Source organism: Rattus norvegicus, chromosome 5, assembly GCF_021556685.1.
Source record: "Rattus norvegicus strain SHRSP/BbbUtx chromosome 5, alternate assembly SHRSP_T2T, whole genome shotgun sequence".
Classification (NCBI taxonomy): Eukaryota; Metazoa; Chordata; class Mammalia; order Rodentia; family Muridae; genus Rattus; species Rattus norvegicus.
Genome location: NC_141538.1, coordinates 148,974,506 through 149,117,797, shown reverse-complemented (window position 1 = coordinate 149,117,797; position 143,292 = coordinate 148,974,506). Strand labels below are relative to the sequence as shown.

Genomic DNA, 143,292 nt, shown 5'->3' with positions numbered 1-143,292 from the left:
TCTGCTCTCCAAGATCAGGTACAAGACCAAAAGAACAAGAGGCAGTAAAGGAAGGAGGAAGGATGGAAGGGTGGTGAGTGGATAGATGATGGATGGATGGGTGATAGATGGATGGATGGATGGATGAATGGATGGATAATGGTTGGATGATAGATGATGGGTGGGCAGATGAATGGATGGATAGATGGATAGACGGATAAATGGAGGATGAGTAGGGAGATGGAAGGATAAGTGAATAGATGGATGTATGATGGATAGATGATGGTGGGTGGCAGGTGAATGGATAAGTAGATGGATGGATAGATGGATGAATGGATAATGGTTAGATGATAGATGATAGGTGGATGGATGAATGGATGGGTAGATGGATGGATGATGGATGGTTTGATGATGGATGGATGGATAGATGGTGAATGAGTAGGGAGATAGATGGATATATGATGGATAAATGAATAGATGGTGATGGCTGAATGGATAGGTAGATGAATGGATAGATGGACAGATGGACGCATGCATGGATAATGATTGGACGATGGGTTATGAGTAGGTAGGTAGATAGATAAATGATGGATGAGTAGGTGGATAGATGGATAAATGAATAGATGAATGGACGATGGGTGGGGTGGGTGATGGATGGATAGATGGATGGAATCTTAGACTGTCATAGCTGATGTTGTTCACATTTCTTCTGGTCCAACAATTTTCTTACAAGTACTGAGACCTGCTGGGAGTTTGACCATGCTCCAATGAGTGTGTGGGCAGCACAAATAGAACTTGGTGGATTTTTTTGTGGTGGGAGGGCACAATGGTGGGAGAGTAGACCTGGGAGAAGTGGGAAATGGGCATCATCAGGGTACATTGTATGAGATTCCCAAACTCACACAATAGTCCCAATCAATAAAAATATTATGTTGAAAAATAAGTGCTGAGGCTCAGAGAAGGAAGGGAACTGGCCTCAAGCAACACAGCAAGAGAGTGGTAGCCCTGTCAGACTCACCTTTAGGAACAGCTTGGAACTGCTGTCCTCCACGGCCGAATTCATGTGCTTCATGAATCTGTAGCATGTCCAAACACACTTGAACATGTAGACCTGGAAGAGAGCCCGTTTAGACTGCACTCTGCCCACCCTCCTGCCCTTGCCCGAGAGGCTCTGGCTAGATGCTCGATGCCTCCAGGGAGGCAGCACTCACTCCCTCATCCCAAAAGGCAGCACCCAGCCGCAGCTCAGACCCCACCCCAACCCCTTCTGGCTTGGCTTCCTCACATGACTGCTTGGAATGCTCCGCAGACTGCCTTTGCTGATGCCCACAGCCAGCGTGCAGCAAATGCCCTTGCAGCTTCTGATCTGGCCTCGAGCCTCTCTGGACACAGCGAGGCACATCCTACTCGGCTACCCTGAGTGACAGGGAGCTCACTATCCGAAGGACCCCACCCATCTTGAGACAGAGCTCATGGTGGCAAAGTTTTCTTTAAAACTGCCTCTGAGCTGAGCATTGAGGGCAGACCCCTGTGACCCCATGTGGTAGTTGGAATATGCCTGGCCCAGGGAGTGACAGTATTAGGAGGGGAGGCCTTGTTGGAATAGGTGTAGCTTTATTGGAGGAAGTGTGTCACTGTGGGGCAGGCATTGAGACCCTCCTCATAACTGTGTGGGAGCCAGTCTTCTCCTAGCAGCCTTCAGTGAAGATGTAGAACTCTCAGCTCCTCCTGCACCAGGCCTGCCTGGATGCTGCCATGTTCCTGTCTTGATGATAATGGACTGGACCTCTGAACCTGTAAGCCAGCCCCAGCTAAATGTTTTCCTTTATAAGAGTTGCCTTGGTCATGGTGTCTGTTCGCAGCAGTAAAACCCTAAGACACTCCAGCACTTGGGATGTAGAGGCAGGAGGATTAGGAGTTCAAAGTCAGCCTGGGCTGACAGTGAGTTTGAGGCCAGTCGAGACTACATGAGACCCTGTCTCAAAAACAAAACAGAAGCCACGCAGCCTCTAAGAAGAAGGTCCCGAGGATGCCAAGCCACTTCAGAAGAGCTGAGGCAGGAGAGCTAGGGAGGGTAGAAGCAGGAGGTACCATACGCACACCTCCTGCCTCCTCACAGTCCCGTGTGGAGAAGCCCTAGTCACTGCACAGCCTTAAGCACGGTCACAGAGCCATGGGGTGCAGGACCCACTCACCTTCAGGATGAGCACGGTGATAAAGGCCACTGAAAAGATGAGCATCATGTTGATGAACTGGCTGCGTGGCATGCCCTCCTGACTCGGCAGGTAATTCTGCAAGATATAGGGCCACATCAACGCCTCAGCCCTGGGGGTCCCAATATCCCCACCAGGCAGGGTCACAGCTCTCAGTCTCTCTCTGTCTCTCTCTGTCTCTCTGTCTCTCTTTCTCTCTCCTGTCTCTCACATGCTCGCACACATTATGCACATACAAACACACACATGAACACATATGCATACACACTCATGCACTCTCACACACAAACACACACCTCTCTCTCTCCCTCTCCTTCTTCTTCTCCCTCTCTCTCTCCTTCTGTCTCCCACATGCACACACACACACACACACACACACACACACACATGCATGCATACATGAACAAATTATATATATACACACACACCTCTCTCTCTCCCTCTCTCTCTCTCTTTCTCTCCTTCTGTCTCCCACATGCACACACAAACACACATGAACACATATGCATACATACTCATGCACACTCACACTCATGAACACACACACACACACACACACACACACACACACACACACATACATATACTCCACCTTGGCAACTCCCAACTCAGGAGCCTCAGGGGAAGAAGTATATAGCTGGTGCCTCCCAGTCTGAGAAGGCTTTGGTTGCTAGGAGCCACCTAGTCCTCTAACTCCTGGCAGGTTACACCCACCGCCACCAGGGTAGCTCCAGCCAGGACCAACTTTTGGGGTACCAGGTGTGAGAGGCATCACCTCTGGGCAAGGAGCAGATACATCCACACATGCTATCTGCCTGTCTGTTTTTCAAAACAGTCTTGCTACCCAAGACTGGTCCCAGATTCACAGCAATCCTCTTGCCTCAGCCTCGCAGGTGTTGGGGTTACAGGCAAGCAGCACCAAGCCTAGCTCCCCTTCTTCTGAAATAAATAGCACTGGCCTCTTCCCTGGAGGTTGGGCCAGAATCATTCAGGGACTGATGTGAGCTTTCAGGAGCAGCCAACCAGAGGCCAAAATGAAGATTTCATTCTTGGTGCCTCCTTTTCTCCTTCCCAATCCCTCCGCTGGGGAAAGCCAGCAGCCATGCCCTGAGGACACTCTGCCCTACCTAAAGTCCTCACCATGAGGAGCTGGGTAAAGAAGGTACAAACACTGTACACACAAGTACCCCTGGGGGAGCAGGTCACCCATCCCCTTCCTAGCTGCTATGCTGAACCAGCAACTGAACCACCTAGCAAGCCACCCAATGCTGCTGTCCCTCAAGCTGCGAGAGGACCTGGTCATTTTAAGCCACCATGCGTGGCCATAGTGGGTTAGACAGGAGCAGACACGGGATGCCATTCCTATAATGTAGTTCCCAGGGCAGGATGCTGTGAAGCTCAACATGGCCAGACCGCCTTTGACCCTAGAAGCTTCTCTCTGACAGTTACTCCCCGAATCCATCACACACAATATTAGAGGCTGAGGCCTTGTTAGAGTCTTCTGGGTCTTCCTCCCCAGAAACCCAACCTCCATCCATGACCTGCCCAGCCTGGGGGATGCCTCGCCCCAGGCCACACAGCCAAGGTGTGACCTGGTCCTCCTCCCTAGACTCACCATGTGGTTCATGGACTTGAAGTTAAGGTAGGTGGGCACTTCCATATAGGAGCTGCACAGGGTCAGGATGCTCAAACAGAAGTCCAGCAGCTGCAGTGTCATCAAGGGTACCTTAGAAGGACCCTAAGGTGGACCAAGAGGAAGCATGAAGACCCACAAGCAGGTTCCGAGTGGCCCTTCCTTGGAAGGGTCTCCACCCAAGCCCCCAGCCATTCCCCCATTGACTATGCTCAGTGAAAGGAACACGGGATGTTCATGTCTGCAGAGCTGGGACCACAACACGGGTCTTCTAACTCCCCAGTATCCCCACCTTCCAGCAGTCCCATCCTTCAAGGACCAGAGTCGGGACTATGAAAGGCAACCATGGTAGAGCTGTGTGTATTGTAACCAGCTAAGGCCACCACACTTTTCCTCAGTGGACGGTCTTCGTTTCTTGGTCTTGACTATCCATTCATCTTGCTCGATTCCAAAGAAGGAATCAAGTTAAGGATGAGGCCTGAGAAGGCACCCGGCCCTTCTCCCTGAGTAACCCACTCACGCCCAGTGTAAATAGACATCTTACCATGCCACTTTCACAGAGTCCTAAGGCTTACCCATGAGGTACACTGACAGGCACACCATGCAGAGGAGAGAGCCTGAGGGCATTTGGCAGGGATTAGGGGACCCCGCTGAAGGATATCAAGGACCCAGGTCAAGCCATGCACATGAGTACTCACGGGCCGGGGCCGGGCAAACTTCAGGTATGCTGGTAATTCGATGTAGGAGCCCAACAGTGTGAGCAGGCACAGCAGGAAGTCCATGATTTGAAGGGACAGGAAGGGTATCAGGTACTTCTCCCGGTTCTAGAAGGCAAGTCCACCCTGTCAGGGTGCCCCTGACTGCCAGCACTCCACAGTGCTATCCCTGTCCCCATGCATCCTGTTCCCACCCTGGCTGTTAATGATGCTACCAGATCAGTGACTAGGGCCTGCCCAGATCCATGCACCTTCCCATGAAGGGCACCCTGGGGAGAGGGGCATCCAGGTGTCTCAGGAGACACCAGAAAACAGGCTTCCTATACAGGGATTCTGTTTCTGTCTGTCTGACCTTCTGTCTTTTGATTTTTTTCAAGACAGGATCCCATGTATTCCAGGTTGGCCTCAAATTACCTGTGTAGCCAGGTATGACCTTGAACTGTAAAGTCCCCTGCCTCTACCTGTAGAGTGCCTAGGTTGCCGGTGTGCACCGCCCTGCCTTATCTGTGCAGTTCTGAGGACTGAACCTTGTGCGAGCTGGGCAAGCACTCGCTAATCGAGCTCAGCAAGAGGGAAAGGATGTGAACTAGGGGGCATGGTTATAGGTAACTCGGGGTGTCCTCAGCACTTATCCACCACCCCCTTTTCTCCTCTCTCCTTCCTGGCTACCATGAAGTGAGCAGCTTTGCCAAACACACGCCACTTTCTCCCCACTGTGGTGTCCCGCCTCATCTCACAGCCAAGGAAAGCCAGCCAGCAGCACACCGTGGGCTGGAAACAAGAGCCAAAGCGAATCCTCCTTCTAGATGATTCTCTTGAGTATTGTCATCCCAGCAGTGGAAGCTGAACGACAGACTCTGAGGGCGGAACCCACAAGGCAGAGTATGATGTCCACTCTACAGAGAAGGGAACCAGAGAGGACATCCTGGAAGGGACACCCAGCTAGATCCAGAATTTGACAGGTAAGGGGACTGGCCCGGAGAAGGAGGCACCAGCAAGTAAAGGCCCAGGGACAAGAGCCTGTCCTTCCTCCAGGTGGTCAAAGCCAGATGTGACAGGACATGGAAAGAGGACTCAGGAGGTCAGTCAGTGTCTCTCTCCCTGGTAGGAACCCCGCATCCATCCACATATGCCCCTACTGAGGCAAAGTCACAGAAAAGGTGGTATCCTGGAGGGGGGTGCCTCATGGTTATCTAAGCCATTCAGAGGTGACCAAGACACGCTGTCTGGGGCTCCCTGCTCTGCCTTTTTAGCTGGACACTGAATTTCTGCAGCAGCCCCACAGCCACACCACTGTGAGGACACACTCCAGGTGGTGAAGCTCCCAGATACAACAAGGGTGGCCAGGGAGTGAGACACTCCGGGCCAGCATTCAGCCTCCACCTCTCAACGCAACCAGCACTCCACCATCTGCAGGGCCGGGGTCTCTCCACATGGTCAAGGGGCAAGGTCAACTTCCTATCTCCTTGGGGACCATGGAGCAAATGGCTCCTCTGTAGGAAGTAGAGCCACAGGGTGACTCAATCCCCACATCCCCCCAAGTCACCCCAACTCTCTCTGGGTCCGTCTGCCTTTCTTAGTACAGTCTCACATTCCCAGGGTTTCATGAGTGAGTGTCACACTGCAGTGGGTGCAGGGCAAGGGGAGGCCTTTGTCCCTGAGGACAAGCCCAGTACTACAGTCCCTTTCCCTGGATGCCATACTTTTGCCCCTCCTTTCTCTTTTATCTCGATGCTCTCAGCCCCACTCATAGTCCACAGAATGCACCCCGCCACCCCAAAGCTCCCCCGATAGCCCGGCAGATTATGGAGTCCCATGGGAGACCAGCATCTCCTCCAAGTGAACACATGGAAAGCCATGGGGTGCTCAGGACAACAGGAAGGTGTGTGTTCCTGGCCTCTCCATCCCTGCGCAGGCCTTACCTTGACCACTCCGAACAGCAGGCTGAGGCTGATAATGAAGAGGACTCCGATGAGCAGGAAGCTGGAGAGCAGGTCAGCTGCAAGGCAGGGTGGAGACTGAGGCAAAGCCCAAGTGGTTCCGGGGACCAGGCTTTGGGAACTGCTAAGCGTGGGACTCTGAGTGTGAGTGTGAAGCCTGGGCCCACACTCACCCAGGTAGTAGGCAGGCCCTCCTCACCCAGGTGAGGGCCAAGATCAGCAGAGTGAGAGACTAACAAAGCCCGTGGCACAAACAGGAGAGCCTCATTCACATGTGAAATACCCAAGGCTCCTAAAGATTGATTCAGGGGTGCACAGCAGTCCGGTGAAAACAGCAGGACCACAGACCCCAGTCCATACACTCTAATCATATACTGTCCGCAGCTCCCAACCACCACTGTGCCCAGACATACCCAGCCTGAGGTATGGCATCTTGGAGAACCTGCAGGAGACTTTACCGCGGGCCACCTCCACCACATGCTCAATGAACAGCAAGACGCTCATGACCTAGGAGAGAAAGGGCACCAGTGAGCCAGGTGGTGGTTACATTCAAGCAAAGTGATGTCGAGGGGCTGGAGTGACGGCTTGCCTAGTCAGAGGGCATCCTGGGTACATTATATGGTGTTCAGTGCCTCATGCTGGCCTTCCCTCTTCCCTGCTGTGTGACTGCGGACAACTGACCTGACTTCTCCATGCCTTAGTTTCCTCATCTATAAATAGGGTTCATACAGAAACTACCTAAGGCACCCTCTGTACCTAAGAAGACACAGAGAAGACTCAGAGGGATGCCCTGCCTTTCACTGCTGAAGATCAGGTACCCTGACTGCACCCCTGCACCCCCAGTCCAGAGCAGGGTCTGGCTGAGACAGGACTTTGGTCATCATAGCCAAGCACCATGGAGCTCCAAGTTCAGGAACCATCAGCAGAGGTCTAGGATGCACTGTAGAGCCCAGGGCAAGTCAGTCCCAGCTCTAGACCCTTACTTTCCCAGCTATAAAAGAGCTAACAGCACTGGCCTCCGAGAGCTGTGGGGAGCCTGACTGGCCGAAACATATGACAAATATCAAAACTCAGTCTGCACGACGAGGGGCAGGTGTGACCTGGTCTGCTGGCTCCAGCAAGGAGGCCTGGGTGTTGCTTACTGATGTAGCTGCTACATTGAATGAATGAATGAATGAATGAATGAATGAATGAATGAATGAATGAACAAATGAGTGAATGAATGAGTGAATGAATGAATGAATGAGTGAATGAGTGAATGAATGAATGAGTGAATGAATGAATGAGTGAGTGAATGAGTGAATGAATGAGTGAATGAGTGAGTGAATGAGTGAATGAGTGAGTGAATGAGTGAGTGAATGAATGAAGTAAGTCTGTGTCTTGGGGACCCTTACCATGCAAGACAGAGAAGAGATGATTCTGACAAGCCTAAGTATTGGTTGTCTCTGCTGCCAAAGCTACAAAGGCTGTCAGGGATTGCATTTTGACCACACCGAAGCCATCTTGCAGAAGAGCCCCACACCACACAACCCCATGGCCCTCACACCCTTCCGTGTGTCTGTGTCTTTCCAGAAGTTCTGTGACTCTTCCCTACCACAACACACTCAGTTCTCCACGAGCAGTCTACCCACTCTGAGATCAGGATCCCCACCCCCTTGTGGGGGTGAAGTTCATGTTGGCTTACTAAGTGGCAGGTCATACTGAGTGGACGGGCAGACAGCCAGACCCCCTTTATCTGTTTCCCTTTCCAAACTCTGGGTGATTGGTTGGCTCGTTGGTTTTGGTCTTTTGGTAGTTGGCTCAGATATAGATCTCAATGTTATTTTGAACCCTAAGTTCAGGAGTCAGAAAGAGGGGCAGCACAGGAAATGGATGGAGAGACGGGCTCTGAGATTTGGATCCAGATTGCTGTGTGTCCTTGAGAAAGTCACTTTACCTCTCTGAATTTGCCCATGGGTTAAAAAGCAATTGCAGGACGCAGGAGGCAGAGACTGCATGCCTTAGGAAAGCTCTAGGTTGCGCCTGGCAGGAGCTGAGGCCAGAGCCTGCCTTGGGCTGGGTAAGTTCCCTGTCGGGCTCCTCCTGGAGCTACTCCTCCACCTGATATGAAGGGAGTTGAAGGTTCTACTTCATCAAAAGAAGAGGCAGCAGGATTGGTGGGCTGAGGTGGGAAGAGGCCGAGCCCATGCCTGCCTGCCGTTTGGCTCAAATCAGACCTCGATTTCCAGCTGCTAACTGAGCCCTGGGTGGACTTGGAGTGTAAGTTCTCTCTCTGTTCCTTTCAGAAGTTCAGAGATTAGGCTTGCCTGAGGCCACACAAGAGGAGCAAGAGCAAGGCAGCACCCAAGTCGTCAGTGCTGACACGACACTTGGCCACCTCCAAACACCCTGAGCCAGACCTGCTGGTCCAGACCCCGGAAGGAGAAGTCACCGTGGCCACACACCAACATTGGAAAAATCTCGAAATATGTCTACATCCTGATGTTCTGTGCAGTGTACTAAAGACATTTTAAACTCATGCCAAGAGCCTCCAGAGGTTAATCTAAGAGGCAGGACAAATTTTAGAAACCCTCCCACTGGGGCTGGGCACAGCTGACAGTGCCTGCCCAGCATGCAAAACATCCTGGCTTCACCTCCAGCACCCCACAAATTATGGGTGTTATGAGGTATCCCACTTCCTGAGAGGTAGAAGTTATAAGTGTGAGTCAATCCTGGGCTACCTGAAGCCCTAACTCAAAACGAATAAACAAATACCCCCATGGGGCATCCACATAACTGTTACTCCACTAACAGAGCCTCTAACCCCACTCTTCCCTGTACTCTGAGGGACACCACCATTCACATCCCAGTAACAACCCTAGCAAGTGGCCAGTGGCCTGGGAAGTGCCCCAAAAGAGCCAGGACAAGGTCAGTCTTTATTCACTGGCCCTTCCTGTAGACCAGGGGAGTGAGGCTCAGAGGTCCTGGAGCTTGCCCATCGCCTCCCAGCAGCCCCGTTCTCTAGAAACTTCTACCAAGCTATTTATTGCTCTTCCCCCGCTGGCTGTTCCCTGTATCTTTGGCCTCCTGTCCCTGCTGAGGCTGCTCCTGCACCCTCCCTTATAAAATTCTCAAGAGGGTCGGCCAAGGGCCCTCCCTGATCCTGGCAGCAGGGGTGAGCAGTATTTGTTAGGCTGGAAGTGTTTCCCCACTGCGAGGAAGGGGGTGGGAAGGGAGGGGAGGTTTCTTCTGAGCAGCTTACTGTCACCTTGGACCTCTACTCAAGATGTTGCTGAGGGTGGAGTCTGTCCTCATATGAGAGTCTGGAGCCCAGAGAGGGCAGATACCAGCCCGAAGTCACACAGTAAGGCAACCTAAGAGTTAGCTCAGCAGGAAGCAGGTATCCTCAGAGCCCACCACCTTGTGTCCCCAAAAGAAGGAACAGCAACTCCTGACATTACTAGCCCTACTGTGTGCTGAGACCTGAACACAAGTCTGGCCTTCAATTGTCCATACCCTAGAGCAAAAAGGACAAAACCCAGCAATGGGGACAGAGAGGAAGAAGCCCAACCTCAAGCTTCTGTCCCCAACCCCAGGGCTGGTGACCCTGATCACAGCCACCTTCCTCTTCCCTGGGAACTATCGGAACTGCCTGGCTCTCAGAACAGCAGATTCTGGAGACCCACAGACTTTCTTCCTGTCTGTGTCACCTGAGACAGGCTTCACCCTGGCCCCTCCCACGCCTCCATTTTCACCAACAGAAGGGCGCTGTTGAGTACGTGAGGGCCACGCAGCAGGATTTCTGCACAGAGTAGGACCTTCCACCCACAAAGCCTCCAGCTGCACAGGCTACGCCATGGCCTCACGCCTCAGTAAGCATCCTAGCTCCAGAGAAGCCATTGACCCTTTCGGGGCAGCCATGAAAGGACAGTGGGACAGAAAGGGGGATTTCCAAACCTAGTCTCCCCTCACTGACCCTGGGCTCTACCTGGCTGTAGGTGAGTGACTGGCAGTGTCCCCGGGGACTGTACTATCCTCTCTACAATGGAGACAGATGCCATTGAGCCTGCTGTCCCCACCCCAGCATCTCCTCTCCATACGGGGTGGGAGACATTTTGTGGCTGCGAGCTCTGTACCCTGAGTTAGCCGCTGACCTCTCTGGGCTTTGGAATGAAGATGAACGCCCCCTGCAAGGCTACAGCAGGGACACAGGGCACCCAGGACACAGAGCCAGCGCACAGTTTGAGCAGGACTGAGCACAAACATGAAAGAGTGTGTTAGAATGGCTTGGAATGGATGTGGTGATGTGAGGAGGAAGCATCAGGCTGCCAGTGACAACCATGGTGACAGAAAGAGGCTGCACCATTTTCATGAAGCCGGCCTGGCACAGGTGGCAGGGACAGTGGAGGAAACACCAGTGACATGGGAGGCAGGAAATAACAGCTGTGGTGCCTGCGATGAAAGTGACACTGATGACACACATGGGAGATGTCGGGGTGACGATGTCCCAATGCAATGGGGTTGCAGTGAGGGTGATCATAGAGGGCAGAGCCGCTGGCCCCATTTTGCATGCAAAGGCAAGACAGAAAGGGGGAGTATGGGGACCTGAGAAGAACAGGAGTTCCTTGCTTTAACATCTTCTTGAAGCTTCTCACCAGGTAAGCATCCAGAGTTCCCAAACAGCGGGGCTGGAGAGATGGCTCGGTGATTGAGAGGACAACTCCCATCATCCTCACGGATGCTCACAACTGTCTATAACTCCCGTTCCAGGGGACCCAGTACCTCTTCTGACCTCTGCGGGTGCACAGACACACACGCAGGCCAAGCACGTACACAGAAAGAAAATTAATAAAGAAGTCATTTCAAAACAATTGAGAACAACTCCTTAAGGCCATCCTCCCTTTCCGGTCGTAAACCCATTTTCTAGGGCTTTCCCAGGAGTCCCATGACAGGTAAAGCCTTGTTCTAAGCCCTGGTGCTTCCTTGCATTGCCTCGGCAATGCTAATCCCACCTGAGGTACTGCTGCAGGAGCCACCCTATAATCAACTCATCAAAAGGAGAAAAGGGAAATGGAAGACATTTCTTAACAACCCTTCAAGATGAGCTTCATAGCCATGCCCGGCCCTGTCCTCACCAACAGTGGATCCTCAGTGCCACCCACACCCTTCCACCCTTGACCCAAAGGGCAGATCAGCCCTGCCCTGGGCTCCACTGGGTGACCTGGGATCTGGAGAAACTGCAAAACTCTAGGCCTTTACGGTAGCTATTAATCCCTCCTGTGACCCTCTGTTAGCTGCCTACCCTGGGGATCCCAGGTCAAGCAAGTCATCCATCGGGGAGGTCACAGAGAGAGACAGAAATGTCATCAGTCAGAGGAAGCTCCCCTCCCCTGCTTCCTGTCACAGTTTATGGGGTGGCTGGGTGGAGTCACTCCCCCAGAGCACTATCTCCTCATTATACCCCCAGCCACTGCAATACCCTCATCCTGCCTGCCCGATCCAGTCCTCTGCACCCAGCTGGCCTCCCTCCCGGGACAGAGTCACCTGAGCTGGCTTTTCCTCAGCGGCTAGTCCCTCCCCACCCACCTCTACATAACTAACCATCCCTCCCCACTGCCTGGACTCTCTGTCCGGGCTCAGAGGCCCCCATGTGCACACCCGTCATCCCAGCACCTGGGAGGTGTAACCAGGAGAATCCTTGGGGATTATCCTTGGAATCAGGGTTATCCTTGGGAACATAGAGAATTCTAGGCCAGCCTGTGCTACACAAGACCCTGCCTCCAAGATAAAAGCAGAAGAAAGGGAAAAAAGAAGGGAGGGAGGGGGACTAGAGAGACGGAGGGAGGGAGGGACAAAGAGAAATGAGGAAAAACAGGAAAGGAAAAAGAGAAATTAAGAGATAACCCCGGTATACCCATAAGTGCCCTGTGTGGCTGGGACCAATCCACATAAACAGCTCTGTGCCTCAGTTTCCCCGATAGAGAAAAAAGGAGCAGACTCTTCCCACCTCAGAGAATCATTATGAGGAGAAAATGAGAAGAAATCTATCTACCACAAAGAATGGTGACCCAAACAGGTGGGCTGATTCCCATGGAGCATGGGAGTATGAACAAGAAACACAAGCTACGGGGCTGGGGATTTAGCTCAGTGGTAGAGCGCTTACCTAGGAAGCGCAAGGCCCTGGGTTCGGTCCCCAGCTCCGGAAAAAAAAGAACAAAAAAAAAAAAAAGAAAGAAACACAAGCTACCAGAAGCTGCAACTGGAAACCCAGACCTGAAGCCTCCCCGCCTCCCCTCAAGCACCGCCTTCCCTCTCAGGGAAACAGGACCCACTGCGAAAGCCTGTGCAGCAGGGCTGCGGGGGGGGGGGGGGGGGGGGGGGGGGGGGCAGGGGCTAGGGCTGAATCTCAGGAGGCTGAGGCTGCCCTGGGGAGCTCCAAGCTTCTGTCAGTCAGGGCAGTCACAGGGCAGGGCAGTGGCTGTAGGGACATTTCAGGGGACAGTTACTTGGTGACAACTGACCATAATCTGGGAATGGGCTGTCTGTATGTCTCTAGGAGGGAGTTATGAGCTAACAACGGTTTATAAAAGTTGCAGCCATTAGAGATCAGCTGCCACCTGTAGCACAGCAGGGCTCAGCACTTAGCAAAGATAACTCGGGCTGAGCCGGCTACTGTGCCAGCCTGTAAGGCAAGGCACAGAGACTCAACACGCAGGATCTAGGGACCCTGGGAAGCTCAGAGAAGAGGACTTAGAAGAAGGGAACTCAGTCATAGCAGATGCAATAGGGAAGAACAGAGTGTGAGCCCTCACCCAGGAAATGGGGACATCCCTCTTATAAACAGGATCAGAAGTCATCCAATCCCACAGTAAGTTCCTCCCCCCCCCCCAATCCCTCTGTTAGGGGCAGCAGTATGAGGCTGGGGAGGGTGTGGGACAGGCTGGGAACACCATGGTGGGCATGGCTGACAATGGCCCTCCAGGAGAAGTCAGAGCACACACAAAGCCCCCTCCCACACGCACGCCCCTCCTCCACCCCACCCCCCACTGCGGGTGATGACACTTGACACAGTTTGCCACCAGTGAGCAGCTCAGGACATGCTGTACCCAGAGCACTGGCAGCCAGTTCTACCCATCTGGAGATCACCCCCACCCCCAGCAAGGCTGCCCACCATAAGAGAAGACAGGAGGTAGAGAACACGGGAGGCAGGAATAGACTACCAGGTCACGGAACGGACAGAATGAGGTCACAGGACAGACAGAATGACAGGGGCGTCCTGGGGAGGCTCACCAAGTAATCTCCCTTCGTTCGCAATCATGAGAAACCGTTCTCTAGGCTTAACCTATGGCCTGGTTGCACATCAACTTCCTGTATATCCACCCTGAGCAATTCCTCACACCACCACTTCCTATTTATCTTGTTAACTGACGTTAACAGAGAGAGAAAAAAAAAAAGAAAACCCACACCTTAAAACACTAAACACAACACATCAAACTACAAGTGAGATCAATTGGATCCGAAGGCTGTGGAGAGTTGGAATGTTACAGATCCAAAGTCAGCTTACTGTAGGCTGTCTCCAGCCCCTAAATGGACATCTATTAAAGACATGGGGACATGTCTCTAACCTGACATCTTTGTGACTATTGGATAAATCCTTTCAGACTGTGCTAACAGACCCAAGCCTCCACCTACTAAAAGACTAAAATTGTCCCAGATAGGCATCTGAGGCCCACGGCAGAGACTTTTCTGCTTGGCTTGTAACCTAGTGTTTCCACTGGTGTGTTTGAACAGTCTGTTGACTTAGGACTTTCTTTGTTCCGTTTCTGTAAGATAAAAACACGTCACGAACCTGACACCATGCGAAGACCTTTTGAAGTGGGAGCTGTGTGCTCTTCATCAACCATTTTCAGGGCAAACACCCGCAATAATGACGCTGGGTGTTATGATGGCCGTAATTATTAGGCACCTACTGCATGCCAAGTCCTCCCCTGAACGCTGGCAGGCCCTCTCTCACGCCCCCCTCTCAGCCCTCCGAGGCAGGCTCTATCAGGATCCCCACTTTCCCTATGGCGAGGGAGATGCTGAAATTGAATCTTGACATGTGCGCCCTGTATCTAAGAATATGGCTGCTGGGTGTGGCAGCTCGTGGCTACCAGAAACACCACCGTGTCCCAGCCTCCATCTGGATCGGGAGCCCTGACCTTTTGTTCTTTATCTATCACAGGCCACGTGGCCTGTGCCCTCAGCAACCCTGCTTGGCTCCCCTGTCTATAGAATCAAGAGTGTGGAGGCAGCTGCTGTCAGGGGCTCACACGGGGCACACTGACTCCGCAGGCAGCGGGAGGAACCAGAGGCTCTGTTGTGAGGATTAGAGCCACGAATTGCTGGGTGATTTCCTGGAGTTCTGAACACCCCACCCCCACACCCCACCCCTGTCTAAGGCAGAGAGATCTCCTAGGAGACTCGAGTTCAGAACTAACCCCTTGTACTAGACCACTACGCTGGGCCAAGAACAAAAGCTTGCTTTTTGGGTCACTGTGCCCCTGTGCTGGCAGAGAAGACTTGGACCGGCATAAACCAGCCCTAACTCAGTGCAGCTTCTCCTCCCACATAGAAGTGTCCAGTGCCTCCCTGGTCATGCCTCTCTCCCAATGTGGGGGACCCTCAAGCAGGATGCCCTAAATGGTACTGAGGAAGGACCAGGGCCCTGGCCTAACCCTGCTGGCCTCCCCACAGCAGGAAGGACACACAGAGGTGGCCGGATCCTGCCTCTGTCCAGCCCAGGTCCTCAGGCCTTAGCTAAGACCTTCCCAAGGGACCAGTGGGGCTGATTTTTAGATCCCCGTTGAGCACTTGAGTTTTCAAAAGAGGGCTGACTTCTGTGGTTGGTCACATGGCCAGCTAATCCCCCTCCCCAATATCACCAAGGACTACCAAGCTCAGAACCTCAAAAGAATCACCCTTGGCACAGAGACCACTGGCCTCCATTAACGGCTGGAAAACTGGAGGCTCAGACAGCAACGATAGACACCTGTGCTCTCAACGTCACGTCCCCAATGAGTGACATGTATCCAATCACTGCCCACAACATGAAGCTAAAGAAGGAGGCCTGGAGTTCTGGGGCAAGCAAGTCAGGAGGACTTCCTGGAAGAAGCTTCCTTGAAGATCCCAAGAAAGAGAAATGAATCCCAGCGCACTAAGAAAGGAGAGGAGCCTCTCAGACAGGCAAGCGACCCCGGCCAGGGCCTAGGAGTCCCGTTGCCCCTTCCCTGCCTGTCTACACGCTTTGAACACTTCTGTACACAGAAACCACCATCTGGTGCTCCGTCAACATGGTAGATCTGTTATAGAGATGACGTCTATCTGCGAGTTGCTGTCCAATGCAGCAATAAGCCCCTTACACAGAACGTGGAAAAAGATGGCCGTACCCTGAGGAAGCTCCAGTGCTTTGTCTAGTCCACCCTCCGGGAGAAGAACCTGATTCCCAGTTCCACTACTCATATGACGTGAGCAAAGGGTCACCCCCTGCCCCAGAACACAAAGAAGAGAAGGAAAACTTAGCAGAGAAGATGCCTGGTAGGCAATGTCGTGCAGAGGAGCCCCGATTTGTCATGACAGGTCACCGGGCCACTAGGCCACCAGGCCACCACATAGAACTCCTCAGAGCCCCTGCAGTCCTCATCCAGGAGACCTGAGAGCCTGCTACTGCCCAGAGGAACCCGAGACGGATGGTACCCGGTGTGACGAGCCCCAGACTGAAACAGAAAAAGGATATGGACAGAAAGAGAAAGCAGTCTGTAGGTCCTGAGAGGCCATTGTCACAGGTGCATCCCACTGACCTGAGACAGGGAAGGGACACGCACTCGGGGAGCTCTCTGCACTGAATCTGCAGTTTCCTCTAAAGTCAGAAACTGTCCTGAAAACAAAATGTTTATTTTAAGAAGTGATCTGCGTGCTGAGCCTAGTAGGGCAGTCCTGCCCGTGATCCTGAGGTTCTGAAGGCTGGAGCAGGACGCACACAAGTTCCAGGCCAGCCTGAGCAGATCGGCTGACACTATGTCAAAATAAAAAGAAGGCTGGGGCTGAGGGTGTACTGGTGGGTTTCCCTGATGCTCCGAGGCCCTAGGTCCCACCCTCCCTAGTATCACAGTAAAGGAAAGAGGACGAAGAGAGAGGGGAGAAATGTCCCATGAATAGGGTGCTGGTGCGTACCTGTGGACCCAGCCCTGGGGAGGCTGAAGCAGGAGAGTGAGTTCTAAGCCGCTTGGGCTGTGTAGCAAGACCTGGTCTCAAAGAAATGAAAGAAAGGAGGCAAATACAGAAAAGCAAGGCATAAATAGACCTTTCACCGTCCCCAGCCAGTTACAGCCTGATCCTCACACCAGCCCCACTCTGTCTCTGGTGTTAGCTCTTCCCTTCCACAGCAAGAGTCTGCGTAGGTTTCTCTGGTCCCTGCAGGTACCAGCTCTACTCCCACCCCTATCCCAACCCCAATATCAGGAATAGACATGGGAACACAGCAGGAAGGAGCCCAGGGATTTCTCTACTGAAAGGTCTGCCAGTGTCCCCTCTCCCTTCCTTATTCCCTGCCACCAACTTAGAATCCAAGAATGCAAGGGGCCAGCTGGGGACCGTGCTCTCATTCCCCTGTGCCCAAGGCAAGCCGGAAGCCTGACGCATCAGAGCACAGACCTGTTGGCCAGGTAGAATCTTCCTGTAATTGTACCCTACAGTTCCACGAAGCGTGGCCCCATCTCGGGCGTCAATGGCCCAATTTAATCCTCCCCACAGGGGCCAAGTGCACAAATAGCTCTCAACGTACAGAGATGTCACCCATGGCTGGCTCCAGATGACGTTAACACAAGTGACTGGTACATCTGGTGGTGGCTTCTCTTTTTCTACCCAGATGTTTGAGGTCCTGTTGGCACACCTGTCACCCAGCTGCTGCGCCAAAGGAAAGCCCCCTAGCCCTTTTCTTGTGGGAAGAAAAAAGGGGATCTGGCCAAGGGGGGCAGGAAGACCATCTGTGTGTGTACCCTAACCCAGTCCCTGGGATGGGTATCTCCCTTCCAGGTTTCTCTGATCTTACACCCCCACCCCGTGGCTCGAGAACGTCCCACGGCTCTGAATGACTCCCATACCAAGCAGTGGGTTTTGCAGACTGCACAATCATGGCTCACGTCTAGGGACTTGAACGGTGGCTAGGAGGTGACCTGCTCATCCAATGCAAAGAATGGCCCAGCCCTAAATAACACTGGAGCACCAGGAAAGGCTCAAAGGCTCAACTTTACACAAAGCGCTCCTCACTTCCTCCTCCCCAACCCTCTCAGTCGGCTCCGGAACCAGGCACATCTCACCTCCTCACACCCACCAGCTCCTCATCCACACTCCCCCTCCCACACTGCAGCATCCCCACCCGTGATCACTTGACCCACAGTCTCCTGGGTCTCTATGGAAACAGGACACCACTGATGCGTCCACAGCTGAGGTGCTTGGACCACACCAATAAGACGAGAGGCCACAACAGTTGCATGATACGGCCTGCCTGGTTTATTTACTTTTTAATATATTTACGACATTCTGAGATGCCAGACAATTGGAGAGAAAGCGCTTCTCTGAAAGGCAGGGACGGGGCCACCAGAGCAGATGGACCAAGGGTCCCAGCAACTACAAGACCCTCCACCCCACTGAAGCCACTTAGTGACCACCCCTCCCAGCATACTGCAAATACCTGCGTTCAAAACTCCCATCCTCGGCCCCTAGTCCCCACTTTAGATAAGGAAGCAAGTCCCAAGTAGGGTTTTCCCAGGAGCTCAAACAGCTGGCTCGAACAGAGGTGGCATCAGGACCCTCATCACATGCTTCCCAGAATGCTGTGCCATCTCAGAGATGACAATCCGAAAGACTCGATGCCAAGACAGAGTGCTACCGCCCCTCAAAGCTCCTGTCCTGGCTGAGGCTGTGGGACAAACTCTGAGCTCCTCACCCCCAAGCCAGGTCCTAGATCACTGGTTCTCAGCCTGTGGGTCGCGACCCTTTTGGTGACTATCTCTAAAGATATATTTACGTTACGATTCCTAACAGTAGTAAAATTACCGTTATGAAGTAGCAATGAAAATGATGTTATGGTTGAAGGGGGTCACCACAGCATGAGGAACTGTACTAAAGGGTTGCAGCGTTAGGAAGGTTGAGAACCCCTGCTCAAGGTGGACCGGTGGGTCAGGACACACTCATGAAAAGTCAGGGTGGGGGCATGTTGCACACGTCCCTCGCAAGTTATAGTTATCAACTTCACCCACACAGACACCTAACATGCAGCTCTCTTATCGTCCCATCTTTGTTTTTGATCTAAAGAAACAGGCTCAGAGAGGTTAAACAAGTCATCTGATACTGCACAGCAAAGACTGGGAATGATGGGGGGGCGGGCAGAGAGGCACCCAGAAGGGCTTAAGGACAGAACTGGTTTGTACCACCGCCTGGTCACACTGCCTGTGGCCGGAAGCAGATGTCACCAGGCCCTGTGCAGCAGCCTACTGATTTGGGTTGATTTTGAGGAAGCTCTTCCAGGCCCAGGAGAGCTGTTAGCCACAGGTTCTGTCTGAGTCACTGAAGCCAGAAAATGTTTGGGCCTCAGGGAGCTAACTGTGGCCTGGGGCGGGGGCCAGGGGTAAATCCCAGCAGAAGAGAACAGAGACTCCAACCCTCGGCCACTCCAAAGGGAGAGCCTTATCCCTGGGGACTAACACTAGACCTGGGGTCACACTGTGACAGTGACAGCCACTGCGACATGCTGGCGGCCCCCAAGCAGTTCCCCAAACACAGAGCTTAAGTTATCCTTGAAGGGAGAAGGCGGTGGCTTGGCTGAGCTGTGAGCTGAGAGGAAAGTTTCCCTGGTCCCCACTAGAAGTCCAAAAGTGTAACCCTAGACAGAGCCCAGGCTAGGATAGGACCCAGAAAGCCCTACACCCAGGTGTGTGTGTGGCCTGGAGCCCTGGAACAATCCCAAGCTGCACTCCTCCCCGTTGCCAGCCTACTCTCCCCTTCGCACACTACAACCTTAAGGACACTCTTCCGCTCAACTCCATAGGGAAATACTGAGGCACCCAGTAGCACACAGCTTGTCCAGGGTCCCACAGACAAGTAATAGATAGCCATCCCCCAGTTGGAAGATCCCAGTACGTCCTCACGCACGCACACACACACACACACACACACACACACACACACACACCAGACACCCCAATACTCACTATATGGTAGATGGCCAGGGCTACGGTGGCAACTCGGACATTGAAACAACAGCATGTCTGCCTGACTGGCACTGCACGGGAGGCCATGGTGCACGGTCCCCTCTTCCGAGGCTCTGAGTAAGGAGTCTTGGGCCCACAGCAGGGCAAGAAAGAGGAAGCCGCGGGCTGTCCGCCTCACTTCCGCCTTGCCCTCAGATGGTAGGGGCCAGGTCTGTAAGTCTGGGATGTAGCAGCTGCAGTGGGGAGGGAAGAGGGTTTGTCACAGTTGACATCAGGGAGCCCGAGTGGGGCTCCAATGCTTCACCAGGGCCGGGCTATGCATTTATACGCACTCCGCTTCCTGGATGCTGAATACCACCCCTAGAAGCCCTTTTCTAGAAGAAGAATCAGATAAAACAGTAATTCTAATGGCAGGATTCAAACCCAGATCTGCCTGGTTGTAAAAACAGCAGCTGTCAGTAAACTGCTTCCTTGAGACCCTAGGGGCTTAGTCCCTCTGCTCCTCACCTGGGCTGTTCCAAGAAGGAACTGTTCTTCGGTTTTGGTTTGGTTTGGTTTCTCTGTGTAGCCCTGGCTGTCCTAGAACTCACTCTGTAGAGCAGGCTGGACTGGAACTTTTAGAGATCTGCCTGCCTCTCCCTAACAAAGGCATATGCTACCACTTTCCAGGAAGAGGTGCTACTCTTATCCCCATTTCTACAGATGGAAAAACTGAGGCACAGGATGATGTCATTCCTCGCCTGCAGTCTCAAAAGGAGTGGGGACTGGAACGGAGGCCAACTGACTCCAGAGCAGTAATTCTCAACCTGCGGGTCATAACCTGCCTTTCACGGAGGTCACACATCAGATATGATGGATATCAGACATGTACATTACACCTCATAACAGCAAAATCACAGTTATGAAGTAGCAACAAAAATAAATTTATAGTTTGGAGTCACCGCAACGCGAAGAACTGTATTAAAGGGTGGCAGCATCAGGAAGGTTGAGAAACGCTGCCCTAGGGGCTCTCCCTGAAGCCAAGCTTCTCACACAGCTCCACCTCCTCGTTCTGAGCTCTGAAGGAGAGAACTGTCGCTGTGAGAAGCCATAGGCATGAGTATGGACCAGGCCCTGTAATAGGCTCTTTCTCTTACAGTCTATAACCTCTGGAGGTGATCTGGGAGACCCTTGGCCAAACCCACTTTGTGGGGTCACCTGAAACAGAAAACTGGGATTGCGCATTCTTTCTCACTCCCTAGGAAATGTTGGCATTAGTAAGCTTGAAACTTTTCCCTGGTGTCTCGGGGGATAAATCACCCACACTGCAATAAAGAAGGGACAAGGTGCCCTTGCTTCAGACCTGGGGGAGCCCCAAGCAGACAGAAAGGCAGGAACCGCTAAGCCCCGCCTCCTGTGACACCGTGGAGTTCGGATTGGACACCACAGCTGCTCATCATTTTTTGCCAGGGGAGAGATTATAAACGGCCCTCAGCATCCTTGTCCTGAAAAGGGTTGTTCTGGCAGGACAACAAAATCAGGCATGTTGAGCTCTGGGGAGATAGCTTACTCGATAAAGTATTTGCCGAGCAAGCTTGAGGACCGGAGTTCCTGAGCTGGGGTCCCCAGCACATACATGCTGGCTTGGCTTGCTGGCTGCAATCTGGTAGGTGAACAACTCCAGGTTCAGTGAGAGAACCTCCAAAACTAATATGGAGAGCTATTGAGAAAGACACTCAGAGTCAACACCTGGCCTACACACACACACACACACACACACACACACTCCTGGCAGACCTGGCTATTCCTTCACCACTTCATTTGAGAGCCATTTTCTTCTTCAAAAGCTTTGCTGAGCCCTGACATAAAAGGACTCACGGCCTGGGTTTGAACCCTGACAACTTCCAGCTGGGAAGGAGAGCAGCAGAGAAGCCAGGGTGGAGGGCCTGGAATAGAACTGAGCAGTTCTGGGAGACCCCGAGGCCTCTGGCGATCTACATCTGATGGCAGGGAAAGGTTGTGGGTGAGCACGAATGTCGAGGGACAGCCTGTGGTATTATTACTGTGGCCTGGAGAGCCAGGTGCAGAGTTGGTTCCAAGGAGAGGGATAAGGCATACCTACCCTGTGTGACATCGTTTTATATAATCTATAGACGGACATTTTTGCTTTTATAGTGATAAATTTATTTTAATGTGCCTTATAAAAATACATGATAACCAGCCCATGAATTCTGTGATTCCCCCTTTACAGGAACTTATAAAGCTCCAGTTTAAAACAGACACATTAAATTAAAGGCAGCTGGTGGATTTACAGGACATAGTAAGGAGGCCTTGCCTGCGGGTAGACACCGTGTGGCTACAACCCAGCTTGAAATCTCGAGGCCCTGGGAAAGCTCAGCCCCTCTCAGGTGCTGTGTTATCTCAAGAACAGAACTTGGCCTCTCTGAGCTGCTGTTTCCACACTGCAGAGGCTGCAGGGCGGACGAAGTGGGGTCACAGGAAGCGTCTGTTGGCTTCCTCTCTGGCAGTCCCGCCCACACCTCCATCTAGACCCTGCTGGAGAGCTGTGAGGAGGCGGAGGTGAGATTTGAACCCTGGTCTGCTGGATTCCAAGTCCTACACTGCACTGTTCACTGCAAGTACACCACACACACACACACACACACACACACACACACACACACACACACACACACACGCCCTCCTTACATTGTCTACCTGCCAAGACCTGGAGTCCCTTGCTCCTGACTGGGTCGCCAGCCTCCAGAGGATAGTGTCTCCCAGGGAGAAGCCACAGTCCCCTTTGGAGTGAACCTGACCAGTTCTTTTCTCCCAGCAACTGTCCTGAGGCGTGGGTGACCGTTATCTTCAAAACCAGACGCTACAGGAAGGCCTCCATTGTTGCTAGGACGGAGCACTCCACAACACCCACCTGGTAACCCTGAAATCTGCATTAATTTACACAGTAAAGAGAAGAGGGCTGGGTTACAGGTTAGACGTTACCACATGCTCTGTAAGTGAAAGGAGGGAACCGGAATCGGAAGACAGGAAGGTACCACAGAGCCAGCTCTGGAGCCAAAGATTGCAGGCTGCTCTTAGGAGCAGGAAGAGGAAGAGGGGACCCACACCTGGGGGCTCCTGATCTCTCAGCTTAGCAGTCGGAACCCATCTGGCCTCCCAGCCCTCAGAGCTGTAAAACGACAAACTCCCGTTATTATTCGTGGTGACTTGCTCTTCAGATGCTAATATGGCTGCTCCAGAGCCCTCAGTCCCTCTGTGCTCCACAGAAGCCATAATCCCTATCAATACCCACGGCGCCCTCAACTTCCTGGTGGTGACCTCGGTTGGGCCGAGATGGTCTAAGGGCCTCTGTTTCTTCATGCATGGAGACCAGGACAACCCCCACTTCCTAGGTGAGAATTTAGAAGGTGCAGAGGCCGGCAACAGAGATTTCTCCTGAGCACCCACCCTGTCTTCTCCTGGTAGAAATGGCAGGTCTGAGTTTCTTCCCACCAAACTTGCACTCTCCCTGCTGGCCATTGGAGCCCTGGGTGGCTCAGACCCCCCCTCCCTCCAGTCACCCGGGGTTAGGGGTAAAGAAAGGCTCCAATATCTTCACAAAACTGTCCTTGTGCTGTGTCTGATCTGGGATCCCATCTGCTAAGGAGGCTGAGGCAGGAGGATCAAACCTTTGAGATCTGTCTTAGCTACAAAGTGAGTTCGGTGCTAGCCTGGGCAAGCTTAGAGAGACCCTGTCTCAAAAAGAGAGGTCTGGGAGCTCAGTGAAGTGGCAGAGCCTGTGGGTAGGTAACCTATGAGCCTCTGGGTCCCAGTCCCAGTGCTACAAAATGTAATAAATCAGCAATAAAAAAGCATCTTTGCAAAGGAGCTGTCTGGTGAGACTTCTAAGAGCCCAGCAACACATCGTCCATCCTAAGGAGATCGCACTCCTGGTGGGCCGCCTGGCTCTGCGGCCTGCCACAGCCTGCTCCCATCTAAACAGACCTTTGCCTCCTCCTCGGTCGGAGGAAGTGCTCCTCGGAGTGCTCACCACTTTCTGCGAGGCCAGAGCTGGCTTGGAACATCCCTCTCCGCCCACATGCTGGGAGGTAAAAATAACCCTCACCGTTCCACCAAGCTTCACAGCTAAACAATGAACGCTGGAGTCTGTGTCCTTTCTGCCAACCCAGACACTGCTCTAGAAGAGGTTGCTATTCTATCTCCACCAGGCAAGGAGTGGGGCTATTGAATCTCCATCGGGCAGGGAGTGGGAGCTGGGGGTTGGGGACCTCTGACCTCCATAGCTGCTGTTACCTGTTCTGTCCTTGTTTGAGCCCTACCCCCACGTGCTCCACAAACCCCTGCTCCAGCAGGAAAAGGAAAGCAAAAGGAGTGAGAAGGGGTGTTGATGTACTCCTAGCTGACCTGGACCTGAAACAGGATACACAAGAGCCCAGCAGTAGAACCTTCTAGAAGGTATGGGAGGCTGTGAATGAGGCAGATTTGGGAAACTTCAGAGCGGGGCCTCTTCCAACCATTCTGGGCCCTTAAGCCTGCTCAGTATTATCCTGATGGAGCCCTGTGACCCCACCCTCCTCTGTCTTTCGGGCTTGGAACTGAGACCTATAGGCCCAAGGACAGAGGCACAGGAAATGCGAGAAGCTGCACAGTACCCTGTCCCTTTCAACCTCACCCAGTGTGCTGGCCCTGGCTGAAAGGACACAACCCTGTAAGAGTCACCCTGGTAAACCACAGCCTGGGCCAGGAAGATTCTGAGCTGCTTTGAGCTCTAGGCTTTCAGGGGATTCTTCTCTGAGGTTACGTGTCGGTCCCTCTGTCCTCCAGGATCATCAGCAGGCAGTGTAGAGGGCATGGCTGCCCAGGAGGCAGAGTTAGAACACACACTCTCCTGTGGAGACCTCCATGGGCCCTACAGCCAGGAGGCCTCAGAATCGCCCCTCGTGGTTGGCAGACACTCTGTTGTAAAGTCTGAAGCTGGGCCCTTGGTTGATGATTAGCCCTGAGCAGCACCCACCTGGACCTGTTTACAGAGGAGGATAGGGGCAGGAGCATAGGTGTGACCAGGGCTGTGGAGGGAAGTGAGATTGTCACACTGTGTCCCAACACACACACACACACACACACACACACACACACACACACATACATGTGCAAGAGTGCACATACATGCACTCATGCATACACACACAAGCAAGCACGCACTCTTGCACGCACACACACACACTCATGTGAACACACACACACATGAACATACACACAAGTACGCACACATGCACTCGTGTATACACACTCATGCACACATGCACATAGACACACAAGCACACACACGCATGTGCCCACATGAGATTACAATCAGGCACCCGTGCACACATACAAACACACGGGAACACACGGACACACACACACATGCACGCTATTTACCTAGGGAGTGCCTAAAGCAGCACCTGTCCCTCACACTACAGGAAGAATTACTTCACAGGGCATTTCCCCCACAAAGGGGATTTTTCTTTAATCAAATAAAACAACAACGGCCACCAAACAAAAATAATAGGCCCTGCCCCTGAGAAAAGCTAAAAATAAAAAGCAAGGCAGAGGGCCATTTGTGCTGCTTATGCTTCGAACAATCTGTTGTCCGGGCACTTCTAGGAAACCGAAAAATCTTTTTCTGATTTCAAAAACACAGCTTTCCATGAGCACAGGTCCTCTAACCATTGGCAGATCCCTTCACCCCACAAAGGCAACGACAGTGTTTGGAGAAACAGCATCCCTTTTGGAATGATGAGGACAAAGACTATATATGTCAACTAGAGGAAAAAGATAGAAAGAGCCCAGGTCCCTGGTGACACCAGAAAGCCTGCCTCAGGTCTGGACTTCCTTCCCTGGATATTTTATACTGTGGCGAAAAAAAGAAAAAGGAAACACATCCAGGTATCCTAAATCCCTGTGTGAGTTTAACAAATGGCTTGTTTTAGAACCATGGGATGGTTCAGTGGGTAAATGCGATTACTGCTAAACCTGATGACCTGCGTTCAATCCCAGGGACCCATAAGATGGAGGAAGGGAACAGACTCCAGCAAGTTGTCCTCTGAGGGAAACATGCACACCAAGGCCTGCTTACACTGCTTGAATCGCAGCCATCCACCAGACACATAAGGTTTGTTTCCGTTAGCTTGACAGAACCTAGAACCACCTAGGAGATAAGCCTCTGGGTATTCATGTGGGGGGTTAGCCACACTAGGTTAATCGGGGTGGGGTATGGCCTAGAGTCCTGGACCAGACACAAAGGACAGTGCACAAGCTGAGCGTTGAGTATTCCACTCTCTCTGCCTCTGGACCACAGACTTGATGTGACCAGACGCCTCACAACCTGTCCCCACAACTTCCCTGTCATGACGGACAGTACTCTCAAGCCACGAACCCAGACGAACCCTTCTTCCCTTAAGTTGCTTCGCTGGGTGTTTGCTTTTGCCCAAGCCATGAGAAAAATAATTCACAAGGTCACAACTCTCAAAGAGAAGTCCAGAGAAGACGTCCATCAAAGAGGCCGTTAGTAGTCTGAGTTCACCGCCTTAAGCCAGGTTTCTGGTCTTGACCAGAGCCCTGAAGAGATGTATGACTGTGAGGTATTCACTTCCCCTCTCCAGCCTCTACTCCCACATCTGTAACATTTGGGAAGGCCCAAGCGTCCCCAACTCCACACTCACTGAGGTCCTCCTGCATGGTCAGACCCACCCCTCGACACATCTGTGCCCAGCAGCTGGCCACCCTCCAGCAGGACCAAGCTAATGCTGCTCTCTGATTCCTTGACTTTGGGTAAAGAGCCAGGAGGCCCCGCCGCCTGCCAGGCCTCTGGCCTGCAGCTCTCTGGAGTTGCCAATAAATCTCGGCAGGTGATGAAAAACCCTGGCTCCTGCCAGCAAGCTGTGGGCTAAAGGGCTCCATTGTGGCTAGGCCTCCTTCTGGCTGTGCCATGCTGAGCCTCTGGGCAGGTTGCAAGGCCACTCTGTGAGGGAGCCAGCTCTAGTCCGGGTATTCCGATAATAGCCAGCGCCTGCTAGATCATGGCTGGGTCTCTACCTCCCTACAGGAGGCTTTCTCATACACACATGTGTGCACACATATATACAGCCTGGCGACCATAACGCACTTGGTACATCTCAAACTGACCCCTCTAGGGGTGACTGCCTGTCGCTTCTACTGCTGGCCAGGCTGAAATGGCAGAGTCGGCCTCCTCCGTCTTTAACTCCAACTTCCTCTCTCAATTCACCCGAGCCCCGTGGCTTCGGTCTCTCTCACGTGCCACCACCAGGGTCCAGCCACACCAAATGTCCTTGTACCTCAATATGCAGTGAGCTCAGGGCTGATGGGGAGAAGACCCCACCCTGGGCACCTCCTGGCCACCACGTACAGCTTTCTAGACAAGGGAGGAGCTGGGTGCAGGGAGTCAAGGGGCTGGATCCATTATTAGACCCAGGGACCACTGTGTCTAAAGAGCGAGTAACTGGGCCACCGTGCCACGACCATATACACAATCAATTAGGAGCTTTTAACAAGCAGACCAAGAACCTTTGTCCTCCTGGAGGGCCACAACTCCCCCAGATCAGCCCTGCCCCATCCACAAGCATCTAACAGAATACTAGTCACATCACTAGTGAGGGAACTTGGTCCTTGATCTCGCCCTCGCCCAGGATAGCATCGTGAATGTGCTTTCTCAGTCTATGTTGCCATCACTGGATGACTGGGTGCTCTCTGGTTCTCTATTGAGCCCCTACTCTGTGCCCAAGGCTGGGCTCCAGAGACATAGCAGTGACTCACAACAAGCTTCGGCCTGAAGGCTCCCCGAGGATCCCATCCCCCTCACGGAGAAGGTTTCAGACCCTAGGACCCCAGCAGAACCTCTGCAGGGGCCAGTGGGGACCGCAGTCCCCCACATTAGTCACAGTTCCCAAGACAGGTACCAAGACCCCCACTTAGTAAAAGGTGCCATCGAAATGACGAAATGACGCCAGCCAGCTAAAAATACCTCCCTGGAGAAGAATCAGGTGCAGATCCTGGGGAGGGCACAGCCTGGCTTCCCATCCTCATTGCTGGGGCAAGCTGAGTGACAAAGGCTGATGTCACCACCTCCCTGGGGCCCGTTTTCTCAGTGGTAAAAAGGAGGTAACAATAGCCCTGTCCTGCTTACAGAATTACTGTGAGGATGAAGATAAGGTAACGCTGGGGAAATTGGACTGGGCAGGTGGCCTGTGAGGACCCACTCCTCCCCCAACCTGTTACCTTCCCCCTCGGCCAGTTGTGCTTCTGAAAGTTGGTTCTGAACAAGCCCTGCCTGGCTCAAGAGCTTTCAGTGGCTCCCAGTGGCCTTCGGGCTCCATTCAGCACAGACAGAAGAGCAAATGTTTCTGCTGACAGGCTTCCTGGTGACTCTTCCACAAGCACGGAGTCTCTCCCTGAACATAGTCTCCACCCCAAGGGCATCTTGTCCAAGAGGACCAGGGGTACAGGTCTAAAATGGCATTGGTATTGCTACCCCCCAAAGCCTCCTCATGCTGGAGGGAAATGTGGGGGTGGTTGTGGTTGGAGAGGCACGCCATCTCCCAGTCAGCCTATCTGAGGCTGTTGTTTTCCACACACTCTGGCTGCCTGAGGGCATATGTGGCCTGGCATTCTGCCCAGGAAAAGGGGGGCACAGGTCCTGCACAAAATAGTGTCTCTATACAGGGAGAGCCGTGCTGTCCGGGTATGGGGAGAGACTATACCATAGAGCCCCTACTGGCCCCTTGGTGGTGATGTTCTTCCGTGGGGCAGCACTCTTGAGTGGGCTCTTCTGCTTCTTTCTAGAGATTTCTATGGACAGACAAGCATGTTCATGTCAACACCAGGATCACACATGGTAGGGAACTTCATACATAGGGCTTTGCATGTTGCTTCATTTAACACACATGAAGAATGGGGCTGAGCCAGGCCTAGTGAACCTGGGGCAGGAGGCTAGCCTGGACTGTAGAGTGAGTTCAAGGTCAGCCTGGGGAACTTAGTGAGACCCTATCTCAAAATAAAGAATACAAAAAGGTCTGGGAGTGTGAGTCAAATGGTAAAGCACTCTGCTGGCCAGTTTTGTGATGCCTGTCCCTGACATGACCCAGAGACATTTTGGAAGAGGGGGTTCTCAGAAAATCCCCCCCCTCCAGACTGGCCTGTGGGATATGGGAGGGCCCCATCCCTGTGGGCAGTGTCACCCCTTCCAGAGTGCTAGAAGGAAGAAGGCTGCTCAAACCAGTAAGCAGCACCCCTCCATGTTTCTGTTTGAGTTTCCTCTGCCTTGGGGTTCCTCCCATTTGAGGCCCTACCCTGACTTCCCTCAGTGATGAACTATGATGTGGAAGTGCAAGCTGAGGTAAACCCTTTCCTTCCCAGGTTGCTTTTGGCCCTGGTGTTTTATCACGGCAATAGAAAATAGAGCAAGCCTTCTCTGGGGTCCGAGAGGCTCAGAGAGCATGGGGTGAGGGGCAGTGACTTTGGGACTGAGAGATAACTCGGCTTACAGGCCGTTTGGCACCAACCCTGACAGCCTGAGTTCAACTCCCAGGTCCCTCATGGTGACGGAAGGCAACTGACTCCCACAAACTGTCCTGTAAGGTCCATATATCATTGTGGTATGCATGTGGGTACCCATGTACACACACACACACACACACACACACACACACACACACAGACACACAGAGAGAGAGAGAGAGAGAGAGAGAGAGAGAGAGAGAGTAAATAAATCAGTGAGTTAATATTTTTTAAGTTAATATTTAAAAGGTAAGAAAATGTTAAGTATCTTTTATGGTTTGGACCTAAATGTCCCACAAAGGCCCTGAACTGAGGGGTCTGGGCTGTGGGAAGAGGGGATCTTTCTCATCAGTTGCACATCCAGGCTGGGCTCCTTCTGGGCTCCTAGGGAGTATGGGGACTCAGGAGGGGCCTCACTAAAGACAGCAGGCCTTCAAGCATTCCCTTGGACACTGTGGATCCTAACCCTTGTCCAGCCCCCTTTCTCTCTGCTGTTCTCTGCCTAAATGTCTGCCTGGAAGCTGACTCCCTCAAACAGTCTGTCACCAGTAATGGATACACACAGAGACAGCCACCCTTTGTTCTAGCTCCGAACTGCTCCCTCAAGCCTGTGTCACAGTTAAATACCCTTGAGCCAGTGAACTCATGGCTGCCTCTGCTGCTATAAGTAAAGGTGGGAAGGACGCATGAGGAGCAGAGGTTCCTCTTGCTCGGGGTTTGGTAGGGTGGTCCAAAAACACAGTCAGAAGCTAGACAGCCTCCACGCTGCATGGGAAGACATATATGATGCCCCATGAGGAAGCCAGACAGGCTGTTAGCTGGAGCCCTTATAAAGCCACAAGCTGTCCCATAGGGTTCCATCCCTCCGAGGGCCCCCACTTCTAAATACAACTAGAAAGAACCAGGGTGTTAATTCCCAACATTTGGAGGACACATTCAAGCTATACAGGAATTTCATTATTTCCTATCCTTTGCACTTAAAATACTAAAGCAAGAATCATCCTTGTGTATGTGTTTTATCCCACCAGTTTGAGTACCTGTCAAAATAGATTAGTTTATCAGCTTGACCGAGTTTATAATTAGCCGCGGGCAGGGCTTCAGTGCAGGCCTATGGGAACTGCACCGAATCTCATTGATTCAGGTAGGAAGACCCATCCACTGTGGGCGGCGTCATTCCCTGGCTGGGATCCAGGTCTGTGGAGAAAGGGAGCTGAGCAGCTGCATGCGTTCATCTCTCTCTGCTTCCTGACTGTAAATGTGGTGTGCCCAGCTCCTTCAGATGTCCTGCCCTGTTTGATTTCTCAGCCATGATGAGGTACACAGGTCCGCACCCTTGAACTGTGAGCCAAATTCTTCCCTTAAAGTGAAATAGGAAGCCTGAATTACAGGGCGGGGGAGAGGTCAGAGATGAGGCAGGGGCTGGTGGTAAGGGATGTACAGAAGGCAGACACAATCTCAGACAGAAGTCAGAAAAGTCAAACCCAACATCGAGTGTCATAACCCCAGCCAGGACTCCTGCCCACCAGGGTCAGTCATGGAGGCAGCGTGTGGCAAGAGGAGCCAGCAGGCCAGCAGGGCCTTTGGGGGCCGTGCTTCCCACACCCACCATACCTACGTGCTGTACTTTAACTGCGACCCAGTCTAACTCGAACGTCTCTGGCTCTCCCTGTTGTCTCACACTCATCCCGTCACCTGCATGTACGCAACCTCTGAAGACATTTGATTTTGTGACAGATGTGGTGGTGCACACCTGTAACCTCAGTACCCAGAGGTACAATCAGGAGCACTACAAGTTCAAGGCGAGCCTTGTTTGGATAGCAAGGGCTACATAGTGAGGGCCTGCCTCAAAGAGCTATAACAAAAGTCTCCATCCTGTGCACCTGACTTCTCAGACAGGTTCACAGAAAGTCAAAGTTGGCAGCTTGTAGGGGGTCTTTAATAAAAGGGCCCAGAGGGGATCCATAGCTTCTCAGAGTCCCATAGGAGAACCAGAGAGAGCTGCCCTGCCTGGAGCTGTCCCCAGAATCAGAGGGCAGGGAGAAGGTAGGAACAGAAATGTAAAAAAATAGTGGAGAAAATAAGTGTGTGTGTGTCTGTCTATGTGTGTCTGTCTGTCTCTCTGTGTGTGTATGTGTCTTTGTGTCTCTGTGTGTGTCTTTCTGTGTGTCTCTGAGTCTGTCAATGTGTGTCTATGTGTGTCTCTGTGTGTCTGTGTATGTCTCTGTGTATGTGTGTATGTGTCTGTGTGTCTCTGTGTATGTGTCTTTCTGTGTGTCTCTGAGTCTGTCAATGTGTGTCTGTCTATGTGTGTCTCTGTGTGTCTGTGTATGTCTCTCTGTGTGTATGTGTCTGTGTGTCTCTGTGTGTGTGTCTCTGTATCTGTCTGTCTATGTGTGTCTGTCTACATGTGTCTATGTGTCTACGTATGTCTCTGTGTGTCTCTATGTGTGTCTGTGTCTGTGTGTATGTCTCTGTGTGTCTCTGTGTGTGTCTGTCTATGTGTATCTGTGTGTGTCTGTCTATATATATCTCTATGTGTCTGTGTGTGTCTCTCTGTGTTTATCTCTGTGTCTGTCTGTCTGTCTACCTGTCTATGTGTGTCTAAGTGTGTCTCTATGTATCTGTGTATGTTACTTTGTGTGTGTCCGTGTCCGTGTATGTGTGTGTGTGTGTGTGTGTGTGTGTGTGTGTGTGTGTACGACCTCTGAGCTATGGCCAAGTCAGGTCCCCATCCAGTCTGCTCTGTGAACACCTGGGCTCTCTCCCACCAGAGCCCTGGGATGAGCCACAGCTCTGGAGTGGATTCCTGAGGCCCTACCATTGACTCTGCTGTTTGCTCCATGGGTTCCCAGCCTGTGTGTTCTGGGCTGTGTGACCAAAGTGGGCAACAGGATCAGTGGCAGAGGGTGCCTCCTAGATTGGAAAGGAGGCAGAAGCCACAGAGGGTGTCTGCACACTGCCCTGTGCCACCACTACTTTGAAAGCATCTGGTTTATTTTCAAACAGAAAAAACCATCCAACCACATTCGTAAAACTTCCGTTTTTGTCTTCTTTTTTCCGTCTTCCTTAACTGCTGCATTTCATAAGTCAGCTCTAGTAACTTGCACCCAGCGTGCGTGTGTGGCTTGTGTGTGAGGCCTCATTTGGAAATCAAATCAGCCCACTCTTTGGAGCAAGGGCTGGATCTGGGGCTGGCCAGGGAAGAGAGGAAGTCAGGCCAGCTTCCTGGACTAGAAAATGGGGAAGAGGATAGAGAACTCGAAGACAGCCGTGGGGCCAGAGGCTATGCAAGACTCCCTCCAGCTCCTCGGGGAAGGGTGATGAGAAAAAAGAATACCAGCCTTTCATGACTGTGCCCTGAACAAGCCGGAAGCCAGTCAGAGCTCCTGTGGAAGAACAAGCAAGCAGCCGAGGGTTTAGAAGGACAACTCGTCACTATCTCCAAGAGTCCTTCATCATTTCAGAAGGGAAAGGATCTGGGGACAGCCTCGACCCACAAAGAGCCCAGTTGACTGTCATCAGCATTAGGACAGATCTGAGCCTCCTAGGAGAGAGATCTGTGGGAGAGCCGTAGTGCTTGCTAAGCAGAGCCAGGGCAGGGAACACGAGTTAGGGACCCTAGGAGGGTCTACAGTGTAGCCCTCATACAGGAGGCTGAGGGGCAGCTCCAGACTGCAGGATGCTAAGGAGATGGACCAAGGTAGAGTCTGAGGACAGGCACCAAGCTGCTGGTTCCTGTCGCCCTGTTCTTGTGGGAAACAATGCCTTCATTGGCGTAAAGCAGACATTCCCAGTGTGTGCTTGGAGCCGTAGGCCCACAATTCATCTCCCAAGGATCAAGGGACATTTCCCACCGTGTTTACCTGCTCTCTTGGAAGTCTGAGGCTGTGAGAGAGGGAGTCAGGAAGAAGGCTCTTTGCATCCTTCAGTCTTTTTCCACCCAAAGCATTCCAGTTGGCAAGATGTGGAGCTGATGATGACCAGAGACGGTGAAGCCCTGCCTGCAGCCACACAGCACTTGAAGCCCAGAGGCATCAGCAGCTCCTTCTCACATCCCTCTCACAGAAGCCCTCCTCGGAAGCTCTGCACAGCCATGCTCCGTGGAACCCACAGCTGTGGCAGCCTTTGCTCTGCCCAGACTCACTGCATCCACACCGTCAGGCATCGTCCTCTCTGGGTCTCTGCCCACACCTGAGCACAGTAGACAATAAGTTTAGTCCAAAGGTCTTTTTATTTTTATTTATTTTCATTCGTTCATTCATTTTTGTTTGTCGTATGTTTGTCTGTGGCGGGGTCTCTCTACGTAGCCCTGGCTGTCCTACAACTCACTGTGCAGACCAGGCTGGCTTTGAGCACACAGAGAACCTCTTGCCTCTGCCTTCTGAGTGCTGGGATTAAAGATGTGCGCCACCCTGCCCAGCCCAAAGGTCTAGATGATTGTTTTCTCCGGTGCTTTGGTGTGGGGAGTTGGGGGTGGGCTTGCCCTGCCTGGGACAGCCTTTATAGCTCCAGCTGGCCTCAACCGCACTGCCTATCAGAGAACGGCCCTTAGTCCTGATGCCCCTGCCTCAGTATGGAGAACGCAGGCAGGCTACACTGTTACTTCTGTTCTTTATTAGGACAATGTGGTAAGATGCTTCCCAATGCTGCCTCCTCCTGGATTTCTGGTTTCTCCTCTCTCCCCACCTGGCTGTTGGCCCCAGTCCACGCATCATCAAAGCAGACAGCTAGACAAGAATGACAGAGAACACTAAGGAGACAGAGCCCTTCCTTAGCCAAACCTAGAGAGCCACGGGCCTGTGATCCCCACTGCTCCAGAGACTGAGGCACGAGCATTACAAATTCAGGAAAAGATTGGGCAACTTACTGAGGCCCTGTCTCGAAATTAACAGGGGCTGGAGGCAGGGTACGGCCAGGAGAGTAAACACGTTTTGTGCTGACCTGGTGATCTGAGTTTGAAGCCCAGATCCCATAGTAAAACTAGATAACTAACTCCCAAAATTTCACACACACACACACACACACACACACACACACACACACACACACACAACGAATAAATAAAATAAAACAGTATTTTTAGGAAGCAAGGCTAGGATAGAGCTCAGTGGTAAAGCATTTGCTTAGCATGCATGAGACCCTGAGCTCAAACTGAAGTGTCAAACCCAGAAAGGAAACAGAAAATAAAAGGCCTCCCCTGCCACAGCAGGTTTGCAAATGGAGTTGACACTGGTTGTACCACAAAAGGAGTAAAGCCAAAAGCAGCAACCCATACGGTGGTACCCATAACCTATGTGAGCAAAGTTTGTATCTTCTTCTTCCTGCCCGATTCTTGCTGTGTGTGTTGGGGGAGAGAGGAGCTTTTAGCCTTGTGTGCCATCAGAACCTCTCTGTATATCACACACACACACACACATACACACACACACACACACACACACACACACACACACACACACCTATACCCAGACAATGCCTTATCAGGAGAGGGAGCTTCTCTCTTAGATCAAGTCTGCTGTGGAGACAGGAATGCCAAGCCACAGGTAGCGTGACTCACAGGGAACCAGCAAATGGACTCTTGTAGGGGTAGGGGGGACACAGAGCAGTGGGGTAGGGTGCAGGGAGAGTGCTCAGGGACCTGGACTCTGCTCTGCTGCCAACCCTACAACCCAGCCCTACATGGGCTGAAGTACAGCTCAGTGGAAAATTCAGAGTTCTTCTGCCAGGTCACATGGGCTATGTGTGAGTGAGCAGGTGACAGGAAAGTGGTTTTCTTCCTGGTCTCGGGCTGTGTCACAGGTCCTGTTGAGCACTGCTCTGGAGGCCTTAAGTGTCACACGGCTGTTTATGTTGACTACAAGTGCCCCAAGCTCAACCCAGAGACCACAGTGCCGTGAGCCAGCTGAGACACTTATGCCCCACCCATAGGACCCAGGGAATACAGGTTTCATGCTAGGCCTGGACCCTGCCAGCCACAGAGGCTGTAAGAAGGAGGGGGGCTCTTAAATGACTTATTGGGGTTGATTTATTTAGAGGAGGGCATGGTGCCCTAGCCAGGGTGTCCTAAAATAACTCAGAGACCAGAGCTGACAGCAACCCTCCATGGAAAATTTAAATTAATTCTTCCCAAGTGTGAGATTTAGTCCCAAGGCCATCTCTGATGTGAAGGAAGCCAGGCCTGTGTTTCTGGGATTCCTCATGCACCCAGTAGTTGTAACAAACAACAAGAAGAAGAAGGCCACTGTGGCTTTGGCCTCAGGCTTTGGTTCCGTAAGGGCAGGCACAGTCCCTGAAGGGTGACACTGTTTCTCCACCTTCCTGAGCTTCTCAGCTCCTCACAGCATCCTCCTCCTGTCTGAGGAGACTCAGTGGTCATTTCTTGTGCAAGGACTCACACCTGTGGTAACTATTATGACAGAACACCAGGCTGTCCACCCCAGCAGCCTGGCCTCAGATCAGTCAAGGTTGCAAATCAGTGATAAAAAGAACATGAGGGGCAGTGCCCAGGGGATGAGGAAGAGACAGTGTTCCAAGAGCTAAGAGAGAGAAGTGCTCCAGGAGGTGGGGAAGGAAAGTACCCTAGGGGGTGAGGAAGGGACAGTGCACAAGGAGATAGGAGGAGGTGAATGTTCCAGGGAATGAGGGAGGGACAGTACTTCAGGGGATGAGGAAGAGTATTCTGGAAGATAATGTGAGAGTGTTCTAGGAGAGGAGGATGAGTGCTCCAGGAGAGGAGGGTGAGTGCTCCAGGAGAGGAGGGTGGGTGTGCCAGGAGAGGAGGGTGAGTGCTCCAGGAGAGGAGGGTGAGTGCTCCAGGAGAGGAGGGTGGGTGTGCCAGGAGAGGAGGGTGGGTGTGCCAGGAGAGGAGGGTGGGTGTGCCAGGAGAGGAGGGTGGGTGTGCCAGGAGAGGAGGGTGGGTGCTCCAGGAGAGGAGGGTGAGTGCTCCAGGAGAGGAGGGTGAGTGCTCCAGGAGAGGAGGGTGAGTGCTCCAGGAGAGGAGGGTGGGTGTGCCAGGAGATGAGGGTGGGTGCTCCAGGAGAGGAGGGTGAGTGCTCCAGGAGAGGAGGGTGGGTGTGCCAGGAGAGGAGGGTGGGTGTGCCAGGAGAGGAGGGTGGGTGTGCCAGGAGAGGAGGGTGGGTGTGCCAGGAGAGGAGGGTGAGTGCTCCAGGAGAGGAGGGTGAGTGCTCCAGGAGAGGAGGGTGAGTGCTCCAGGAGAGGAGGGTGGGTGCTCCAGGAGAGGAGGGTGGGTGTGCCAGGAGAGGAGGGTGGGTGTGCCAGGAGAGGAGGGTGGGTGTGCCAGGAGAGGAGGGTGGGTGTGCCAGGAGAGGAGGGTGGGTGCTCCAGGAGAGGAGGGTGAGTGCTCCAGGAGAGGAGGGTGAGTGCTCCAGGAGAGGAGGGTGAGTGCTCCAGGAGAGGAGGGTGGGTGTGCCAGGAGAGGAGGGTGAGTGCTCCAGGAGATGAGGGTGGGTGCTCCAGGAGAGGAGGGTGAGTGCTCCAGGAGAGGAGGGTGGGTGTGCCAGGAGAGGAGGGTGGGTGTGCCAGGAGAGGAGGGTGGGTGTGCCAGGAGAGGAGGGTGGGTGCTCCAGGAGAGGAGGGTGAGTGCTCCAGGAGAGGAGGGTGAGTGCTCCAGGAGAGGAGGGTGAGTGCTCCAGGAGAGGAGGGTGGGTGTGCCAGGAGAGGAGGGTGAGTGCTCCAGGAGATGAGGGTGGGTGCTCCAGGAGAGGAGGGTGAGTGCTCCAGGAGAGGAGGGTGGGTGCTCCAGGAGAGGAGGGTGAGTGCTCCAGGAGAGGAGGGTGAGTGCTCCAGGAGAGGAGGGTGAGTGTGCCAGGAGAGGAGGGTGGGTGTGCCAGGAGAGGAGGGTGAGTGTGCCAGGAGAGGAGGGTGGGTGTGCCAGGAGAGGAGGGTGAGTGCTCCAGGAGAGGAGGGTGAGTGCTCCAGGAGAGGAGGGTGAGTGTGCCAGGAGAGGAGGGTGAGTGCTCCAGGAGAGGAGGGTGAGTGCTCCAGGAGAGGAGGGTGAGTGTTCCAGGAGAGGAAGGTGAATGTTCCAGATAAGAGAGAATACTCCAAGAAACTGGAAGGAGAGCACTCCAGGAGAAGTGGATGAGTGCTCCAGGAAACAGGAAGAGAGTGCTCCAGATCCATGAAGGAGAGAGAAAGAGGAAAGTAAGCCACTTCCAGAATGAATGAGTAGAGGCAGCTGAGAATGTCCAAGGAGTGACCCAGGCAATTAAAAAACGGAATGTGGCATGGGCCCCAGGGCTTTGAGCATGCAGAAGAGACAAATAGAAAAAAGAAGCAGAGCCCACCCAAAGAAATTGAGGAAATAGGAACCAGGCTGCCATCGCCACTGTGCAGATAGAGTCACACACACACACACACACACACACACACACACACTCTCTCTCTCTCTCTCTCTCTCTCTCTCTCTCTCTCTCTCTCTCTCTCCATGCACATGTACACATAACACGTAAACTCTACACAGCACATATGCGTGCCATCCATATACATATACTACACACACTCATATCTCCCTCACAGCATGAAGGTCACCCTGGGCCCCATGACCAGAGAGACGGGGGGGGGGGGGGGGAGCCTGCAAAGAGACTGAGGTCTCACTGCAAAGGGAGGGTCCTGGAGAATCTCATCAGGTTGGAAGGAGTCAGAGAAGAAGTTTTAGTTCAAACAGGAGTCCAGACTCTAGATTCACCTCTCGGCTGCTACTGGGTTACAGCCGCTTCCAAAGTGCTCTTTCCCCACACAGGGCACATCCTTCAGTGTCCTGAATCCTGTGACAGGAAGCAGTCAGTGTCCCCAGTTCATGGAAGGAGACGGAGCACAGAGGTTAAGACACTTTGTCCTCCAGCAGCTAAGTGACCAGTGCAGGTGCTCGGCCCCAGCTACCTGTCATGGAAGCTGCCCCCACGCGCTTCCCTTTCTTTTCTATGCCTCTGAGGTGGCCAGGGAGGGGAGTCTGTGAACTCATGAGGGTCCATAACCTGACTAGGACATGTCCTCTAGTTGGTCACCTTACCCTTTGCTACCAGACAACAGAGCAGCCCCCTCACTCTTCCTCAGTATCTGGGTACTAGGGAAGAGCCCCCTGTCATGGCCTCACACCGCAAAGGTTCATGGGAAGCAGAACCCATGCCCTAGGGCCGGTAAAGGCCAGCAGAGCCACCTCAGAAACACAGGGCCACTTATCTTCTCTTCAAAGCCAGCTCCATCCTCCCTAAGCCCAGCTAAGCCCAGGTGCCGCTGGGACTTGGGGTTTCATGCATCTGATTAACATAAATTAGTAGCTACAGCAGGAGGCAGGAATTCACGCTCTTGTTTTTGGAAGCCTTGTACAAACTGCTAAGGGAAAGCCTTGTTCCCAGCCTCCAGTGTGCCTGGTGTTTGTGTACCCAGACCTGCCCATCTCAGACCCTGAGAGATGAACCCAGGAGCCCAGCTCCAAAGATAACATCAGCCAACAGCATGGTGTGGATAGCGGGGCTCCATCCCCACACCCCTAACAGGGGCCCTCTTCATTCCCAACCCCCCATAGGGGCCCCATTCATTCCCATATCCCCTCACAGGACCCTCCTGCATCCCCACACCCCTCAAAGGGCCTCTCCTCCATCCCCATGTCCCTCACAGGGACTCCCTCACACTGAGGGCTTTTATCAGGGGGCTGAGTAGGGGTACACCCACAGCCTCTCCCAGCTCTCACCTGGCAAGCACCACAGGCTCCTTGGGGACAAAACTGCCTGTCCCGGTTTTCCAGCGCTAGGCCTACTATGTGCAAGCCCCAGGCTGGTACTTTGTAATCACTGACTGTGTGGCCATGGGACCAGCTTTTCATTTGTCTGCCATAGCTGGTCCCCTCCTGCTTCTGCTAACTGTCACCTCCCTTCAGGCGAATTGAAAGCCTGGAGTAGTGAGCCACAGTGGTGCACACCTATAACTCCAGCGTTCGGATGTGGAAGCGGGAGGGTCAGGCGTTCAGAATCATCTTCAGCTATAGACGAGTTTGAGGCCAGCCAAGGCTACACAAAACCACAAAACCCTGGAGACACACACACACACACACACACACACACACACACACACACACACACACGCAGTTCCAACCCCAACCCCACCACTCACCAGCTGTACCGTGTGCTTCAGACCCCACCCCTGTGGTACAAGACCATGGTTGAAACAGTATGCTGGCCTTCCAAAACCAGCTCAAGTCCTCCCCCTGCTGGCCATATAGGGAACCTCACCCAGGTACCTGATACATCCTAGGGAAAGGCAAGGTTGTGGTGGTGGTCGTGGTGGTGGTGGTGGTGGTCGTGGTGGTGGTGGTGGTGGTAGTGATGGTGGTGGTGGTGATGCTTGCAGGGAAGAATAGATGTTAATTTTTAGAACAGTGACAAAAATCACTATGCTCTTGAGAAAACATGCACCCTCATTAATCACTGGGAAATGTGCACAAAACCAGAATACGACTCTACGTCCCATCCATTAGGATGACTACTGCGTTGTGATTTTTTTTTAAGAAGCAGAGAACGAAGAAGAAAACGGAGACAGGAGCATGCGGTGACGTGCATGTGGCTGGCAGGAGCGTGTGCTGGCACAGCTGCTGGTGAGCCTCAGAAACATAAACACAGACATTACCAGAAGGTCCTTTCCCAGGACACACCCAAGGGAAGCAGAACCGGGAGCTTGACTGCTTTTGTTCAAGCCCTGGGCTTAGGCGAGCGTTATTCACAATAGCTCCAGGTGTGGGAACCGCACAGTCTCGGTTGAACGACAGACGAACTAACAGGATGGGTACAGACACGGGCATAGGGGTGGTTATTAGGTCATAAAAATCAAGAAAGCAAAAAAAAAAAAAATCAAGAAAGCAGGAACGGGGAGGTGGCTCGGTCGGTAAGGTGCTTGGATCCCTGGAACCCACGTAAAAAAGGCCAAACTAGAGGCTCCTATAATCCTGGCTCTAAAGAGTGGGACCAAGAAGATCCCAGGGGCTCCTGGGCCAGCTCTTCTAGCCAATCAGTGAACTCCGTGGGCAGTGAGCATCTCTATCTCAAAATCAAATATGGAGGCTCCGAGCCATCTCCCGGTAAAGAAGCTCTTGGGAGCAAATGGAGACGAGAACAGAAAACCAAGTGGCCAAACAACAGAGAACAACACAATGTCTGCACCTCAGAAGATGGCAGAAAGACTGGAAGAGCCGGACAGCGAGGAAATATGCCGTGAGATTGCGTCTCCTAGAAATGGCAGGGCAGTTACACCCAGGGTACCTCACCAACATGGCTACCGAAGCAAGACCCAAACAGTGACAATGCCGGTAGACACATTGACATGGAAGGGAAATCTCACAGGGCCCCATCCCCAGACGAAGAATTCTGAGCAAAACTGCTGCGATAGGAAAATGACTCCTCCCCAACGATGAGCCCTCTAATTGGTTATACTATCCCAGTTGCCCAGCCTGAAATCGTATACACACGAGCAACGTTAAGCAGACCCATCAGACTGTGGTTACATAATAATACATACATGTAACAGTAATAATCAAAGGGGAAAACCATGAATCTGAGGAGCTGGAGGGAGGAAAGAGAGGAGAGAAATGATGGAATAATATTTTAGCTAAAATTTTAAAATTATTAAGAAGATAAAATGCATGAACATTGCAGGATCATAAAAGATAAAGAGATGGAGGGCTGTAGACATCTCCCTCTGGCTTCTACATGCACCCATGTGCTCATACACACACACACACACACACACACACACACACACACACACAGAGGAGGTTCTGGCATCTACTTACAACACAGATAGGCCTCGAGGTTTAAGCAAATGAAATGCACTATTGCAGCTCCAGTCATGAAGTTCCCAGAGTGGACACTCACAAAGACACAGAAGAGAAGATGGCTGTTGGGAGGTGAGGAGGGTGTGAAGTACTCTGAGGATGCAGACCGGTGACATTCTCCCAATGATGAGAGCATGCTTGATGCTGCTCAACTATGCGTGAAAGACAGATAAATGGTCAATCTCAGGTTTTACATCTATTATCACCATTTTTTTAAACTAAAAATAAGTAAAACATCCCCAGGGATCTGGGGGTCTGGAGACCTGGGGGCCTGGGAACCTAGGAGCCTAGGGACCTGGGGTGCTGGGGGCCTGGGAACCTGGGGCAAGTCTGGGAGACATTTTCCTGATTGCTGATAGATGTAGGACACTGAGTCCACTGTGGGTGGCACCATCCCTAGGCAGTGCGTAAGGAAAGTTAACAAAGCGATCCATGGAGAGCAAGCCAGTGAGCCACACTCCTCCATGGTCTGTGCTTCAGTTCCTGCCTCCAAGTTCCTCCCTTGAGCTTCCTGCCTTGGATTCCTTCGCTGGTGGACTGTGATTTGTAAACCAAATTAACCCTTTCCTACCCATGCTGCTTTTGGTACAGGCTTCACCACAGCAATAGAGAAGTCATTAGGACTCGCATCACACCAAGCTCTGTGTCCAATCCCCAGAACCACATAAACTGGGAAACTGGGAATGGTGTCTACAGCACTCAGGAGAGAGCAAGAGATTAATCTCTGCTACATATTGAGTTTAAGGGCAACCTGGACTACAAGAGACCCCAATTTGAAGGGGCTGGGGGAAGTTTTGAACTCAGACTAGTAGCATTCTTCTAAAACAAAACAAAACAAAACAAAACAAAAAAACCCAAAGGGTTTTCCTAGCAGAACTGTGATTTACCTTCCCGTGGAGCCAGAGACCCTGGGAAGGTTTTGTTATTGTTGTTGTTGGTGGTGGTTTTGGTTTTGTTTTTGGTAGGGAGAGGAGTCTAGACAGGGTTTCCCAGTTATGAGTAGCTCTGACTGTCTTGGAGTCCTGGACTCGCTTTTATAGACCAGGTTAGCCTCAAACTTACAGAGATCCACCTGTCTCTGCCTCCTGAATGCTGCGATTAAAGGTGTGAGCCACCACACCTGACTTGGAGAGTCTCTAGAGGACAGTGTCTTCAAGTCTTTCCCTGTTGCTATGATAAAATACTCAGACAAACGCACACTGAGGGAGAAAGGTAGTATTTAGCTCATATTTCCAGCTTACAGACCCTCAAGGCAGAAAAGTCACATCACGTCCTCAGTCAAGAGGCAGAGAGCCAGGAATGAACACATATATGCCAGTGTTTAACTTGCTTTCTCTGTTTTATACAGTTCAGGGTTCCCGCCCTTCCAGTAGCTCCGCCCATAATTAAAAATGAGTTTTCCCTCATTAACATAATCAAGATAATTCCCCACACTCAGAGACCCAGAAGTCCATCGCCCAGACAATTCCAGATTCTGTCAAGTTGACGACATATACCAGAACAGAAGGAGGCTGGGCAGGTCCCACCCATCAGTGTGGGCTCTCAAGGCTTAGCCTTCTCACTCGCGGTATAGGAATGAACATGCCCAGTTCCCAGAGACAAAGGTTCCCACCAAACAAGAAAGGAAGCTTCAACTAGGGCCTTGGCTTGGGAGGAGCAGGGGTAACAGCAGGCTTGCAGGAGCTGTAACGACCTCACTTCAGCCTATTTTCCCCGAAGCAAGGAAAGAAAACAGGGTTTCTCCGACCTGGAGAATTTGGCCACGGGGCCAGGACAGGGCAGTACCAAAGAACAACCACCAGAGGGCAGCAGGTTTCTGCTTCTAAACAGTGGTTAGAGAAGCATCCTCCCCGGTAATGTGGGCTGTCAAACTAGGCAGGTGCTTAGAACTGGAGCCCTTGTTCTAGAAGCGGGGGCCCGGGAGCTGATGGCACCCAGACACAGCTGAAACGAGACACAGCATGCACGCCTACATCTGTTCTTTCCTCTAGCCCCCAGGGAGCTCAGCCAAGATGGAAGCCAATGTGAAGGAAGGCAGAGAGACCAAGAAGGGGACAGACAGCAGCACCCGTGCCTACCGAAAGCCGCCGGGGTATGGGGAAACTGAGGCATACGTTGGAGATAGAGCAGCCAAGGTTGTCTGAATCCCTCGTGAGCATGTCAGGCTCCAAGGTGGTTGCCCAGAAGCCCCTTCCCCCATGGGGAAAGCATATTGAGAAACCATGACATAGTTGTGGTCATGGCTCACAGCCCTACTGGAGGTCATTGATTAGGGAACAGGGTCCTTATCAGGCAGGGTCAGCCCACGGTGGGTCCGTGGAGAATGGACTGTCTAGTGGGTGCCTGTGGCCATTTCTGGAAGCAGCTGAGATCTGCCTTTTGGCCCTTTTTGGACTAGGAGTGGTGTGATTTGGGTGAGAGTTTGTTAGTGTGCAATGATAAGCCACGGGGTTCATCCATTTCTACATCTAAGACATGGTTACCGCACACCCACATTGAAGGAGGCTGGCAAAGTACAGAAGACCCCAGGTCTCCCATCCAGGACTAAGAACACACACATGGCTTACTCAACTGGTCTTAGGAGAGGAGAAAAGGAGACACCATGATCTGGTACCCTCTTCCTGCCCAAAAAAGGAAAACTGGATGGAGGCTCTGAACAGAGGAGAAGCTAAGAATAATCACTGACTCGAAGACTTTTACCGGAGAGCCAAGCCCAAGGGACTCCAGCAACTGGCCCACTGGGCACACGGGAGCTGACCCCCCACACCCCAACATTTCATGTTCCCTCTCCTCCCACCTGCATAGATGGACATCCCAACATTGGGGATCCTTCCCTTATATGGAGAGGGTTGAAAAAACCCTCCAGGTACTGGGCCATCTCTCTGAGAAGCTCCTAAATCCATCGTAAATGTCTAGGTGTCTAAGAGGGTGTCATCACCTGAGCTGCGGTCATCTCTGGATTCTGGGAGTGGGGAGGGGAAGAATGTTGTTGAACACATGCTCATGTGTGTGTGTGTGTGCATGCGTGCGCACACACACACACACACACACACACACACACACACACACACACAAGACTAGCAGAAGGGCTCAGGAAGAGAAGCCTCCTCAGAAAAGGGGCCCAGGACTTCCTGGGGGCGAGGTGGGGACAAGCTGACATGGCTCCTGGAGGACCCAGCCAGAGTTGGAGGAAAAAGCCTTCGGTAATCATAGCAACATCCACAAAGCAGTAGTGTCCCAGGAGCCCAGACTCCAGCTCTGTCTCTCAGATGGTCCATGAGTCCCTGGACAGATAACCCCAGTGGTCGTTTCCTGTCTTCCAAGAGGCCCTTTGTCTGGTGAGTGCCAGAGATCACTTCCTGTCCCACTTGGGCCAGATCAAGAAATTGTAGAGGCTGTCCCAAACAAAGAACCTCACAGGCCAGAGAAGCCTGGTTTTGCTTGGGATATGCCCACTGACCCAGCTTCCTGCTGGGTAGCCCTGAGGGCCCACGCAGCCTGGCAGAGATCAGAAGCAGCAGGGACAGAGGCCGTGACTCTACTGGAGGCCAGAGGGGCCAAGATAAGGTACAACAGGAAGGGGTGTGGGAGGGGTGCACACAGATCAAAGGCCCCCAAAGGCCTCTCTGCAGAAGCCTGAAGGCATTTGAAAATAAAGAGTATTCACAGTCCCCAGTAGCTTCCGGTCAGCTGTTGACAGGCTCAGATCCAGTGTGCCCTATGCACACTCATGAACACACACGCACATGCACACTCACGCACGCACACATGCACACACAACCCCATCCCATCCCACTCCCCACCCACGGCACTTCCCTATCTGGTAACAAGGGCAGGGTAACCACTTCCCTTGGTCCCTGAAACTTGGCTCTAGAGACCTCCCTTAATTCTGACCCTTGACCTCTGGTGCCTGGAGTGCTTCTGTCTCCTTTTGGAGGTTCAGGCCCTGTCTCTGATGCTCTTGTCAAAGTCATCATGCCCTGCTGCTCCTGGGTGCATAGCTAAGCCCTGAGCTGGTATGGGCAGCTGGCTGACTGCAGGTGGCACTGGGGACAACTGTCCTGATGACCCTGCAGTTCCCTAGAGCTTGCTCAGCTTCCTGGCCCTCTTTAGCAATCTGCTGTGCCTCCTCCTCCCTGGCCTTTGACTCTCCTCCAGGGAAGGTCTTTGACTTTACCTGCCTTCTTGCCACCCCACATGGCAAAGCCCTCACCTATGGCTTCCCTTGGCAGACCTCTCTGCTTTTCCTGCTGCTTCACTCTAGATTTCTAATGACACGTCTCTCTTGTCCCGTCCAGGCTCTCTCCTTAACCCCTGTGCCCTGGACCCATCTCCTTCAGTGTAAAAGCCAGGGAGCAGCCATGAGGCTGTATAGAAGCCCCTCTCCCTCCTCTAACTCCGTCCTCCCCCCCCCACCCCATCCCCCGGCACTGGCGTCTCTGTCCAACTCCCCAGAGCATTCTGAACTCACCCCCACCACAGGGCCTTTGCATCTGCGGCCCTGCCTTTTTCAATGGTGTGTACTGTTTCCTCTCTCTCAGAGAGAGAGAGAGAGAGAGAGAGAGAGAGAGAGAGAGAGAGAGAGAGAGTGCCTTCCAAACATAACATGTCCGCCCTCCTTCCTGCTTGATTTCCCCACAGCCTTTAGCACTGGCTGGCCCTGATATTGGTACCTCCCTATCTCTCCTGCTCCAATCAGGAACAGCTCATGGAATAGGTCCCATCAAACAGCAGAGCCAAAAACAAACAAACATCAAAATCCGGTGTGGGTCTGAGCGGGGTGCTGTCTCAGCCGTGAAGCCTGGCAGATGGGAGAGGAGGGGATCCCGGGAGAGGGATCAGAACTTACCTGCCTCTGAGGCCCAGGAGAACACTACCTGAGTTTAGGAGTCCCAGGGTCATCAGTGAAGCACACCCATTCCTTCCTCTGTCTCTGTTGTTGTTTTATATGACAGGGTCTCAGGTATCCTTAGGAACCTGCTGTGTTGCCAAGAATAACCTTGAATCCCCCTGCCTCCACCTCCCAAGTGCTGGGATTCTAGACATACACAGCCACAATGGCCCTCGCAGTGCCAGGGACCCCGGGGTTTTGTGCGTGCTGCCTTTGTGAGCACCCCACCAACCCAGCTACACTCCAGCTCCTCACTCAGACTTAATCCTGGAGGACTGGGGAGCCATTGAGAGAGAGCAGAATGGGGGTGTGTTCCTCCTGAGTGTGGTATCGCTCTGCCCTGGGTGGCCGTGGATACAAGGTGTGCCCTGGGACTTCTAGAAAGGCTGCTGAGCCACTGCCTGTCTCTGTGTGACTCTCCCCAAGCTTGAATTCTACAGTTCTCCCAAGAAGGAAGAGCCCAGAGGGGACACTGAGGCCTCCACAGAGAAACGACCTACCTAGTCTAGACCCCATGACACGTCATTTGGAATTTCTGCTGATAACTGGCGATTCACATGGACTAACTTGGGAGTCTGGTGGGTTTTGTTTTGTTTTGTTTTTTAAGATTTATTTATTTATTCTGTATAAGTACACTGTCGTTGACTTCAGACACACCAGAAGAGGACACCAGATCCCATTACAGATGGTTGTGAGCCACCATGTGGTTGCTGGGAATTGAACTCAGGACCTCTGGAAGAGCAGTCAGTGCTCTTAACCACTGAGCCATCTCTCCAGCCCTTGTTTTGTTTTCTACTTTCTTTTTGCTTTTTTAAGGGAAGGGTTTGGATTTGAATCACCGGGATGCTGAAGGGTCAGCCTCAAGTACCTCTGGATCCATCTGCAAACACTGCCTCAGCTGGAGGCAGTTGGCCCTCTGGGGAAGTCTCAAAGACTAACCCTGTATCTGCTGGGATGGGGCTGGAGAAAGGGACAGATGTGACCCCAAAGGAAAGTCAGAGGACTCACCCCAAAATAAAGACAACAGTAGCCCAGGCCAGCATGCAGCCCACAAATCCTTGCGGAAGATTGTCTAGATAAGCATACCCTAGAGGGTATCAGGGGCAGATGGGGCAGGCAGAGCAAGGAGGTGACCAGGCAACCATAATGGGCCCCTTGACAGGAACTAATCAATCTCCTGGCTCCCTACCTCACACTCCCCCATCACCGATTCGCTGAGGGAAACATCTGTCACTTTCCTAAGATGAATAACACACCAACACCATTATTAATGTGTTTTTAAGTGGTGTTTAGAATCCACTTCATTTTAAATAAAAGCGACGCGGCTCTCTCATGACTGCTTAGTGCCCAAGAGGCCTGGTACGACATGGCTGCTGTGTCAGCAGTGTGACTCCCGGGTACTGTCCCCAAGTGTACGCACAGAGCCAAGGTCACAGGTGCCTGGCAAATGGTGGAAGAACGTGACAGAGCAAACCCAGCACCAGCAAGGGAGGAGGGTGTCACCGCTGTGAACAGACACTATGGCCAAGGCAGCGTTTAAAAGGACGACATGGAATTGTGGCTGGCTTACGGGTTCAGAGGTTCAGTCCATTAACAGCAAGTCAGGTGGCAGGGTCCAGACCGGCATGGTGCTGGAGGAGCTGAGAGCTCTACATCCTGTTCCGAAGGCAAGCAGGAGAAGACTGACGTTCGGGAAGCTAGGATGAGGGTCTTAAAAGTCCCATGCTCGGGGCTGGGGATTTAGCTCAGTGGTAGAGCGCTTACCTAGGAAGCGCAAGGCCCTGGGTTCGATCCCCAGCTCCGAAAAAAAGAACCAAAAAAAAAAAAAAAAGTCCCATGCTCACAGTGACAAATCCACTCCAACAAGGCCCTCACTCCTAATAGTGCCACTCCCTGGCTCATGCGTATACAAACCATCACAGAGAGGAGGTGGGAGTTACACATATCAATGATGAGAGCTCCCGGATGAGCATTCTAGAAAGTCACATTGCATGGGTTGAGTACCTGAGGTCTGCAGCCTTTGTCCCCTCCCCCTCCTGTAAGAAGACACATGACTGGATACATAACTGGATTTATACCCCAAAAGCCATGAGTGCCAAAGGTGCTCACTGATGAGTTTTGTGTCGTAGAACACGGGATAACCTAAATATAGAGCCAGAGGGGAACGAGAGCAGAGATGAGGGCAGACGTGGTCTGTGGGGTACCCTGTATCCATCTGGATAGAATTTTACAGGATTATTGTTCGACCACCATTGCAGTGGTGCAGAGGATTCCCAGTATTCAACAGCCAGGGGTCTTTTTTGTTGTTTTGTTTAGTTTGTTTGTTTGTTTGTTTGTTTCGGTTTTTTCTTTTTTTCTTTTTTTTTTCTTTTTTCTTTTTTTTTTTTTTTGAGACAGGGTTTCTCCGTGCAGCCTTGGCTGACCAGGACTCGATCTGTAGACCAGACTGGCCTTGAACTCACAGGAATCCACCTGCCTCTGCCCCTGAATGCTGGGATTAAAGGCAAGTGCCCCCATCACACAGCAACAGCCAGGGGCCTTCGGAGGCAGATCGATTGGTAGAGCCACTGCCTCAAGAGCAGCCGCCCCAGCAACCGTGAGAGATTGTTTCGTGAAGAAAGCTATCCCACCCTTAGGTTGCACTGGCTAACAGGAAGCCCTCTCTGTAACATTAACAAAACCTGTTTCTCTGAAGTCCTCTCTGACTGCCCCTTGTTCTGCTCCCTCGTAACGAGCACACAGGTAGTGAAGCCCAGTGGTCAGCCTCTCCTTCCTCTGACTTTCCCTCATCCACCTTAGGCCACGAGAAGCCACACGCTCTAGTCAAGCATGATGACCCACAGCTGTGAGCACAATGCTCGGGTGGCCGAGGCATGAAGATATTGGATTTGGAGCCGACCTGGGCTGTATAATGAGAGCCTGTCTGAAAAGCAATTTTGTAAAAAAAAAAAAAAAAAAAAAAAAAAAAAAAAAAAAAAAACTGGGAAAAGGAACCCGCTACATCCTGTGGAGCAGAAGTAACTGGGCAGAATTATCTGGTAAACAGTGGGACACCTGACCACCCAAAGCATCACAGGGGGATGATGTTCCCAGCAGCATTAATGTTTGTATGGGGGGCTGTGATGTGGGGTCAAGCACACATTCACATGCAGGTGTATGTACCTGTGGAGCCTGGAAGTCCTTCCTCTGAAGCCAGTCCCCTTGAGTTTTGAGACTGAGTCTCTTCCCAGGTTCATTGACTCAGTCAGGCTGTCCATCCAGTAAGCCCCAGAGAGCCCCATCTTGTTCCCAGGACTGGGATTAGCGCTCCACACCACCACACCCAGCCCTTTTACGTGAGGCTCAAACACAGGTCCCCATGTCTGCGTGGCAAGCATTTAACGGAACCGTCTCAAGAGCTACCCCTCCGCCTACCAGCAGCTTACAGCCAGAACTGGGAACAACTCACACACTCATCCCTAAATGAGTGGAAGAGTTAAGGGTCACACTGATCTGTGCAGTAGACAGTCAGGATAGGAGGAATACACACAGTGGGGGTCACCTCAACGGTGCAGGAAGGAGTGTGGTGTGGCTTCGTTCATTACATACTTAGGAAAAGAGAATGACCTGACCTAGCATGGCAGAACACAGATCAGGGTTTGCTGGGGGAACAAGACCAAAAAAAAAAAAAAAAAAAAGTCCTGAGTCTGAGGGGATCCAGAAACCTTCTAGGAGAGATAGGCACGCTGGTTTAACTTCACAATGGGCACTTCTGATGTGCCGATATGTGGAAACCTCCTGCCTTGCAAACTGAGCTTCTGGAGCCTGTGGTGTGAACTCTTACTCAGGAAAATGGAGGCAAATGCTTGCCCCTCCCCAACAGCGTCAATGCCAGACGTACGTACGAGTCCGCCAAAGTCCAACTTGGCGAATCAATGATTTTACTGAGCTCACTTACAGGAGCCTTAGGAGCCCCAAAGTAGCCATATCACTGGAAAGTCTCCGCCTCGCAAGACGACACCTCCCTCACGGCCACAGAAATGAATTCTTTGCTTCAGTCGGCCTTCTGAAGTCTGTACACGCCAGTGCTTCCTGAGCCTCTACAGTTAAATCTGAATTTATACGGCTGGCAGGGCGGGGCCAGGGGGCGGGGCCAGAGTAGTCAGGTGCGGGTCTGAGGCCCCTCCCACCCCTTCCTTCTATGAGGGAATGCCTATAGGGGTCTCCCGATGAGGAGCGCAGAATCCCTTCACTGAATGACATAGCAAACAGTAGCCACGGAGAAGGCCTCCAAGTCCAGCCGTCTGTAATTAGCACAGAACCTGACGGGTGCTAATGGACAGCAGCTGCTCAGCGGGTTTGGCTCTAATCACTAGAGACTCTGGGAAGAGTTGGCAGAGGCTCATGATGGAACCGGGATTCAAGCCCTGATCTCCTGACTCACCGGCCAGTTCGCCTTCTCCACCGTGTGGGAAGATCTAAAACCCAAGGCTTCCAGAGTATTCTGTGGTTCCCCAAGATGCCTGACATCGGTAATCTCATTTCCTGGACTAATCCCATTTAACACAGTCAACTGTGTATCGGATATGCAAGGCTGGGAGAGCACGCCGCTGGTTATTTCCAGCAGGCATCTGTATGTGGGGCCCAGGCCACGCCGACCCCTAAGCAGGTAGACAACTCACCTGGTTGAGCATTCTAAACTGTGGAGTCAGTCACAGGTTGGGAGCGACACCAAGCACTAATGGAAGCCCCTGAGCAGGATGTTGAGTCCCTCTGAGCCTTAGCCTTCTCCTCTATAAAATGGGGGTGCCCCGTGCCCCACCCCCATAGTCTTCTGGAGATATTGAGTGGGTAACAGCATTTGGTCAATGTCATCGCTTCTGACCTGGTCTCAGTTATTGACGCTTTCATTCTCTGAGTTCCCACAATCCGGTTAATAAGGTCCGTATCGTTCTTACTTCATAGGTACAGAACCTGAGGCCACAAGAGGCAGAATGGCTTGCCTGAGACCGTACAGCAAATGCATGGCAGAGATGGACTTGGCCTGACACATCCTGTGTGCCTGAGAACCTGTCTCTGTGGCACCGTAGTACCTCTTAACTGGGCCATGGTGACAGGTGTACAAGGGTCGATAACATAGAAATGAGAGCCCAGTGTCCCCTCTTTAGACTCGGGGCCCACTATTTTGAAACAGTGGATGGCACGGACAATAAATAGTACCACAGCCACCTCCCTGAGAGTGACCGGGCTTCAGACTGTAGGGTGAGGAGCAGGTCAGTGGACGTGCACTAATTGAGAGGCTGTCATGCAGCCCTCAGCTAAGGGGTGGGCCAGATGGGCTCCAGGGGCACATTCAGGAGAGGTCACTTTAGATCCTCCATTTGGAGAGTGTCTGAGGTACCAGCGACACTCACCTGCGTGTGGAATGGATTCCCTAAAGGAGCAGAGGATGATTCAAGGACAGCCTTCAGGCGTGGGGTCCCAGCCCAGCAAGAGGTCTCCATGGATGCAAAGGGACAGTGGAGAGATGGGAAGAAGATAGAAGAACTGGGTTCGGGGTTGGGGATTTAGCTCAGTGGTAGAGCGCTTGCCTAGCAAGCGCAAGGCCCTGGGTTCGGTCCTCAGCTGCGAAAAAAGAAAAAAAAAAAAAAAAACTGGGTTCAAATCCTGACCACTCCATGAGCCTGGGGACCTTGACTTCTCTGAGCCGAGCTCGGTCTGTTTGTCCACAAGATGGGAATCAGTGTGCCAGCTGTACACAGACGGGTGGCACTTCAGTAAAATCATTTCTCTGGACAGCGTAAGCAATGGCCGCTTTAATGACTGATTTTTACCACCTTCCCATCAGAAGGAGCATCTTCACAGCTTCCCTGAGGGCGTGGGTCCTAGACTCTCCTAACATCCGCCTGGAAGTCCTTCCAAATATCTCCCTGCTGCGGCTGCTGCTTGAACACACAGATGTAATAAACGCCTGGTGCAGGATCAAGGTCAAAATCAAGGAAAAGCGAAGCCCCACCGGGATAGAGGATAAAACAGAAGCCGGCCCAGGAGATATCAGTGGCAGAGACAGGGGGAGCCCCTGAACCCCGGTAACAGTCAGGTTATTACAAATCTAAAACCCTATCACATTGTGCGTCTGCCATTTCTGTGAGTAAATCAACCCTCAATTCTTTTTAAACCCTTAAGCCTTTTCAATATCCAAGCACCAAACACACGCATCCCCATGTGGTCTCTGGCCTACCTACCCCATCGATGGTGCACACAGCAGACACCTGAGCCAGCAAGAGGATATGGCCATTGCAGCTTCCTGGGCCCAGATGCAGTGGCCTGGGCAGACACATGGTCCAAGGCACCTGAGCTAGAGAGGTGTGCCCTCAGGGACACGCATTTTGGAGAAATTCTCCACGTCACTGGAAGTAACAAGTTCACAGTGGCTTTGCCGACCTAGGGTCTATCCGAACCCCCAAGACCTTAAGCGTGCTCCAGAGCAAAACAATCACTCAGCAGAACCTCAGAGGGGAGGGGCATCTGCTTACAGCCATGATTGGCTGTTGGAGGAGGAGGCTACTTCCTCAAGCCTCTGTTCGTCCGACCCCAAGTTCCTACACAGCCTGCAGCACTGAGGGATGCTGGGAGGAGCAGCGGTGGTGGTCAACCTGACTCCTTATCCTTCCAGATCAAGGCTGTGCCCAGGACTGGAGAGGTAGCTCTGAGGTTAAGAGTGTAGTACTGGGTTGGGGATTTAGCTCAGCGGTAGAGCGCTTGCCTAGGAAGCGCAAGGCCCTGGTTTCGGTCCCCAGCTCCGAAAAAAAAAAAAAAAAGAGTGTAGTACTGCCCTTTCAGAAGGCTGGAAGGGACATCTGAGTGCATATTCCCAAGACATACGCATACCTCTACATGATTAAAAAGAAATCTTTAGTCGTTTTTTAAAGATGGTGTCCAATCAGGCATGAGTCAGCCAAGGAGTGCGTGAAACCCCAGAAAGCCAGGATCAGGGTCCTGAAGGATAGAAAATTGAGCAAAGCCTGTCTTGTGGCAGGTTGGTGAAATGTTTATACAAATGACCTTCAAAGCAGGGAGTCTCCCTTTTCCCCTAGTCTGCCATTTATGTGCTGTGTGGCCCTGGACAAGTTAAGTCACCTCTCTGAATCTCTGCTTGCTCAGCTGCTCAAAAGAGATGGGATATTATACCGTAGGAGAACTTGGGGGAGAGGAGGGGACGGAGGTTAAGTGACTTCACACACAGCAATCACTCAGCTGTGAGAGTCATTTCTAAGAAGCATCTTGGACAGGAAGGGGTCTGTAGCGACTGGGCATGCCATGGATTGCAAAGCCACTGCCCACAAGCCCAGACGCAGGCCACAAATGGCCTCTGTTTGCCCACACAGACCTCTTTGTTTCTTTTTTTTCTTTTTAAATTGTTGCCAACACTTTTTTAAAAAAATCAGATTTCACATCAAAAATCCAAATTATCTGCTTCTCTTTGAAAAGTTCAAACATTTGGCAGGGCCAGGCTACCTTCTGGCCTGGTAACTTCTAGCCAGAGCCAAGTGGCCTAGGCCATGCAGACTCCGTGTCCACAGTCCTTGGTTCCTCCCAGACTTATCTGTCCTTGTACAAGCCCTCCCTGCACCCAGACTTCCTATTGTTTGTTTGGTTGGTTGATTGACTGGTTGGTTGGTTGTTTGGTTGGCTGGTTGGTTGGTCAGTCGGTTGGTTGTTTGGTTGGCTGGTTGGTTGGTTGGTTGATTGGTTATTTGGTTGGTTGGCTGGCTGATTGGTTATTTGGTTGGCTGGCTGGTTGGCTGGCTGGCTGGTTGGTTGTTTGGTTGGCTGGTTGGTTGGTTAATTGGTTATTTGGTTGGTTGGTTGGCTGATTGGTTATTTGGTTGGCTGGCTGGTTGGCTGGCTGGCTGGCTGGTTGGTTGTTTGGTTGGCTGGTTGGTTGGTTAATTGGTTATTTGGTTGGTTGGTTGGCTGATTGGTTATTTGGTTGGCTGGCTGGCTGGCTGGCTGGCTGGCTGGTCAGTCGGTTGGTCGGTTGGTTGACTGGCTGGTTGGTTGGTTGGTTGGTTGGCTGGTTGGCTGGTTGGCTGGCTGGTTGGTTGGTTGATTGGTTGGTTGGTTGGTTGGTTGGTTGGTTGGCTGGTTGGTTGGTCAGTCGGTTGGTTGGTTGGTTGGCTGGTTGGTTGGTTGGCTGGTTGGCTGGTTGGCTGGTTGGCTGGCTGGTTGGTTGGTTGATTGGTTATTTGGTTGTTTGGTTGTTTGGCTGGTTGGTTGGTTGACTGGTTGGTTGGTCAGTCGGTTGGTTGGTTGGTTGGCTGGTTGGTTGGTTGGTTGGTTGGTTGGTTTTGAGACACAGTCTCTTGCCGCCTAGGCTGGCCTTGAACTATTGACCAAGGACAACCTGGAACTTCAGACTCTCCTGCCTTGGCCCACATAGTTCTGGGATTGCAGGCTTGTGCCACCATGCCTAGTCCATGTGGTGCTGTGCTATCTTCCCAGGCTCTGGACCTGTGGACCTCCCTGAAACATGAAGAGAAATGGGCTTCTCGGGAGACATGGATCTCCAGGGCCACAATGAGCCAGGGCAGAGCTGGGACCTAGGGCTCTCAGTTCATCATCCTGAGTTGTAGTCAGTGCCTAGGAGGCTGGCCAGGACCCAAGTCACTTAACCCACAGCCCTGGCTGGGAAGATGAGGAAAACACTGGACATTTGTCTCATTTCTCAGTGTCTCCATCTGTCAAGTGGGACAATAATCCTACTCATACTCACACCCCCACCCCCATCCCTACTCCACCTCTACCGTACCCCAACCTACCCCCATCTTCACCCCACCCCCACCCCCACCCCAACCTCTGCCTTGGTGGTAGTGATGGTAAAATGGGCCTAAAGAAGCGAGGATCTAAGCACATGGCCTGCCCTGCTGCTACCACTCGGAGATGCCAGATGCCGCCTCCCACATGCCGACGCATGTGCAGGACCTCACCCAGCCCTCCCAACTGCTGGCTCTCAGTCTACTTACCCCCTCTCACCCCCTGCCAGGGCAGACACAGCAAACAGAGACATAGCCAGAACCTGGGATTCCAACCCAAGTTCAAGTCAGAATGGTCTGACCCCAATGTGGCCCATAGCAGAAGCCTTTGCCAAGCCCATCATAGATATTGACAGCCTACTGTGTGCCCAGAGGCACAGTAGGGAATACAGGAGATGAGGTCTCCACTCCAGAGCTTAGTCTGAGAGAGAGGCAGGGTTCTAAAAGGAGCAGACCCAAGAAGAGAGCTGCATAGTGTGGGAGCCAGGGCCTGGAAGCATTGGTGAAAATAGTCAGGGGATGAACTCCTGGAAGATGATATCGCACAGGAGGATGTCCCCTGTCAGCACCTGGGTGAGATATTCCAAGCAGAGGAGGCACCACAGGGAGGAGCCTCCACCACAGGGAGGAACCAGGTGACTTTGGGCCATGGAAGTCCACCTAAGGCCAGCATGGCCAGAGCAAGGAGAGGCTACAAGAAGAACAATGTCCATATGTCAACTTCCAGTGTGGATAAGCCTTTCTGGGAGAGTCAAGCCAACAGGGTTCCTGTCTCTAGCAATCCTGGCCTCCAGCTCCCAGGCATGAGCATGAAGGTGGGCACCTGTGCACACAAGGACGTGTGCACATGCCTGCACACTGCAGCTCAGCCAGGAGGAAAGACAGAGTGGAAGAGGAGGCCAGACAGACACAGAGCCCCGCACATGCCACAAGTACCCAGCATCACACAGCTGTGGCCTCCCAGGCTCCTCGTGGCACTGAGGTGCACCGCCCCCCTTAGCTAAAGGCTCAGGCACCCCTCTCACCAAACAGCTTTTCTACCTCCCAGCTCCAGACTTAGGGGAACTCTGTCTGGGTCCACCCACAGTCCCCTCCACCCACTGACCTGTTTTGTGCCCCACCACTACCACCACCTGATGCTAGAGAACCCAGAACAAGTTTGCAGTGGCAATCCTAGGAATTTGGGGGTGGGGGCAGGGACACCCACTTTAAAGGAACAGCAAAGTGTTAGCAGGGTGATGTCACCAGTCCAGGGCAGCTGCTGATGGATGTCAAGACACACACACACACACACACACACACACACACACACGCACACATGTAGTACCCAGTCCCACACACCCACACACACATGCACACATGCAGTACATACACACGCACATGCACACATGCAATGTCTACACACACATGCACACGTATACACATGCAGTACACACACACACACACACACACACACACACACACACACACACACTGGTGAATGTGTTTCGAGCTCTTTTTCATGGCTATCAGGTTACCCCCTGGGGCTGATCTGGGACAAAACAGGAAATCCCAGAACCAAGCCCGCCAGATGAGGTAAGGGGCTGGGAATTTGAAACCCCCTCCGCTCTCTACAGCCTCCTACCGGACCCTGCCTCCTATACGCTGGGGCTAGCTGCCAGGATTCTCCCAGAGAAGTTCCCTCACCCCAGGCACTGCTAGAGCTCAATCATGGAGTCACAGCTTCAAATTCCTGCCCTGTACAAGACCCCAGGCCCACACAGAGCTCCTTATAGCCATTGGAAGTCCACTCTTTGAGCTATGTCATTTCCCAGTCAAAGGCAAACCGCAGTTGGCCTTATGTCCAGCAGGGGGCGTGTATGCTTCATTTGCCAGAGAGCCAGCAGTGGCATCCGAAGGCGGCTGGAAACAACCCTCCCTCCAGCAGCTTCCCATTCCACGCACAGCTCCCCCACTATGCACAGACCAGGCTTCTGCACCTTTGCATACACTGTGCCCCTGTCAGGCTGCTGACGGAGCAAACCGGCTCACTTCCGGTCCAGCTTCTCCTGCATATTCTTCACTAGATGTTTCACCCAGACCCCCATGACTTTTCATTGCCAGCCTGCTCCTCCACGGGGAGAAATGCCTGGGCGGATGAGTGACTGATGGGTAGAGAAACCCAGCTACCAGCCACCCACACCGTTCAGAAACAAATAATTCAATGCAGACATCCCGGGAGAAGACAATTTTTTTTTTTAATGGTCGGGCAAGCATTCTAACATTGAGTTATAGCCTCAGGCCTCTTTTTTACATTGTTTTATTTTGAGCCGGGGTCTTACTCAAAGCTCAGGCAAGCTTTGAACTTAGGATCATCCCAACTTGGCCACCCTAGTAGTTGGAAAAATAGGTGTAGCCATCCACTCAGTCAATTTAAGAAATATAAAGCACTCATTGAGTCTAAGGGTCGCCTCATGATCTGACTTGATTTTTTCCATCTGTTGGGCTTGGTGATATTACTCAAATTTATGGAAGGGGAAACTAAGATTTAAACGGGGCTCAAGGTTGCAGCTCATGGGTAGATGCATCAGGGTTCCAAATACAGACACCTTCCCCCTTATTCAGCTATGCCCCAGGCCCCAGCTGTGAGTCCAGCCTTCTGCTACTCGAAAGCCAAATCCTCTAGGTGACCTCAAGAGGCCAAGAAATGTAGCAAAGTCCTAGTGCTTGGCTAGAAGGGCCACTCCTAGCTTCTCATAAGTTGTAGCCTAATTCTCAACCTAACTCACAAGTTCCAGCTTCTCTGTGATTCAACAGAAGTGAATGCTGGTTAGACACTGTGTGTGTGTGTGTGTGTGTGTGTGTGTGTGTGTGTGTGTGTGTGTATGCGTGTGTGCGTGTGTGTTTGCATGTGAGCATGAGTGTGTATGTGTACAAGCATGATTGTGTGTGAGTGGGTGGGAACACTTGTGTGCAAGGGTGAATGTGCATGTGCCTGTATGCATGAGTATGCGTGTACATGTGTGTGCATGTGTTCGTGTGAATGCGTGCATGTAAGCATGCCTGTGTGTGTGCATGTGTATATGCATGGGCAAGGTGTGCGTGTGTGTGTGACCTTCACACAGACATGTTAGGAAGCCCCTGTTCCCACTTGCAGGTGAGGGGAAGAAGGTCCTAAGAAATTAAACTGTTGCACAAGGCCACTCAGCCAGCAGGAAGCAAAAGCAGAATTCAAACCCAGAAGCACAGAGGGCTGAGTTCCCAGATGTACCCACACACCCTTCCTCTGGTACAGCAGTTCTCAAATCTGTGACCCTTTGCAGAGTCTAATGACCTTTTCACGGGGGTCGAATATTAGATATCCTGCAAATCAGATGTTTACAGTACTATTCATAACAGTTGCAAAATTACAGTTATACAGGAAAAATTATTTTAAAGGGTCGCAGGATTAGGAAGGTTGAGAACCACCACTCTAATATGTTCTGAAGGGGCTCTTTGGGCTGAACCTCAGCTAGGTTCACCCCAAAAGGCCGATAACCTGAAAGGTTCCCAACAGAGTCAAGGCCACAGCCCCAGGCACTGGAAGGCAGGTTTGCTGAATAAAATGGGTTCCTCCTCTCCCTTGAAACAACTTATCCTCAGCCACCACCTCTTTCTCAGCTAAGTAGAGTCATTTTTGTAATCAAACCTCAGTTTTACCATCTGTAAAGTGGGATAATGGTGCTGGGGATCACAGATCCACTAAAGGTTTCTCTCCCACTAAGCTTCTAAGGCTATGATTTATCCAAGGGTAATCTCTCACCTACTAATACATCCTCCTGCTCATCCCTTCATTTAGGAGACTTCCAGACATTGCTAGCCTGAGCTGGACCAAGCCTGTCTGCACTCCTGTAGATCACATAAATGGAATCAGGGGTTGAATGGAAAATGGAGATCAGGCAGGTAAAGCCTGTAGCAAGAACCAGCTCGGAACGGAGCCTGTTGAAGGCAGCTGTTGGGTGTCATTAAAGGTTCCCAAGGACGATGGAGAGAAGAGACAGATATTTAGGTAACTGTCACCCAAGGAGACTACCGCTGATTCTGGGAAGGACCAACAGCCCCCTGTGGGCATCAGGGGGAATGCCCAGAAAGGTGCCAAGGAGAGGCTAATTAGGAGGGCCATGAGATCAGAGGTGGGGTCACTCCTGGCAAGTGTCAAAGGAGCTCAGAACCTCAGAGGTCACTGGGCCGTGTCTGTGTGAAGCCACGGGTAGAAGAGGGACAGGATCCAATCTGCCTGTGAGAAAGTGCTGTGTGGGCAAGCTTTAGAAAGCAGGCCGGGACAGAGTCTAGAAAAGGTGTGCAGTGGACCAGAGGTGGGGAGACTGAGGAGGCTGTGCCTGAGGGGGGGGCCGGGATGGAGGAGGGGACAAAGAAGGATTAATTGCAAACACTTCTGCGAGCCACAGCCCCCCCCCCAAGAGGGGCTGAGGCAGGGCAGGGCAGGGGTGGAGGTGACCATGACCACAGTCCTCTGGGACTAGAGTGAGGCTAGGGTGGGGAGGGGAATGCCCACACACTGAGTCACTTGACTTATTGGGTTTCTGAGAAGTCGTGCTCCTCCCCTGTCCTCCCCGTCCCAGCCTGTAGCCAAGGCCACTCTTCAGAGAAGAGCCGTGTGGGAGCCCAGGTATTATACAAGATCTGAAAGAACCTGGCAGGAACAGTCTGGTGGCTCTGAGAATTCTCAGAGCTCTGGGAGGGCTGGGGCTCAGGGCTGACAACCAGGGGAAGTTTGAGGACTGGCGGGGGAGGGAGTTGATAGAACTGGCCACAGAGCTGTGTGATCTGGAGTCACCACCTCAGCTTCTCTGAACCTTATTCTTTTTTTTTTTTTTTTCGGAGCTGGGGACCGAACCCAGGGCCTTTCGCATGTTAGGCAAGCGCTCTACCGCTGAGCTAAATCCCCAACCCCTTCTCTGATCCTTAGATGGAGCCCTAACTCCTCCTGAGACAGAGTTATTTTGTGGGCTACTAAATAAAGTGCATCTCGTGCTCAGCCCCACGCAGGTTCTCTGGGAGATGGGCTTGACTGCTAGTGTTGGGAGTGGAGCTAACTACTGATCCAGAGCCCGACCTCACCCCTCCGCCTTAAACACACACCAACCAAAAGAGCTAGCAAGGTGGCTCACTAGGTAAAGGCACTTGCTGCGGCCAAGCCTGACTACCTGAGTTTGATTCCTGAGCCCTGAGCCTACAAGATAGAAGGAGAGAACCAAGTCCTGTGAGCTGTCTGCTGACCCCCACATGTATGCCTGATATTTGTGCTCTCTCTCTCTCTCTCTCTCTCTCTCTCTCTCTCTCTCTCTCTGTGTGTGTGTGTCTGTCTCTGTCTCTCTCTCTGTCTCTCTTCCTCCCTCATTCCCTTCCTCCCTCTCCTTTTCTTTCTCCCTCCCCATCAAAATGGTGTCAAGTGGAACCAATGTCTGACTATAGATTGTCACAGCTTGAGATGGGCATTTGCACCTATTTACAGACAAAGACCCTGCAGCTCCCTCAGATCACACAGGTAGAGTTCAAGCCACCACTCAGAGCAAACCCAGGACCTTCCCACAAGGCTCTCCCAAGTGCCAAGGACCCCAGGCTATCATTCTATTGAACACATGCTATCCCTGTTCTGAGCCACTTCCTGGGACCAACTTGGTTAGCACTGACCCCAATGGGGTGGATCCCAGTTCCCAGAGGGGACAACTGAGGTACAGAGACTGTAAGAACCCTCCCTAGGGTCCAAGCTGAATGCAGATCCAGTGTCTTAGGCGAGGTCAGGAATGAGATCCAGTTACAGGTGAATATCAAGTGGATGGTGAGGTCGGGGCGGTGACTTACCTGCTGGCTTCTGCCCTGGATCTGCCACCACAGAGGTGGGCCACCCCCAAGAATGCTGTCCCTGCTCCACACTCATCCTCTCTCCAGTGAACCCTCCCTGAGCCACAGACTCCTTTCCTCTTCCCTTGAAGAGCAGCTCCCTGGAGCTGGGCACAGAGCCAGGCCATGTCTGGCCTGAAGACACAGCCCAACCCCGGGGAGGAGGCTCTGGCGAGCAGCCCGTTACCACGCGCCCTTCGGTAATGAGATTAATGAAAATAATAGTTCTGAGCATCGAGTGGAGCCGGCCGCCAGCAGTCACCTGCGGGAATGAGAACGCTTCGCAGATTTCAGTCATGCCCTCCCCCAGCCTTTGGAGGAAGCATTACCGTACCTCCACTTCACAGGCAGGGAAACTGAGGCAGTGGACAGTTGCAGAGTCTTCCGTGAGAAAGAAAAGCAGATACCCTCCACAGAACACATATCCCGTTTTAAACCTCAGGGCACTCACTTGGGAATAACACAACTCACATCCCTCTGGTCTGCCTACCTCACAGTGTATGTAGAGGTGGGAGGTTACCCCCCTTCCTGGGCTTTAAATCTAGAGCTGGGATGGTTACTAATGCCCTATTCTCGACTCAATTCGTGACTCCCTAGAAGTCTGTGCCCATCCCCGAGTATAGGGGCACCAGGAGAGGCTCCTTGAAAGAGGTGGTATTGGGTTATATTTAAACTGGGTCTTGAAGGATAAATAGGAGTTCGAAGAGATGAGGGAAAAGGTCAACAGCATGTACAAAAATCAGGAATTGCAGGTGACTCCTTCCAAATTTATCTGTGTGCCTTAGTTTCTTCATCTATAAAATGGGATCAATGGTCCTGAGCTTGTGAGGACCAAGTGACATTCAAACTGCATGGTAAACTGTCTCTGGGGGAGGCAGAGAGCTCAACACCTGCTGAGCTCAGTGCCCAGCATCAAATAAACAGCATTGTTTATACACATCCATAGCCTAGCCCTTAAGCGTGGAGGCAGGAGGATGGGAGTCCAAGGTCATCCTCTGCTACATACTGAAATGAGCAATCCAGGGTAAGTACACTTTAGCCCCAGCACTGGTGAGGCAGAAGCAGGGTCAGGAGTTCAAAGTCATCCTCGGCTACATAGTGAGTTGGAAGCCAGCTTGGGCTACATGGAACCACCTTATTTATAAACAAACAAACAAAAACAGGGGCTGGAGGATGTCTCAGTGGTTGAGAGCCTGGTGCTCTTCCAGAGAACTCAAGTTCAACTCCCAGCACCACATGGAGGTGCGCATTGTGTCCATCAGTAACTCCAGTTGCAAAGGATCTGTCGCCCCCTTTCGGCCTTCCCAGGCACTGCATGCTCGTGGTACATTCATTCAGGCAAAACACACACATGTAATTTTAATAATTTTAAGGAATTTTCTAAAAAAGAAATAGCAAGAAAAAAGAGGATGGAGGTGGAGGAAGGGAAGGAGTGATAGGGAGGGTGAGAGGGAGTGAAGGCAGGGAGAGAGAGAGAGAGAGAGAGAGAGAGAGAGAGAGAGAGCAAGCGAGCTCCTTCAACTTGGTCAGCTGACCACCTGACAGGACGATTCTGTCAGCCGCTAAAGGCTGAAGTAGCCCTTCCCCTTTTTCTTTTTAATTTCCATTATATTCTGGTTCATTCTGCGTGCGTGTGCACATGTGGAAGGGAGGTGGTGTTTCACATGTATCATGGCTCAAACGCAGCGGTTGGATGCCTATGACTCTGGCTTTATTAGAACAATCCCCGTCTCCTCTGACCAGCCCCAGTGACATCCTTGTTCCACAAAGGGCTAGGCCAGGGCCCTGCAAGGCACCAGCTCTGGAATGGAACAGAGGCTTTGGAATGTCCGTTGTCATGGTCCCACCTCTGTGCAGTGGAGGAAGATGTCTGGAACCTTCTCTCCCCATGAAACAAGCAGAGTGAGGAGGGGACAGACTGCTGGGCATCTATCTATGTTTTCTCTCTATCTTCAACCTGTGTCCTACCATACTCACCACACAGCGTTTTTCCCTCTGAAGACCCAGGGCTTTCCAGGAGACAAATAAAAAAAGAAAGAAAGAGAGAAAGAAAGAAAGAGAGAGAGAGAGAGAGAGAGAGAGAGAGAGAGAGAGAGAGAGAGAAAGAAAGAAAAAGCCCTCTTTCTGGTTCTGAAGGCCAACATGCCATCATCCTCCTGGCCACCTTCCCTGTGGCCCGATGGAACGCCAGAAGCAACATGGAGGCTCCCTTGGCAGTTCCTACCTACCTGACTAGCTAGCATGTTCTCCAGTGAGCCTGAATGAAGGCACCAGCCTCCCGGTCTCCAGGAGAGGCCTTATGCCGGATTCAAATGTGTCCTGGGTTTTGAGAGTGAGCTGGCAGTTAGGAGAAGCAGCCTGGACCTGAATGCAGTTAAAGCTGCAAGACACAAAAAAGAAGCGATTGGAAGCTAATGAGTATTGATTACAAGGGGAAAGCGGGTTAATTGAGTGAGCCGGTAACTTGGTTGCCAAGGTAACATCTCACTTGAAATCTAATCATCACCCCAGCGGGCACACCCGGGATCAGCGCAGGGACTGAGGATGTGACGGAATGACTCCTGTCTGAGGACCAAGAATCTGAAACATCAAACTATGGCCAAGGGCTGCCAAAGGGAGACCAGTGCTGACAGGAAGCCCCGCCACTGAGCCTGAGGCTGGGCACCCTCTCTGTGCATTTATCTCCTCCGAAAGCCACAGAGAAACCTGCTGTGGCTCCTGGGCAGGCCACCAGCTCTTTGCTGGCTGGAAAGCATGGATGTGGGTGGAAGAACCCTTCTCCCATGACGTAGAAGAAGAGCCACCTTATTTGCATAGACACAGATGACTTTTGAGCTCTGGAAAGAAGTGATAGTCTAGGCTTTATGTTTCTCTCCCTTTCCTCCAGATCGGGCTGAATGCAGAAAGCAGATAGCCAGAGAGATAGGCTCGGCATCCGGTAGAGCACCAGCCTGGTGAACGTGAGACCCTGAGTTCAATCCTCAGCACAACCGAGAGTGGCCCAGGAGGAAGATGAAGGCAAACCCAGTCTGTTTGCCAGAGAGTCTCTCAGTGCCTTGAGGTGCTTCTAACTTTGCCACTTATCTCTTTTTTCAGTTTCTTTTATGTGTATCGGTGTTTGGTTTCTGCGCGCGCACCATGTATGCGCATCATGTACGTGTGCAGTACCCTCTGGGGCCAGAAGGGGGCTCCCTACAGACTGGCATCAGCAGACAGTGGTGAGCCGCCATGTAGGGGCTGGAAATCAAATCTGGGTCCTCTGGGAGCTCAGCCATTTCCCTTAACCACTGAACCATTTCTCCAGCCCCTGTTAATCTTATTTTTATTTCCTCGGGGAAGGGAAGGAAGGAAAAGGAGAAAGCCCTGAGGTATGTGTGAGCCTTCTCCATGCACCTGAGTTGGCCTTCCTGACATGCCAGTGTCAGGGTTCACTTCCTAGCACCAAACAGACCACCTTAAAAGACATCCATTTGCAACTATCAGGGGGGCAGACTGCCTCGGTGCCCATTAAGATTCAAGAGATTGTTTTTCTGAATGTGTAGCAGCTGGCTTCAGCCCCTGTGGGACAGTTAACAGAGAAGAGGTGGCATAGATCTGTGTGAATTGTCATGGATGGGGTGGGATTCAGTGGTGACCATTGAAATCACACTTGGACGATAGCCACCATCCGTGTGCCCCAGAGGACTCGCCAAGGCAGGAGGGCAGCCCACAGCAGCCCAGTGTGGAGCATTTACCACAGGGCAGTGATGTAACTCACTTCCAGTGTTCTCCCTGCCGCACTATGAAGTTATTACCTGCTTGATAAAAATTCCTGACAGTTGATCTGGCAAGAGGGCTCAGCCAGCAAAGCACTTGCCGCAGGGCCTGACAACCTGGGTCGGATCCTCAGAACCTCCATAAAGATGGATGAAGAGCGCCAACTTCACGAAGCTGGCCTTTGACTTCCACATGAGTGCCACGGCAGAAGCGTGCTTCTCTCTCTCTCTCTCTCTCTCTCTCTCTCTCTCTCTCTCTCTCTCTCTCTCTCTCTCCTTCCCTCCCTCCCTCTCCCTTCTCTCCCTCCCTCCCTCCTTCTCTCCTCTCTCTCTCCCCCCCCACACACACCGTACACATAATAAAAATGAACAAAAATGTTGTAAATTTGTAAATTCCAGGTCATTCTACAGGCAAACATGGTTTTTTGTTTTAGTGAGATTGGATGATAGTGCACCCTTCTGCATCTGGCCTTCTGCGTTGTTTTAAAGGCCACTTGGAGATTCAGCGCGTGGATCAAATGTAAGAAAAAGCCCCATTCTGCAAATGGCTCCATTTTTATTTGTCCGTTTCCCATTTTTGTTCATTCAGAGAGTGGGTTTTCTTTTCTCTTTCTGTTTCTTGGGAAGTTTTTTGCCATTACCAACTGACACTTCGAAAACATCCTTGCAATTAAATCATCAGCTTGTCCATGATTATCTCCTTTGAATAAATTCTATGAAGTTAAATTTCCAGGTCAATTTGCATGCAAATCGCTAAGCTTTCCTCAGATATTTCCAAATTGCAGAAAGTTAAAAGACCCAACTTACATCTAGAAACCACTTTTTATATTTTTATTGCAAATGTATGTATTGTGTGTATATATGCATGTGTGTACATGAGTGCATGTGTATGTATTAAAGCGTATATGTGCATGAGCACATATGTAGTATGCATGTGTGTGCATGAGTGCATTGGTATGTATACATGTATGTTATGCATGGTATGTATGCATGTATGTTATGCATAAGTGTGTGTTGCATGTGTGTATGAGTGCATGTGTGTGCATAAGTGCATGTGTGTGTGTGCTGGAGTGTATGTTGTATGTGTGTTGTGTGCATGAGTGCCTCTGTGTGTGTGTGTGCTTGAGTGTATGTTGCATGTGTGTGTGCATGAATGGATGTATGTGTATGCTTGAGTATATGAGTGCATGTGTACATATGCATGTGTGTACATGAATGCATGGGTATATATGCAGGTGTGTATGCATGTGTGTGTATGCTTGAGTGTGTGTTGCATGTACGTGTGCATGAATGCATATGTGTGTGCTTGAGTGTATGCTGCATGTGTGTACATGAGTGCATGGGTGTGTATGCATGTGTGTATACTTGAATATATGTATGCATGTGCATGTATGCTTGAGTGTATGTTGCATGTGTGTGTACATGAGTGCCTGGGTGTATGTGCAGGTGTGTATGCATGGGTGTGCATGCTTGAGTGTATGCTGCATGTGTGTGTGCATGAGTACATGTGTATGTATGCATGTGTGTACATGAATGCATGGGCATGTATGCATGTGTGATTGGACAGTGGAAGGGAAAGGTGGGGCTGGAGGTTTTAGAGAGTTGGGGAAGAGAGGGAGAGGGAGGAGGAAGGACAGAGAAAGAAGAGGTGGAAGGAAGTTGGGGGAGAACCACATGGCCTGGAGGAGCTGTACGTAGCAAGGGATCCCAAACTGGGGAATATAGTAGCGCAGTGGTGAATCTGCCCAATCTAGGTGTGCAGCTTACAAACGTTATAGCTGAGTCCTGTGTGTTTGCACGGGCTTAAGGGGGTTGGAGCCTTACTGCAACATGGAGGTTAGGGGAGATAACCTCCGGAAGCCCATCTCTCCTTCCACCAAACGGACCCTAGGGATTTAGCTCAGGGCATGGCAGGCAACTTCACCTGCTCTGCCATTCACCAGCCTTCTTTATTAAAGAAATCACTATTTAAGTATACATAAGGAAAACCCAGAAACTAATATGAAGAGAAGTGTAAAATCAAAGCCACACACAGCTAAGATACAAATCAATATCCCTCCCTCCCTCCCTCTCTCTCCTCCGTCCATTCCTTCCTGTCTTTCTCTTTCTTCCCTTGACTTCCACAACCTCCACCCTTGCTTAACACACACACACACACACACAGAGAGAGAGACAGAGAGACAGAGAGACAGAGAGACAGAGACAGAGACAGAGAGAGAGACAGAGAGAGACAGAGAGACAGAGAGACAGAGACAGAGAGAGACAGAGAGACAGAGACAGAGACAGAGACAGAGACAGAGAGACAGAGAGAAAGAGAGTCTTTCTCCTATTTCTCTCTGGCCTTGTCACACTACCTTTTAGTCTCAATGTCTTTATTGCATTCCTACATACACATATGGACCTTTTTTTCAAAAAGATTTATTTATTCATTATATATAAGTACACAACACTGTAGCTGTCTTCAGATACACCAGAAGAGGGCATCGGATCTCTTTACAGATGGTTGTGAGCCACCATGTGGTCGCTGGGAATTGAACTCATGACCTCTGGAAGAGCAGTCAGTGCTCTTAACCGCTGAGCCAACTCTCCAGCCCCTGGACCTTTTTTTTTTTTTTTTTTTTTTTTACATGTTTGGGTGTTTTGTCTGCATGCACATCTAGGTAACACATGTGTGCCTGTTGTCCACAGAGACCAGAAGAGGGCCTCAGATCCAACTAGAGTTACAGACGGTGTGAGCGCTCTTGGGCATGCTGGAAGCAGTCAATGCTTCAACCACTGAGCCATCTCTTCAGGCCTCATACCTGTAATCTCACGCTCATTCCCTCGCCCTCTCCCCAGATCGCATCGTCACTCTCTGTCCCTCCCTTGGGATGACCCCTCCTTCAGGGTTTCACAGTCGGGCAGCTGTGAGCCTCAGTCACGTTCTGACAGAGCAGTGAAGCCAGCAGAGCTCTGTAACAGACCATCGGTCACTCCTCCGGGTGACACCCTAGTCTAGCGGCTGCCGGCCACCCCTTGTCCAAAGCTCACGACTCATAGCTGTCTCCAAGTTCGGAAATTTTAAGGCTCCAAGCTGCCCCAGCTAGATTCTGCAGCCTGACATGTGCCCTCTGATGCACACATAAGCATCAGCGCGTGCTGTCTGCCTTAGGGGTATGTGTGCTAATAGGTCAGGAAGACACCAAAACATGGAAATCCAGGAAGCTGGTGGCCTCCTCGGGATGAGGATGGGGAAGGAGCTGCTGGGAGCTCCTCTGCTGGAGTGATGCAGGTCTCCATGGGCCAGTCAGTCACTCTTGCTGCCTCTACCTAGCTACCTTCCCATCCCCTCCCTCACCAAACACCTGCCTGTCACAACGTCTGCTCTCCCCTTCCTCCTCCACATCCTTCAGACCTTCAGGGTCCTTCTCTCCCAACTCCCTCCTTCCTAGCATCTTGCTGCAACCAGCTCTCCTCGAAGGCGAGCACGACACAGAATGTTCAGAACCACAGTGGACAATCCCAGGCTGAGCCTCTAGGCTCAGAGCACGTCTGGGACTCACCACACCTATGGAATCCTCCGTCTGCTCCTTGGTGCTGCACACACGGTGCACACCAGGACGGGTCTTACAGATAAATGCCCATCGTGTGATGACTAAATGTCTCCCCTCTCTCCCTCCCTTCCCTCCGCTCAGTCCCTTCCCTCCCTTCCTTCTCCCCTCTTCCTGCCTTCCCTTCCCTCTCTACCTCTCTCTGTCTCCTCTCCTCTCATTTCTGTCTCTCTCCTCCCTGTCCCCTCTCTGCCCATCAGTCTCTCTTCCTTGTCTTTTCTCTCAAGCCCATGACTTAAAATAGTGACCTACAGCATCCAAGTTTCCCTCCGCAGCCCAAACCTCACCCCAGAATCTCAGCCCTCAACATCTCACATGCCCTTCTCCAAACCCAGTACATACTCTGAACTTCCTCCCTCAGAAGCCAGCCGCCTCACGAACTGTCTGTCATCCTTCCGCAGGCCCTGGAGGTACAGGGGAGGGAGGTAATCCCCGATTCTTTAATGCTCCTCCTGATCCATTCAATGTCCATCAGCAAGTCCTGTCTGCTCCAAACACAAAGTGCATCCCCCTCAGCAACCCCATCTCCTCTGTAGCCCAAGCCACCAACTCAGACCACTGAGACAGCCTCCCGGCCTCCTGGCCTCCACTCTCCTATTTGTTTCCATATAGAACCTTCTAACGGCTTCTACCGTTCTCAGAACCAACCACACCACACAGCTGCATCTCTAGCGCCTGTGAGATTGAGCCTCCCACTTTCCCCAACTCTCTCCCCCATCACTCAGACCTCAGAGCTCCTTGGTCCCTTCCTACCTGAGAACACACCAGGCCCCACCCCTGTCAAGGCTCACCCATGCTGGTCCTGCCTAGATCTCTACCTCTGTGACTGGCCCCTCTTATTCTTCAGATCACATCCTTGCGTGCCAGCAACGCTGAGATGCCATCATCCTCCTAATGACACCCATGTTGCCAGGAGAGATCTGGAGTTCCCCCCCACACCGAAACAAAATGATAACTATTTGAGGTGAGGGATATACGAATTACCCCAAACTTTCACCATGCGATATGTACACAGGTCAACACCTCACACTGTAACCCACAAACCTCCACGGTTAGCGTGCATCAACCGGAAACGAAATAAAGGTAAAACAAGCATTTCGCCTCCACCCACTGCCCTGTACCCATGCCCTGCAACAGCTCCATCTCCCAAGGGGCAGCACCAGCAGGGCAGAAGCTAGGAGGCCACGGTATAGTTGGTACTCAATAAAAGCTGACAGACCACGAAATAAAGTGTTTAAGAGTGACACTCAGCCATCAGGCAGGCAATGTTCTTCTTTTGCTTCCCTGGTGGCTTTGTGACAGGACCTCCCCCTTCCTCACCCCAGTGCAAAGATTGTCTCGGGCTCCAGATGGCGAATCAGCAGGTAAAGGCCTCTGCAGCAGGGCCCGACAACCTGAGTTTGATCCCATGGTCCCACTTATGGAAGGAGAGCCGTCTCCTGCAGACTGTGCTCTGACCTCTATTTGTGGGTTGTGGCATGTGCATAAACATGTGTAGCTGGTGGCAGGACGCATGCCCGCATGCATGAGAATTCTGTCTCATAGCAGGCGAGCATGAGACCGTGTGAGAGCAGCTTTTAGCACAAAGACTGTGCCAGATGCAAGGACGTCAAAAAGTGCTCCCTAAATGCAGCAGTGGCCTAGCTCATATACACTGGATAAGCAGCAGCCCTACAAGAGCTGCTTCAGATAGACAGGACCGAGCATGGTGCACACACCTGTAATGCCAACACTCAGAAGGCTGAGGCAGGAGGATCTCGAGTTTGAAGCCAGCCTGGGCTACATGGAAAGATCTTGTCTTAGAGGAGAGGGAAAGGGAGGAGAGAGAGTAAGTGAGGCTGTGGCTCAGGAAGAGTGGGTGGCATGCTCAGTACATCACCACTAAAGCAGCCTCTTAGCTGCCCCGAAAACAAAATGAGCACAGGGTGTGGGGTAGATGACGAGCTGGCTGGAGCAGAACTCAAGAGAAACAGACTCAGATGTAGGCACAGCCTGGCAGACCACCAACCAGTAGCCACAGACAGACATTCCCCTAGTTTGTCTCCACGTGAGAATCTGGGCTTCTGTGCCTGGGTTTGATGTGGAATCCTAAGGCCACCCACTGGTACCCTTCTCCCGGGATTGCCACCCTTGGAACTCTCTGCTCCTGCCAAGGTAAGCGTGTGGATGCAAGCAAACCCCCGGAATGACCACCCACACATCGCCCCAGATGCCAAGGCCATAGAGGCAAAGCACCAGCAGGTGGGCTTGGGTCCAGGCCCATCCTGGAAAAGGCCAGCTGAGGGTTTCCATGGAGCCTGTCGCTATGGTAACCAAACCTCAGCGGCAGGACTCCAGCAGAGCCAGGAAAGACAAGTTCCTTTCTTGTCCATATCTCAGGAGCCTGGGGGGCAGGGAGGCTGGAGAGGAAGGGGGGCAGGGGAATGGTGAGGACAGTAAGGATTTTTGAACCAGGCTGGGTGGGGGCAGGGAGAAATGGAGGTCATCTTCCCACTCAGTGGGTCAGTCATAAAGCACCAGAATGTGGCACCCCATTTCACGCCTGTATGCCTTTCTCTTCTCTTCTCTGACCTGTCCCGCCCCTTCCCCTGAGCACCCGCAGCTGTCATTCATGCCTTGTATACTGACCCTACAGTCAGCATCAGCCCTGTTCTCCCCCGACCACCCACGTCTGTTTTGTCACACACCCTCGGTGTGCCTATTCACCAGAGAACTTGGGAAGAAGGGCACACAAAGAGCACAGACCTCAGGAGCAGAGACATGAGTTCGAATCCCAGCTCCACCTTGCATACTGGTGACACTTGCTTTTTCTCTTGGCGCCTCCACTCTCTGACCTGCTCTTTGCCAGCCATGTGATCTTGAGCATTCGTGCAGGCCTCTCCAAAACTGAGCTGCTTCTTCTGAAAAGTGGGATGACGTCGGTGAGATGTCTGGAACACAGGGTGAAATAGATGGCGGTGGATGTGGCTCAGTAGGTAGGGTGCCTGCCTAGCATGCATAAAGTCCCAAGTTCAATCCCTGGTGCTTCATAAACTGTGTGTACTGGCACGCACCTGTAATCTCAGAACCAGGAAGGATCAGAAACCCAAGGTCATCAGTGAGTTCGAGGTCAGCTTGGGCTACATGGGATTGTGTCTCAAAAAAAAAAAAAAAAAAAAAAAAGTCAGGCACGGTTCTGGTTTGTGGTATACACTGCTTTTCTCTCCTGGGGCCTGGCTTTTCACTTCCTGGCCTCTAGCCTTAATTCTGCCAGGATTCTCAGCCTGGCATAGCCCATGCTTTTCAAAGTACAGCCTTTGAGAGGAGAGAAGGCTCCTGTTCTAAGCAGGGACTGGCGTTCGTACAGCGCTGACATTTCCAGCTGGCCATGGAAATGCAAGCCTGTTTGCAGGAGGATGGACCCCCCATGGGGCTTTTTGGCAGCGAGGCCAATCCACCCCCACCTGTCTGTCTTTCTGGCTGTCTGGCTGTCTCTCTTTCTGTGTGTGGGTATGTGTTGCTATGTGGGTGTGTGACATTCTAACATACTTATACACATGTTTTCACAAATTCTGTCACAAATACCAAACAGACATGACAGAGGACGATAAAAGCACATCTGTCCCTGGTCACTGAGCTTCCTGGCCCAGGGAACACCTCGAGCATCGTTCTGTCCCCTGGAGTTTCTCCTTACCTGGAGCTCTCTTAGGTCCACAGAAGATAGAGCCTGAAGCCTGAAGCCTGAAGCGGACACCATCTCCTTGCTCACCCCAAGCTCAGAGGAACCTGCCCTCAGGCAGCTCTGGGCAGTTCATGAGATTCCAGTCAACAGCTAGAAAACAGAAGCAATGTAAGTGGTGTCACGCTGCTTGGGGGTTTGAACACAAGAAGCCACCCAGAGCAAGTAGGTGGAGCGGACTCCGTGCTTGGCAGGCAAGAAGTATTCCCAGTCACACTGGGACCAAGAACCATGCTGTACTCTGTAGAACTACCTCACACCAGCTAGGTGCCTCTGAATCTGTTTGGGGATGGCTAAAGCAGACTTTAGGGCCAGCAACAAGGTGGGGCCTGGATATGCACAGGTTGATTAGGAACCTGACTTGGAAGGCACCGCCCTCAGCCTCAGCCTTGCCTGGGGTTGACCTTGACTCTAAGATCTAGGTTGTACTCCAAGAGAGTCAGTTGGGGGAGGAAAGGGTTTATTTGGCTTACACATCCACTTCTAGGTCACAGTCCATCACTGAGGGGTGTCAGGACAGGAACTCAAGCAGGAACCATTGAGGATGCTGCTAACTGATCCACTGTCTGGCTCCTACACTCAGATCCACCTGACTAGGGATGGTGCCACCCACAGTGGGCTGGACCTCCCACATCAATCATCAAGATCATTTCTGATAGACATGGCCACAGGCCAATCTAGTCTGGATAACCCTTCAATTGAGACTTCCCTCAGAGGACTCCAGGCCATGTCAAGTTGACAGCTGAAGCTAACTAAAACAGGATACGTCTATGTATATGGATCAGTACTTGCCTAATATGCATGAAGCTGCAGGTTCAATCCCTAGCACCACATAAACCACGAGTGCTGGCTTACATCTGAAATCCTAGCTCTTGGAGGGTAGGCAAAGGAGGAGCAGAAGTCCAGGGTCATCCTTAGCTTCGCTGCACAGCCAGTTCAAGGCTAGCCTATGCTCCACATGCCCCATCACACACATGCACATGTGTGCACACATGCACAAGTGCACACAGGCCATAGAGCATATGTAGAGGTCAAACGGCAACTTGTGGGAATCTATTCTCTCTCTCTACGGTGTGAGTTCTGGGGTTTGGCCTCTGGTCATCAGGCTTGGCAGCAGGTGCCTCACCCTGCTGTGACGTGTGCAGGCTCGTACACCCACTGTACGCAGAATAAACATAATGAAGAGTATAAAAATAGAATAGCAATTTCTTAGTAGGCATCGGGGCAGAAAACAGAAGAGCCCTTGAAGCCCTCTCTCTCCGCCTCTGAGAGACTCTGCTGACAGAGCAGAGGTAGTATTCCTGAGGAAGAGTAACTCGCTCAAAGATACCCGGCAAGCCAGTGTCAGAGTTCATCTGATACCCAACCCCAAGCTGGGTCTTCTTGGGACACCCTCCCGGGACACAGTCGCCCTTCTGCATCCCTGTCCTCCCGGAGTCTCAGTTCTTCATCCACAACTTCATTCAGGTAACCCCAGCCCATAACTCTCCACACGGCAGCCCCAGCTGGGCATCCACCACCCCTACCCTTTGCTTTCAGACTCCGGGGCTCACACTCCGCCCTGCCCACCTCTCCTCTGGAATCTGCCCCATCTGCCCCACTATACACACTCAGATGCTCAATGCAGCGTGGTAGGTGTTGCCCTGAGGACCTCTCCCACGGTTAATGTTTGCCCACGGTGGTTGCTCTCCCACTCTTGTCCCTACTGTTGCAAGTGAGCCAGCAGAGCCCTCTCTCCTCCACCACAGGAGCACACCCACCTCATCATGTCCCCTGCCATCAGAACCACCCTCTAGTGCTTGCTTTCCTTCAACAAGTATCTATCTCTTCCCTACAGTCATTCAGGGCCTCAAACTGGGCATAGGGGCTGAGCAAAACAGTCTCCATGACTGCATGAAGCCAGTGCTGGACCATGACTTTTCCCTGCTCAGACATCCTCTAGTGGCTCCCCCATGACCGTTGGGGTCAAGTGCAAATTCCTCATGTGAGTACATTTCTGGACTGCCCACCTCGGCCACACTGATCTTTCCTGCTGAGTCCCCTGCCATTCTGCCCCTGACGTCTCTCCCAGCTTCCCAGATAAGCCTATGACTCCTAGACACTCCCCATGAATATAGCCAAATACAAATGTGGCACAGAGGGGCATGTTGTGTTCATGGACAGACCGTGCTGTACATGATTATAGCCAAAGTCCTGCTACCTTCACATAGACGTGTCTAACCACCCTTTCTATAATTGCTGTAATTGCTGAAGTTCAAGCCCATCTCCGTGCCTGCCCCTTCTCCAAAGCACAGACTTTCCCTGGACACCTGGTGAGCTAGCACAGTCCAAGGCTCAACTCGGTCTCCCGGTCTGAGTCTGCAGGACTCGAGCTTCTATGGAAGAAGGTCCTGCCCCTGAGACTGGCCAGACCAGGCTGCAGTCTGAGGTGGTGAGTCACCTCCTGGCTGCAAATCAAGGAACCCTCAGTGCGCCCTTGTTTGGAGAAGACCAGGAGCTGCAGCGCAGAGACAGAACAGTCATCAGGAGTCACCAAGGCCCTGAAACACATCGGGAGGGTCACAGAAGGATCCAGATAATTGGAGACCGAGAGAAAGAAGATGCGGTCAGATCCAAAACAGTGCAGCAGGAGAAGGGAGAGCCCGTGCGCGCGCAAGGCCACAAGCAAGAGCGCGCATGGAGCCTGGCTTTGAGCACGCGCTCCTCTTGCTCACTAACCTGTTCCACCCGCGCCCGGGATCCCAGCGTGGGCCAAAGCGGAACCAATGGGCTGCCAAGCCTGGGCATTACCTCACCGGAACGCGCTGCCATTGGCTGGCCCCTGCGCCGGTGCGCGCTGTTGCTATGACAGTTTGGACCGGCGTTGCGCAGAGATGCCAGAAGGAGGCTCCCCTTTTCTCCCCGGGGATTCCCATTCAACTCCAAGGACCTCTGCTGGGACCTCAAGAGAAAAACTGAGCTCCAGCAGCTCCAGCAGAAATCAGAACTCCTCTAACGACACCAACTACTACTCTGCCACAACCGCTCCCTTCCATTCCGTGCCTGGCCCCACCCTGTCACTACACAAGCACCTGCAGACAGCCAGGCACCCATAACCACGCAGGGCAGCGCTGACCTCTGCGCTGACAGATGAGCCCCTGCAAGTCTGTGCCCCGATGTCCTGCCCTGACTGAATGAACGAGCAGCCGGGAAATGCAAGCCTATGTTAAGGGCCCCTGGGTACTCTGAGATGTCCCAACTCAACCACTGGCTCGTGGAGGTTTCTGGGAGAGAGGAAAGCAGGGCTGAAGTTTTCTGGACAATAGAAGGTAGGAAAAGGATTCCATCCCGTGCTAAGACCCAGAGGCAGGAGGCGCTTGGGGCGCTGTGGCAGGAAATTAGGTGCTGTGATGGGGAGACTGAAAAGGAGGAGTTGGCCTAAATTGGAAAGAAACGCAAGAGCGAGGTCCCAAAAAGGTTTGAAAGCAATGTCAAGGAGCTCTGAACCACACCCAAGGGAGAGAGGAGGGGTCGTGATGTGTGGGAACCTGTGACAAGAGAGTCAAGTACTTTGGTTGCCATGAGGGATGATGAGAGGGAGTATGGAGACCAGTTTCTGCAGGCTCTGAGCAGGATAAAGAAATGCTGAGCCCCTAGCCAGAGTGGAGATGCAGGCATGAAGGATGGGGACAGCCCAGGTCAGGTGATTGAATCGATGCTCCCTTACCTAGGAAGTTGGCAAGGGGGGAGTGAGAGGGGGAGAGGCTTCCTGATAACCACCCAGGGCCATCATGATGGCCCACAGCATCCACATCTGTGTATGTAATGCTAGCTCCATCAGTTGTACTAAACTGATAAGCTCCTCCTTCCCTCCTACTCTCTTCTTCCCCTCCTTCCTTCTTCTCCCCCACCCCAGGTCTAGCACCTGGCACAGAACTTCCTCCTAAATCCCATTCCACCAACAGCGAGCTCCCACCAAACCAGGATCATCTCTTTGACCCAGCCTCCCTCTGCTCCCACCTCCGTTTCACCCAGCCTCCTCTCTCACAGCTCTGGTAATATTGTAACCACCATCTAGGTCAAAGGATGGTCTGTCTTCCTCCCTTCCCTCACCCTCAACCCCTCTGCCTCCCTCTTCCCTTCCCTTCCCCTCCCTCCCTCCCCTCTCAGTCTCTTCCTCCTCTCCTCTCTGTCTCTCTGTCTCTCTGTCTCTGTCTCTCTCTGCTACACACACACACACACACACACACACACACACACACACACACACACACCAATGCCTCAGCCCTTCCCAATGAAGAGGAAAGCCTTTAATCCATTGTAGTAGATTTCTAAAGCCTAATAGGGCCCCTCTTCTGTGTGCTACTTGGCGCACACCCACTAGTCAACCATCATGATGACAGATCCTCAATAAACATGCAAGCGGGTGAGGAGACCTACTTAGGGCCTCACTGTGCACAGCCCTGTAAGGGGGCACCTCATAACCTCATCACAGAATGCTGCTTTCACTATGCTTGCCATGCGGTGGTGTCACAGGGCGGTGTCACAGGGTAGTGTCACAGGGTGGTGTCACAGGTTCTCAGGGGAAGGCGTATCCTGGAGTATTAACATAGTGGTGAGACCGAATCCTGAATTTGTGTCATAATGCCACATTAATGTCATCAAGATCTCAACCAAATCCTTGACTCGATGGCTGTGCATAACATCTAGAATAATCTAGCTGCTTCTTTGATGTCAAGAATGCCAGGTTGGAGCTCCTGGTGATCAGAGCTACAAACATTTTTGAAACCTGAAGACCCAGCCTCAGGCCTTCCTCATTGTCCCATTCCCCAGGCAGAGGTGCCAGGAGGTCCACACTCAAGGCTATGCAAAGCCTCCCTCACTGTCCCAGCACTGTTTCTAAAAAAGGCCTGTGTCTCCCTGGAAGGAGCAGGGCTAGAAGACTAGAAAACTACATTTCCCAGATACCTTTACAATTCTGGGTTCTGGGTGGGTTCTGCCAACAGGGAGGATCCATGAAAGATTAGGCAGTGAAAAGGAGTAAAAAGCCACTCTACGGGGTTGGGGATTTAGCTCAGTGGTAGAGCACTTGCCTAGCAAGCGCAAGGCCCTGGGTTCGGTCCCCAGCTCTGAAAAAAAAGAATTAAAAAAAAAAAAAAAAAAGACAGTGTCTAACAGCTCTGATGGTAAGAAGAGACTCATGAGCTCCCAGCGACATTACAGCTCTGTCTCTTTCCACTGGCAATTTAAAGCAATTCCCTGAGTTGAACCATTTTCTGTGAAGTACCTGAGGAAGTCTTGGGTTTCCTCACTAGATAACAAAAGAGACACGTCAAGAACTTATGTGTGCCTACTCCGAGCTGGTGTCTCTCTGAACATTATTCTAAGAAATAGGAGCACGGGCCCCACAGGAATAGGCAGTGCATGAGGTCCAGAGAGACAGAGGCCAGTTCTATCTGGCTTCCTAACCATAGACTCAGGTTTAGGTCTTGTTTTTTTGAGACATAGTCTCAATATGTTCAGATACAAGCAAAACTTAAATGCGTGCGCGCACACACACACACACACACACACACACACACACACACTCATTTTGCATTCTGGCACTGTGGGTGGTGAGTGTGTGGGTGTTTATCTTTGCTAAATTGTGCAATTATGTTTGTGCATCTTTTTCCAGTTTTTATTAGCATATAGTAATTGTGTATAGAAATGTATTTCATTGTGAAATAATGCATTGTGTGCTGTGTATAATGTATTGTTACAATGTATTTTGAACATATTCATCTCTACCTGTTACTTTCTCTTGTCTGCCTTCTCCCCCTCATGCCTCTCCTTTTGCCAACTAACCCCTTCCCCCCCACACACACACACTTTCATATCTTATTTCTAGGGATCCAATAAATTTAATTAGGGTGACTCAGAGGAGCATTGGGGAGGAGTTATTTACAGAAGCTGGGCTACTTGTATTCTCATAAACTTTCTGCATAAATTTTCTGTTTTATAATCATATGTTCCAAGGTTCCATTGTTCCAGTAAATGGGGGAGGAGCAGCTGGAGAAAGAGCAGTGCCCACTTTTGATTTCAAAGCAGATACGCAGAGGAGGAGATGGCGAGGGAGACTGAGGGCAAGGCTGAGGCAGCAGTTCATGGACCCAGCTCGCCATGCCCGATGGCCAGTTGACGTTATCAGGAGTAAGTAGTAGAGTAGAGGACCTCAGAGAGAGACCAGTCTTCACAGCAGCTGAAGAAGAGGTGTTTAAAAATGTCAGCAGCAGACATGTGTGGCTAAGAGCTCGAATCCAGAACATCCAACATCTCCTGACTTAGAGGAAAAACAGACCAACTTGTAAAGACAGCGGGTGTGTTGTAGAGAGAACGGGCCGGAGCCTGTTTTAGTAGTGTTAGTTTAAACAATTGCACAGTTAAATTGCTTTTGTAAGAAGGGAGTGAAGGCAGTGCGGTGGATCCCCAGGAATTTCACACACCGGCTGGTAGCTCCCAAGAAATAACCTAGAGAGGCCCATGGTGTTGGGTGAGTCCCAGCCTCAAAACAAGAGGATCAGTGGTGTGGCTGATGGAAACTCACCACTCTGGAGCAAAATGGCAGATAACTGCAGGCTGTCCTGCACTGGCCTCTGTTGGCAACTTGTGTTTCATGCCACTATCTTCTGTGACATGGGCCTGAGGTCTTGTGGATTCTTTGTTGTAATGTGCTTTTGTTGTTCTTGTGTCCCTGCCTCGCCCCCCCATAAGAGCTAGAGCAGCCACGGCTGGCCCCAAACTCCCTCTGTGGCTAAGGATGACCTTCAAATTCTCTTGAAATTTTAATTTGCTTGCTCCTAGAGGCATTGCAGGTGTGGCTGCTGTGTCCCATGTGTGTCAGTAGGTGGCAGAGGAGAGGCTCTGACTATGATCAGTAGTAGCCTAAAAGTCCCTGAAAAGAGTGAGCCTAAGACAACCTGGTCAGGGAACTAGCCTGAGATGATCACCAGTCCAGCACAGGCCCAGTCAGGCTGCTAGAGACTTAAAGAATCCCTGCCTGGTACTGGGGACTCTGTGTGGGAGTGAGTCCCAGATAGACAACGCTCATAAGGAGCTACTCAGGCAAGGTAGTAGGGACCGAGCCCAAGATGGCCATCAGATCAGCACCATAGAACCTGGACAGGTAGCTAGCCTAATATGAACACCAGTTAGGAGTCATGCAGGCCTAGGAGGGTCAGATCATGCCTGCAATGACCCCTGTTCAGTGCCACAATGCATGGGTGGGGCTTAACACTCCTGAGATCATTCCTGAGAGGATCCTAAACACTAGGAGATCCTGGGCATCACTAAGAGGAGCAAGTAAGTGGTGGAGAAATGGAAGAGAAAGAGAAACAGAAGGATGTGGGCACAATGAAGAGAGGCAGAACTGGAGACTCAGGGTAGTAGGGAGCAGCCTGATGTGAGCAGCTGATGATGCCATCTGGGGGGCTCCTGGCCTGTGCTGCCACAGGGGGGAGGGACACATCTGGATCCCTGGCCCTGCAGTAGCAGAGATCTGAAGTCCCTGGTCTGGGCTGCCACCTGGGGACATGTTGATGTCTGAGAGCTATGAAGAACCTGCCCCACCCCTCTCATGGGCATTGTTTGGGAGGCTGGCCCTGGAGGTATAAGGGCAGGAGAGCTGACCCACCCCTAGCCAGCTGCAGTACTTGGGGAGAGCAGGTCCTGACATTGCAGGAGTTGCGGGTGAGCCATGAGAGTGGGAGAGCTGACCTTACCACTTGGTCTCCATTTGGTGGAGGGAAAGAGACCTCCACTGCTTCTCCCTCCCCATTCCCTCCCCTACCTTCACCACCTGGGGTCCTTAGAGCAGGAGAACTGGTCCTGCTTCTCATTAGTAGCAACACTTGGGAGAGTAGGCCCTTGACCTCACCTGGGTAGTAGGGTAAAGCAGGCCCTGGTTGAAGATGCGGTGGGGATAGGAGTGGGGGCGTTGCTGGTGAGCCGGCTGCAAGGGCATGAGAGTGGGAGAGCTGGTGGCTGATCAGCTCAGATACGCCTCTCATGTTCAGATTCAGGGCTTTGAACTGTCCCACTGGAACATCTACCCCATCCACGAACTGCTGGAGTGTGTGAGGCAGGGCAGACTCACAGATGCAAAGCTGCAGGACCTCCATGGCACAGCAACGGCAGGATGTCCTAGAGGAGTCCCAGTGAGGTTCCATTATTGATAAAGTGACAGAGGACAGAGGCCTTGAACCAGACCAAAGGGTCATCGCAGTGAACATTTGCAAGCAAAAACGTGTGGATAAAAGGGTATACTGTGGGACACACTGTGACACACTACAGCTTCCACAATGAGTTTTTTTTTCCTGTTGTAGGGGAGTGGTTGCAAGAGTTGAGGGCAGGCACAGGGGGAGGGGGAGATAAATGGGATTAGGGTACATGAAGTAAAATTTATGAAGAATCAATATGAGCTTTTAAAAAAAATCTGTGTGGGTTGGGGATTTAGCTCAGTGGTAGAGCGCTTGCCTAGGAAGCGCAAGGCCCTGGGTTCGGTCCCCAGCTCCGGAAAAAAAAAATCTGTGTGTATGAGAGGTGGGGAGGGAAGGAAGGAGGAGGGAGGGAGCTTATTCTGTATGTATGTGATGTTTGAAAAGCCCACCTGGGTCACCTGGGATTGGAGTTATAGGATATTGTGAGCTACTCCTTGTGGGAGATGGGATTTGAACTCTGGTCCTTTGAAATAGCAGTAAGCCTTCTTAACCACCGAGCCATCTAGCTCAGACTTTGAAGTTCTGACTTTCCTGCAGACACCTCTCAAGTGCTGAGCCAACAGGCATGTCCTACCAGTCACCTGGTTTCTGTGGTGCTGGGGATGGAATCTAGGGCTTTGTGCATGCTGGGCAAGCCCTTTCCCAACTGAGCCACATCCCCAGATCTCTACTAAGTATATTTAATTTAAGACATTGTTCTTCTCCATTAGAATGAGAAAGATAGAGGTCCAGGGGCTATGGTGTGACCAGTGGTAGACCTCTTGCCTAGCATGCTCAGGGGCCTGGGCTTCATCCCCAGGTCTGAGGAAGTAAGTACAGAGGTCCAAGGATAGACCTCACTTCTAACACAAGAAGAAATGAACCCATAGAATTGATACTTTTTGTAATTTGTATTTCAGTTGTAATAAGACACATTAAGGAGGTCTGGGGGCCGAGTGGGGGTAAGAGTTTTTTTTTTTCTACATGCTTCTTAGGGTTTCTTAAGAGACAGATTTCTACCAGGAAACCCATACTGGTCTTAAACGTTGGATTCTCCTGCCTCAGCCTCTCTTGTGCTGGCATGACAGGCATGTGATGTCATGTCTTGCCTTTATAATATTTAAAACGAAATCTAAGCAACTAGTTTCGCATCTGATTAGATTTACAGAAGTTGCTTGAGTGCTTAGGAAGAATTTGTTCATCATATTTGTAAGGCTCCCTTGTCAGGTATTTGAAGTATTTGAATTGGATAAATTAAATTTGTAATTGTACTTTGAAATATCTAAAGGAATTTGCTTAATTAAATGTTTGAGTGGTTTAAAAGTTTACGAGGATTTAATCTGTCAAGTTTATGACTTAATTGAATACCAATCAATGAGAAAGTAAATGTGATCTTACTTTATATAAAAATTACTAGGTTCATAAATAAAATATCATGATCCGTAAGGTAGAAGGGAAAAGCCAAGGCAGGAGCAAGGGTCTGAGATCCATAACACTAAGAAATTAAATATGGATTGATAAGTAGCTCATTGTATTTGTCCCTTGCTAGCTGAATGCTCACACCTGAATGGCTTACACACACACACACACACACACACACACACACACACACACACACACACCAAAGAAAAAGTTATCCTAAATACATTTAAAAAAAAAAAAAAGCACCATGCATTGGGAGGGTCCTGCGCACTGCTGGGGTAGCCTGCACTGCACAAGTCTGGGTGACAGGGTAGACCCTGTGCTATGGTCAAGCCTCAGCTGGTCTTCCCTGAGGTTTGGGGACTTATTGCTGAATTATCTCCCATACTTATTTCACGCTGGTCTTGGGGCACTCGAGCATGGTAGAACCCTGGTGGAATCCTTGGCATCTTTAAGCTATCGATACGTCTGGTGGTTATTTACACTGTGGCAGGTGTTTCTTACATCCCAAAAAGAAAGCTCCACCCTCAGCCTCCCTGAAAGCATGCATGCATACAACTGGACACTCACTGTGACTTTTATGTTATAGCGCTGGGGATTGAACCAATGGCTTTTAACCTGCTGGCCAAGCACTTTCCCACTGAGCTATGATCCCCAGCTCTCTGACTTTTCAGTTTAAAATATCTCATTACATTGCCAGGGTAAGCTCAAACTCACTCAGTAGCCCAGTCAAGCCTTGATCTTACTATTATCCTACCTCAGCCTCTCTGGTATCTGGGCTTACAGGCCTACACCAGAGACCTAGCTAAATGTTGTTTTTTTTTAATTTAGCATCATGTAGTCCTGATTGGCTTTAAAGTCAATCTCTAGCCAAAAAGACCTTGCTTTTCTATTTCTACCTCCAAGTGCTAGGACCACAAACATATACCACCAAAGCTGGTTTACACAGTGCTGGGGATCAAACCCAGAGCTTCATGCATGCTAGGCAAGCATTCTACCTAACACGCTCCAGCTGCAGCTAGATGCTTTTTACAAACAACCAATAAAAGGCAATTGTCTTTGTTTCATCATAAAAAGTTTTATTTGGGTCAAAAGTCCTTTGATGGGTGAACATTTTTCTTTGAGTTCCAGGCCAGCTTGGTCTACATACGGAGTCCCAGATCTTGCCTCAGAAAACCAAAAACAAAAGAAAGATAGCTAACATTTATAGCTAACATTATAACATTGTATATAAATGTATCACTATGCTTTTGAGACACTTGAGTGCTGATTGAATGGAGTTAGATGAGTCAGGAGGCCCACAGGCTCTCTAGTGTGTTATTTTCCAATGAGTCTTAAGAGCAGACTTAACTCCTATGTGGCAATATCTGCTCATCCCTTCTGGGTGCAGGGGACAGGGTTGGGGGGGGGGTTGCCACCTGCTCTCTCAGCAAGACACTTTTATTTTGTTTTGTTTGCTTGATTTCAAAGGCAGGGTGCCAAACTAAATTTTATTGCTGATATTTTTAAAACACAAAAGCATGAAGAATTAGAGGAGATACAGTTTCATCAAAATGTCAGCTCAGATTATCACTGTATCAATTATATGGATTTTCCTTTTAGTGGCCCAATGGTCTTCACAAATAAAAATCACAGCTCAAGCCTTAAAACACATTCTGTGAAATGTGAATTAGACTTGAAAAACATTCTGATTTCCGCTGGGTTTTTTAGATCTCTCTATAGTGTTACCTTGAAAAATCTCTAAGACGTGGAATCCTTATTGACTGGAATCCCGGTCAAGTCATCATGTTTATAGCATCAAAACACCTATTCCAAAAGTTGCAAGATACCCAGGATATGGTGGCACACACTCTGAACTCCAGATGTGGAAACAGGACTATGAGTTTGAGACCTTCCTGGTTTACTTCATGAAGCCTCTGTCAAAAAGACAAATGGCCACGAGAAGAGAGCGACCCCATCCCAGTGAGCAGGAGGACTGTGCTGGTGTCAAGATAGTCTAGGATACTCTCCCTGGCTGGCTCTGGGGCAGCTTTCCGTTCTGAGGCAATACACATCACAGCAGAACAGTGGCTGTCATCATCTGTCTTTTACTTTTTTGGTTTTGTTTTCGTTTTGAGGTCCAGACTGGCCTCAGACTCACTATGTAACTCAGGATGACCTTGAACGTCTGAGCCTCCTGCTTCCACCTTCTGTGTGCTAAGCTTACAGGAAAAAGTCAATATACCACCACCACCACCACCACCACCATCATCACCATCACCACCACCACCATCACCAGCATCACCACCACCATCACCACCACCACCACCACCAGCATCACCACCACCACCACCACCATCACCACCACCATCACCACCACCACCACCACCAGCATCACCACCACCACCACCACCATCACCACCACCACTACCACCATCACCACCACCATCACCACCATCACCACCATCACCACCACCACCACCACCACCAGCATCACCACCACCACCACCACCACCACCACTACCACCATCACCACCACCATCACCACTACCACCATCACCACCACCACACCACCACCACTACCATCACCACCACCACCACCACCACTACCATCACCACCACCACCACCACCACTACCATCACCACCACCACCACCACCACTACCATCACCACCACCACCACCACCACTACCATCACCACCACCACCACCACCACCACCACCCACCATCTCTTGTACCTCCCAGTTATTGGGGTCTTTCCTCCCCGGAACCATGCTGGGAAGTTGGCCCAGGGATCAACTATGCTTCAAATGAGGCTCACATCCGTGTTTGTGCCAGAGTCAAGGTTCACAGAGCCGATAATGTGGACTCTGCATGCAGTTGTGTGCGTGGAGATAGATGAGCAGAGGTTACACTAGCAGAGAGTAGCTGATGAAGATCCTAGAACCCTTCACACATAACAGTCTAAGGCAGGTCACAAGCTCAGCCCTTTCCCTCCATAAGAGTAAAATAGATTAATGAGCACAAAGCCTGGGCTGTGGGCTCCTCTGTGGATCCATTCATATGGCTAACATGTGGACAGGTTTGCTACCCACCTCTGGGAGCTACAATTGAGGTTATGGGGGTGGGGCTGCTAAGTCTCTGTGTGAACAGGACCTGGGAATGCCAGGTAGGCGTCACCTCTGGAGGAAAAGCCATCTGTACCCTGGAGGACAGGTGGGGAGTTTTTATTGTTGCCTCTGGCCATGAATTGGGGGAGAGGAGATCTGTTTCTGTATCAAGAAAATTTTTGGCTTGGGCTGGTGGCTGCAGGCCTGTAATCCCAGCTACAGTGGAGACTGAGACAAGAGGATCGGAAGTTCAAGGCTAGTTTGGACTACAGAGTGAGTTTGAGGCCAGTCTGGACAATTTAATGTGACTCTGTCTCAAGGTGAAAAGGAGAACGTGGGCTAATGACGTGGCTCAGTGGCGGTGTGCTCGCCTGGTATGGGCGAGGCTAGGGACATGCTCGACTGGCAGGGATGGCAAGGGATGTGGCTCAGTGGTGACAAGCTTGCCATGTATGGATGAGGGTCTCATTAATCCCAGGCCGAAAAAGGAAGAGGAAGAACAGGCGGAGGGAGAGTCAGAGAGAGAGGAGGGAAGGAGAGACACAGGGAGAGAGGAAAGGAGGAAGGAAGCAGGGAGGGAGAGGGGGAGGAAGAAGGAGAGGAGGGAGGAAGGGAAGGAGGGAGGGAAGAATGGAGGGAGGGAGGTAGGGAGGGAGGGAGGAGGGAGGGAGGGAGGAGGGAGGGACAGAGAGAAAAGCTACCCCTTAGTTGCAATTCAGGAAAAATTCTAAGTCTAGGAAAGCATTACATAGTTCTGGAAAGACTCTGTCCCAAAATGTAAGAAATATGCCTTCCTGAACTATGAAACATATTCTGCCTAGGATTCTAAAAACCACAACATCCAAAACTCCAGAACACCTTTCCTGGCGAGGCTGCTATGTTGGCACTTGCCCCTGGAGGTGTCTGTGGTATGCAGAGAGATGGGGAAGGATGGGCTTTCAGTGAACATGGCGCTGACTGGTGGGGGTGCTGGCTGGTGGGGGCAGTGACTGTGGGGGTGATGACTGGTGGGGTTGATATCTTGTGAGGGTACTGACTGGGGGAGCTGACTCCACTGAGTGAGGAGGACTCTAATCCTTGACTATAGGGATTCTCAAGACACTGGGCCTAGATGTCTTTGTCATCTGAGCTGGAAAAATCACAGGCCAGGGCTTGAAGGGACTCCTAGGCTCCGCATGCCTAAGGCTGGGAGCCATGTTTAGGTCTGGTCATTGGTCAACTGACCTATGACATCCCTTCCCTTACAGCAGGAATCCCACTCCCAGTGCTCTGAGAGAGTCTCTGTGCCCTGACCACACCCCTCAGGTCCCCAGAACACAGCCTGGACTATGAGCTCCAGGGAGGCAAGGCTCTCTAGCTGGCATATGAAGGAAGAACCCAGTACCCTCTGAGCAAAGAACAGGAAAACAGACATGGGTTGATGGAAGGTTTTGGTGAAATATGAAAATGAATGTGGAGGTCCAGAGAGACTTACAGAGATCAGATAGGCTACTGGTCCTGACCAAGATTAGGACGCATGTGTCAGGGGTTGGGGATTTAGCTCAGTGGTAGAGCGCTTGCCTAGCAAGTGCAAGGCCCTGGGTTCGGTCCCCAGCTCCGGGGAAAAAAAAGAAAGAAAGAAAAGAAAAGAAAAGAATGACGCATGTGTCAAGACCAACCTAACAGCTATCAACATCACAGACCTTGGGGAAGTGGCTGTGAACACAGCTTGGGCTGGCAAAGTAAATAAATTTCTGGGCACCTGGGATCAGTGAAAATGGGACGCTGTACTGTAAAGTCACAATTCCATCAGAGCTGACCCAGCAGCCACCTGTGCCTGGACAGGGTTTCCCCACCCCCACCCTGGACACCACCCCCTCACACGCTCTAGAGATTCATCTGCCATTCAGAAAAGGTTCTGCAAAACATTCCCTCATCCCTGGAGGAGTCTCCTGACAACCTAGCCCGGGAGACATTGCAACTCTGGTGAAGGCCCCAGGGACACTCCTCTTCTGACTCTAGAAGCTGTCGGGTCCTGACTTTGGAAATCTCTTGCTGACAAGTGTAGGAGAGAGCACTCTGTAAAGCTCAAAGCCTGTGCCTGCCGTACAGCAGATGCTTGACAAACGTGTGTAGAATGAAGGAGTGGCCCTGAGAGATCTCTGCGCGCGCGCGCCACCGATATTATTCTTACTGTGACTAAATAAAGCCATTATCAGGGGTATTATGGGAAATTCCATATTTCTCCCTAACGAGATCTTTCTCTTCTGAGTTCTCAGCAGATAGAGCGCGAGCGGAGGGCCTGGCTCACAGTGGGCATCAATAAACGTTTGATGGATGGGCCAGGGCATGCATGGATAAATGAGGGGTCTATGGATGAATGAATCGCCACGTGGAATGCGGGAACGGAAAGAGGGATAGAGTGGTCCTGCGTTCGCCTACTCAACAGCCGCCTCCCTCTTCCCTTGCCTTTTTCCATGTTAAACGAATCCCGGCTTTATTCAGTCTCTAGCACTCAGGGAGGAGACCAGCCCTTCTCCAGGCAACGCGTCTTGTTTTTCTCCAGTCCGCCATGATACCTTTTCCCCAGCCAGAGACTTGCTTAGGAACAACCGTGTGATGCAATTCTGGCTCGAGAGACAGGGGAGCCACCCCCACTGGGGCCCCGCAAGAGCAACTCCTCGTTAAAGAAACTCAAATAGGGAACATTGTCTCTTCTGGCCTCCAACATGGGTGTGTGAGATGACACATACAGAGACGTGCAGCCATCTTGTAGCCATGAGAGATATGACAAAGGAGAAAAGCCAGACATCCTTAGCACCACAGAGCAAATATCCAGGAAGAACCTGGGTCCCCAGCACTGTCTTTGAATCACTAGATTAACCAGTGTCACTGGGTGGGTACATGGATGGATGGATGGACAGATGGGTGGGTGGAGGAATGGATGAATGGAAATGTGTTTGGATGAATAACTTAGAAATCTATAAGTGGATGAAAAGATTTTCATGGGAGTGAGGGTAGATGGAGACATTGGTATATGGATAGATTGGGTGACTGGATGAATGGATAAACAGATGGATGGACGGACAGACAGATGGATGGATGGACAGACAGATGGATGGATGAACAGGTGGACAGATGGATGGACAGGTGGATGGATGGACAGATGAACAGGTAGATGAATGGATGGGCAGACAGATGGATGGGTGGGTGGGTGGATAGATGGATGAATAAGAAAATGGATGAGTAGAGAGATAGATGGATGAATGGTGTGGGGATGGAGGAAGAGAGAAAGAGGAGGAGGGTGGGGAAGATGTTGGGAGGGAGGGAAAGAAGCAGGAGAGATAAAAGAATGCTGGAAGTGAAGGGATGGATGTGATAAATGGATGGATGGAGGAAGGGAAACGGGAGGGATAGAGGAATGGGGACAGATGCTGGAATGGGGATGTGTGATGGAGTACGTAGATGGATACGTGGATGGATGGAGGAAGGGCTGGAGCAATGGAGGGAGGGCAGGAAGGGAGAGAGGGAAAGAAGGATGAAGCAGTCGAGGAGTGGAAACATTTTCATGGGAGTTGAGATGAGATGTAGTGATGTATGAATGTGCAGAGAGCCTAGGGCTGGTTGGCTGGGGAAGAATGTGTTGTGCATGAGAAGACCAATGGGATCTCTCCTCCTTCCAAAGGATGCTCCCCAGGGCAGACCAGGCAGCAGGCTGAGCCTTCCCAAGGCTTTCTTCCCAGCCTTCATGTGGCTTCCTGCCTCATGAGACCTAGGCTTGGCCACCAGGATAGTATTTGCTTTAACCTCTGTCATCTGCTGTCAGATCTGGTGCACACTCCTCCTTTAGGGCAGGTTTCGCCCTGCCAGGGAGGCTCAGGCATGCAAACACACAGGGACTCAGAGCTGTTTCTCCACCACCTGCCCCCAGACTCTTGAGGAGCCTTCTCACCTACAGGATGGGACCCACAATGCCATGAGCAGGGAGATGCTGATGTGTGAAAGACAGCCTCCTGCAAGGGGGTTTCTCTACCCAGCCCTCACTCAGTCTGTGTGTCTGTGTGTGCTGTGTGCATGCCTGTGTATACATCATATGCCTGTGCCTGTGTGTGCATCCATGTGCTTGACATAGAAGATGGAGCCCAGGGTCTCAGGCATGCTAGATAACTGGTCTACCTCAGCTTTCTCTGCCGTGATGTTACTTTTCCTTTTGGGACAGGAGTTCACAGAGTTGCCAGGCTGGCCTCGAACTCCGATCCACCAGCTCTGCCTCCCCAGAAGCTGCAACTACAGATGTGTAGCACCACACCTAGAGTTCCTGGGTGCTTTAAACTAGTTCAGGTTGAGGTACTGTGGGCCCAGCTCTCTATTCTGTCAGGCAGGGGTACCTCCAGGCCGGGTTCCTGGCATGGCCTCGAGGTTAGGGAAGGAGTGTAAAACGGAGGGCTTCCCTCTCTTTCCTGCCCAGACCTGGAGGGCATGTTGCAGCCCTGAGCCTCTAAAGTGAGCATTAGTTGTTGAGCCAAGCTAGCCAGGAGCCACAGCTTCCCATCTCATTCATGCCAGAGACCTCCTAGCTGGGGATCACACATTCTAGCCCTAGTTCTGCCCTGAGGAGCACCCTAGCTCCCATCTCACCACCCCTGTGGCCTCCTCCATCTCTTACCCAGGATCCAGTCCCCACCCTCACCTTAGCCTTCTGTGATACTCAATATTCTTTGAGCCAAGCTCCCTCACTGCAGGGCCATGGCACAGGCTGCTCCTCCCATAGTCACCACTCCTCTTGGCTCTCCCACACACACACAAGCACCAAAGACACCAGGAAATTTCTAGATTTCTATCTGACCCAGACCCCAGAAATACCCCTCTAATTCCACAATCCCAGTACACCCCCTACCACCCTTCCAGATTCTACCCCAGCAGACAAGGCAGCCCTTGAAACTGGGCATCTCTATCAGTACTACATAAAACTGAACCTGACACATGAACAACTGTCTGTCACTCTCCGAGGATTGCCCTGCTGCTCGAGTGACCCTCATGGTACTGTGGATACATGGCCACTAGGAGGTGGCAATGATGCCATCCATTTATCCTTGGCTCTGGAGCTTTCTAAGTTCTAGATCTCCCTTCCCTCATGGTTTAAAGTTCTCTGGAGATACGGTCAGAACTGGTCTGAGAATTGCTAGCCACGTGGCCTTGGGCAGATCACGAACTTTATCTCCTCATCTTATTGACTCTGCTGGAGGTTCCATCCCAGAGTATAGGAACACTAGCATCAGTCAAGAATGATGTCCACCTGCTGATGGCTTGAAGGGCACAGTAGGAGCTGCTGGGAAAGTTCTTCCCTTCTAATCCCTCCCATCCTGTCAAGGCATGGGCTGTTCAGGGCACTGCTCTCCTTCTGCCCTGAGGCCCCATCTCTCCATCACCCTGAGCCCCTTCAGGTCCCAACTGAATGTCTGCCAACCCCTGACCAGGACACTCTTCTTTCCTGGGGCAAGCCAGGAGCTCTCAACAGAGGGCACATGGAGAAAGTTGCCCAAGCCGGTCTCTTGGCATGTAAATTAGACCAATAAAAAGCTATGTCTTAAAAAAAATGATGTCCACCTTTGCAAATCACCTGGGATAGGCACATGTGGAAAGAGAGACACTATCCCTAAAGGTGGGTCTTTCCCAAAAATGATACCTGTCAACCCCTGTTGGGAGGATGGCTTAAAGCCTCACTAGTGACCATATAGGGGACTCCACCACATAAGTGAAAGTCCTTGAAGCCGCAGGCAGGCACCATGTGCCAGAAAACCTTTCCCTCTCCTGGGAAATTATCTCCTTTCAGTGGAAGTGACCAGCAAGTCAGCCAGAGCAGGAGAGGGCCTCATCCTGCTGTCTGAGGGCAGAAGAACTCAGCATTCCTGTGTGGTTCCTCTTTATACCTGCAAGACTGAGACCCAATCAGAGGTGGGACCAGTCCAACTCCAGGCAGCTCTGCCGAGATGCCTCATAACAAAGGTCATTGTGGGACAACTACCCTCTTTCCTCTCCCAGTGTCCCAGAGTGAGCCGCAGGCACAACTCTTCCTTGCCTTTGAGGCTTTTCTTCTCACCTCCCCATGCACCGCAGGAACAGCAATAGCTACAAAGCCCGGAGCGCAGGAGAGCCAGCACACAGGTCTCTCCGCCCTCTTTATAATCACTGCAGATACTGTCACATGGTGGGAGGGTTTCCAAGTAGATCATAGCTTTCTGACCACTGTCACCAGTCACCCTGCCATGGTGCTTCTGGAATGCCTGTACAAGAGAGAAACAAGTGGCTTTCGGAATTCTCAGGATCCGGGTTCAAATCTCAGCTCAGTTAAGAATGTGTTGTGTGACCTGGGAAAAATCACTTACCTTCTCTGAACATCAGATGCCCCACCTACCTGGGCTTACCCTTTAGGATGTCAAATACAATGTTACAAGTGGCGGGCTCCCTAAAGAGCTGAGCCTTATATTGGCTACCCATGGGCACCCTGCCCAGGTGTCCAGCTCGGCAACAGGGCAAACCTGGCCCAAGAGGAGACAAGACAAAGGCAAGAGGCCAGCTGCTGGAGAAGGGAGCTCAGACCTGCGCACGTGATCTCTTTTTTCAAAATGTATGTGTATATGAGTGTTCTGTGTGCATGTCAAAACAGGGAACAAACCCAGTTATAGATGGTTGGTTGTGAGCCACCATGGCGTGCTGGGACTTGAACTCAGGACCTCTGGAAGAGAAGCCAGTGCTCTTAAGCACTGAGCCATCTCTCTACCCCTGCCTACACCCCTGCATGCTCTTCATGCATGCCGCTTTCTTGGTGCCCCTACCCATTGACAGTGCAGGTGTGGAGAAAGGGGGCTTGCATTTGACACATAGATGTGGCTCTGTCCCTTCGCAATGTCTCAATGATTGACTCAGTGGCTGAGGGAAGAAAAAATATCTAATATTTCAGGACCCCTCACCTTTATACTTTGTCCCCAAATGGCAGGGGTGTGGCTCAGTGCTTGAGGGTTTGTTTAGCATTTGTGAGGACCTGGATTCCAACAAACACTGCAAAGGGAAACTGAAGAGAAACCATTTTAAAAGCTTGGTGGTAGAGGGCCTATCAGGCAGGCCTGTGGTTCCAACCCTAGCCCCACACAAGAAAAAAAAAAAATAGTCCTTTTCTCACCATGGCTTCCCGGATGGAGACAGGAGCTGATGTGGCTTCCTGAAGGAACCAGCAGGGTGGGCATGCAGATTGGGCCACACCCCCTACCCAGTGCCCCAGGTAACACTTGCTCTACCTGTGGCTCCTCTCCCTGCCTCTTGCAACTGGCACCACAGTTGGCACCGGCTCCTTGAACCCCACAAATCCTGCACTGGTTCCAGGAGAACTTCACAGATGAGAAAGTGTCCTAACGGGTATGGGCTGAGGCAGCTGAGCACCTCCAGGGGCCATCAAAGCCTGCCTCCCCTTCCACATCATGAGAAGCAGAGACTGACCCAGACCCTCCCCACCCAGGACCACAGGATCCCTGAGTGTCTTCCCTGTCCCTCTCACTCCCAGTATGGTGGCCTCTGTGTCCTCTCCCTGCTCTCCTCATCCTGTCCACAATCCTGTAATCTGGCTCTTGATGTGCAAAGAACATGTCTAGACTTGGGAGCCCCTCCCCTGCCGGTTCTCCGGGCCATTATCAGTGGGCTAGCAACAGCAGCAGCACGTTCACTCAGAAGCTAACATCAAGCCTTCCCTTTTGTCCTCAGATCCCCAGTTCTGGTCCTCCCTGAGACCCTGGCGTCTGTGACTGAAAGAAGAGGCACATAAAAGAGCTTAGAAACGCAGAAAAATAATTCTTCCCACTGCCACACTGCGTTCTTCATAGGAGAGCATGGCACCTCCCCCTCACCAGGCCCAGAGAGGGCAGGAGCTGGTTCAGACCACACAACAGGTAGGGCAAGGTCATATGCTCAATAGAAGACTCTGCTGAGGATGCTTCTTCCCCAACTTGCAAGCGGGCACTGACCTTTCCATAGAGCACCTTAGGATTTCAGTGGAGCACCTTGGAATTTCAGTGGAGCACCTTGGGATGTCTGCCAGTGGAGCACCCTGACTTTCCATGTAGCACCTTGGGCCTCAGCACTTGCCTGTCAGACACTTGTACAGATAGCACTTGGGTCCTGTCTTCCTGTCACTATCCCATGCCATGTCAAGGACTCAGAACAGTGGCAAGACCCTCATCCACCCCATCCATACTCCTGGAAGCCCCAGGGTGGCTCCATCGCTGTCCATGAATCCCTCTCCAGTTGCACCCAGGGCACGCTCTGCCTACACTGGGGTCAGCTGCTGCTGGCTACTAGAGACAATGGAATCACCCTTCCCTGCTGCGGCTTTCCCCACACAAGTTCTTACCCACTCCGGTGATCTAGTCTTCATATAGTCGTCATATCTACCTCTGAACCGCCGTATCCTCTGTTTAAATGCCAGCTTACCTCGCGTAGTCATTCACGAGCACTTAAGGGACTGAGACAGGAGTCATCTAGAGTTAAAGGCCAGCCTGAGTTACATAGTAACCTCAGGGTCAACCTGGGCCATATGAGAGGAGGAGGGAAGGAGGAGCAAGAGGAAAAGGAGAAGGAAGTCACAGCAACTTAAAAACAAAAACAAAAAAACAGGCTAGAAGAGGTGCATCCGAGGGCACTGTGTTCCTTCCCTCTCATACCTTAGGCATCCTCCACATGCACCTCCCTCTTCAGAGCCTCGCTATCCCAGAATGGGTGCCAAGGTTCCAGCCCTTTGTCTGCATTTGAACAGGAAGAAATGGATAAGCAAAGAGCTTCCCCGGGAGACTCTCCTGGAAGCATAATGAGGGTCTTGTGGCATCCTGATGTACTCAGGAGAACAGGTGCCTCCACTGCACACAGCCAGGGCAAAGCAGCCTGCCTTTGTGGGTCACACTGTCCAGGAGACATTGTAGTAGGTAACATTGTGGAGGCAACATTGTAGTAGACAGCCTGCTGTCAGTTACAGGGGTAGGGGTTGGGGCTGGATGAGTCCAAGCCTGATGCTGACATTCTGGGTGACTGAGACATGGCCTGTGTCAGGCTGTTAGGATAGGTAGAGTGTTCTGTGGGTGGAATCTGGCAGTTGGAGGTCCTCAGGGAAGGGGGCTGGCCTTGAGTGGCTTGCCATGAGAGTGGTGGCGCCCTGCTCTCCTGTGACATCGGTCCTGCTAAGCATGAGAACTCCTAACTACCAAGTTCTAACCACACCGGCCCTGTGTGCTGTGTGTGCTGTGTGTGCTGTGTGTGCTGTGTGGCCTGAAGCAGGTGCCTTAGGCTCTCTGAGCCTCAGTAAACCTTACCCAGTAGGATGAGGGGGCGTCTTGGCAGTACCTTGCCCCACCTCCCCAGCTCTGAGAGCCATAGTCAGAAGCTGGGCAGGGCTGTTGACAGTATAGTGAATTCCTTCCCCAGTTGGGAGGAGACAGGAGAGGAAAGGGTCATCTGGCTTCCTGGAGCCAGAGCAGCGCCTGTGCAGAATGGACTTCCTGTTTCCCAAGGGAATGCGAGGCTAGGATGCAGTCCCTTGCTTTCCTCCCCTCCCCTTAGCCACGGCGGAATCTGTCCCCAGATCACCTCCCCTGCGTCATCCCACAGTCTGTGTGGGTGTTGAAACTTTAGAAACAAGGGGTCCTTTGTCCCTAAAATGCCCCAAGATGTTCCCTCCCTACATCCTAGGCCCTGTGAGCCCATACCCATTCTTCAGATGGGGAAACTAAGGTGGAGGAAGTGAGTTTCTCAGGTTTCCAGGCTGGTGAGGGTTGAGACTGAAACTTCTGGAAACCTTGTCCAGAGCACTAGGTACTAAGTGTACTGTGTCTTACAGTGTCGTGGGGACACTGTAAGAAGCTGAGCTTGACCCTCATATCTGGTCACCTTGGTATGAATGCTGTGCTCCTTTCTCCTGCTTGTGTTCTGAGAAGCATGGCATGGGGTCTCCTGCTGGCCCCATGTGTCTGTCTCAAATCTGCACTTTGGCAGTTGTCCTTGGGGAGATAGACCCATGGTGTGGACCCTACATACAAACGATCCCGAAACAAGGTGGCCAGTCGCATCAGTCCCCAGCCAGGGGAATGAGCTTGGTTGCCAAACAGCCCTGGAGTCTGTCTGACATCAGTGCCAGCTTGCTGTGTGTCTTGGGCTAAGGACTTAACCTCTCTGGGCTTCAGTTTCTTCATCTCTGGCATCCCTATGCATTTCCCAGGACTGCTGGGATCAGGACCACCAGCATGGAAACTTCAAACAACAGCCTCTGTTCTCTCCCAGTCCTGGAGACTAACCCCAAAGGCCAAGGGTAGAGCAGGCCTGGATCCTCCTTGGGGTTCCCAGGGAGATTGAGACTCACGTATGTCTCCCAGCTCTCACCAGCCTGTGGCAGCAAATTCTACCCTCTGCCTCTGCCAGTCACTTCCCTGTGTGTCTAAATGTCCCCCTTAAAGAGCAGCAGGCACTGACCTACCGTAGCCTGCAGTGACGTCCTCTAAACTGGATCTCACCAGCAGAAACTGTCTGGTAAGGAAAGCTACTTTCAGATTGCAAAGGTCAAGATTGGGGGTGGAAGAACACAGCTAATCCACACCAGGGATCCCCAAAATGACACTTATGCATAGCTTTTGTAGGAAATTCATGGGACAGGCTCATCCCTGAGTTTGTACCATCAGAAGCCCCATGGACCACTGTTGGCAGATCTGTCATCCATCCCACATCCCCTGTGAGTGGCTTCCTGACACTTGTGGGTCCTTATCCCCACCATGTAGACAGAAACCCGGGGTGAGGACTCACCAGCATACACCACTCAAGGAGGCTCCCAGCCAAGCTCAGGAGGGCCCCAGGGAGGACTGGAGCTGGGGAACTCAGAGGAATGAGGATTGGAGCCAAGTGACTGAGGCTAGACCCCAAAAGTCAGTCAGAAGATGAGTGTCACCCAGGGGAGGTCCCCAACCTGTCACCCCAAAAGATTCTCTCTGTCCTCTTTCCCTGTGCTGCCCAACTCCAGCCCTCACTGAAGGAATGAAGTGAGGACTCAGAGCTGAAGCCCAGTGTGGTGGAGTGTAGGGTTGGGCGGGGTCCCACATCCCATCTGCCATGGGCACCGCTGCTCAGGGAGGCAGGACACAGGAAGTTGACTGCACTTACCCCACGCTGTTGCTGCCCAGGCGGGTGTCAGGCTATAGGACAGCCTCGGGACAGCGCTCTGGGGGTGGGGAAGCACAGTCTGAGGTGCAGAACAGCCTGGGCTGGCTTGGGGGTCCCCAGGCCAGCAAGAAGACCAGGGTCATCAGGTTCTCAGACTCTTGGGCATCCAAGCCATGAAAGAGCTGAGAATGGAGTGAGGGCCCGTGGGCTAGATGTAGCCTGGGGCCGGGGGAAAGGGGAGGGGCTCCGGCTGGTCCCCAGTGGGGGAGTCTTTGGCTTTACAGTGGCAGGCTTGGTTTTGCTTGATGGTGGCCATCGTGACTGGGAGCGCAGAGAGGCCTATATGGGGGATTAGATGGTGGCTCTGTAGGTGAAGACCTTCTCCATGGCTTCCCACAGCAGATCCTGATGAAAGAGGCAGTCCATGGCTTTAAGACATTTATTGTCATGGCGGAAGGTGAATGAGTGAAACCGTACCCCCCTTTCTCAGGGTGGGCCTTAGATTAAATACCTTTTGCAGGGAGGAGTGTCTCGGAAGGAGAGTTCATTGGCTAAGCCTCCAGGCATTTAGGTACCTCATTAAAGGAGAGATCTGTCTTGAGCCTATGTGACCACAGTTCACGTTCTCTACCTGTGGAGGGGCTTGAAGCATTGCCTTTACATGGCTGATGACCACAAATCTAAGGAGGGCTGTGGCTAGTGACAGGGACCTGGTTCCCCCCGAAAGTCAGACAAAATACCTAGCATCCCTTCAGGGTCACAGGGGTTTCTAGACTTAGCTCAACCAGGAACCAGGGTGCTTTTCACAGTCCTTCAGTGGAGTACATGTGACCCCCAACATTTGGAAAGTTGAGGCAGGAGGATTACCTTAAGTTTCAGGTCAACCAATCTAGTGAATTCCAGGCTAACCAATAAGAGTTTCAAAGCAGGCTCTCTCTCTCTCTCTCTCTCTCTCTCTCTCTCTCTCTCTCTCTCTCTCTCTCTCTCTTCCTCTCTCAGAGTAGAACCCAGGCTGGAGCTGGAGAGGGATTTCTCTTAAACAGCTACCTATGGTTCCCTTACCTCACCCCCATTGTCTTTTCAGCAACCCACCGAGGGACGAGGAAACTGAGCATGGCAATGACCATAGAGGACCTGCAGGGTCCCAAGAGGGACACTTGTGTCACTCAGCTGCCATTCCACCTGGAACAAACTGCCCTCCGGGACCCTCAGGTCCATGTCTACAGGGGCACTAGTAGCAACTGCTCCATGAACCCAATCCTCAACAGTATGCTGAACATCTATCTCCCCTGTGCTCAGAACCAGAATGCCCAAGGTGGTGAAGACCTTTGGGACAACACAAAAGTAATGGATCCCTCCACTTCCCCCTCCCCCAGGGCTTGCACCCCAACACCTGTGACCATGGTAAAAAGGACATGTGGGGAAGACTGACCCAGAAGCAGAGCACTGCCCTCCAGTCCAGTGACAGCTCCCTCCTCTCAGGGGCGTAGGACCCACCTCTGTTTTCCAAAGCTGGAAGCTGGACCAGCTGCATCCTGATGCCAGAGGCGCGGTCCCAGCCACAGGAATGGAGGTCACAGGCTGACTCCCAGGCACTGCTGGGCACAGGAAAATGTCCCAGACAGAGAGGGAAACCCTGTAAAATTGCAGCCATGTTGCTTTCTAGGCTTCTGCAGTAGGCCTGTGGGTGCGGCTGCGTATCTGTGTAGCTGTGGGGGTGGGGGCTGCCTGGAGTCTCTGAGTGTGCATATGTCTTTGAATATATATTTGTGGGCGTGTCTGTGAATATATCCGTGAGTGTGCATCTGGCAGGATTATGAGGCAGAGGAATGGCCAGTTCCAGCCAACCTGGGCTACACAGTGCCTGCAATGCTGCCTCAAGAAACAAGAACACCACTGTCCCCTCCCCACCTGGCTCTCCCACCTCCCTCCCTCTGAATTCTCCCGTCTTCTGTTGCCCACCTGACATCCTGCATGGGTCCACTCCCCTGCCTACAGTTGTAGGCAATGTCTGTTTTCCATCTAGGAGCTCCATCTTAGGTACCAGAAGACATGGATCCTTCTCTGTGTTTTCCTCCCCCTTTATCCAAGTGACATGATCTCACCACCTGAAGCCATCAGGACACTCAGGCCGGTCCATCAGGACATTCCCCTTTCCGAGGGGAGAGACTGGCCCCGGCCCACCTGGCCCATAGACATTACCCAGGACTTGATACAATGTTTCTAGGAGAGAAAGAGAGAAGACAGGGGTTTCTGTCCTTGCCAGCTGAAAGGAAGTGATGCCAACCGCCCTCTCCCCATGGCCATGTCTCTTGCTTGCTATCTAGCACTGTAGGTGAAGTCACCCAATACAATGAGGCAGAGTAGAGAATGACAGTTCCCACCTCTGAGTCACACACACCAAAGCAAGTACCAGCCATTCTTCACAGGAGCATCCGGGTGCCTGACTGGACTCCCGTTGCTTGTAACTATAAGAGGCTTCACAGCACAATTCCCTTGGCACTGCTCATCCCATCCCCCCCCCGCACCCCCAGGCCAGCTTCCCATCATCCCTCACTTCTCCCTAAATCCACCCTCAGAAGACCCTGCAGTCCTGGGCTGTGAGAACAGAGGAGGATTCATTTCCCAGAACCACCTGGGTATAAGGAGAAGGCTGCTGCTGATAGCCAGAGAGGCCTGACTGACAAGCTCAAATGTGAGTCTCCTTCTGAGAACAGGCTGCACTCCGACAAGTGCAAACTCCCTCTGGTCCTCCCACTGGCAGGAGAAATGACACATCTGGGCAGATCCACCAGATGTGGCTCTAACAGCACCCCCCTCCCTCCCCTCAATACCAGCATCTCTCTGTGTCCCAGCAGATTATAGCCTCTGGTCTGCCTCTTAGACAGGATGTAAGCTTAGCTTCTAAGTCAGAAACCAAAAATAACTGGCTTAAATAGGAGAAAAATTCTTTATTTTTCAGCTTGGTTCACATAAACCACAGAGGGCCAGGCTTCTCAACAGGGAGAAGTTGACTGGCTTGTCACATGCCACAGTGACTGCCAGTGAGAAGGAAGTTTTCATGGGATAGGGATGTCCCCTTCTGGTGTCCCCAGAGCCTGGGAAGGTCACTGGGTTAACTGGGAAGTCAGTTGAAAGCTGGACTCCCTGCATGCATCACTCCCAAAGGGGACATAGGTTTGTGTGGTGAATGGCTAAGCAGTAGCCTCGGTTCTGCCCAACGGGTGACACCAAGAGCTTGGCCTGACACAGGGGCCCGAGGGGGTAAAAGACAAAGCAGTACGGAAGCCTCTGGCTCCACCTCAGCTCTGCTAGGGATCTAGAGCCCCACCGTGATGACTGCTGGGAGAAAAGGGGTCCCGGAAGGAAAAAACAAGGGGCTGTTGTTATTAGATCCAAGATCAGTCCTCAGCTGTGCACTCAAGAAGGGACAGTAAGGCAGAATCGATGCTTATTCCAAGGCAGTCAGGAGAGATCCTGTCTCAGAGAGGGAGACAGAAAGAGAGAGAGAGAGAGAGAGAGAGAGAGAGAGAGAGAGAGAGAGAGAGAGAGGGAGGGAGGGAGGGAGGGAGGGAGGGAGAGAGAGAGAGAGAGAGAGAGAGAGAGAACAGGGACAGCTCTCTCGAGGTTCAGTGGATGGGTAAAGAAGCTTGCTGCCTAGCCTGATAACATAAGTCAACCCTCGATGCACATGGTGGAGAGAACCCACTCCTGTAAGTTGCTTTCTAATCTCCATGCGCGCGCGCGCACACACACACACACACACACACACACACTCAGAAAGTAAATGTTTAAAAGCCAGAGAAAGACCAAGCAAGCAAAAGGCAACATTCGTGCCATGAGGTAGATCCTTGCTGGGGTCCAGTTTCCCCACCTGTAAAGTTGGGGCGTGTTTTCCTCCACCCAGGGCTTTGGGAAGATGGACTAGTCCTGGGTACCCAGCGCCTGCCACACGCATGCTCCACTGGAGGCGTGGGCGGGGCGGGGAAGGCTCGACTGGTGACTAATCTCATTAGTGGTAATCCTCACCCTGATGCTCATTAATATAATAAGGCTGGGCTCGCAGCCCCAGCCTGGCAGCGGCTCTGAGCTCCCATGCTGGCTAGAGCATCTCATTTCTGCCTGGCAGGGGGTGGGGCTTCCTTGGTAAACACTTATTACCCTCTGGTCTCTGGGGAGACCCAGAAGAAGAAGCTGCAATTCCAAGCCCACAGCTCAACTCTGAGCTCTGCCTTTTGCAAGCATGATGGCACATTGTGCTCCCACACACATTCAGACAAGTGTGCAGGGCTTTCCAAAGCTTTTGCCCCGACCACACATCAGCTTGATACACAAGCTACAGTTATCTGAAGGGAGGGAACATCAATCGAGAAAGTGCCTCCATAAGACACAGTTGTAAGTCATTTTTCTTAATTAGTGATTGATGTGGGAGGGCTCAGCCCATCATGGGTGGGGCCGTCCCTGGGCTGGTGGTCCTGGGTTCTATAAGGGAGCAGGCTGAGCAAGTCTTGGAGAGCAAACCAATCAGCAGCACTCCTCCATGGCCACTGTATCAGCTCCTGCCTCCATGTTTCTGTCCCGTTTGAATTCCTATCCTGTCTTCTTTGGTGATGAACAGCAGTGCGGAAGTGTAAGCGAATAAACCCTTTCCTCTCCACTTTGGGTTTTTTGCTTTGGTTTGGTTTTGCTATGGTGTTTTTATTGCAGCACCAGAAACCCTAAGGTAATAGCAATCCTCACAGGACGGAATCCTCTGTCCTGCAGGCGACTAGAACCGAGGTAAGCACAGAAACACCTGGCCAGCACCCAGCATTGTATCATGCAAGCCAGGCTAAGCATGTCTCCCTGTGATGGTCTTTGCAGCTGGGGATGGCCGGTGTCTATGCACCCACAGGAAGAAGCCTCTCAGAGAACTGCTGTCCTCTGCCTAGGGACACACAGAGAGGATTTCCATTGCTCTTTCAAAGACAAAGAAACTGAGATTCAACAAATAGGCCGAAGCCACAAAGGGACTGAGTCAGAGCTGGTTCAGCATCCCCCTGCCTGCAATCAAGGAAGAGTCTCTGAAGCCTTCAGCTTCAGAAAGAAGCAGGGAGGTCTGGAGCACAGGGACAAGTTACCTCAAGAGGTGTCAGCTCACCTGGGTCTCCTCCAGGTCAGTGTATGCAGGCACTTCCTCACAGTGTGTTCCTGGACAAGACACACCACCTCTCTGGGTCTGAGGTCCCTCAGAATGTAGATAACGCCTGATCTTTAGGAAGTGTGCTCATACCTGTGGCTATTCTGTATCTTTTTTCATATACAATTTCAGGGTAGTCTTACAAAGAAACCATCAACGTGTCTATTTTCTGTGCGGCTTGAACCTAGGACCTTCCTCTTAAGAAAGGACTACAATTGGGGTTGGGGATTTAGCTCAGCGGTAGAGCACTTGCCTAGGAAGTGCAAGGCCCTGGGTTCGGTCTCCAGCTCCGAAAAAAAGAACCAAAAAAAAAAAAAAAGAAAGAAAGAAAGAAAGAAAGAAAGAAAGAAAGAAAGAAAGAAAGGACTACAATGGAGTCACATCCCCAGGCCTTGAGTCTATGTTTTGTTATGTTTGTTCGTTTTTTGCTCTGATTTGATTTTGTAAAACCGGCTGTCAAGTAGCCCAGGCTAGCCCCAAGTTCGGCGTAGCTGAGGATGACTTAGAGCTCCTAATCTTCCTGCCTTTACTTTTTGAGCCCTGGGATTATAATTATGTATCTGGTTGTGAGTCCTCTAGGGCCTCAAGCACGGTAGGCAAGTACCTGGGAGCCACCCCAGCCCTTTGAGTCTATGATCCTTAAGCAAGGCGTAGTCCACAGGGTCTGTTATAAAAGGTTCCATTACTCTGGGATTCTCTGGGACTGGTGGCTCCAGCAGTCTCTGCTTCCCAGGGTGAAAGGATTTAATGGGTTGGTAATTGCTGAGCCATGAGGGCAAGAAGCAATTTATCAGCCCCTCAGCCAGCCTGGAAGGCCACTACTACTCACCCTTCCCTCCCTCCTTTCCTCCCTGAACTATGATGTCACAGCCTGCCCAGGGAGAAAAATCTGTCTCCATGACATGGCCTTGGAGTCTAGGGCTAGTGAGAACTAGAGGCCACCAGAGTGTCTGCTGGGTGACTCGGCAGACAAAGGGTTCTGTCTCCTGGCTGGCCTCACACACAATGGAAGGACCTAAGCCAGCTTGGCCTGGCCCGGCCTCTCCCTCAGCCAGAGATTCACACGCATTCCACCCTCCCAGAAGAGCCTCAGAAAGGAGGCAGGCAGGAAAGGGGGATACGGAGGCAGGGTCTCAACTCGGCTCTGCCACGATGGCTATGCCCACCTGTCACCTCTACCCAGACCCCTCCCCTGACTGACCTGCATCCTTTTATAAGCCCTTCAAAGCCAACTCAGGTCCCTCCTGCTGTAGGAAGGCGTGCCCGCCAATTGGTCCCTCTGTCACTTGTGTGGCATCTGGTACCTGGGTGTGACTAGGAGATGCCAGCCTCTCCTTTCTAGCTTTATTCTTGCAACAAGAGACCTGGAACTTGGGATCTTTCGGCCTCTCCCTCCTGCGTGCTGGATTACAGGTGTGTACTACCACACCCAGCTCTGTCACGCTCAATGTCACATTCGAAACTCCTCGTAGGGCCTGGGTCTGGGAGAGACCTGTAATCCTAGTACTCTGGAAGCTGAGCCAACTTGCACCATAGAGTAAAACCCTGTCTCAAAAAAACAAAAAGGAAAGCAAAAGCAAACACCTTCCCCAGCCTCCAACCCAGGCTTTTGTTTGGCTTCAATGCCTGTCTCCAGATCATGCACTAAGGCTTACAGGTATTCCCTGAGGGATCTCTGCACACTTGTGTATATATGTGGGGGTGCACTTGAGTGCATGTGGACGCTCACACATGCACACATACACACACACACACACACACACACACACACACACACACACACGCACACACCAACCCTAAGCCACCACTGGGGCTAGAGCATGTGTTAGCACTGTGGACATCGTGTCAGTGCAGGGGTAGGTATGGGAGGGGCACCACCTGGGGCACCTGTGTTTTTACACAAAAGCATTGCTTAAGTACCAGCTGCATACCCCACTCCTAAAAGTGTTTGGGGAAACAAAGGTAAGAGAGGTATGGGTGATTGCTGGCAAAGACTTTCAGCAGTATACTTGGGGACGTACTGACAGCCAGTACATCCGCATCCTCTTACTTCCCTGCTGTGGTACAGAGAGCACGAGCTCTCAAGTACACACACCCACACAAGGCAGCTCATAAACTCCATGCCAGCCGTTATGGAATTGCATAGGTCCCCAGCAAAGTCTGCATCCCCTCCACCCTTGATTTTGATTTGTCCATCCTCAGCGATACTAGGACTTTCCATACTTCTCTCTCTTCTAGGAAATATTTTTCCTCTTTTCTATTCATAGAGAACTCCTGAATAGCCTTCAAAACCCAAGTTGGGTATGTTGGCACAGATCTATGATTCCAGCCATTCCAGAGGCTGAAGCAGGAAGATCACAAGTTCAAGGTCAGCCTGGACAACTTAGTAAGACCCTGTCTCAAAATGAGAAATGAGTCGGGCCATGGTGGCACCTGCCATTGATCCTAGCACTGAGGAGGCAGAGGCAGGCAGATCTCTAAGTTCAAGGCTAGCCTGGTCTACAGAGTGAGTTCCAGGACAGCCAGGGTTACACGGAGAATCCCTGTCTCAAAATGACAAAGGAAAAGAGGTCAAGGTGTGGTGCTGCACATCTGTCATGCCAGCAGGCAGGAGACTTGAGACAGAAAGGTTGCTTCAAGTTTGAGGCTAGTGTAGGCTGCATAGTAATGCAAGCATAGTGGGTAACCCATGCCAGAAGAAAAGAGAGAATGAGCCATCTAACATCTCCCAGAGGCACTGTTCTAATGCCCAACACTAACAGATGCTGGACTATGCCTGGCAAGAGGCATAGTGCCACTACATAGAGGATGAAGCCAAGGCAAGGGTATGGGATGACCCCACCCTACCCCCATAGACAATCAGGAAGGGCCTGTGTCTACCAGTCCACGCCCCCTTCTTACATCACAGTTGGCTGGCAATGGGTGAGCAGCAATATTCACACTAAGACGTGATGAGAGTGCAGACCTGTCAGGGCCTTGGCAATGGGCTGAGGGAAAGACACAAATCACACATCCTTCAAAGATCGTGCCATCATCCCAGAAGCCAGGGTTGGGAGTTCCCAGAAACTGAGGGAGGCTAAGCTCACCACTGCTCGGGAAGGCTCCGTCTCATGATTCTGTAGAAGGAGTCTTTGAAGCCATGGCTAGCTCAGGCTCCGTGTGCTTCCTTATTGTCAGAGGCCAGCTCGAAAGTCCCTTTACTTACCTGGAAAGGGACTGGGGCCATGGAGGTGCTGACCAACTGGAAATGGATGGTATACATCAGCATGACACTGAGAGGTAACAGCAGGGACAGAGGACACACAGCTAGTTCTGCCTCTGCTGGGCCAGGCCCACCCTCCCCTCCAGTCCCCCACAGCCCTTGAAAGCTAATTTGTCCTCTGTAGAAAAACAGAACCATCTTGTGAACAAAAATACAAACGCGGGGCCGAGATATAGCTCAGTAGAGTTTGCCCAAGGTCTTAGGTTCAAGCCCTGGTACTATATGAATTGTGTGTGTGTGTGTGTGTGTGTGTGTGTGTGTGTTATAAAAACTATGAAAGTAAGGATAGCAAGATGGTTCAGACAGCAAAGTCACCTGAGTCAGGACCTGAGTTCGGGTGCCCAGCACTCACACAAAAAGCCAAGTTCATGTATGTAGCCCCAGTGCTGAGCAGGAGCAGAGGGCAGAGACAGGCAGCTCTCCTGAGCTCAGTAGCCAATCGGTATAAGATGTCAAGTTCCAGGCTCAGTGAGAGAGGGAGAGAGAAAAAAAAGATAGATGATACATGCATACATTATACATACATACATACATACATACATACATACACACATACATACATACATACACACATACATTATAAATACAATGAGACATGGTAGAGATATACACACATATATGCATGATAGATACATACATACATGAGAGTTATATAGATATATAGACATAGACACATACATACATGATACATAGATACATACATATATACATGAGAAAGAAAGAGAGAGACAGAGACACAGAGAGACACAGCTCGAAAGTCGAGAGAGACAGGGTCTTAAAAGATAAAGAAGAAAAAGCTGACAGGATGGCTCAGCAGGTAAAGGCTCCTTCTGCCAAGCGTGACAACCCAAGTTTAATCCTCACTACTGACACAGTAGAACAAGAGAACCGGTTCTCACAAGTTGTCACCTAACCTCTCCCTGTGAACCAGGGCACAAGTGCACCCGCACACACATACACACAAATGCACACAATGCATAAACACAATAAAAATATTAAACAATGAGGGAGAGTAATAGAGGAAGATGTGTGATAGCAACCTCTGGCTTCCACATACACATGCACAAGCTAGCACACATACATGCATTCACACATATACATGCATTCACACACATACACATGCATTTACACACACATACATGCATTCATACACACACATGCATTCATACCTACACACATACATGCATTCACACATGCATACATTCACACACATGCATTCACACATATACATATATGCATTCACACTCATATACACACATGCATGCATTTACACAATACATATATGCATTCACATACATATACATGCATTCACACAAAATGCACATATGCATTCACACATGTGCTTCACACTCATATATGCACACATACAAGGAAGGAAGGAAGGAAGGAAGGAAGGGGAGGGGGAAGAGAAGGAAAAAGAAAGAGCAAATGATGGAAATGTTTGGTTTTTGGGTTTTGGGGTTTTTCTCCCTAATACAGGGTTTCCCTGTGTAGCCCTGGCTGCCCTGGAACTTGCTTTGTAGACCAGGCTGGCCTTGAATTCAGAGATCCACCTGCCTCTGTCTCTGGAGTGCTGGGATTAAAGGTGTGCACAACCACTGCTTGGCTGAAAATGTTTTAAATATTAAAGGGAGTGGGGTCAGGCTGTGGCTCTGACCATGCAGTGCTGACATAGCATTTGTGAAGCCCTGGATTAGATCCCCAACTCCATACAAACCTGGTATGGTGGTCCCTGCCTATAATTTTAACACTTGGTTAATGGAGGCAGGAGGATCAAAAGTTCAAGGTCATCCTGGGCTACTAGAACGGTTGAGGCTAGCCTGGGCTTCAGGAGACTGTCAGAGCAAATACAAATTTAGGCTATACAGACTTCAGTGAGCTCAAATTTCTATTTGTGTCCTAACTGGCATTTTAAAATATGGTTTATTTGAAGCAGGATCCATATCAAGTTTCTACAGTGTTTGACCACTACATCTTTTAATCTTCTTTATGAAGTCTTTAGGGGGGTGCATGCCTATGGTGCAAGGTACAGGAGGCTGAGGCAGGAGGATTGCTTGAGCTCAGGAATTCGGGGCCAGCCTGAGTAACACGGCAGAATCCCATCTCAAAAAGTTGTTTTTATTTTTGTTTTTAGTATGTTTGCATGTGAGTGTGCTTATCTATATATGGACTACTCGTGGAGGTCAGAGGTCAGCTTCAGGTGTCCTTCCTCAGGAATGCTGTCCACCTCCTTCAAGACGTGAGCTCTCATTGGCCTGGAGTTCACCAATCAGGCAGCCTATGGCTAGTGAGCCCTACAGATTTTCCTGCCTCCGCCTCCCTGGCATTGGGGTTATAAGTGCATCCCGTCATGCTTGCCTCTTGTCTGGATGCAGGGGGTTGAAGTCAAATGCTCACCCTTGTAAGGCAAGCTTCTACTGACCGATAGGTCATCCAGACACACCCCCAACTTTATCTTAACAAACATGCATGTGTATACATCTGTGTATATTTTCTATACATTCTAAATTCCTTTCTCTTTCTTTACAAATGATTTATTGAGGGAAGTGGACCATTTGATAGAACATTTCATAGCTTGGGTTTTGCTGATGAAGCCAATCTCGGCTGTGAGACAAGGGTGCTGATTCTGTGTAGGAACTGAGCACAGAGCCTGTGGGGGAGTCACTGACAGGGGAGCCCACCCCCATGTTGTCCCATGTATTTTTTTCAGTCTCTCAATCACACGTACTCCTCTTGTGGCTCCTCAGCTGCTGACTGGGGTTGGGTAACTGCCCACACTCACGCAGCACACAGCCTTTCCCCCCAACACACACCCCAGAGGGAGGAGAAGGGGGGGAGGGGAGAGACTGGGCTCTGGCCTGGGTCTCCTGCACCCTCTCAACTGCAGGACTTTGAATTCTGGTTCTTGGAGCCTCAGTTTCTCCATCTGCAAATGCACGCTGCAAGGACAGCACAGACTGTGGAGAGCTTGTGTGGGTAGAGCCATAAAGGGGAGCCCAGCCCAGCCTCCTCCGCCAACTGATCCTCTCCTCCGCTCCCAACCCAAGTCTTCCATTACCACAGCAGGCCTGGCCTCCTTCCTTCTAGAGGGAGCTGAGGCTCAGAATCCACCACAAGCAGTCTGGACCCTCTAATGGCCGGCAGCCCACCCTCAGCCCAGCAGAATAAGGTGGGTGGCCTCCAGAAGCTGAGTACACTCTGTTCCCAAGGAGGCTCAGGCTGGCCTCTGTGACCTCTTGGACTTACAGAAACAAACAGCCATTCTTCCCCTTCTCCTTCGGTTCTGCTACTCCCCAGAGGGGAGGCCCCAGCTCCTCCAGTGCCCAGCCCATTGTGTGGCCGGCCCAAGAGTGCTGCTCCAGATGAGTGTTGACCCTCGTGGCCCAAGTCAGGGTCTGTACTATGTCAACAGAGGTCACTTGACCCCTGCCCAGGTTCAGGTCATTTATTCACTCAGTGGGCAGTATGCCAGGTCTAGCCAGGAGTAGTTGCAGACTCCAGTGAGCTCATTACTTGGGAGGCTGAGGGAAGATTGCCACAAGTTCTAGGCTAGCCTAGACTATGTAAAGGCTGTTACATCATCACCGTCATCGTTGTCATCACCATCATCACCAGCAGCTGCAAAGCTATCATCACCATCACCATCATCCTCACCACCATCCTCACCATCATCATCATCATGCTGATAAGTGAGTGTTTGCTGCTCAAATGCAGCGGTGAGTACCCAGGGAAGTTGATGGAGCCTCCTGGAATCGAGCCATCTGAGGTCCCCCTTTCCCCACTGAGGCCCTGGGGAGCTGTCTTACAATTACCACACGGTGGGAAGAGTTGTAACCAGTGGAGCTGAGAAGAAAAAACTCCCTGCCAGGCTCTAGTGGCCCCACAGTCGTCTGACTGGCTGTGGTGTGTGTGTGTGTGCGTGTGTGTGTGCGTGTGTGCAGGCATGCATGTGCCATGCCACAGGTGGTATGCCTGGCCTGTCTTGCTTGGCAGGGTGTCTTGTTTACTACTGGGTATCCCAGGCTAGCTCACCTGCAAGACTCCAGAGGCTTCCATCTCCCCTGGGCATTCCATTGTGTACATGTGGAGGCCACACGCAGGAGCTGCAGTTGGCTTTATGAGTTCTCAGGGTTCGAACTGAAGTCCTCACACTCGTGTGATGAGCGTTTTACCCACTGAGTCACTTTCCCACCCCCATCCCCGTGGCCTCTTGGCTCCCATTTCCAAGCACAGGTCAGGTGAGGGTAGACATCTGAGAACCTTTAGTGAAAAGGGGGGGGAAGAGTGGGGGAGGGAGGCATGTGAAAGGAGCCAGAGCATCACTACGTCCTCAGGCTTTAGGGGCCAACCAGAAATGGCGCCCCATTGTCTGAGGAAATACTTATGAGCCTTGAGGAAGTTCCCCTCAGAGGAGGGCAGACTGTGACTGTGACACCCAAGGGCACCATCTTTCCCCTGCCTTGGGGCCCAACAGCCCTGTGTGTGTCCCCAGAGAAGCAGGAGCGATGGCCAATGAGGCACAGCGGCTTTCATCGCACGGGAAGACCCTGGGTCAGGCACTGAGTGGACCTGGCTGTGAAGGCCCAGAGAGGTTAGAAGGAGCCTTGCCCTGCCTGCACCCAGTGATCCGGGTCATAGAAACGTGTGGTCTCCGAGTCCTGCTCTTGTCCCCACTCTGCCTTCAAAAACACCTTGAGCAAGTTAGCAACGAGGAACATCGTGTTGAGTTCGTCACGGAGCCCTCTCCCCCTCCACAGGGGACACTTTGTGGTGAGGGAAACAGACTTGGAGCGCCCAAGGCCAGGCCCGAGGCTGGGAAATGCCACCACCTGGACATAAGAATGGATATGACAGCCGCGCGCTGGTGGCTCATGCTTTTAATCCCTGCACTCGGGAGGCAGAGGCAGGCAGAACTCTGTGAGTTCAAAGCCAGCCTGGACTATGCTACACAGTGAGACCCGTCTCCAAAAGCAAAAAGCACAAAAACAAAAAGCAACAAGAATGAGCATATCGGACCCCAAGGGCACAGTCTCCCCTCATGCAGGGCTCCAATTCCCACATCCCTTAGGCTGAGATTCTCTTTGCAGCCTCAAGTTGGAGTCTCCCCGAGGGGATGAACAGCAAACCCCCCACCCAGTGCCCCAACCGCAGTCATATACACCATTTCCCCTCATTCAACCAACCACAACGTTTACCTCATGGTTCCCATGTGGATGCTATCCTATAGCCCTGGGTCATTCTCCATCTCCCCAGAGGACAGTGGCTGGGACACACGGTGAGCATAGGCTGTCCCTCCCAAACCAATCCCCTACTCATGTCACACATGGGCCACCACACAGCATCTTTCAGCTTAATTTTATTCCCTCTTATAAATGGGCACAGCACAGGGAAATGTTAAAAAAAAAAACAAAAACGAAACAAACAGAAAACAAAACAAAGCAAGCCCTGTCCTTCCCAAGTCAGGGGTGGACGAGCGCCCATGCTAGGATGGACCAGGCCTTGGTATCTTTATCTTTATCCATCTGACCCTTCCTCCTTTTCTTATGTACGTTTTGGCCATGAACTCAGGACAGGGTTGGTTAATAAATGGGTTATAGGGAAAGGACGGGTAGGGAAGCCTAGGGAAAGGAGGAAGCCCCTGTTCCTGGTGGCCCAGAGGCCGGGAGGGCTCTGTACAGGAGAGAGGATGAACCAGTAGAGGTGGGGAGGGGGACACTGTCTCAGGGGGCTCTCTGGAGCCACACTGTCTACGAAAAGTATTTACATGCATTCACCACGCCGGGGCCAGGCATACCCAAGCACCCAGAGGGCCCCTGGGGGAAGCCAGGCCATCAGCCCCTCAGAATGGTGACTCCAGGGCCCAGTTTGGGCCTCTCTGTAGATCTGTACAGTGTGGGCTTCTATTTACAGACACCAAGTCTGGGGAGGTCCATCCCAGGAGAAAGCCAGGGCAGACCAGGCAGCCACCCCTGCCCCGAAAGCAGCATTGGCTCTTCTCTGTGTGGCTCGAGCCCCAGCCTGGAGGCCAAGCCCAGGGAGGTCTGGCCCCAGCATCCTAGGCTCTTGCTGCAGGTCGGCTCAGCCAGTCCTGGCTGTCACCCACTTGCCTCTGGCAGTCAAAGGGAATCAACCTTGCCCACAGAGAGTCCCTAGTCTGGCCCCCAAGAGAGACGAAGCCTAGTTCTTCAGCTCTCTGGCCCCAGCATGTCTTACTCCCTAGGAAACCAGGGCGTGGAGAGGTCCAGGACACACCAACTCCTTTGATTCAGAATGCACCATGCTTCCAGGCATGCCGGCGTCCTGAATACCTACCCAGGAGCACTGAGGTGTCTCCGGATTCCTTTGGGCAGGCCCCGCATGTACTGCACTATTTCTGGGGCAGGGTGGGAACCCCGCACCCACATTGCACTAGGAAGAGTTCAGTTCACCCTTGGAACTGAGTTCTCTTAAATCGTCCTGGCCTCACCAGGCTAGCCCAGTGTATCTGGGCTGCTCACACCATTAACCTTTAGGTCACACGTCATGGGCATAAAACCTAAGACATTGGCCTTGGGGCCTGGACCCCATACTCAAGACCTACAGTATCTTCTTTCAAATGTTGACGCAGAAAGAGTGCTGGTCCCAGAGGCCAAACCCACAGCCCCAGGGTTGGAGCCACCCTGAACACTGAGAAGTGAGCTCTAGCCCAACACAGAAGAAGCTGGGGCCTCCTGCTCTGATCCCGGTGTCCCCTAGGGATGAGCCCCTGGAGGCTGCATCCCCCACCTCCTGAGCCTTTCTCTCCAAAGCTCTAGTTCCCAAGACTGCAGCTTACCAGGGAGGAGTGGAAAGGTCTGGGACACTGCTCTCCTCTACTCCCTACCCAGCCCTCCTGCTGCAGGGAAGATCTCGGCCAAGCTCCCTCCTCCATACCTCATGGGACTAGGACACCTCTCATTTCTTCCCCTCCTTAAAGTCCTGGCCAACTGGCTTCCTTAACAAAACTCTAAAGCCCCATTGAAAGAAGCCTGGGGGTCTGGAAGACAGACAGAGCCTGACAGGGGACACCCCCCACCCCAGAAAGACAAGCTGTGCCTAGATCCTGTCCCCATTGCCCAGATGTGGTTCTTCATTCTGCCCAACTCTGCTGTCAGGGAATCTTTAAAATGAAACAGAAACCATGTGGTCACCTGACTGAGTCTGGGACATTGAGAGATGGCAGAGGGGTACCCGCTAATCACTACCTAAGCCGCGTCCCTTTGGTGCTGAGAATTCCCTCGGCACACCCCTCTCACAAAGAGAATGGTGATCCCACACTTAAAATACCTCTGGAATAGCCCCACTTCTAAGAATAACAGAGACAGGGTGGTAGACTTGAGGCCTGTGACACCCTTGTCCCCATCAATGACTCTTGGGGCCTACAGCATTGGGATGAGCCTGCTGGAGTATGGGTCCATCCAGTTGTAGCCAGAACTGCCAAGTTGCCTGGTCAGTTGTGTCCACAGAGAGGACCCAGAGTAGGTAGGCCTGAGGTCGGTCTCACCAGGCCAGGGCAGGGCAGGGGACACAGAGGGCCTGGGCGGAGCCCGCCCTCGCAGGCACTTTGGAGACACGTGTCCTGGGAGGCAGAGACAGCTCCTGGCTCAGAGCAGAAAGGAAATACATAGAGACCAGGGACAACCCACACAGCTCCTTGGTCCTGGGAGACCCTAGCTCCCTTCTTCCTTCAGACTTGGCTGGCAGAGGCTAGCCCAAAACTTCTCTATGAGCCACAGTGGGGAGGGCGAGCCTGCATCTGTGTGGGGTTGTGACTGACATCAGCTGGGATCAGCATCAGTGTGGCTGGTATAGGTGTCATGGTGGGGACCAAGTGGAATAGGGTGACTCTGGGGGACCCAATATGGGCTGATGCCTACAACTCGGTCCTGCCTTCCTCAGTGACCCGGATGGTTAGAGGAGCCAGATGCAGGACCAATGTGTGTAAAGAGAGAGTGGGAGGAAGGTGGCGTGGTTGCCACTGGTGACGATGACAGTGGCCTACGTGGCAGAAGCGTCAGGATGTCTGAGCACTGCGTGAAGGTGGTGCGTGTGTGTGATGTCTCGCTGGCCGGGTGGTCAGGACTGGGTATGTTTTTGTCTCCTGTGTGAATGCATTATAGGATTATAGCAGTGGTTGACAAAGGCGATGTGACATCCCCTCTCAGGAGGGACGCTAGAGTGGCCTCCCTTACCACTGACTGCCCTGTGCACTGAGGAAGCCCTTTCCCTGGGAGGAGGTGCAGAAAGAGGTGCAGCCTGGGGACATGTGCATTAGGCAGGGGAGAGGGGGCGGTGACTCCACGACGACTCAGGCTGGTGACAAAGGACACCCTCCTGTCGAGAGAGGCCTTGGGACAGCAGCTCGAGGCCTCAGCATCCGGATGATGTTGAATTGGAGGGCTAGATGTACCATGTGTTGGTTTTAGAAGCCAGCATGGTGGCCTCTGCGTGAAGAGCACTGTGGGCCATCTTAACCCTGGCCCCGCCCATGTTTCAACCAGCAACCAGGGCTTCCTTCCTCTTGTCCATGGGACTCAAGATCCTGAAGCCCCAGGCTGGAGGGAATGGGCCTAGAGAAGGGGTCATACGGGCACAGTCTGGGGCAGATGGTGGCGCCTCTGCTCCTTAGGACAGTCTGTGTTAAGCTAGCAGCCTGAGCAGAAGGAAGCAGGGCCAGGCTCCATCCCAGGCCCAGGCCCAGGCCCAGGATTGGGCCTGGGCTGTTGTTGGGACAGGGACTGGGCAAGGCGGAGTCGAGGCTGCAGGAGGCACTGTGGCTCTCTCTGCTAAGCGTAGAACTCCTCCTGCTTGTCGGGCTTCTGGTATGTGACGCTTGCCTGCTTGGGCTCTTCCAAGGTGTAGCTGCCTTCGTCCTTCTTCTTCATGCGGTAGATGAGCAACGTGACCAGGAAGGCAGCGAAGAGGGCGCCCACCACGCCACCTACGATCACAGCTGTGGAGAAAGACACAGAGGTCAAGACCCAGAGGCAACGCAGAGGGTTCAGGTGCCAGTAGCCTAGAGATCCTCCCGGACCTGGAGTCAGAGAGAGAATATGGGAGAGGACGCTGCTGATACCACCTACAGTTCCCAGCTCCTTTCCAATGGCTCAACAATGAATCCGCATCCCTACGATACGATGGAGGCGGCGACCTTGTCAAACATCAGATGCTCCGCAGCCTTAAGCTATTAGGAAGGGAAGGCCCCTCCCCAACACTGCCAGACCAGCACCCGCTGTCTCCATGAGGAGATGGGAACCTTGATAGGAGAGCCAGTGGGATCGCAGGTCCCGCCAGGGTAAAGCCTTCAAGGTCTTAGGTCAAAGCTGGGTTAAAGGTCAAACCAAAAGACAGGTGAGAGAGTAGCACCTAGGAAGAAAGGTCCCACAGGGTCAACTGGGTTGACTCCAAAAAGCAAGGTTCCTAAGTCAGTCTATGGAGGGGTCAGAGGGTATAAAGAGAGTTCTAGAGAGAGAGCAGAGAATGAAGAGAGGAGTGGGAGGTAAAACCCTGCTTTCCCTTCTACCCTCACGGGAATCCCACACTCTGCCTTGCCCCAGGCCTGGAGCCTGGCCTCACCTACGAGCACCTCCTTCCGCTCTAGTATGCTCTTCTGAGGGAGCTGGGCAGCAGAGCTGCCCGAGTCGATGGCATTGTCGTGGAGGCCAAGGCCTGGGCGGGCACCCTTGGGTAGTGTCCCCAGTGGAGGTGATGGCTTGGCCGCGGCTCCTTCCACCGCCACCACTTCATTGGCTGTGTCTGGCTGTGTGGTCTCTTCTTGCAGCTCAAAGTCCCCGCTGGGCCCCCCGCTTACTGGCACCTCTGGCTCATCCTGGGTCGTGGTCAGAAGGGACTCTGGAGTTGGGGTCTGCAGAAACAGTAGTATGACTTAGGGTTAGGTACTCCATACACACAAACCTGCACCAGGTGGGGCCATCACTGTCCCCTTGAAGAAGGGATTAGTATCCCCAGTTTACAGAGTGGTAAACAAGCCCAGAGAGGTGTCTCGACTTTCTCGGGGACACACAGCTCATACACGGTGGGAGCAGAACTAAAATCGGGATCTCTCAGACTCCAGTCTGCACTTCTGATTACCGGACCTCAGAGTGTTCTCATCCTGGCCACATCCTGTCCCCATGACTTCCTCTCCAGCTGCCTTAGAACAATTCTTGGAGGATTCCTGTCCAGGAGCGGGGGGTTTGTCTGGGGCTTGCTAGGCTGGCTCTGTCCTCACATATACAGCGTAAGTATATGGCGGCCAGCCCACGAGCAAACCTGCCAAGTCAGAGCTGCTGTCCCCAAACCTCCTACACCTGCTTCTGCTTCTAGGCCACACCCTAGTATTGTTCCCCCTCCCTGAAAGGCTCCCTCTCTGAGGGAAGGACCTGGGCCTGCGTCTTATGGGACTGGCTGGAGCCTGAGAGGGTCTGAAGGGCTCCAAAAGTCGGCTCCTAGGCCCTAAGGCCCCTGCGAGGTTTAAGGCAGGCTGCTCTGCGGCTCTCCATACTCACCATGTTCCCTTCCGGCCTGGTGCTAGGAAACACTTTTTCCAGCCAAGGTCTCATATAGCCCAGGCTGACCTAGAACTGGCTCCACAGGGAAGGAGAACTTTAAACTTCTAATCCTCCTGCCTCCACCTCCCAGATGCGGGAATTGCAGGCAGGTAACACCACCCTGGGTTTCCTGTGCACATCCATGGTGTGATGCACAGGCCAGACTGCAGTCCCCTGGAGTCCCCTGGAGTCCCTCCACCCTTATCATGGTCTTTCCTTCAATCCCCATGCCCCACCTAGCTTAACCCTGGCCCTGGACACTGGTCAGCCTCAGGAGCTCCCAGCTCAGGAGCCCCCCCCAGGTCAGGAGTCCCCAGCCTTAGGAGCCCACCTCAAGAGTCCCCAGCCAGTCAGAATTTGAAGCCTGATTCAACTACTACCTGAGGAACCTAGAAACATGGCTTCCTCTGCTTCACTTGTAAAAAGAGGGGACCAGTCAGCATGGAGGGAGGGGACAGGGCTAGAGAAATATCTATCAGTCAGCATAGCAGGAAGGGGCGGGGCTGGAGAAGTATTCAGGGATAGTGGCCTGCACTGGCTGCAGAGAGATGTTCCCTGTAACACCCACTCAGTCATCCTCAGGCCACTATAATGACAACGATGAATATGGCCATGACAACAGTCAAGCAGCTGGCTTGTGGACTGTTCCAGAATTCTAAGAACTAAATGGTCAGGAAACACCACGTGCAGACCACGGCAGGCCTCTCTCCCTATCTCTCTGTTTCTGTCGTCGTCGTCTGCCTCCTCCTCCTCCTCCTCCTCCTCCTCCTCCTCCTCCTCCTCCTCCTCCTCCTCCTCCTCCTCCTCCTCCTCCTCCTTCTTGTCTTACTGTATAGCCCAGGCTGATCTGAACTTGCAGCAATCCTCCTGCCTCAGCTTCCTCAGTGCTAGGTGTGTGTACCTTCTCTGGTCTTCCCCTCACAGATAAAGAAATGAAGAGATAGAAAGCACCAACCACCAGCTAATGTGCTAAGACTAAAGAGAAAAAAGATGGCAGATGACAATAGGGTCTATCTCTGGCCATCCTGGGACTCACTCTGTAGACCAGACTGTCCTCGAACTCACAGAGATCTGCCCCCCAACCCCCGCCTCCAGGGTGCTGGGATCAAAATTGTGTACCACCACACCGGGTTGGCTGGCAATCTTTTAACGCTGCTCTGGACATAGACTCCCAGCCAGGCATACTCACTGTTCCCGAACTCTGCCCCAGAAATCCACCTAATTGGTGCCTAGGCTCAAAAGCAGCCATTACTCAGATGCCATGGCTCTCTGACCTCCCCTAACCCCATCCAGGAGCTCCTACCCAGCACACACACCAGGCCCATCTTGCCTAGTTCACCAATGGCACCTCCTGGTCCCTGGCCAACCCACCTCTGCCCACACTAACCCCTCACCCACTGTCCTTACCTGAGCCACCTCTGTGGGTCCAGGAGCGGTGGTCCCCAACGGCAGGGTACTCCTCTCAGCAACTTCAGGCTCCTGGGTGGTGACTGGCCGAGGAAGGGCTCGTGGCCGAGAGGTAGCTGTGTTGACCAGCCTAGGTGTCGGGGCCTCTGTGTCCAAGGTAGCCACAGTAGTGGGTGGTGAGGGTACTGCTGGGGTAGTGGCCTTGGCTGTGGCAGCCGTGGTCAGGGGAAGAGGCAGCAGCCCTTGTATGCCGGTGGTCCTTATGTCAGCCGTGGTGGCCGTGGCAGGGGGTGCCGCGGGAGTGCTAGGGGCAGTGGTGGCTGCTGTAGCAGGTGCTGTGGCCATAGTTGGGGCCCCTGTGGTGGTGGCTGCAGTGGTAGATGTGGTGGTGGAGATAGTGGTGGCTCTCTGACTGGGCTCTTCTACAACTTCTGTCACCTCTGTCACCAGTGGGGGACTGGTGACTGGTTCGGGGCCGGGATGCTCAGAAAGGAGTTCCTCAAACGGGGTATCCACGGGCTGGATAACGGTCGTGGGTAGCATGGCAGGTGCGGTGGGTGCAGCCAGGGCTATGTCAGGAATGAACCGCATGGCTGTCTCAAGGCCGGACTCCTGCTCGAAGTCTGGGGGGGTGGGGAAAGGAAAGCCCTGGGGAGTGGGTGTTCCTCACCGCCAGGTTCCCAGGCAACCATTGCCGTCCCAGGAGGACACCCCACCTCTCTGAGCAATTTCCCCAGGAAAACAAGACAGAAAGGAAGAGGCTTGAGCAGATGAGCTAGTCAGTGCCTAGTCAAAAATCCTTGGGGCTGGGGATTTAGCTCAGTGGTAGAGCGCTTACCTAGGAAGCACAAGGCCCTGGGTTCGGTCCCCAGCTCCGAAAAAAAGAACCAAAAAAAAAAAAAAAAATCCTTGAGGGGGCCACGACCTCCAGACCGCCTGCCCTGACTCTGCCAACTCACTCTTCCTGAGGCCTAACGACGGCTGACTGAAGCTTCTGTCTGGAATTCAGTCAGGGTTACAGGAGAGCAAGGCCTGACCTCGTGGGAAGGGACCTGAGGACATGCCCCCACACAAACCCATGGCAGCAGAGACTCCCAAGCAAGCACCTCCCAGATGAGGCCTTCTTGCACAGCACCCTTCCCAGGCCACAGGGGCAACTCAGGGAGGGATAAGATGAGGGGCTTGGAGTTAGGAGACCTGAGAAGAGGCCATGGCAAATCAGGGTCATGAGGGCTGAGCAGGCTGAGTGAGGAGGGCCCAGGTTCCTGAGGAAGAGGCTTAAAGCAGACACTGGAGGGAAACTAGAGGCAGAGCTAAGTTCAGGAAGCCATGAGCCTGGAACAGGCATCCCCTGGCTGGGCCCATCTCCACATGCTCCCTCAGTTACCAGCTTCATGACCATACTGACTTCCTGTCCTCACCTCCCAGAGCCTATGAGAGGAAGGTTAACTCCTCAGCACATAGAAATATGGGAGTTTCAAGAGGTCGGAAGTCACTCGGCTTCCTGGCCACAAGACAGAGCTGCTGCATCCACTGTCACCCTGCCTGATTCACAGTTGACTGAAGACAGAGCCAGCAGGCCAATCCCACGCCCCTGAAGCCCACCGTAGCCCTATCTCAACTTGAGCCTGCCTACTGTTGATGGACTCAAAGGGTCACCCGCTCCAGATGGAACCGAAAAGTTCGTCCCTGATGAGGGCTTCCCCTGGCCCTCCGAATATAATGGGTGCTGAGCTGGGAACACTGATTGGCTATCTATGTTTATTCAACAAGACACAAGGCTAGGCACAGGCCCAGGCTACACATGCAAATATAGGGACAAGGGTCCTGGCCTCTGAAGGCTTCCCTAAGCCTTCTCCCCACCAGAAGGTTGCTCTGCCCTCCTCCTTCTTGAGGTCTTGATCTCCATACAGTGGCAGGACTCACTCAAATGACCTTAAAGGCTTCTGGGCTGGTGCTAGATACTAAAGACAGGCAGGGAGACCTGGGATTACTTACAGCCAGAGCCCGACCCCGAGTAGAGGTCATCCAGTTCATCATCAGGAAATGAGTCGTCGTCCCCTGAGCCCTCAAGATCCACCGGCCTCTCGAAGTTCTCATTGCGCCAGCGTTGAGCCTGGGAGGGTACAGACATGCACAGGGCTAGGCACCCAAGATATTGGCCCATACAGGCCCAAGAGACAGCAGACACATTTAAGGGCAGAGTGTCCCATATGTGCTACAGAGAGCTGGGTGTTGGCGGGTGGCCACTTCCCACCTACCCAAGGCCACAGTAGAAGAGCTCTCTCCCTTACCTGCCAGCTGCCACTAGGGACCATCAGCTGCCGACCCCCCCCCCCCAGTCCCAGCCATGAAAACCCCTACACAGGAGAATGGGCTCGGAGCATGCAGAGCTGAGTTTGAACCAAGACAGGTCGTTCTCACACTGGATGGGTGGTTCATTCTGTTTGTATGTTCGGTAAACAAAAAAATGGCTCCCTCCACTATTCCAAGATTGGCCTGGTACACTGCAGATTCAATACCGGCTCACCATCACCTCCGTGTGAACAGTGCCCACAGACAGGATCCCACTGGGGCCTCCAGATAAGTGACTTCAGGTGGCAACCACCAACCCAACTCACAGATGAGGAAACTGAGGCTCCAGTGCCCAGAAGGCTAGGAGTGAAATGAGGTTTGGGATCCAAATGACACCAAAAATTAGCAAGGGCAGAGAGATAGTTCTATAAGACAGACATGGACGCTGGGGAAGCTGAGGACCCAGGAGAGAAATACCAGAATAAGGAGGGGAAAGGAGAAAAGGAGTGTCCATGCTGAGCCAGCCAAGCCCCTTTTCTTAACGGAAAGTTAGCTGCCGCCTGGCCTACCCCACAGTATATGCCCAGATCAGCACAAGCCCCCATAGTACTTCTGTCTCTGTTGCTTCTCCAAGCATCTAGCTCTCCAGGCCTAAGAACCCTTCCAGGTCAGAACTTGGGAAGCCTGAAGCTGCTGTTCTCAGCTCTTAACTGTAGTCTTCCTGATAAGCTCACAGTTGGAGCCAGCACCTAGAACCTCAAAGATTCCCAAAGACTGATAAGTGGCCTTGACTTGCCTGACTTACCCCGGCCGTGGTCCCCACCATCAGAGCTTTGAGGGGAAGCTCCTGGTATTAGGATTTGAAGCCTATGACATTTACGTCTTATAACCAAAATCCAAGGAGAAAGGCACCCTAGGTAAGAGAAACTTAATACACTCTGGGGTTGGTCAATGCAGCTGCCTCCCTTGCAGCTATGCAGGTTCACCCAGCACCCTCCACAGCCCCTGGTTTCTCTGCCTAGCACATTCTTCCCAAGCCACCTCCAGTGTTACTTCTTTTGAAAGGCATCCCACGCTCCCAAGTCATGATGCCTGAAGTTCGTGAGCAGTTTGCTTTGAAGTACCAGTATTAAGGGGCTGTTCCCATTCACCATCTACAATAAGATGTTCCAAGGTGGTGGCTGTCCTGACTAGCAAGGTTCCTGGCACTGAGGAGGCTTAGGATGACCGATTTGGAGTTAGGACCTGGAATGGCTAGAGGTGTGGACACCAAGTCACCAGGCTGGTCACAGAGGGCCCGGTGGCTAGCCAGTGGGTGAGTTTCTCAGGTAGTGCCTGGGTATCTGCCCCAGCTGGCAGTGGGGAGCAGTAGAAGGTGTGTGAGAAGGGCAGGAACTACATTTACATTCAGCATCTCACACCCCTGCCGCTCACAGACCCTTGTTGAATTCATGCAGAGCCAAAGAGAGGCTCTTAGTCCTGGCTTCCTGCCCCCAGCCCCCAGCACCTGCTCCAGAGCCCCAGCCAAGGCAGCCAGGGCAGGGAGCCAGGAGATACCCCTCATATACCACACACACACACACACACACACACACACACACACACACACACACACACATCTGGAAGTAATGAATTAATCAGTATTTACTTTATACGAGTGAGTCATGGGATGGAACAATTAGTGTAATTGCCCCCGTGACTAATCACTGGGTCTTCCTCCTTTGTAGACATCCCAGGAGCTCAGAGCAAGCCCATCATTCCCCCCACCAGCTCCCATTTCTGCCCAGCCCACACTTCCCAGGTCCTGGACTGTGAGAGCCACATCTCCTACAAGCTAGAATCCTGTGGGGGCTTTAAGCACCTGTCCCTCTCATTGTCCAGCCAGTAACCTGATGTCACACAGCAGGATGGGGACTAAGTTCTGTTGAAGCAGGCTGAGAAGGAATGTTCTAAGACATCTGTCATTCCAGGGACCCAAAATATGAGCGAACACAGGAGTCAAAATGGGGATTCCTCAAGGCTCCTCAATGGCCAAAAAGGGCTTGCATCAACCCAGAGACAGTTCCAAAGCTACAGGGACCCTGCAGTTGATAAAGTCAGAGACACAAACATGTACCAACACACACTCACCTAGAGGCAGCCATTGAAGGCAACAGACCGCATGTCTTTGGGGGCCTGTGAGAGAAGTTGAGAGGGGTGGAGGGTATTGCAAGCAGCTCTGAGCTCAGAAAGGAGCATATAGCCTCTCATGAACCCATCAGCCTCCACTCAGGTAGCACTCACCTAGATACTATTCATCCTGGCTCAGTAGCCATTGACATGACAACAGTTGCCATGGTAACCATATTCTCCATGCTAAGGACCAGGAGCTGCAGCTCCCCACAGAGCTGCAGAGTGTGGGAGAGGGAGATGGGGAAGGATCAGAGGACAGGAGGGATGGAGAAGGGGAAGGCCAGAGCAGTCAGGGCTGGGGAGAAGGGGAGGTGAGAACGTTTTGGGGGGTGGGGAGGTGGAATCTCACATCTCAATTTAGTCTCACTCATCAGAGGCTGCTGGGAAGAGGCAACCTTAAGAGGCATGATTTCCCCACCATGCCTCCACCAGACATCCTTCCTCTAGAACGAGATGCTTGAACCAGCCAGGGGTCTAGCCCATAGCCCAGTCACCCTGAGGTTACCCTGTGGGTCGGATGAGGAGGAGGAAAAAGAGGAGGAAGAAGAGGAAGAGGAGGAAGAGGAAGAGGAGGAGGAAAAAGAGGAGGAAGAAGAGGGAGGAGAGGAGGAAGAGGAGGAGGAGGAGGAGGCTTGCAGGACACTAGGGATGCTGGTAGCTCAGCTCCCAGGGAACAGCAGAAGGGCAGGGAGTGGGGGGGGGGGTTGGCGGGCAGCCTTCAAGGTGGCAGTGAAGAAAGCTTTAAATGTCACTAACTGAGGGGAGGCAAAGACAGCATCTCACCCCTGAATGGCATCTGCATTGGCCTGACTTCACACTTGATGTCACCCCCTTAAAGAATAGAGTCCTAGGGGTTGGGGATTTAGCTCAGTGGTAGAGCGCTTGCCTAGCAAACGCAAGGCCTTGGGTTCAGTCCCCAGTTCCGAAAAAAAGAAAAAAAAAGAGAATAGAGTCCTAGTGCTGTGGGCCCTGTTGGCCTCTCTGTCTGACCCTCCCTGTGACTCTCCACTGAAACGGTCTACAACCCCCTGTGACTGAGCAGCCTGCAGACGCTCATGTCCCAGCAAGTGACTGAGAGGAGATACAGCCTAATGTGCACATAGACACAAACTGTACAACCCCAGCACACCCCCATCACACACCACACACACACACACACACACACACACACACACACACACAAATACATAGTCCTTTGAACACACACCCAATATGCACATACATAAACACACATGTATACACACCCCAGGACACACACAACACACCTAGACATATATATAAACACACACACACACACACACACACATCCAAGTGGACAGACACCCTTCAGCACACACAGAAACATATATATGAACGTACATACCCATATATACACTTGTACACACACACACACACACACATACAAGTGGACACACATCCTTTAGCACACACACAAACACATATATGGACATGCATACCCATACATACACTTGTACACACATGCACACACTCCTTCACACCAATACCTCAGCAGACACACGACCCAATGGACACAGTTAAAAGCGGCATTGACAGACCCCCAATGCACATGCCCAGTAGAGTTTATCAGTGGCGTCTGCCAGTACAGTCTTGTCCCAGTTGTGCACATACCCTAGGGAACTCATGAAGGAATGACTCACCCCTACAGGTGCTCCACAAACATCAGCAGGCTTGGGACCACAGGTGCCAAGTGTCACCTCCGTGGACACACACGTCCCCTAGGCCACATGGCACTCTTGTTCCACTGCCTGCTCCATTCAAACACACACACTACAACTTGAATCCAATCCCTTCACATTTGCATGTCACGGCACGACCCCCTGGTCCAGCACACACCATGAAGGGAAGAAGTACCCCTGACATGTTTTCTTCCAGGGCCAACACAAGGCAAACAGCCAGTAGAACATCCTCCTTCCTGCCACTGGGACCTGGGTATCAGGCTACCGCCATCATCATCATCACCATCATCATCACCACCACCACCACCACCGTCGTCGTCGTCGTCGTCATCATCATCATCATCATCATCATCATCATCATCGTCCCCTGGGTGGGAGGGTTGTTATCTTCACTCTACAGGGCCAGACAGCAAGGCTAGCCAACGACCCAGGCATGAGCACCACCCTCATGCAGTCCTTCTCTCTGAGTGTTCCAGGCCACCCAACCCCATGTTCAGCCAGAGCCCAGGGTTCCTACACGTGTGGCCAGCCCCATTTGCCCAGTCTGACACCCACCCCAGCAATTCAGCATCTACCTGTGCTTGCGGCCCCACCTACTCACCAAACTTGGCTTCAGTGACTGAATCTGCTTCACAGCACACACCCTCCCCACAGACGACACAGGCCTCTCACTCCTAGAGCAGGTCCCTCTGGACTCACAGAGATGCAACCCCCAGGGTCAGCACAAACTCATGTGCCTGTGATCGGCTACAATGTCCCACCCCTCCTTATCACATTCATCTGGAACTGAACAACAGCCTCAGGCCTCAAAGACACCCAGGCCCCTGTCCAGGGATGTGGGGTCCTGGCCCTATGATAAGCAAGCTCCCCTAGACAGCCACAGGCCTCTCTCCTGAGTGTCATGGAGCTGTGGGAGTTGCTGGGCTTCCAAATGCCTGGACAGAAGGCTTCCTCCTGCAGGCCACCCCATCTCCTCAGATTCCCTGCCCAAGACTAAGCATCTGGAGCCTCAAGTCAGAAATGTCCCTATAGCCCACAGCAGCCATTGACCGCTACCTCTGAGACACACCCCTTACTCAGAACCCTCTCCAAGTCACCAACAAAGTCCCAAGGAACCCTCTCCACCTCCTCCTCCACCTTGTAGAGAGACAGGGCCCTCAGTTCCTCATCTGTGAAATGAGAGGGTAAGAGCAGGAATCTTTGAGCCACTGGGAGGGGTAGCCAGGGCTGTGCAAAGCAGGAACAGGGTTGTGGGTGGGTGGGTGGGTGAGTAATGATTGATTACCAGTTATGTTAATCTCTCCACAATTACAGAAGTGAAGCCACAGCGTCGTCCTGGAGGAGACAGCTGCAGAGGGAACTGCTGATGCCCAGAGAAGTTGAATAACGTTGCCAAAGCCACACAGAGGACTAAAGAGAGAGAGACTGGAGGACGAAGGACAGAGTAAGGTGCAGAAGCATTCAGACACATAAATTAGGTCAGCCGCCGGGGGCCAGGAGCCCAGCACCCTGCTAATCAGGCTGCAAAAGCTAGAGCAAAATCAAGTGTAATTAATTCTGCCCCAGCTTCCTTCCCCCAACTAGCCAGATTAGGGCTCCACGTCCTGGTGACCAGAGACAATGTGAGCTGGGGCTGAGAGCCCAGCATTGGGCTCAGAAAGTCTTGGGTTCAAGTCAAGCCCTATTTGTTTGCTGGGTGTCTCTGGGCAAGTTATATAACCTCTCTGAGCCTGTATTTGGCTAAACAGTGACAACAATAATGTATGCTTCATAGAGCTGTTGTGAGAATCCAGTGAGGCAGCACATAAGACGTGTGTGCTGCCAGTCAGACTGTTGTTGGTCCTGACTGTCTTTGGCTGATATTCCCACACCAGATCTCAGTTTCAAGTCTAAACTAGGCCTGAGAGATCAGAGTGTTCAAGTCCCTCTCCCAGCAGATGCAGAGATAGACAGGAGGGGAGAGGAGCGGTCCAGAGTAGCCCCCAGGGTCCCTATGGGCTCCGTCCCCAAAGGCCCTCAGCTCTGTGAGAACTCAGTGCCTCTCATGCTCACCAACTCCACCCGGGAGACCCAGAGACTCTCTGCAGGAATGTGGGCTGTGGCCAGGCTCTGGGCAGAAGGATGGCCAGGGTGACAATGACAGTATGGATAACCTCAGTCCTACCCCTCCCAGTCTTATGCCCCAGCTTCCCACCCCCACCCTACCCCACCCCCACAGGGCAGCACTGAGTTCAGAAAATGCACCCCCACTACTCCTCCCCCACCTCCTCATTTCACCCCAGCATCTCCCTCATCCCCCAACCCCAGCTTCCACCCGCTCCCACGCCCCTAAAACCCACCTACCCCCCAACCCCTTTCCCCACTCCTCACCTCCACCTAGCACATCCCAGCCAGCCAACTTCTCTGCAAAGGAAATCAAGATGGTGACTGCACCCCTCCCCTTCTGTGTGCCAGGGGGACGGGGGTGGAGTGGGGTTGTCAGCAAAACCTCCCTCTATCACCTTCTCCAGCTTGCTGGTGCCCCCCAAATCTCTATCCATAACAGTGGTGCACCAACAGTGCACAGGTCACGTGAGCTCCTCCCCGCTTGCAAACAGGGCTTTCTCCTCCTCCTCCTCCTCAGTAAAGTGCAAAGGAAACCTCAGACTATGAAGCCCAGGTCAGGACCCCTCTAAGCTGGACCTTGCCAGCCTTCTGCAATTGGGGCCTCAAGAACAGGAGCCCCGGGGCAGTGCCCTGAATAAGAAGGGGAACTGGAAGCAGTTGTTTGTTCTCCAATAGGGAACTGCTAAATAAGTCAGCATACATGGAATAGTATGTAGCTGTTAATAAGTGTATTCTCACACGCCCAGCTGCTTAATTAGGTCCCTGAAAGGCCTGAATGCTTCCCAGAAGATTTTTTTTTTCTAAAAAAGTTGTTTTGAAAGAATATTCCAGAATAAGGGAAAAGTTGTCCACTGACTGCCAGGAGAGGGACAGCTGGACTGCTAAAGTGACTGCTGGGTACTTCTGTCCCTCAATGACTGAATGGCCCTGGCCGGGCACCAACTCTGTCAGTCTGCCCTTCCAGACAAAACAAAGGCAGTATGACCTCTCTGGGGCATCATAATGGAGACTGGGCCTAGGACTGTCGCAGTTAATACCCTCGCCATCAAGTTCCAAAGGGAGACTATTAAACACACATGGCGTCCAGCCAGCCTAGCAGAACCTGCTATGGAAGTGTCATCCCCAAGTTACATTTCAGAGAGGCTGAAGTGGCCGGCCAGCTATCTGGGCTGGTCTGTGGTTTTTCCAGTACTTGGCTTTAAGCGCTGTGCCTGCTTCCTAAGGACCCCCACCACCTGATGGCCAATGGTTTCCTCAGCCCTCTTCCTTTGTGGACACCTCCCAAAAAAACAGTTGGCTGCAGATAGAGGCTGGTGGGCCTGGCTGCCCCCTTCCCCACCCCGCCATCACCCTCACCATGATAGTTCTACAAATAGGCACCCGCCAGCTGCCCATCCAGGCATGAGATACAGGCAGCCGCTCCACAGCACACAGTCTGTCTCCTGTGTTGGGATGAAAGACAGTGACCAGCACTGGTAAGCTAGGGAACCCCTCAGCCCAGGCTGAGGCAACTCCCACTCTCCCAGACACGTGCTTTTGGAGATCACCCTTGAGACCCCCCTGGCACGCTGCTCCTTGATTCCCAGCCCTGAGTTGTGCAAAGGGGGAGCACCCATGGAGGCCTGGGTCTTCCAGGCTCTGCCTAGTGATCCTCCCACAGGAAACCCCAGCTCCCGTCCTCTGGCCTCAGTGGGCTTGGCTTGACCCACTTGGCTTGGGCTTGCCTGACCATGTTGGGTCCCAGGTTCTTCTCACTCACAGATAAAGACACTAAGACTATTGACCACCAGTGTGTCCCAATAGGGCTTGAACCCTTGACTGAAACCTCTGAGCCTCCAAGAGTGCACACAGGCCCCCCGCTGCAGCCTGGTGCATCCCCTGGGCATTTTTCAGAGGACATCTGTGTCATTCCATCCCTCACTGTGAAGAATAGTGGGCCTGGGTTCTCTGGATACATACAGCCTAGATTCTCTCCACAAATCCCACTGGTGGGGGCTAATCCTCATTCCATACATGGGAACCAGAGCTCAGAGAGGTAAAGCAACTGGCCTTGAGTTTCCCAGCAATAGGACTAAGATACAAAATCAACATTAGCCAGACCCCAGGAGCACCCTACTGTACAGGGGCCTGTCAGGTTATTTACCTCATGTGGATTCACACACTAGGGCCTCAGGTCCCATCCTTCCCCGGTCTGTTGTCCCATAGGAGGAGAGCTACTTCATTTCAGGAGACTCTGGGTGCTCTGAGCAGCAGAGGCCTCAGGAGCCACCATCCCAGTGTCTAGGTAGAAACTGACATATACAGAAGGTTCACATCAGACACCAAGGGAGGTCTGACTGGCAGAGTGCTCAGAGCCTGCCTAGGAACCAATATGCTTGTCCCCAGCCACCTTCATCCTGGTTCCTAGAAGCCACACAGATCATCCAAAGGATGAGGGGCTCAAGTTAAACCAAGAAGGTGCCAAATGCTAGCATAGGCTTTCTGCAGCTGTGCAACCCTAGGCAGGAAGCTGACTTCTCTGAGCTGCGGTCTCTTTTGCTTTGCTTATGTATGCTTAATAACAACACTGACCTCAGAGGGTCAGGGGATCTGACACCGAGGGCCCAGTAAGAACCTCCCTTCTCAGCAATCTGTCGGCCTGAGCCTCAGACTCCCATCTGCAGGCCCTGACACAGAGCAGGGGGCCTTAGAAGGAAAGCACAGGATCCTGGGCACAGCAGGTGGCCCACAGGCAGATCCTTCCACTCTCCACCCTTGCTCTCAAGCAATGGGTCTGCAGTCCCAGCTCCCAGATGGTCTGGCTCCTTCAGCTGTGCATGGGCTAAGCTTTTGAAGCAGCCCCTCAAAGGACAAGCTCTTATCCATCGTCACCCTGAGCTTCATACCTGGTCCACTGTGCCACCCCATAGACACCTGAGTAATGCAGGGACCACTGTGCTCAGAAGCCATAGAAGAGCCTGCTTAGAAAGCTAGGAGAAGCGACCACAGACCCCTCTGGTGGGTACATCAAAACAGGAAGGCCACTTTCAAAGAGCAGCTGGCAGTTCTTCAGAATGTGAAAACAGAATGTCTGTATGACCCAGTAATTCTATTTTTTTTTTAATTTTTAAAACACAAAAGCGGGACAGGCAAGAGGGCTCAGCTCATAAAGGAGCTTGCTGCCAAGGACAAAGACCTGGGTTCCCGGAGCTCACATGGTGGAAGTCAAGAACAAAGTTGCCCTCTGACTTCCATGTGCCCCAACATAAACAAAAATAAATAAATGAAATGCAATCAAGAACAGAAAAGCAGGGCTGTCCAGAAGGGGCAAAAGTGAATTCATCCTGACTGGATGCAGAGGACCCCTGCTGGGTGTGCACACACTAGGAACATCGCTGTTATCAGCTGAATAGTTACTGTGTCACCGTGTCAGTGCTCATATGACCCTTGTTCTTAGCATGTGTCACCTGCTTCGAGGACGCCTAAGGCAGGATCCATCCACATAGAAGAATATTACTCATCAGAGAAAGCTACAAAGATGGCGGACGCTACTACCCAGTGAGTGAACCTCTCAAGCACTGTGCGAAGGGGCAAAATCAGGTCTGCAGACCTCACACTGTGTGGTCCCCTGAGAAGGAAGTGTCCATCCTGTTGACTGCTAGCACTGGGCACCCTAGGCACACAGGGAACAATGGCACTGGCACAGGGTCTCCCTTCAGAATGATTTTTTTTTTAAAGTCCAGAAGGCGGCGGTGGCGCACACCTTTAATCCAGCACTTGGGAGGCAGAGGCAGGTGGATCTCTGTGAGTTTGAGGCCAGCCTGGTTTGCGGAACAAGTTCTAGGACAGCCGGGCTACACAGAGAAACCCTATCTTAAAACCCAAACACTTAAAACACTTAATAAAAATCATTCTGAAATAACCCAGAGTGGTGGCACACATCTGTAGACACCGCCCCCCCTTCCCCCACACACAGACACTTCAGAGGTAGAAGCAGGAAGCTCAGGAGTTCAAGGTCATCCTTGGCTAAAAGCAAGCTTTAGGGCAGCCTGGACTGACTACTGGAAATCTGGTTGGTTCGTTGGTTTGTTTGTTTTAAGTCCTAAACTAGGTGGTGGTTGCAGCTCTGAATTATAGCAGCCTCCACTCTCCTCCAGTGACCCCTGGAGAGTGCCCAGAACCTCAGACAGACTGACCCAGAGTCCCACAATGCCCTGCAGCCACATGGGACCTAGTGGTCCTTCCATGTCTTACCCAGGTACCTTGTAGGCATCTCTACTGTGGATGCTGGGCCCTCTAGTAAGCATAACGAAGGTCACCTGAAGACTTGCCCGGTGACAGTGACAGCCCATCTGGCTACAGAGATGTTCCTAAGTGACTTGCATGCACACACAGCATGAGGCCCGTTCTGCTTCCAGGCAGAACTCAGCGTGACCACACCATTCAGAAAGACGCACAATTTGAACTTGATGGACTGTTTGTTTCTGGAATTTTCCACTTAGTATTGTCATGCTGTGGTTGGTTGAGCATAGGGAGTAAAGCCGTGGCTAAGGGAGACATCTGCACTTTAGGGCATGGGGTCTCCTCTCGATACGACTGTGTAATAAAGGCGAATGCGTACAACTAAGGCTCGGAGGAAGGGAGGAAATTTGGTTACACGGCAGAGCCTAGACACAAATTTGGAATCTCCAGAGAACTTATCATGCACCCTTGTCACACACATCTCAGTGCTCCCATTTTGGGTACCCAAGAGAAGCCCTCTGGTGGCAGATAGACAAACCCCTGGGGTGGAGCCCTCAAGTAAGCAGAGCCCAGCCAGGCCTCTCTCTGTGTCTGTAGGTCACCAACTCTCAAAGGGCCATTGAAAGGTGCAGGAGCAGCTCACATCCAGATGCCCCCTCAGGAGTCCTGCTAGCTGTCCTAACAAGATCTAGGACCAGAGGGGGCCTTAGAGGCTAGACCCAAGGCCATCTGCCCCTACCTTGTGGCTGTCCTGTGTAGCCTCAAGGACAGACAGCCCTGAGGGCTCCAGGATCTGTCCCTCATCCCTACCCACCTCCACTTGGCTCCCAGGCTGAACCTCTACCAAGCCAACAGCAGCTGCCAAGCCCCGGGCAGTTTCCGCTCTCTGCTCCCAGACGGAGGCCCCATCTGTCCTGAGGCCTGGCCCAGGCCCCAGATGCCTGCCTTTGTCTGGCAGGTTCTCAGTGTCCCCTCAGTGACAGGGTGGAGGGAGCATGGAAAACCCCATATGCCGTGTCTGCCCTCATCAGCATCCCAAGATGCTTGGGCATATAAGTCCTGCTCTCCCCTTAACCCTCCACACAGGTTCTGCACTGGGCCCAGATACCACCCTGCCTTTGAGGACCTTGAGTGGCCTCCAACCCACTCTGCAGCTACCACAAAGCTACCACATCCCCTCTACCAAGACCCCTCCCAGACCCTTCCTTCCACAGCAAGGCTGGAAGAACTCCCATAACACCTGCCTGGCCCCTTCCCTACAGGGTGTCTGCCTCCAGCCCAGCCTCAGGAAAGAATGAATGGGGGGTGGGGGGACTAATAAAAAAGTGCAGAAGGAATGAATAAATAAGAGAATAATTAAATGAGGGAGGAAATTAATGAGGAAGGAGATGAGTGAGAAACGGAATGAATGAGGGGAATGAATGAATGAGAGGGAGGGAATGAATGACTGAGTGAATGAATGAACGAGGGGACAAATGAGCGAGTACCAGATGGTCTTGCCCAGGATCCAGCTTGGAAGAAGACAGTGTTAGTGACAGAGGGTCTGAGCTGGAAAGATGGCCACCAACCTGGATGTCAGCCAGTGGACTGCTGCCAGGGCAGTCTTGCTCACTGAGCCTGGGATAGGGTGAGGATGTCACCTCTATGGTGGCTGAGACTCCTCCCACTACCAACACGCTGGCCACAGCTTGAGGCCACCACCATAAACTGGCTACATGAGCCCTAATGCTTTCCTTAGTGGAACAAGGGCTATTCTGTTTACAGAGGGGATCTAGAGGCCCAAGTCACAGCCCTGTCACCCAAGCCACTGCCTCATCATCACCCTCAACACACACTGCTACCTGTCCAAACTCGGACAGAGCTGAGGTGGGAAGAAACAGGGGCAAGGCCCAGCCTGCGTGGTCTTACATTCTGGGTAGTGTGGGGTGTTTCCTCCCACAGTGGGCCAGGGACAGTCACCTCAGAGCCACTGTTCATGCCAATCTCCTCTAGTAGATGCAACTTTCAGATGCCTCATAGCACAGCGACCCACCAGGGAACCATGCTCAGACAGCAGTCACATACCATGGCCTGGCCTGCTCAGTGCCTGCACCATTCTGCTAGTGACCAACATTTCCTTAGTCACCTCCAGGGCCTCCAGCTCAGATCTCCCGTCGACTAGACAGGTCTCAATCTTAGCTGTACACATGCTCGGAACCCAACATATGATGTGTCCTGGCTGGGCTTCATCTATCTTCCCGCCTCACCAGAATGCTCAAATACCAGAATCAGAGGGCTTCCCAGCTCAAGATTCTGAGTCAGGGGCCCCTGCAGACAGGTAGGTACTTAAGTGGTAGGAGATGGCCCTCCTGGCCTCTCTCTAGTAGTTGTCCCTTTCTTGGGGGACACACAGCTCCTGCCTTCACTCCCACCCTGACAGCACCCAGAATTTATGAGTGGCATACAGAACCAGCTCTCTGAGGGGTCCAAGAGTAGCTTTTTGGCATGAGAATGACGTGCCTCTGGGGGTTGGGCAGGAGGCAGAGCTCCCAGTGTCTCCTCTGTCCTTGTTTTAATCTCCCTAAGGAGGCCAGATGACCAGCTGCCCCTGGCCAGAGCTCTAGACCCTGGGATTAAGACCTGGATTAGGGACAGGCCTGTTCCCGTGAGCACAGCTCCAGTGCTGTGTCTGCACAGCACATACACATGTGTCCAGAGGGCTCCTGGAAGCACCTAGGGACACTGTGTGTGCATGGGATGGGGCCAATTGTGGGTGTGGATGCTGCGAGTCCGAGCCTGTTCCTATGGGCACAAGGAGTCTTAGTACTCCATGCGAAAACAGTCCCTGCCACTGGTCTGGGAGTCCGAGTACGTTCATCTGTGTCTTCACATGTGTGCATGCATCGGTACATGTGCACATGTATGAATGCATGTGGAAGTCTAAAGTCGATGTCAGGTGTCTTCCTGCTCCAGCTTTTATGGTTGAACCATAGTCTCTTGCTGAACCCAGAGTTCAGTTTCTGGGAGCCTGGTTAGACAGCTTGTCCCAGGGACCCCTTGTGTCAGTCAGCCTCATGAGTGCTGGGATGATACATGGGTCACCATGCTCACCTAGCTCACCTGGACTCTAGGTCTTCCCATTTGACAGCTAGAACTTCAATTAGCGAGTGCCCAGCCTCTGTGGGTGCATCTGACCCTTACAACGTTGCCACAGCGCCTCCCGACTTCCTCCGTCGAAATCCATGTGGAGTCACCTTAAGGGAGTGAACCTTAGCAGCTGGGGAAGTGGGAGAGGTGGTTTCCGCTACTCTAGGCACTCAATCATCAGCTTAGACTCCTGGCAACTTCCGTATACACCTGCATGCAGATGACCTCGTCACTCACCACAGTGTAAGCTTGGACAGAACCGTGATGTTAGTAACCATACGTGAGAAAGGGTCACCCAGGGACCATCACAGCCTCCCGGCCAGGTCTAAAATCATTTCTCCACTTCATGTGAAAGCAAGATAAAACCAGCTTCCCAGCTCCTTCAGTTACAGGACCTTGACCAGCAAGACCAGTGTCTACTGTCCTCAAAGCAGCTTTGGCCTCAAATTCCTTGGGGCTTGTTAAAGGGAGAGATGAGCCCTTGACGGGGAGGTGAGGACTTCCAAAGGGATGTCTATCCCAGCTCTAACCAGATCCTGTCCCTCCAAGGAACAAGACTTCAAGTCCCCACTGAATAACAGTCAGGGATGAGAGAGGTCCCAATCAGCCAGGGAGGGAGGGAAGGAGGGACAGCCTCAGGGAATGAGAGTAGGAGGAAAAGAAAACTAGGAAGGAAGAGAGGAGCAAAGGTGTTGGAGGGGGAAGGATGGCTGAAGGGGACACCTCCAGGTAACCCAGCCCCCAGGGCCCACTTTCAAGGCATCAAAGTACCAAAGCACCAAGATACACACACAACTCCATGACTACATCTCCCCAGCTGTTCTTGCTTCCCTTTTCTCCCCAGCTTGGGAGGGGGGGGTCGTCATACAGGGGAGGGCCAGGGAGAAAAGACAAGGTGTTAGAGTGAGAAGAACCAGAAATAAATCAAAATGAGGATGTGTGAAAATGGGGAAAAGAAACAATACAGCAATGTCAGACCAGGGAAAACGAACCGTGGATGTGTGAGTTGGGCCGGGAGATGATGTCATGGGGAGGGGGGAAGGTAGCAGCTGCAACAGTGTATCCAAGACAGGGCTCCCCAGAGGCTAGGTAACAAAGTAACCCTGTGGGGAGTCAGACAAGAAGAAACACTGAAGCAGGACCCGTGCTTGGCAAGGAATCTTAATGTTGGGAAAGAGCAGGGCCTGGGAATCTAGCAGAGGTAGGACAGAAGGAGGGCTCCCCCGGTGTTGGGCAGCTAGGAAGAAGGGCTATCTGAGCTGGGCTTTGGAGCATGAGTAGAAGTTCACTGGAGGGGTAAGCGAGGATATACATTGGTGTGAAAAGTCAGAAATGGGCTGTTGAAGGGGTCTTGGGTGGGGCAGTGCGCAGGGCAGAGGAACCAGTCTGAAGCCTTGCACTGAAGAACAGTGAGAATAGATGTGGCACAGATACCAAGGGACACAAGAGTATCTGGGGGCAGCCAGGGGGGAAGCTTCTGGAGACAAACAGTGGAACCACACCTGGGCTCTGAACAACAATGGAGACAGGTAAAAGACAAACTAGTATAGGGAGTGATGCTCACCCTGGGCCTCTTGAAGGTTTGCAATCTCAGTTTGGTAATCAACTTGCTGTTACTTTGGGTCCTCTGCCACCAGCAGTCCCCTCCCTGCAAGCCTAGGTTAGCTTCAGCAGAGATAGTAATAACAAAGAATCGTCCTCATCCTCGAAGTCAAGGAGGCCCTGGTCTGAGTCAGCACCCAGAAGGCACACAAGTTCAAGGATATGGCAAGACCTTGGTCTTTACCTCAGTCTTGATGCAGCACCGGATGGCACAACTTCTCTGCTGCTGGCAGTTTGTGTAATAGATGGCGCCCTAGCATCACACTGCATGGGTTCAAATCCCAACTCAGCTCTACCTCTGTGACTTTGCGCAAAGTATTTCATCTCCCTGTGTTTCTATCATATTTAAGAAATGAAGATAATGCCTGTGCCTTTCTCACAGGGCTGAGTGTGATTTTTGATACACTAGGTTTGGTATCCACCATACGACCCCCTTACAGGCCACACCCACTGCCTCAGGGCAGAACGTAAAGGTCTCAATTCATCACAGCTCACCTGGTGAGCTGTGTGGAGTCTTCTGCACTGGGGCCTGGGCTGGGTTGGGTGGGGCCAACTATCTAACCCCAGAATGTGCTGAGGTACAAAGCCAGAAGCCTGGAAGTAGCCAGTCAGTAAGGCCACCCCTTTAGCAACAGGATAGGGAGAGAAAAACCCTCCATCTCAAACACAGGCATGCTCGCCTTCCACACGACGTGCTCCCTCCTCCTCTGGCTGGCAATCCTACTGTTCCTTTCCATAGCTTGTCCTTCCAGCAGACCATGGCCCTTCCTGCTTCTGAGCCTTTGACCACTCCAACCCTCAGCCATCCACTGAGGGCTTGAACCAAGAACACTTCCTTCACAAGGCCTCCCTTCAGTCTCTAGAACCAACACCTCACTTCCTTGACTCCTTCCTTCTCCATTATTGGAGCTTCATAAGGTCCAGAGCCAAGCACGGGGGTTAGGGGAAGACACACACAGCTCAGACAAGGGCTGTGGGTCTGGTGGGTTTCAGCAGGCAGGTGAGGACAAGGACCCGGTGATGGACTCCCCACCCAGTGTTCTTCTCACCCCTGGGTGGCCTGGATGTGAGTGACCATGTCCCCAAGGGTCAGGGAGAGAGATAGCACTCAGTGTGACTGGAAAGGAAAGGGGCTCCCACCCAGGCCCGAGAGGAACCATGATAGGACACCTGAAGGGTGTGGGACACTCGAGGTCAGGCCATCAGTGGCTGTGAGGACTGGCAGACCCAGATCGCCCCCCATCCAATGGTTCCATTTCACAGACCATTCAGTTCCCTTTTCCTAGATGAGTTGCTAGAAGAATCAAGCCCAAGGCAACCTTAAAGGAAGCTGATACTAAAAATAAAACCTGCCACCCTGGTAACTAGTGACCGCTGAACTAGCTTTGCCTCCCAAAGCCTGAAGAACCAGGAGCCACCAGTCCCTCTCCACAGAAGAGGAGACCCCTTCCAGGGCTAGGCTGGTCTTGCCCTGAGTGGACAAAAGTGGTCTCCCGCTCCATCTCCACAAATTTCCCATCCACAGCTAGGCAGATAGGCTCTTCAGACTAATACCACAAGCGCCCAGTATGGGCCCTGTATACCGTAGGCGCCCAATAAAGACTGCTGCCCCAACCCAGTAGTCCATCGCAAGGATCTAGGAGCTGTGCCCAAGCCCTCATCACTGTGTGCTCTACTTGGTGGCACAGTGCCCCGGGCAAGCACCTGGAAGGATGCAGAGCACTGTGTTCACCTTGGCAGACGGCTTGCTGCCCAGATGGGGTAAGATAGGATGACATGACGTCCCACCAGCAGTGCTGAGGACCCAGAGGTGACCAGCACCTAGAACCCTTATGTCCTGACCACTGTCCCTGCAACTGTCATCCCTGCCGTCTGCCTCCACCCCTCTGACAGGAGGCACCTTGAAGGCAGGAATGTGGGTGGGATTCAGAGGCAAGGCCTGTGCCCCAGGTGAGGCAACCACAATGGTCGGGAGAAAAGGACAGATGGACACCCACACCTGCCACACCCTGGATAAGTGCGCCAGTTATGGGCTCCACCAGGTATTCAGAGCAGAGCCCAACGGCTCTCCCTACCCGCCAGGATTCCTCGGCTGTCCCCCAGGCCTGAAGCTGGAGGGAGACACTAAAGAACCGGCCTCCTCCTCCCTCCGCCCATTCTGGTGCCGGCCACGGCCACTGGCGATCGAACTGGCAATCATCCAGCTGCAATTAGACTCCCAGATGGCACTGGTGCCGCTTCTACATGACTCTTCCAGCCTGGCTAAGAGCTAAGGTGGGGCTGGGGGTGGGTGGGTGGTCCACCGGGCAGGGAGAGGGTACAGGATACTCCAGAGCTGCTCAGGTATAGTCCGCCCACCCTTGAAGGTGTGATACAACATTAGCCACCCCGGGCAGAGCTCCAGAGTAGGACTGGAACAGCTGAGCGCAGACCCCGTGTCCTCTTGGCGCGTGTGGGCGCCACTGGTGGTGGGTACCTGCCCATCCCGGAGCCTTGTAAGTAAGGCAATGATATCAGTATCCTAGGGAGGCCAGAAGGCTCAGTGAGCCAGCCATCTCTGACTGCAAAATGTACCACCATGTTTGGGCAAGGCCCAGGTCATCCACTGAGCGGGACAGCTGAGGGTGACCATCTCTACAGGAAACTCCCACTCCAAGGTTCCTAAACGTTAGACAGCCTGGGCAGGGGGAGGGGGGAGAACAGAACTCAGACCAAGTGCTCTAGGATATAGGATCCTGGGTGTGTGGATGGTGGGTGTGTGGATGGTGGGTGTGTAGGTCGTGGGTGTGTGGACGGTGGGTGTGTGGATGGTGGGTGTGTAGGTCGTGGGTGTGTGGACGGTGGGTGTGTGGGCTATGGCTGCTCAGATTCCACACACATCACCCTGCCCAGGGATTTGCACACAGGCAACCTGATCTTCGCAGAGTCCCAGGGCCATGACATCTGAGCAGTAGATAGGTCTACCTGTCTCCAGCCTGCACTGCAGGGAACAGAATTCCCAGAAACTCAGCACTGTGGAGCCTAGAAAATACTTTGCCTAATCTGGCCTAAATCCAGTCAGCTGCAACTGGGAGTCCCAACCCAAGTTCTTCTACTCGGAGCCCAGGGCTCTGCTTTAGGCCTGGCTCCCACAGTCTTATAGGGAAACTCTAGCCCTGATTCCAGACAGCAGGTCCAAGAGGGCAAGAGGTCCAAGAGAAGACCAAGAGGGCAAGAACAAAACAACAAGCAAAAGCCTGGGCAATTAGAAGCAAGAAGCTAATCTAACATTTACAGGAGCAGCCACTCCCTCCCTGTTTATGCCATACCCTAACTCTCAAGTGCCCCGCCCCTGCTATAAACAGGCTCAGAGAGGTTGGGTGACTGCGCCCAGATCACATAGCAAGAAACTAGAAACAGCAGGGTTTCAACCTCACTGGTGCAGAGGTCTCTGCAATTCTGTTTCCAGGTTTCACCTTCAGATTTGGTGCTCCCCCTTCCCCGCCCCAAACAGAGACAAGCACCAAGGTCTGAGTGAGAAGACAAGTTCTGACTGTTTCAGCAGTGGGGATTAAGAGAATTCTTCCACCCACAGACCAGCAAGATAGCCCCAGCCTGCCACCCTCAGCCACCAGATGAGAAAGGAGCTAGATCATTTGTGAGGGTCCCCACTCTCCCACGGCTAGGTCCCCCCCAGCCATGGCTGCTCAGACTCCCCTCTGTAATCACCCTCTTCCTGTTTGATACTCAGACTAGGCCTGGTCTGTGGGAGTGGGGGAGGGGAACAGCCACCCCTCTGGCTAGGGGCCTGCTCTGGAGTGAGGGGCCGGAAGTGAAGGCTGCCCAGCCTCCCGGAATCTTGGAAGGCTAGGAGCCAAGGCAAATGCGTGGGGGGAGAGGGGGGAGCAGTCAATAAGGCTAATGTTCCCAGGACATTTTGTGGGACAGAGATCTGAACGATCCAGGTGATCGCCAGTTCAGTCCTTGCTCTGGTTGGTGTGGGAGCCAGGAGGGGTGGTGGAAATAAGGGGCCAGCCTCCAGGCAGTGTCCCACTTGGTCATCCTGCCCCCAGACACAAAATTACAGGGCTGCACAATGCTGGGCTGAAGCCCAGAGCCACAACCTCATGGTCATGGCCAGACTTGGTGGTGACAGCATCACCACAGGCCCGCCCTAAGCAGCCCCCTGGCGCCTCCCAGTCCGCGTCCAATACCCTGAATAAGGAAGGTTCCCACCCACCTCACCAACTGATCCCTCCACACAGGAGCGGAACTGCTGGCCAAGCTGCATTTTCTGCGTCTCTATACTCAGTTCCCACTGCCCAGAGTGGCCTTGGGTGCCCCTAGAAGCTCAAGGTCTGTCAAGAAAGTCCTGTGACTCCCCTCATCCTGGCTTGGACCTTGTGAGTCATTCCCTCTCTGCCACCAGGACAGAGAGAAAGTGAGGGTCAGAGACCTGGCACTCAGAAGGGAAGGCTGAGGCAGAGATCTGGGTTCCTAATGGTTTTCTAGGGATAGAGGGTGGAGTAGGGGTGCAAAGGCAGGTCTGGTCACCTGTGTAGAGGCAGCATGGCTCATGCCTCATACCCAAGGGATCTTTAACCCCTTATCATCCAGGATTCTCCTTGCCCTGTACTCATGTGACCCAACACAAGGCCTTCAAGCTCTAGACATCTTTTGGGGACTGAGGGGTTCTCTGTGAAGCCCTGGTTGTCCTAGAACTAGGCTGGCCTCCAACTCAGAGATCCCACCTACCTTTGCCTCCTGAGTGCTGGGATTAAAAGCATGGGCCACCACTACCTTGGCTTTGTACACCTCTCTTATAAAGTTCCCCCAACCAGTCTCCAGGGACCTTTAGAGTCACCCCTTTGCAGATGGTAGAGGAAACGCCCTAGGAAAGCTCTTCTCCCTTTAGCGGCTTGTTGTAACCCCCAAGACTACAGCAGAATGAAATGTGAGCAGGGACAGTGTCTAGTGAGACTGGGCAGCTGCTAAATGATAGCCAAGAAGAGACAGTGGTACCCTTGCCTATCAGCTCAACAATCAGGAGGTCGAGGCAGGAAAAAAAAAATCACAAGTTCAAGGGCTAGCCTGGGCTAGACAATGGGACTTGATCTCAAAAATTATTTTAGTAAGTGGGGTGGTGATGGTGCATGCCTTTAATCCCAGCAGAGAGAGGCAGGCAGATCTCTGAGTTTGAGACTAGCCTTGTCTACAGAGTGATAGCCAATGCCTCACAGAGAAACCCTGTCTTGGAAAAAAATTAATTAATAAATACATAACTTGGGGGATAAGGAGACCCCAGAGAGATGAAGTAAAGTACGTAAGCTCACAGCATATGAAGGCATAGACTAGGACCGATGGCTCGGGGCGGGAGCCAGCTGGGCCCCAACACAAAACAGCTAACTTCTGGCTATGCGACTCTGAGCAAGTCACCAAGTGTCTGTGGCTCATTCCCTCATCTGTGAAACAGGAATTCTGGTTATTTCAGAGACTGTCCGGCACACATCCTACACTCAGTCATATAGAAGGCTGGGGACAGGTGTCAGAACTACCCAGCGCTCAGCCTGGAACTGTGGCGCCTACCTGGAGTCCTCCTCAGCCAGTCCGCAGCTGGCCCAGAGGGCTCTAAGTAGCAGCCCTCTCCCTGGGCAGCTTGGAAAGGTGGGGGTTGGGGGGTCAGTTTCCAGGAGCCTCCCCTCTCCTGAAAGAAGCAGGTGGTCCCTCCCTCCCAGGCAGCCCATTCATCCACAGCTATCTGGCATTAGGAGGCTGATTCCACTCCCAGAGAGCAGGAGGCTTCAGGTCCAACCCAACAGCCCCGAAAATTCAACCCTGTTTCTATAGGTGATGGATGGGAGAGAGAGTGTGGAGGTTTAGCCAGGCTGCCATTGTGGACCCTGTCAGCTTAGCTCAGAAGGCCTCTTCTTCCAGGAAGCCTTCAAGGCTTCCTCCAAGAAGGGCCATCTCCAGAGAAAGGCAGCATACTCCAGCTCCTGCGAGGGGCTGAGCCTAACACTGTCTAATGCACAGAGAGGGTCTTAAGATAGATGACAGCACTGCTCCAATCACACAACAAACATCTGCTCCTGGTGCCCAGCACCCCAGAAGTCATGAGGACCTGGGTTCTGGGGCCTCTAAATCACTCTGCTTACTATAGTGACCAGCCTGGGACAGTCCCCAGCTTTTCATTCCTATAGTGAGGTCACCAGTCTGAAGGGCAAAAGGAAAGGACTCCTGGGTGCCAGGAGCAAGCCTCACCTGGCACCACAGACCTCACCTTTCCAAACACACGACCATAACTCTGACAAAGAACAGGGAACAGTGACTCGTGTCTGCAATCCCAGCACTTGGGAGGTAGGAGGGTAGGGAGTTCAAGATCATCCTTGCCTATGTAGCAAGTTTGAGGCTAGCCTGAGCTACATGGGACTCTGCTCCCACCCCCGCCAAAAGGGAATCTGCGTGCACCAAGCACTGAGGCTATGCTTTTGCTCTTTTTTGCATCTTACAGAGAGAGGAAATTAAGGCACAGAACAGTTAAGTCACTTCCACAAAGTCACACAGCCACAAATCAGTTGCATAAACCACCCCTGACAGCAGACTGAATGGCATCTATGGTCACTCCCAGATCTGGACCTTGAAAGGACATTCTCCCAAGGCTATAATTTCTTGTGTCCCCACATTCCATGCCGCCCTGGGAGTCACTTAACGAGAACAGCTGAGGTGGCCTGAGGTCCTCAGAGCCCTAGACAGTCAGTCTCTCTCAAGACCGAAGCCTCAAATCTGTAGGTCAGGACACGCCCCCAACTTGCCAGCCACAGCCTGGATCAAACCAAAGCAGCCTTCTCCTCCCTCAAGTCCCATTTCCCTGATCCTGTGCCCTCCCAGACTGGCAAGAAGGCCCAGGGTCATCCTGTTTCTCACCTACTGAGCCAACCACTGTCAGTTCCTTGCGGTCAAAGGCCGGCACCAGAGAGAGACCATTCCTGGACCAGCCAGCTGGCCTTCTTCTAGTCTAGCCTCAGTCCTCTCTGAAAGCACCACCCTTTAACCCTTAGCTTCTCAGGCCAGGCACCAGGGCAGAGCCCTTCCTCGACAGCCCCAGTCCCTCCCTGGGAGGACGACATGCTTACAGAAAGAACACCTTTGGAGAGCCATCCCTACCACAGTCTCTCCTCTCGCTCAGCCAGGCCCACCACCTGGGCATGTCACTCAGCATTGGCCTGAACCATGCCAGCTGTACTTTGCCTTCACACCTGCCTGGTTGAGGCCCTACTATGTGCTAGGTCCTCCAAATCTCCCTGGATCCTTTCCCTACTGGTAGAAAGTGTATTATCAGCCTTTTCCTTCCTAGGGACAGTAGCTCCGGTGGAGCCATTTGTCCTGAGCCCTTTGTGCTCACACCAAAATACCCTCAAAGGTGACTCTGTGTCTATTCCTCCAGGAAGAGTACCCTTATTCTGTCTCTGCAGAAGGGGAAGCCGGGGCTCAGAGGAGTGGACAGGCTGGCTCAAGGCCTCACCGTGAATGGGTGGTGGTCCTCGCTGGACTTTGAAACCAGGTCTTTGATGTCAAGGGTAATTTTCTCTAATACTGCTGAGAAGCCGGCTCCCACTGCCAGTATGGGTAGCGCTGCCTTTCTCTCAGGAACCTCTCCCTTCACCCCTCTCAGGAAAAAGGAAGAAAGAAAGAAAGAAAGAGAGAGAGAGAGAGAGAGAGAGAGAGAGAGAGAGAGAGAGAAAAGACAAGGTATGCATGGACCACCAGGCACTATTCTAGGGTCCCCAAAGCTAACAGTCCCCAGGGCAGCTCAGGGTCTTGCCTGACTCCCTACAACCTGGCCACCATGCTTAGGAGAGAAGGGGCGTGCCGGCCAGCCTGGGCTCTGGTGGTCATCTGAGTGGGTAGGGACAGCCATTGCTCCTGGAGTCAGCCACGGTGGTAGGACCTAGAAATCCCCAGCTCCTTCGGCCCGCATTGAGACACCTATCAACTCAGAACTCACTTGGGAGCTGGGTTCCTCCGAGAAGGGACCTAGCTGGTCTACCTGCAGGACCTTCTTCCTCCTGTTCTGCTAGTGAAACCAGAACCAAGATCAATTCCATAGCTACTTGGGTTTCTCGAAGGGACAGTCAGGGGTCACCTGCTACCCACCTCTGCCGGCATGCACATCCATGTCTTCCGGGGTGGGAGGTGAGCCAGGCCCACCATCGCCACACACCTGCACACACCTGCACACACATGCGCGTGCTTTCATGCACTTCTATGGGTCAGAGCACACACCCCCTCATCCAGCAGTCACGCAGCCATGGCCAAGGTGGCACACAGAGTGCACAATGGGTCACCCAGTGTGGAGCGGAATGCGGATGCCATCCGCCCCATAGGGACAGAGCCTTTCCCATGCCCACACACACCCACAGGTGCCCACGCACCCTTCTTAGAAGCAGACACACACAGGGTCACCCTCATTCACCCCCGCGGGTCACCTTCATCGACCCACCCCCCTCCTCCTGGGGAGTCCCCAAGGCCCTGCAGGCGGCTTGGGTTGGAGTGGGGGTGGGGAAAAGGCGACCCCAGCGGATACCGGACGCACACGCTTCCCGGCGGGGAGGAGACCCGGTGAGACCGGGACACACCCAGAACGGCGCGCGCGACGAGGGGACACGCAAAGACACGCGGGGTACACGCTGGGCACTCTCTTGGGGCCCATCACTCACCCCCGCGGCGCGGCCGGCCAGCAACAGCAGCAGCAGCGGTGGCAGTAACAACCCGCGGGCCCCGGGCCCATGGGTGGCGGTGTCCACGCGCTGCCCCTGTGCGGTCCCGCGGCGCGGCGGCCCGGGCTTCATGGCGGCCTTTGTTCGCGGCGCGGGCTGCGCGGGACCTGCGCTCGGCTCCTCGGCCGCCGGCTCCGCCTCGCTCGTTCGTTCGCTCGCTCGCGGCTCCGCGCCCACAGCGGCCGCGCCCGCAGGAAGCGTCGCCGCCGCCGCTGCCGCCGCCGCCACCGCCGCCCCCCGCGCGGGCGGGGCGAGCAGGAGGGCGGGGCCGCGGCGACAGCGGCACGCGACACCGCCCCCGGCCTCAGTTTCCCCGAGCGCGGTGGGGACGAGGGGCGTTGACGTCTACCCCCCAACTGTGGATTCGCGGAGCACGCTGTGTGCGAGCTGCGGGAGAACCTGGGCTCCTCCAGACAGCACCCCGCGTCTCTACACTCCCTGGGGTGGTGTCAGAGGATCCGGCTTGGGGTCCCCCTGGTCCTTCTGAGTTTCACCTTGACCTGTCTATCTGAGAAACACAGGCTACAGCCCCTAGCACCCTGAGTGCAGGAAGAAGAGGCTTGGGTCAGCTACAGGCACGCGTGGGGAGCATCAGCACGCTTCTCCCTCCACACATGTTGGTGAAGTCACCCGTTCCCCATTCATAGGGGCTCAGTTGCATGAAAGGATCTCGGGGGAGGCTGGTAAGGGTAGGCGTTGGTTCGTTGGCACATGAGCTGAGCAGGACACCCTCCAGGTCCCTGCAATCAACACTATCCATTTGATGGCCACGTGTCCTTGGAAAGAAACCCAGACTCGGCACCATATAAGGCAGAGTGCGAGATGGGTTCCCCAGAAGGAGCGAGAGGCTGGGGCATCACAGGTATGCAAGGCCTGCCTAGCTAACCTCAGTAGACAACAAGAGGGGAGGGAGGATCTCTCCACTCTGTGGTTTACAGATCACTGAGAAAGAGCCAAGCCTGAGTAGTAGATGGCTGTAAGGCCAGCACTTAGGAGGCTGAGGCAGGGGGCTCTCAAAGCCTGGACTATATACTGAGTCTCTGTCTTTACAAAACTAAGAGGGGAGAGGGAGATGGAGAAAGACATAGCATCTTACTTAATAAGGGTGTGAGTTGAGTTCCCAGTACCCACATCAGGCAAGTCACAACTACCTGTAACTCCAGCTCCAAGGGATCCAAAACCTTTAGCCTCCAAGGACACCTGCACTTGTGTGCACAGGTACGGCACACGTGCCCTCAGGTGCACACCCACATGAATAATACAAATA

At 52.4% G+C, this 143,292-nt stretch overlaps 2 protein-coding genes, 1 long non-coding RNA gene and 1 pseudogene across 4 annotated transcripts in view; 2 read left to right on the top strand and 2 right to left on the bottom strand.

Moving 5' to 3' along the window:
- Positions 1-52,483, bottom strand: part of Laptm5 (lysosomal protein transmembrane 5) — a 54,838-nt gene extending 2,355 nt beyond the window's left edge. Inside the window, exons 1-7 of one of the 2 annotated variants that reach the window (XM_087551449.1) lie at positions 52,226-52,483; positions 6,895-6,988; positions 6,464-6,540; positions 4,524-4,649; positions 3,808-3,930; positions 2,175-2,270; positions 998-1,090 (exon numbers count right to left, since the gene is read on the bottom strand). In XM_087551449.1, the coding sequence (XP_087407575.1) occupies positions 998-1,090; positions 2,175-2,270; positions 3,808-3,930; positions 4,524-4,649; positions 6,464-6,540; positions 6,895-6,988; positions 52,226-52,321 (705 nt within the window). In that variant the 5' untranslated portion in view covers positions 52,322-52,483. 2 annotated transcript variants of the gene reach the window in all.
- Positions 52,484-74,209: 21,726 nt separating this feature from the next.
- On the top strand, positions 74,210-97,420 carry LOC148006071 (uncharacterized). The gene is made up of 3 exons (XR_015621159.1): positions 74,210-75,050; positions 92,203-92,387; positions 96,719-97,420. It is a non-coding gene; the product is annotated as an uncharacterized LOC148006071 (long non-coding RNA).
- LOC120103325 (small nucleolar RNA SNORA17) lies at positions 78,554-78,678 on the top strand (annotated as a pseudogene).
- An 11,993-nt stretch (positions 97,421-109,413) lies between the features above and the next one.
- On the bottom strand, positions 109,414-142,143 carry Sdc3 (syndecan 3). The gene is given in 5 exon segments (NM_053893.3): positions 109,414-113,046; positions 113,670-113,958; positions 116,051-116,673; positions 118,049-118,166; positions 141,966-142,143. Coding segments are annotated over 5 exon segments (1,329 nt in total). The 5' UTR covers positions 142,098-142,143; the 3' UTR covers positions 109,414-112,879.
- Positions 142,144-143,292: the final 1,149 nt, after the last annotated feature.